Below are 144,179 nucleotides of genomic sequence, written 5' to 3' on the forward strand. Positions count from 1 at the left end.
CTATAAAAAAGTATCTTTTCTTTATTTGGTTCCTTTTATTTCCTTTCCTACATGCTATTCACTACTCCCTCTCTAGGCAGTCATTTCATTCTGTTCAATGTGTTTAGTTTTCATTATATATTTAACTATAAACATGTGATTTTTTTGTTTTAAATGCATGAATTCCAATTGTGATTTCTAATATATGAATTCATTTAGGTAAATAGTGTTTTCATGTGTTCACTAAGCACTGTGTTTTTAAAATCCATCTATATTTGCTATATGAATATCATTTATTATTTCTAACTACTATATAGTATTCCATAATATACACCCAACACATTCTATTATCTGCTCTGCCAGTGATGATTGGTTCAACTCCCACCACCACAAATAATACAGCAATAAACATCCTTGTACATGTCCCCTAATGAATCTGTGTGAGACTTTTCTTGGGATATATGTTGAAGAAATAAATAATTTAGACATAAGGTATGAGAACATAGATTTGAATAAGTGAGCTCATATTGCCCTTCTGAGTGGATACATTAGTTTTATCTCCCACCAGCAATAAATATGGATACCTATACCCCTACAAACTTGTCAATAGTTGGCATTGTTTAGCTTTCTACTTAATGCCTGGAGCATAGGTATAAAATGATAGCTCATCATTCTTTTGATTTGCATTTTCAGCATTACAAATGAATTTGAGCATCTCTTTGCTTGTTAACCTCTTGAGATGCCACTTTGTAAGCTGCCTTTCAAATCTCATGCTCATTTTTTATTGGAGTTTCTGTCAGCTTCTTGTTAATTTGCAAGAATTCCTTTTCTAGTCTAGTTATTAATGCCTTATTACTTGTAGATATTACAAATGATTCCCACCTTTTGTCATCCTGTTACCTATGCATTATCTTAGTCTGTGATGTCCTTCATTGAACAGATATTTAATTCTGATAAAAAATATGATCAGTTTTCTTCTTATGCTTTACAGTTTAAAGGTTATGTTGAACAACTCCTTCCCTGCTCCTAAATCACAAACATATGCTCCTGAATTATCTTCTCTTACTTTATACAATCACTTTTCACATGTAGGTATTTAATTAGGTATACATTGTAAGGTACTCTATATAGAGGGCAAGTTTTCCTAACATCAACAACAATCTATTCTTTCCCATGGATTTGTGCTGCAACATCAAAATATCATTGTGCTAGCAAAAATTAAATGCTAAAGAGGTCGATTTTGGATAAATCATTTTATGATTCGCTTTCTGACACGCTGAGCAAAAAATAATGAAAAGTGAATTTTGTAAAAGGAAAATTTGTATATGGAAATTTGCATAATAATTTGCATAACAATTTAAGACATTCAATACTGGGATAGTAGCCACAAGAAAAGTCACCTTTCTGTCACTGGAAGTGTTTAAGCCGAGGTTGAATGTCCACCTGATGAATCCCATATAATAAGTGTATGGTTGATGACTTGTCCTCAGTTCTTTCATGTGCAATATAAGAGGACCATGCTATCTACTATCTAGGCCCTACATCAGATTAAGTTCAATGATTCTTTAAATCTGTGCCATCTAAATTTCCTTTCAGCTTAAAGAAACTCTGATTTTTTTCAAACATTCAGTCTTCTCTCTTTTACAGAATATTCCTAAAATTGGATCAAATGTCATAGCCCTGGAACTTTACAAAGTAATTATGCATGTATCTTTATTCATAAAAGATCCAGAGAGCCTTGACTGCAGCTCCTTTGTAAATGAGATGAACTGTCCCCAGTATTTTTGCTCACCTTAGAAAACTTCTGGACCAATTTTTCCCAATAAATAATGTATCTCCAGTAAGATTTGCCAAAGGATTGCAGAACTTTCCTTGTAGACATCTAAAGTGAAGTCATGCACACTGATTTATTTGAGGAACAGCTTTGTTTGTTTGTTCATAACTTACCAAGAGCTCATTACTCATATTAAGTGCCCAATAAATATTTCTACATTCTACTACTTTTTAGGGGTTTTAAAACCCCTGATTAAGTGTAAAAATTTGGGGTATGGTGGCAAAGTAAAAGTTCACAAGTCTTAATTTCAAATCTTATCCCTGGGCCAGAAGCAAAGAAAAAAGACATTCTCTTAAAAGTTGACATCACTAGCTGAAAGACCATGCCCAAGTCTTGCCCTAACTGCCTCTCCCAAAATAGTTTCTTAATATGTTACTGAAAAATTAACATCTAAATTAAACCTCGCATTATTTTGTGTCTGCCTAAGACCTTAGTGATATATCTCAAGTTAGAGAGGTGTCCATAGATTTCTAGTCAAATCTAAGCAGGAAATTCTAAAGACAATGAACCTATTACCTATGAATAAGTGCATTTGCACAATAATTGTGTTGAGAAGGTTGCATTATAGCGGTATATTACTCCCTGGCACTATTTGGGCCAAGGTTATTACATTACAGTCAAATGACTAGAATAACAGTAAGATGCTCTTTGATTTTCTAATTATTATTAAAGAATGCCTCCTGAGCCCAGCCTCAGAAGCTTCTCTTTTGAATCATCTGCAACTCACGCTGCTTTGCATGCATTATACATTAAACCCATATGGCCGTTTGATGGAGGGTCTCTAGAGGGAAGTTTCATACTGCTTTTTTCACTGCAGGAGGGAGAAAGGTAGAAAAAACAAGAAAGAGAGGAAAACGCTGGGGCTAGTGAGAAGGAAGAAAGAACACGACTGGGCAAAGATCAGGTTTCAAGCAAAGGTGAGTCCAATTAATAAACACTAAATAGACATGGGAGCCAATTCTAGAAGATATTGTTTACCTTTTTGTTGCTAAACTTGAGGGAGCTCCTGAGTAAGGGTGCTGTTTGTATCTGTCAGTTTTTAGTAAGCACATCTACCCTATCATTTCCTAAGATGAGAAAGAGCGGCAGCTATTTGTCAAAAATGTATGTATACAGTTGAAGTTTGGCTTTAATGGAATCATGTTAAAAATTAATATTTAAAAGGCACCTATGCAATGTGGTACATCCAAAAATATTTCCCCAAGTTTGACAAAATACATGTAATTTTATTGAAAGATAATATATAGAAATTCTCCAATATGCTCAGAATTCCCCCACTTAAAGTCCTCCTTTGAGAACAGATAATAAAGCACTAATTCCTCAGAAATTAGGCACAGAAGTAATTCCTCATCCATTCTCAACAGAGTAATGCACTTGTACTTTAACTTACGCAAATCCTAAAAGTAACACCTATTTATTAGTCATATTCATTCTTATTTCCCTGCTCTAGAACAAGTTCTATTCTTCAGGTTCAGCAGATTATGAATATCACCTAATAATGTCAAATACAATTGAGCACTAATCATGTGTCAGGCATTATGCTAAGTATTAAAAATCCATTATTTTATTTATTTCTCATAACAATCTTATCCAATATATATTCATATTATTGTAATTATTTTCACTTTACAGATGAGAAAACTGAGGCTCAGAAAGATTTTACATTTACATAATGTTCAGCTCTATATGTTATATTTTATAATTTAAATATTAAAGTAGATAAAAGGCAATTTTTTATTTTTGTTCTTGCAATGTATAGATGGATTGATGCACTTTCATCTTTAATTTGATTAGTCATCTTGCCCACAGAAATATATTTAGCCTTCAAACTTACAGGTCATTTTCTCAGTTTTTCTTAGGAGAAAAACAAAATTAAATGACAATGACAACAAAACTATGTGAGATAAAATATTAATGATATTTCAGCCAATGGGCTATTAAATGTCCTCCCACTCACATTTTCATTATCTAAACCTTCCTATAAATGGGGTTACATTTTTTTAATACCAATATTAATTTATTGATTAAATATTTACCATTTAAAATATTTTTTAAAGAATCTGATATAGGTTAGTAGCACAGAGTTGATGGAAGAGAAGCATGCAAATAGCTCTGAACAGATTCTCTGTATTTAGTTTTAAATGAAGCAGGACTCCAAGAAAGCATTACATTTTACCATTCCCATAAAGGTGGTGTTATTTTTTTTCCCTTTACTATTCTGGCATCCTGTCCCTGCCCCTATGTAGTATGGACCCTAAGTGAGCTCCAGATCTTATTTTCTCACCCTTGCTTCCATCAGTAGCAGAAAAGGTCTCTCCCTCATGGCCAGTCTATGACTCAACCCATATGTGGCACATCATCTATCCCTTACTAATCAGAATGAGATATGCATCTGTTTCCCCAAATTATCAAGCATGTGAATTGCTACATGTGAATAATAACTGAAAAGAACCAGTTAAAATACAAAATTACCCATTATGCAAAATCTTGAGCACTTCCCTTTTTGAAATAATACAATCATAAATTGTTCTATTTGTTTTCTTGAGGGCAAATGGTCCTCACGAAATATTTATTCCATTACAATTAAAAAGGAAGTTTTAAATAAATGCCCATCAATATTCCATTGCTCCACTTTAAAAATTAGGAAAATAGGAACTTAAAACTTCCTTTATAAATACAATTGCATGCAATATACCTATTTGATTCTATCTGTGTTTTCCATTGGATTGAGTCAAAACCAAGAAATATTTCATTTATCGTTACAATTTCCCCCTCTGATAAGTGCTTTCCACAAGACCTGATAAATAGAATATTCTCCATAAAATGTATTAAATGATGACTGAATAAACAGATTAGTAAAAGAAAAAAATGCACAAAATAATACAAAGGGGAGTTTTAAAGTTTATGTAGCTCAACAAATGGGAAAATTAATGGCTTTAGGTATAAAAAGAAAATATCCGAAATCTGGTTAGTGGCAGAACCAGAACTGAGTCCCACCTCCACCCACCACGCTTCCCACTATTCCACACTTAAACTCTCAAGTATGTCCACATAACCGTGAGACACAAAAAAGGGATTAGTGACTAGAAATGTATTTGTGTAGACAGAAAGAAACAGACAAATGGGAAAAAACATAGGGAGAAGCACAGAAACACAGTAAAATAGACTCAAAACCACATGGAATACAAAGAATCAAACCCAGAGATAGACTTATGACCCAGTATTCCCACCTATGAAGCTCCGTTGCATTTTCTTAACCTTAAACAGTGTTGTTCACCAGTTGGTACGTCCATCGGTAGGAAGTCAGTTGAATCGTGGTGCAGGTATATAATGAAATACTATATAACTGTTACAGGAAACATATACATATCTGTATATGTGTGTATATATACACAGATATATATATGTATCTATATGTGTATATATACTGTATATATGTATATACTGTATATATACTGAGATAGGCCAAGTTTTTTTAAAAAGTAAACATAAAAACAAAGTGCACAAAAGTAAGAATCGGATACTACTAAGTGGGAAAAAAGAAAGTATAAGATACAGATATTTACATACATGATGCTTGGAGAGACTAGAATATCTCTGAATATGTATACACAAGAATCCAAAATCTGGTTGACTTCAGAGAGGAAACTAAAGGACTAAAGATAAGAAGTGGGCATTTGTTTTGTTGTATGTATTCTCTTTGGCAGTGTTATAATTTCTTTCTAGATACAGATGACTTTTTAAGGGACAAAAATGAAAATAAAGGATTCGTCTGGCTCATAATTTACTATAATACCATTATTGACACTGTTTTTTGAATTTCTCAAGCTTTACCATGATTTTTGAACCAATAGTTATCAACAAGAATTAAAATTAAAATTATAGGCGATTATATTAGAGGTTATAGATGGAAAGAAACTATGCATTCTAGTTCAGAGCACAGTGCTAGACATCAAATAGACAATAAATTACAAAACCTGATGCTAATAATCAGTAAATTACAGAGAAGGATCACATTCTTCCTTCTCCCTTCCAACCAAACCTCTCTCCAAGATCTAGCTATTACTTCTCAGAGATGCCAAGCCAAAAAACCAAAAGCCTTATGACTTATTTTCAGTTGTGAAAATACACTTTTTCACCCTTTGATTAAGCCTCTGATTAGGAAACGTAGTAACACTGTTAAGCATATGGTTTGATATGGGCATTTGAATTAAACCATGAGACCAATTACCCTAAACACTTTTTCTCTAAGATGGCAGGCATAATTCTTGAGAAAATGTATTTCTGACAGGGAGCAACTGGAATAATACAAATTTTATAGGTATGTAGTAGGTGTATATACTTATGGGGTACATGAGATATTTTGATACAGGCACATAATGCATAAAAATCACATCAGAGTAAATGGAGTACCCATCACCTCAAGCATTTATCATTTCTTTGTGTTAAAAACATTCCAATTATACTCATTTAGTAATCTGTAAATAGACAATACGTTTATGTTGACTTAAGTCACCTTGTTGTGTTATCAACTACTAGATTGTATGCATTCTATCTAAATACATTTTTGCACCCATTAACATGCTCCATTACCCCCCACTTCCATTTCCTGCCTCTGGTAATCATTATTCTATTCCCTACTCCCATGAGTTCAATTGTTTTAATTTTTAGCTACCACAAATGAGAAGAATATGCAAAGAAGAAATGCCTGGTTAATTGCACTTAATATGATGTCTTCCAGTTCCATCCATGTTGTTGCCATGACATAATTTTCTTCTTTTTTATAGCCGAATGGTACTGCATTGCGTGTATGTATCACATTTTCTTTATCCGTTTGTCTGTTGATGGACACTTTGGTTGCTTCCAAAGCTTGGCTATTATAAATAGTGCTACAATAAACATAGGAGCATAGATATGTCTTCGATTTATTTATTTTCTTTCTTATGAACATATACCTACCAGTGGGATTGCTGGGTCATATGGTAGTTCTATCTTTAGTTTTTTGAGAAACCTCCATACTCTTTTCCATAGTGGCTGTACTAATTTACATTCCCAACAACTGTGTTCTATGGCTACTTTTTCTCCACATCCTTGCCATCGTTTCTCACTGCCTATCTTTTGGATAAAAACCATTTTAACTGAGGTGAGATGATTTCTCATCATGGTTCTGATTTGCATTTCTCTAATTATCAGTGATGTTGAGCATCTTTTCATATACTATTAGTCATTTGTATATCTTCTTTGAGGAAAATCTATTCAGATCTTTTTCCCATTTTTTGATCTAATTATTTGATTTTTTCCTATAGAGTGGTTTGAGCTCCTTATATATTCTGGTTTTTAATACCTTGTCAGATTGGTAGTTTTCAAATATTTTCTTGGCTATTAGAGTTCTTTTTTGGTTCCATATGAATTTTTAAATAGTTATAATCCCTTTGAATAAACTTCCTACTCCTATCTCTTTCTCTACCTCCTCTTTAAGGCCAATAATTCTTAGATTTATCCTTTTGAGGGTATTTTCTAGGTCTTACAGATGACTTTTTTTTCTTTTGTATCCTCTGACTGTGTATTTTCAAATAATCTGTCTTCAAACTCACTAATTCTTTCTTCTGCTTAATCAATTCTGCTATTAAGATATTTTGATGCATTATTCAGTATGTCAGTTGCATTTTTCTAGAATTTCTGTTTGACTCTTTTCAATTATTAATATTTCAGTCTCTTGTTAAATTTATCTGAGAGAATTCTGACTCATTCTCCACACCACACACCCACTGCTGGTGGACAGGAGAGTGGTAGTGTTGGCAAAACAAGACTGTCTCTCCTACCCAATTCAATGCCTCATTCAATGATGTGAAGTTAAATCCAGGTACTGTGATTACTGCACCTGATATTGATTCTTGTGATGGTGCTTTTCTCTGTGCAGATAGTTGTTGAAATGTGGTGCTCCTTTCAGGCAAACTCTGTAGGCTTCTATTCCACCATTTTGGTCTGCCACCCTCCTCTTGATACTGATTTCCAATTTTATTCCATTGTGGTTAGAGAAGATACTTGATATGATTTTTTTTTAATTTTTAAAGACTTGTTCCTTGGGCTAACATATGGTCTATCCTTAAATATGATCTGTGTGCTAAGTAGGAGAATGTACGTTCTGTAGCCATTGAATGAAATGTTCTGTAAATATTAATATCTATTAGAAACATGTTGTCTATAGTGTAGATTAAGTCCAATTTTTTTTATTTCTTTTCTGTCTGGATGATCTGTCCATTACTGAAAGAAGGCTGTTGAAGTCTCCAGCTATTATTGTAATGAGGTCTTTCTCTCTCTTTAGCTCTAATAATATTTGGTTTATGTATCTAGGTGCTCCAGTGTTGAGTGTGTATATATTTACAATTGTTATACCCTCTTGCTGAAATGACTTATTTATCATATATAATGACCTTCTATGTCTCTTTTTATACTTTGTGTCTTGAAATCTATTTTGTCTGATGAAGTGTAGCTACTCTGCTCTTGTTTTGGTTTGCATTGGCATGGAATATCTTTTTCTATCCCTTTATTTTCAGTCTACATGTGTTTTTGTAGGTGAAGAGCTTCTTGTTTGTAGGCAACAGATCATTGGGTCTTTTTTTAAAATTCATTCAGCTAGTAAGAACTTTCTATTGCCATTTCATTATTTGTTTTCTGATTGTTTTATGGTCTCCTCCTCTCTTTCTTTTTCTTTTTTTTTTGTGAAGAGGAGTTTCTCTGATGGTGTGTTTTAATTTCTTGATTTTCATTTCTGTGTATCAGTTGTATTTTTTTTGTTTTGAAGTTGCCATGAGACTAGCAAATAACATCTTACAGCCCATTATTTTAAACTGATGACAATTTTACTCTAATAGCCAAAACAAACAAACAAGCAAATAGAAAAGTGATAAAAACTTTATACTTTAATTCATCCCCCTTTTTAACTTTTTGTTGTTTCTATCTATATGTTACTATACTGTCTATGTCTTGAAAAGTTGTTGTAGTTATTATTTTTCATAGGTTCATATTGTAGTCTTTTAACTCAAGATATGAGTAGTTTACACACCACAATTACAGTGTTATACTATTCTATGTTTTGCTGTGTGCTTACCATTAGCAATGAGTTTTATACCTTTCAGATGACTTCTTATTGCTTATTAATGTCCTGTTCTTTCAGATTGAAGAATTCCCTTTAGTGTTTCTTATAGGAAAGTTCTGGTATTGATGTAATCCCTCACCTTTCATTTATCGGGAGAAATATTTATGTATTTTTCATGTTTGAAGTATAGTTTCACTGGATATACTATTCTAGGATAAAAGGTTTCTTTTTTTTTCTTTCAGCACTTTAAATATTTCATGCCACTCTCTCCTGGTCTGTTAGGTTTCTACTCAGAAGTCTGCTGTCAGATGTATTGGAGGTCCTTTGTATCTTATTTGTTTCTTCTCTCTTGCTGCTTTTAGAATTCTTTCTTTATCCTTGAACTTTGGGAGTTTGATTATTAAAAGTGTTAATGTAGTTTTATTTAGATTAAATCTACTTGGTGTTCTATAAGCTTCTTGTGGTTGAATATTGATATCTTTTCGTGGGTTTTGAAAGTTCTCTGTTATTGCTTTGAATGAATTTTCTACTCCCATCTCTTTCTCTACCTTCTTGTTAAGGCCAATAACTCTTAAATTTGCCCTTTTGGACCTATTTTTTAGATCTTGTAGGCATGCTTCATTGTTTTTTAATCTTTTATACAATCTCTGATTGTATGTTTTCAAATAACCTGTCTTCATACTCACTAATACTTTCTTCTACTCAATCAATTCTGCTGTTGAGAGAGTCTGACACATTCCTCACTATGCTAATTGAACATTTCAGCTGCAGAATTGCTGCTTGAATTTTTAAAAATAATTTTAATTTATTTGTTAAATGTATTTTATAGGATTCAGAATTTCTGTGTTACCTTAAATTTTGTTCAGCTTCCTCAATGCAGCTATTTTGAATACTTTGTCTGGAAGATCACATACCTCTGTCACTCTGGGATTGGTCTCTGATGCCTTATTTAGTTTGGTGAGATCATGATTTCCTGGATGGCCTTGACACTTTGGGATGCTCATCGATGTCTAGGCATTGAAGAGTGAGGTGTTTGTTGTATTCTGAGCTTATTTTGTACCCATTCTTCTTAGGAAAGCTTTCCAATTACTCAAAGGGAATTGAGTGCTGTGATCTAAGTCTTTGGTCATTGCAGCCATATCTGCATTAGAGGCCTTCCCAAACCCAGTAATGCTGTGACTCTTGCATACTCATAGAGATACCCCTTGGTTGTCTTGGGTAAGATCTGACAGAATTACCTGGATTACCAGGCAGAGACTCTTGTTTTCTTCCCTTACTTTACCCCAAACCAACGGAGTTTCTGTCTCTCTGAGCTGAGCTGCCTGGAGTTGAGGGAGGGGTGAGAGAAGCACCCCTGTGGCACCACCACTGGGACTATGCTAGGTCAGACAGAAGTCAGCACAGTACTGGGTCTCACCGAAGGCCTGCAGTGACTATTGTCTGTCTTCCACTGATGTTTATTTAAAGCCCAAGGGCTCTTTAGTCTGCAGGTGGTGAATCAAGCCTGGCTGTGTCTTTCCCTTTAGGGTAGAGAGTTCCCTTCCAGCTCAGTGTGTGTCTAGAAATGGTGTGCAGGAGCTGTGACCTGGAGGTGAGAATGTTAGGAATCTACTTAGTACTTTATTTTACTGTGACTGAGCTGGTACTCAGGTTGTTAGACGAAGTTCTTTTTTTTTCCCTCTCTTTTCCTCAAGCAGGAGTCTCTCCTCACGGCCACCACTGCCCATGTGGTAAGTACTGACTGGCTACCACTGATGTTCTTTTCAATGCTCAAGGGCTCTTTAGTCTGCATGTGGTGAATTTTGCCAGGCTTGGGTCTCTTCTTTCAGGCAAGTGGGTTCCCTTCTGCCCCAGGATGGGTCTAGAAACGCTGTCCAGGAAGTAAGGTCTGGAACTGGGGATTTTAGAAATTTCCTTGGTGTTTTATTTTACTGTAGATGAGCTGCTACAAGCTGCAAGAAAAAAAACCTTTTTACTCTTCCTTCTTCTTTCACGAAGCAGAAGGAGTGTCTCTGTGGCCACTACAGCTGGGAATCCACTGTCACACCGGAAGGCAGCACAGTACAGGGTCTCACCCAAGTAAGCGCCCATGGCACTGCTTCTTGGATACTGCTGATGTTTATTCAAGGCCCAATGGCTCCTTAATAAGCAGGTGATGAATCTTGAGGGAACTGGCTCCTCCTGTCCAAGGCAGCAGTTCCCTTCTGGCCCACAGTGTGTCTAGAAATGTCATGTAGGAGCTAAGGCCTGGAATGGGGGCTTCAGGACCCTGCTTGGTGCCCTATTCCACAGTGGCTGAGCTGGTAGCCAAGTTGCAAGACAAAGTCTTCTTTGCTGTCCCTTCTCCTCTCCTTAAGCAGGGGGAAAGAGTCTTTCCAGGAACTGCGAGCTGTGCCGCCTGGGGTTGGGGGAGGGGTTAAGCAAGCACTCTGTTGGCCACTCTAGCTGTGTCTCACTAGGTCATGTGTACCCCAAGTACACTGTCTCTGAGCCCAGAAGAGCACCAGGACTTGCAGTCCTTGTGGCGTAAACTGCCTTTCAAGTTTACTTAGGATTCTTGATCACTTGGATCACTTAGGATTCTAGCCCATGGTAGTGAGGCTGGCTGGAACTCAGTTCCCAAGCACTGGAATGGGTGATTTCCCTCTGCCTAGAGCTGGTCTAAATCCTCCCTCCATGGGCACCAGCTGTGTTCTGCCCTGTATTGCTTTCTGCTGTAACAGGTGGTACTGAGTTCCAATGCAAAGCCCACAATCACTGCACTTCCCCTCTGTCAAGCACACAGATTCTCTCTCGGTGTTATACTGTGCAGCTGGGAGATGGAGGAGGGATAGTTCAGGAGATTCAAGACTGTCTTTCCTACCCTCTTTAGTGTCTCTTTCCTTAATGTGATGTTAAAACCAAGTACTGTGATAACTCACATGCTTTTTGGTTCTTATAAAGGTGCTTTATGAGACAGGGCCTTGCTTTTTCACCAAGGCTGGAGTGTAGTGTCACAATCTCAGCTCACTATAACCCCTGCCTCTGGGCTCAAGTGATTCTCCCACTTCAACATTCCAAGTAGCGGGGACTACGGGCATGCACCCCTATGCCTGGATGAATTTTTATTATTTGTAGAGATGGGCTTTTGCCATGTTGTTGCCCAGGCTGGTCTCAAACTCCTGGGCTCAAGCTATCCACCTGCCTTGGCCTCCCAAAGTGCCAGGATTACAGGTGGGAGCCACCACACATGGCATAAAGGTCCTTTATTTTGTGGATAGTTCCATCTGGTGTTCCTGCAAGGGGTGGGAGATGATCACTGGAGGATTCTATTTGGCCCTCTTGCTTCACCTCCAAATCTCCTAGCACAAATATTTATAGCCATTCACTTGAATCATTGAAGTTAACATATTTTTAAATTATTTTCCCATTTTTTCTTTCTCACCCCAGATTGCCTTTCTAAAACACGAATCTAATCATGTTCCTCTCTTCCTGATAAACAGCCATCAATGATTCATATATATGTCTACAAGAAGTCTGTGTTCATAAACCACTTGGCATTCCTCAGCCTCAGTATGTTAACTGTGTAATAAATACATATTTTCAAAAAACATCTTCTGCTTGTTTCTGTGACAAATTAGCTTACTGTTGATATACTGAATCAAGAACAGTTTATTTATAAGCTTCTTTTTATCTATTATTGAGCATTTAGGAAAAATCAAAACCTGAACTGAGAAAAATCTTTTTAAGTGCTTGGCTGCCTCAGAAATGAGGACAGTATGAACAATTTGCAATAGAAATGGGAGGAGCCTATGTGAAGATATAGATTTCTAACATGTCATATGTGATTAGAAAATGTGGCCTGGTAGCATCATTAATCAAAGCTAAACATTTACCTAACAGAACCCAGCAGCCCCAAATTCTAGCCATTTCCTCACTGGTTTCCTATAAAAACACACCAGTGTGAATTTGATTAACACCTATCCCTAATCTGTCTGTTCAGCCCTACCACCTGTTTTACAAATTATTATCAATCAGGGATTGGGACTGGTTTGTCTTCAGGAAAGGCAGAACCAAAAAGAGGAGTTTTCTGGTCTAATTACTTGTTTTTTAAACAGGCACACCCACACATTTTGCCTACAAATTGTGATGCTTTGATATGCAGTAAAATTATTTTCACTCTGAAGTAATTTTAGATTGAGCCATTTATCACAGAACATCAAGGGTTGTCTTAAAAAGATAAAATGAATTGTGCCTCAATTGCCTAGTTAATTTCCTAAAAATGAAGGTTCCTTGTTTGTATTTAGCATGAGGATTACTCATGCAAACACTTAGTCTTCCTCACTGGGTGATTCTAAGCCCCTTAAGGTTAGGATTCCTGCCACACTAAAGACACACACACACACACTCACACACACACACCATCTAGCCCAATGTCATGGACTTAGTAAATACTCAGAATATCTGAGAAATTAGTAAGTCAAGTTCCCTATCTTGTCTTTTTCTTTAGCATGTGCTAGATATTGTATACAATTCCAATGCCCGGTTAATTTTATCTTTCTGGTAATAACTTGTTAGATTTGTGGAATTATAGAGTCCACAGGAAGCTTCAAGGTTTATTGGATGCACCTCTTTATTTCACAGATGAGAACATTGAGGTTATATGGAATTAATAAGAGAGTTGTCTAAAGTCATGCAACTAGGGAGTAGCAAATCTGGAACTAGTCTCATTCCTGAGTTCCAGTGATCTCTTCTCTGAATCACACGGAACTGTCTCCTATCCGAGCAATCTAATTGGAGGTTAAAATGCAACCCTATGAACCATGCTATATATCTGTTTATTTCCTAGGATACATCCTTTTTGCCTTTAAATGGAAAATATGAATATTTATCCAAGACATACATGGAACAATCTGAATATCCCCAAAGAATGTCATTCATTAAAAAACACCAACAACTTTTGGCATTATCACAATAAATGATGGAGAGAGAGAAAGTCCTTGGAATTTTTCTTAAGTTGATCAGTGCAATGATTTCTTAGCCAAATTTACTATCTTACACATAATTTGCATTAAATACAAAGACAGGAGTAAATAAAAAATAATACATTGGCTTCATCTAGTCTTTCTGATACCTTGACAGAGAATTAACTTTGCCAGACTCTATGTGGAACAGAGATAAAGAAACCGGTTTTCATTTTCAAAGAGGTAACGTGAGATTTGATTGTTCATACTCTGTGAAGCACATAGGGACATTCATCACAGCCCACTAAAGAAAGAGCGATTTTTGCATTGCCGCACCTTGAATGCATAATAGCAACTGAACATTAAACATTTCAGTGTTTAAGTAACTGATAAGCTCCTCCTACTCCCCAAAGTGTTTAACTGAGAAGATAGAAAAACAAAACATGTTTTCAACTATGGTTATAATGATTATAAAAATCAAAGACAAGCCTCCAGAGCCCCTTAAGCTGGTTATCACAGACAAAGCAGACAGTCCTCTGATGAGCTATGATGTGATCTTTGTGTGGCTAAGCTTTAAGAGGAATGATGGAGTTCACAAGCTGGAAAAGTTTGCTGTGAAATTCCTCAACTTAGGGAGAGAGGAATGTCAACAGGAACAATGATGTCTCTAGGAAAACCAAGGAAATAATTTTCACTCCCAGATACGTTTCTTCTTTTGGAAATCCCAACAAACATGAAGAGGGAGTTTCTTGTGGAATTCGGAAGAGGTGGTGATAGCAACAAGCAGGTACAACTAATGCACTGTAGGTGTTAAAAATCTACCATGCCCTACTTATGTATTGATTTGAAATCAATATAATTGATTTAGTCAGCTCTCTAACCCAGTGAATTCAAGGCAATCAAAATAGCAAATGCAGATAGCTACACAAATGTGATCATTCTTATTTAAATAAGCTACACTGGAAAATAAAAATAGCAGCAACTATAAAAATGAAAATAACGATAGCTAATATTTGCTGAGACTCTGTCTCAGTTGCTCCCTCTGGATTATATGTTGCATTTAATCCTTACAATACCCCCTCTGAGATATATATTATCTGTCAAAACTCATGCTACTACCTTTTTCTGTTTGCATAAGCATTCTAAAGCACTCTATTGGTAATCTTTTCCAAGGCATTAAGCATATTCTGCCTTGATTTCTGAGTTATGTGCTTGCTTATCTCTTTTTCCTGATTATAAACACCTTGAGAGCAGGAAGCATAACAGCAAAATAACAGTGCTTGCTATTTAAGTGAGAATCAACAAATATTTACTGGATTGAACTGAATTAATTTGCATTGAAATGTAGATTGCAAATGTGCAGGAAAAATCCAAGTTACATGGGAGTTAATTAGCAAGTCACTGCTCAAACTCCAGGTGTTTATATCAATTACTAGAACATGGATGTGGTTTTAAATTTAAGCCAATTTGCTCTTTCTACATTTCTATTCTACCATAATTTGAAAGTTTGTCAATATCATCAACTATTGCTATCCTGTTAAAGGATAGGATGACTAGAAATCTGAGACTATCAGGGTATGAAATGAGGAGAAGACCCCAAAGCATATAATTCCATGTAGCCAGATATTGCTATGCAAGATTATTGATGCAGTAATTAATGCAAATATCGCAGGTCATGGGAAAAATTTATTATACTGAATTCATTAAAATGTTACTCTAACAAGCATTTTTGATGTTCTCTTTCTTATTTTTACTTTCATTTTGTAGGTATTGTCCTGGATCATAGTTTTTAATGACTTTGTGTCATAAAATATAGTTTGCTTTGGACTGCATTGAAAAGGTGGATAACTAATTTGTTGGCAGAGAAACATACATAAGGAATAAACGTAACTTACTCAGGAACTTAACTGAAGCATACTGCTGTGCAATGCTAAATATGCTGTACCCACAAGTCATTCTAGTCATTTTCTGTCACATACTGCAACAATATTCTGAAAAGATATTTACTATTACTTTTTTCTTATATAGTTTTAGATAAAGAGACCTGGATAGGAAGTGTTGATATTGTTATCCTAAGGTCAATAATTATATCTTTTTGGAGCTAATGTTGGAATTATGAACTTTTATTTTGTACATAACTACAGGTCATAGAACAATTTACAGGAGTGTGAAACTTCTTGTAGCTACTTATATAATCTGTTTCCATTTTCTATTACCAACTATTTCTAATTTGGGAGAAAAATTATTCAGAAAATTACTACTTAACTGGAAAATCTTTTTTTTGTTTGTTTTGGTTTTTTTCTGGCAGAGCTACCTGAGGTTTTATTTTGGACAAAAAAATAAAGCAACTAAATTGTTTTGCAGCTGGAGAAATGGGCAAGGGGGGTCCCCAGGCAGTAAACTCCCTGGCAGGTGAGCTGAGGACTAGGGCTGAGCCTCAGGTGGGTCCCCCGTTGCCTGTGCTACTCTGCACAACGGCCTCCCTCCCGGGCTCTGGGGCAGCCGCAGGAGGAGTAGGCTGGGAGGGGCTTCCGCACCTATCACTTGGGCAGGACGTCAGGACATCAGGACCTCAGAGGACTCAGACACCAGCTTCCCATCGCGGGTCTCAATCTTCTTCACAACCACGCCCCTCGTGGAGCCTGTGCGGCTGAAGGAGCTGGAGCCCGCGCCAGAGCAAAAGCTGGAGCCCAGGCGGTAGCTGCGGCTGGGAGTTGTGAGGCCCCCATAGGCTGAGCTGAGCCCACTTGCATTGCCGCTGGTGGTCTTCCTATGGATGAATACTCATGTTCTGCATCCCAGACTCCAGCCAGGTCTCCTCGCCCTCCAGCAGCTTCCTATAGGTGGCAATCTCAATGTCCAGGGCCAGCTTGACGTTCATCAGCTCCTGGTACTCACGCAGCTGCCGCGCTATGTCCTGCTTGACCCGCTGCAGGGCAGCCTCCAGCTCGGACAGCTTGCGGTTGGCATCCTTAACGGACAGCTCCCCACTCTGCTCGGCATCTGTGATGGTGGCCTCCAGGGAAACTTCTGGCCTTTGAGGCCCTCAATCTCAGCCTGGAGCCAGCTGATGTTCCGGTTCATCTCAGAGATCCGAGTCTTTCTGCGCTGCAGGTCACCCCCATGCTTCCCAGACAGCGTCTGCAGCTACTCATACTTGATCTGGTACATGCTGTCAGCCTCAGCCTGGCTGCGGTTGGCCATCTCCTCCTACTGCGCCTTTACCTCAGCGATGATGCTGTCCATGTCCAGGGAGTGGCTGTTGTCCCTGGACAGCACCACAGGAGTGTCCAAGATCTGGGACTGCAGCTCCTGGATCTCCTCTTCATATAGCTGCCTAAGGAAGTTGATCTGGTCAGTCAGCCCTTCCACACGAGACTCCAGCTCTACCTTGTTCATGTAAGCTTCATCCACATCCTTCTTGATGAGGACAAATTCATTCTCCGTCTCTGTACGCTTATTGATCTCATCCTCGTACTTGTTCTTGAAGTCCTCCACCAGCCCCTGCATGTTGCCAAGCTCCGCTTCCAGCTTCAGCTTCTCCTGGCCCAGAGTCTCCAACTGCCTCCTAAGGTTGTTGATGTAGCTCTCGAACATGTTGTCCATGTTGTTCTGAGCCATCTTCTGCCGCTGCAGGAGGCTCCACTTGGTCTCCAGCATCTTGTTCTGCTGCTCCAGGAATCGTAACTTGTCTATGAAGGAGGCAAACTTGTTGTTGAGGGTCTTGATCTGCTCCTTCTCCTGGGTGCGCACGGCCTGGATGTTGGGGTCCACCTCCAGGTTAAGGGGACTCAGCAGGCTTTGGTTGAACGTGATGGCGGTGATGCCTCCCATGCCGCTGGCCCCACCATAGCCTCCACCCAGACCACCCAGGAAGCTGCTGCTGCTGCCCACTCAGGAGAAGCTCAAGGAGCTGATGTGGGCACTGGGCCCACTTGTGTAGGAACAGCTGCTGAAGTCCTGGGGGCCAGAGGTGGACACCTTGTAGGACTTCTGGGTCACCCTGATGGACAAGGTGGAAGCAGGAGTGGAGGCAGGCGGGTGGGCTAAACCAGACGGAGATCCCAGAAAGAGCAGAGAAGCTGCTTCTTGGTGGAAAATCGTTTTATACTTTAGGATTTGTATTCCAAAGTATCAATAGTTTTCAAAAATGTTAACTATGACCCATGATAACAGGTAATATTACAGCGTGGCCCACACAAAAACAAACATGTATAAAACATGAATCAAAAGCTTTATTACATAGTACCTATCCTTGCCGTGCTCCACTAATTTTGACATTTTCTGTTAAATACTATTTTATTTCATTTTAAAAATGCTTATAACACTAAATTAATTTCACAACCATTAATAATCACAGCCTTCAAATTTTTTTAAATGTCATGAACATTAGAACGATTATATAAATTAGAAGTGAGCTTTCTTAAATATATCCTTTTCTCCAGAAATTCCTTACAGATTTCCAAAAACTGCCACTTAGCACCTCAGCTAAATGATTAGATTTGTGGTTATAGACATGAATACTTTGCCTGTGAAGGTGATGTAAGTACTTCATCTTTTGGGTGTGTGGTATGTTAGTTTTCATTCAGAGCTGTAGACCCAGACAACTGTTAGGTATGGGCACAAATATTGATATTTTTTCCTCCACAGAGATGAGAGTTCTTGAGAAAAACAGTGAAGTGCAAGATAGAAATAAAAAGGAAGACTATGAGATGCAGCTGAATAAAGATAAAAGTAATAATTAATCTCTCCTTTCCTAGTTCCAGCAAATGGGATTATCTGGCCAGGTCAGTACCTATCTTGACAGAGAAAAGTGAAATTCTTTCTCAGACACCTGCTTGCGGTTTCAAAGTAGAAATTAACAAACAACAAAATCACTGAACAAAACTATAAAGGAGAAATACTTTTATGCATTTTCTTAAAATTTTTATCTATAAATTCAGAGGATAATAAATTATTTAAACTATTTAAATTAATAATTGCCCCCATGTTGCTGACATTGTGTAAAGAAAGATTAATTGTAATATTTGTTGAATTAAATTTATTAATAATATCTGTCCAACTTACTAAAAAATAACATTTTTTAATGAATAAATAAAAATCTTCTAAGTCAAAGATTTACAAGAAATGTTTAATATTACTTGGTCTTCTAAAGTAAGGTTATATTTGAAAATATGTAAAGTCCAGTTTCTCTAATGTATTTGTTTTTTAGTTCATTCATATTTACCATCTGCAATTATTAAATTATTCAAACAATTTATTCATTCCAATGTCTTCTTGCTTCTATTTCATTCAATTCCTAATCACCAGATGAGACAGTATTCTGGAAAACCAATATTTATTTCATTATTCTTCTACCTCATATATCCAGTGCCTTCTAGTTTATATCCAAGGCCCTAAAATTAGAAATAAAGGTTTCCCTAACCTGGATCTCGCCAATCTATCTCACCTAATTCCTTGCTTCACTGTATGTTCAATACTGTGGACAAATGGAAGCCAATGATAATCCCGAAAGACACACCCACGAACACCATAAATCCAAATGTTGAACTCACAAAAGATCAAAATCCTGACACCATAACTCTGCAAAAAGTAATTTTAAAAATATTTAAAAGATATTTACATTTTTAAAAGGAGATTTATTTGAGAAACATACAAAAACACAGCAGAACACCTCATAAGCCACTTTACCCAATAACAGGCAATAATAACACAAATTTCAAGTATGAATATTCAGGTATACTGATAGTCACACTGATATAACAGTTATGAGCAGATGAACTATATTCATAAAAAATAGGTCAAAAGCGAAATGTATGAATACCTATCACTGTGGTTGGTAATAGTGTGTTTTAGGACTGCTGTCCTAAATACTGTGAGGGATGAACTAAGTCTTTTGACATGATTGATCGAAAACTGGAATGGGTCACCACTGTACCAATCACCCAAAGAGCCAAGATCTCAAAAAATTTTATCTTTCACAAACGCAGATGTACAAAAATTGTCTTCATTTAATGAGGAAATTCCAGTATTTTTACATACGTGCTCCAATGCTTACACTCGAAGTCAATGTTGTGATAATGCACTTTCATGGAATCATATTTACAAAAAATGCATAAAACAAATTAGACATTTCTAGAAGTCCCTACATGATTTATACTTCCAGTATTGGAAATGATGCAAAGATAAAATACATATCACAGAGAATTGAAAAAGAAAAAAAATGCTGAGAATGTAAAATACTGGGAAAAAAACTGAAAAAAAGAAAAAACCAGATCTACAATGAACTCAAACAAATTTACAAGAAAAAAACAAACAACCCCATCAAAGAGTGGGCGAAGGACATGAACAGACACTTCTCAAAAGAAGACATTTATGCAGCCAAAAAACACATGAAAAAATGCTCACCATCACTGGCCATCAGAGAAATGCAAATCAAAACCACAATGAGATACCATCTCACACCAGTTAGAATGGCAATCATTAAAAAGTCAGGAAACAACAGGTGCTGGAGAGGATGTGGAGAAACAGGAACACTTTTACACTGTTGGTGGGACTGTAAACTAGTTCAACCATTGTGGAAGTCAGTGTGGCGATTCCTCAGGGATCTAGAACTAGAAATACCATTTGACCCAGCCATCCCATTACTGGGTATATACCCAAAGGACTATAAATCATGCTGCTATAAAGACACATGCACACGTATGTTTATTGTGGCATTATTCACAATAGCAAAGACTTGGAACCAACCCAAATGTCCAACAATGATAGACTGGATTAAGAAAATGTGGCACATATACACCATGGAATACTATGCAGCCATAAAAAATGATGAGTTCATGTCCTTTGTAGGGACATGGATGAAATTGGAAATCATCATTCTCAGTAAACTATCGCAAGAACAAAAAACCAAACACCGCATATTCTCACTCATAGGTGGGAATTGAACAATGAGAACACATGGACACAGGAAGGGGAACATCACGCTCTGGGGACTGTTGTGGGGTGGGGAGAGGGGGGAGGGATAGCATTGGGAGATATACCTAATGCTAGATGACGAGTTAGTGGGTGCAGCACACCAGCATGGCACATGTATACGTATGTAACTAACCTGCACAATGTGCACATGTACCCTAAAACTTAAAGTATAATAATAAAAAAATAAATAAATTTTAAAAAAAGAATCAAAGTAAAAAAAAAATCAAAAAAAAAAAAAAAGAAAGAAAGAAAAAACCTCCAGAAAACTAAAAAGAAAATTTAGCATTTGAAAAATGTGTATTACAAGGATAGATTATGGGCAATTGCACTGAGACAGTTCATAAGAGCTGGCTGATTTTCACAACATTAACAATATTTTGAACCCTAGCATCACAATGAGCAGCTGATTTGTTTTCTTTCAGGACATGGCTTTTCTCAGACAAAATGTTCACCTTCACTTCCTGCATGGTGCTGGCTCTTTTTGAAATGCTTCTATGATTTGATATACACAGACATGAAGATTTTCTATTACATTTTCCCATCTTCTGTGCCATGCTTCTGTGTTGTTTTGCATACACAGAAATCTATTCCACATGCACTTATATAAGACCACAAATTTGGCAGAAACAATACTGGTGATCAAACAGCAACACCATTGCTTAAGTGTCTTTTTATCCTACCATTCATATAATTATTTATGCATCAGTCAGCAACCTCACCAGCTTCTTCAGGCAGCTTCAATTCATTAGAAGCTCCTGGAATATCATCAGCTGAAGGAAATGCCAACGCAGGCAATGACGCATTTTTAAACTGAAGTTCTCATTGTTGCTGTAACATGTGGCCAATCCTCTCATCTGAATTTTCTGCCAAATGCATTGGCTGAATGGAAAAAAAACAAACTTTATTGGTAACACCTTGAAATTCACTTTTAAAGCCTTGATTGCACCTAGTTCTAAATCTGTCATTATAGTTTGGGGATTCAAGTGAAATTCATTTTCTTCTGCAAAAAGACAGTAACAAGGTAATTGTTCCGCCTAACAATGCAACTGTCCTGTGATTGTGATTTTCAGGATTTTTGATGTTAGCAATTTTAGACTTTAGGAATATTGATCTTTTGGAAATTTGATCTCTTGGGATCTTATGGCACTCAGAATTGTGTCTTTCAGGATTATGACCCAAACCTGAACAAATCTGTCCCTTTGAATATAGATGTATCTGTGTTTCTGCCTTAAGCAATATTCATCCCTCTTTCAAGAAAGTCTTCTCATTGTTTCAGCACCCAGCCAAATCCCACCCTTTACTTAAGGAGCAATTCAAGTCTTACCCAAACTCTCCTCAGGTCTTTCTATCCTGTGAGTAAAAATGGGGTTCATATTTTTGCATAGCGTATTATTCTATAACTTAGTGACTTTTAAAAAAAACTATTAATCACACTTATTAGTATTTCTCTTTGTTTCTTGTATTAGGAATTTGGAAGAGGGTTGTCTGAGCAGTTCTGGCTCAATATCTCATGAGGCTGCAGTCAGATATGGGTCATGACACAGTCATCTGAAGACTTGACTATGTGTGAAAGATATGCTTACTCACATGGATGGCAAGTGTGGCTTTTGGTGGGAGGTCTCAGTTACCCTCCCTGTGGACCTTTCCATACGGCTGCTTGGTTTTCCTTAAGACATGAAGTTTAGTTTCTCCCACAATAAAAAAAAAACCAGGTGGAAGCTGCAATGCCTTTTATGTCCTAACCTCAGATATCATACACCATCGCTTCCACAGTATTCTACTGGTCACATGGGTCAGCACTAATTAATGTATATGGGCTCTACCCAAGGACGTGAATATCAGAAGCCAAGGACTGCTGGGAGGCCTTTGGGAGGCCAGATACCACAGTTTTAATTGTAATAAATGGACTCTTTAGGGCCTGCTTCTACCCACTATTTGAAATACCTGGAGTCCCTCAAAGTTTCCCTTTATTATTTCTAAAAGTATCTCATATGGATTGAAGCACAGAGTTCTCTCAGATACTACGCAATCACTGCCATTTTTTTCTCTCTTTTGGCTTCAGGCTTATAAAATCCCATGAAGGCCCCTTTCTTCAATATCTGGCACAAATCCTGATCATTGTGACTGAATACGCACTATGCACATGCCCCACTGGGCCAAATCCTCTCTGTTGTGCCAAATATGATGTGGTGCCCAAAGCTGTGAACCTTGGGTGGCCTCCCGTATGCTTGATGCCATCAGGTGGCAGGCACTCTCTGTTGTCTGTTCTCTGCACATGTAGGGGAGAATGAATCCCAGGGAGTCAGCCCACATGGCACAGTACATTATATTGTTATGGAGCTCCCAGTGATTTCAGACCTTTTGATAAAAGAGCCCTTTCATGTGTTACCTCAGTTTTCCTAGCACTTGACCTAAGTCGTTTCAGGCTGAAGGATGAGCTGAGTGATAGGCATTATTCTTTATTAAAAACAGCTCTTCACTTCCAGTATCTATCATGTTATTGGGCATAGCTATGTGCAAAATTTCTTTCTCCCTTGTAATAGTTATTTCCCAAGAGGTTTGCTTTCTCATAAAAATCTGTCTCTACGTGTCCTAAAGTGCATTCAGTTTAGGTTCAACTGGGACTCCAACTACACTCCTCCTGCTAATATCCTTAAAAGGTCTCTAGTCCCAGAAATGGAAAATCTTTTTTATTGGGATAAACAGAAACTTTTCCTAGGCTTGACTCTGAGGGATGCTGTTACCTACACAATAAATAGCCAAGAGCCACCTGTGTAATGACTTTCCAGAAGCTCTAATGACAGAAGTAGTGTAATCAACGTTGATTTAACAACTCTTGTGAAAAGTTAATTTAGAATAGCTTTATCCTTTCCCTCACAGTATCACTTAAGGAGGCAAAGAGACTAGTGATATAGTTCATAGGTTTTGAAGAAAAACAGGCTGAAATTAAAAGCCCAGTTTGTCCACATAGCAGCAAAATACACTTGGTAAGTTACTAAGTCTAATTTTCCTCATCTGATATCATATGGTTATCATAAGAATTACCTAAGACTGTTCAAGTCTGTGTTTAAAACTAAATGATAGGAACATTCACTATTATCATTATCATCCTAATAATTACTGACACTATCCCATAACAAGGCTTCTCTACATTCTGTAAAACTCCCTTTTGTAGCTTAGGGGCTAATAGCGGACTAAGGTCCAGCCTGTAGCTGATTTTCCAGGCCATACCATCAACAGTACCCTCTTTGTCCCCAGAGTCAAATTTTAATTTTGGATCTTCAGGGCACAAGCAAGAGGGAGATTGAATCTCAACTTACCTCCAGTCTTTATTATGGGAACTGGAATAGACAAAACTCTATTGTTAATATCAAATTTGAAATCAATTTGAAGCAATTTGAAAGGCAAGATCATGGAGTTTCTGACTACATTCCCTGCTCTGCACTTCCTTCTTGGTGGTTGTCTTCCTCCCCCTGCCTTTCCTCAGAATTCATCAATCAAAATCTCCCTGGAACTAGGCTTCTCAAAGTACAGTCCCTACAGTACTTGTCACTTCAAGAAGGAAAGCATAATAGTTGAAATTATGATTCCCAGGCCCCACCTCTCTTTCTCTCTCTCTCTCTCTCTATATATATATACACACACACATAAAACACACGTGTGTGTGTATATATAACACGCACATAAATATATATATTTTATATATATATATTATATATATATATAAAATGTGTGTGTGTGTGTGTGTGTGTGTGTGTGTGTGTTTTCTTTCTCAACACACTTCTAAGGTGACTGATGTGCAGGGAGCTTGGATCCAAACTTTGAGTGGCACCACCCTACTGCACAAAAAGTTTGGGAGCTATGGAATCAAACCATCATTAATTAAACCTCATGTTTAAAAGACCAGAAAAGCTAGGCTTGACATGGCTTATCAAGTAAAACTGGACTTTTAAATTACTAAAATTTTGCTTTTGCTGTGGTCGTGTGCCACAAGAAAAAATGGTATTAATGAAACAGTAATGAAATGGTCGGTTGTTCCAACTCACAGTTCTATATGTTTATTACACACAATATTACGGAAGAACTTAATGATCGGCCACTAGTTTGGGTCACCTCAAAGATACTTCTAGGATAGTGCCTTGAAATGCTGGATAACTTGGTAGCTGTTCCAATGATTAGTGCTTCCCCATCTTGGGTTTTGCCCATCTTTTTTGCTATAAATGACTTTGTATTTCTCCTCCTCTATCAATTTGTATTAAGTATGGGAATCATACTTTCTTTCCTATTATCCTAGCCACCATTAAAATATTTTACTATAGCAACCATTTGCTTAGAGTGAACCTCATCTCACCTACTATTTCTATTACTGTCAATAAAAAAGCTTTTTTACAACAATTACAAGCACAAATGTCCTACAGTCTGATATACCTTTAAAAATGGAATCCATATGGTCGTGGGGCTTTTTCCTTGGTTTAAAACACCTATGTACCCATCACCAAGCATTCCCCCACAACTGTAAGACATTCTTTGCCTTGATAGAGCAGATGTTATTCCCTATGGATCCTGTAGGCTTCAATCAACACACTTTTCTCTCTATTTTCCATCCCTACCTCTTTTTACATAATGCCTTGGTGGAAAGTTCCAGCTAGGGTCAAAACGTTCTTTGCCTAATGCTGGCAGGGACCCTCTGGTCTCCAGGGAAGACCATCACTTTTCCCTTGGAAACTAAACAGTCTTTTCTACTAGCGGCAACAATATTTCTAACCCAGTTTTCTATTGCTATGCACAGGCTTGGGGATATATAAATAATCTCTGGCAGTACACATTTTCTCTATGCTCATGCTATTATCTGTTTAATACAAGGCAGTTAGTTCTAATCTTTGGGTAGCAATTAGTCCATGCTATAAATAGATGCCATACTAGAATTACTAATTACCCAGAGAAACCCAAGGAATATAATTTCTGTTTCACAGAGCACACCAGCCAGAGGATTAAGAAAAATCATAATGGCAGTATATTATTTCTCTAATTTGGCTCTGTTTCATGACTGTGGAATTTGCAGGCTTCCTTTTCCTTGGTGCCCATACACAGAAACTTCTGAGCTCTCACATTGCCTCTGCCAGTCCCTCCTTCCCTACTTTGGCTCTGACACACTGTGGTGGCCCAGATGGCTTCTGTCTGTGAAACCCCTTCCAGGCCCCTCTCCGTAGGCAGGGAAGGTAGTGCCATTTCACACTTATGCCCTCTGCAGTCCAAGGTACTCCAAGGGAAGCCCCTCTTCCTCATGATAAAGTTACACCCTGGGAGCACAAAGCACAGCTGCTTTGTGGTCAGTATATCATCTCCTAGAAATTTTGGCATACTTGTCTTTTCTAGAAAACTTTATTTCATTTTTCCCAAAGCAGCTTTCTCCACATTCCTGTTTGTCCAGGCCAAGCAGTCCATTTAAGTAAAGCATCAAGCTGTGTTCACTCTTTTCTAACACTAGGACTTGACCAATGTAACAAATCATTTTAGGAAGAGTTTATTCCCAGGATGCTTTTAACTGCCCCATGCAAATGTATTCTCAGCATGTCCACTTTGTCAGTGTCATAGGAATACACAGGTCCAACTTTTAGGGTGAACAGAGTTTTGCCTTATGCTCAGCTCTCCCCTTCCTCTACCTCTGCCTTTGCAGAGTAGTCAAAATCCAACATTTGGTTGAAGGTACAGTCTTGAGTAAGTTACTAATTTTTTTATGAGACTTTAAGATGCTCAAGGCTTGTGTATTAGTTATCTATTGCTGCCTCACAAATTACCTCAAAATGTCATGACTGCAAACAACAAGCATTTGTTATCTCACAGGCTCTGTGAGTCAGGCACCTGTGAGCAGCTTAGCTAGCTGGGTCTGTCTCAGAGCCTCTCATGAGGCTGCAATCAAGGTGTTGGCCAGGGATGCAGTTATCTCCAAAGTCAATTCAGAGACTTTTTAAAAAAACATTTACAGTGTTATGCCAAATTAGATATTGATTACATATATCATAAAATTAATAAATTAAGCAAATTTTTCTACTTCATAATTCATGTCAAATTTAATAGTCTCGTCACTGATTCTTTGTACTGAGAAAGGGTATTTTCATTTTCCCCCTCATTCTGAAGACTAACAAAGGACATTCTGTAATCTTCGTTTCTTTGGTACCAAGAAGCTCTTATTTATTCCTTATATTTCTCAGCAGCTTTAATTTGGATAAATGTTTTCAGGATTTTTTTTTTTTCAAATTGCTTCCAACCTCACGCTCAGGTCATTGCTGACTCTAGACTGAAAACACCAGATTCTCCTCAAATGAGTCTCCCCATAACAGTTGCTCACAACATGGTAACTGGCTTCCCTCAGAGTAAGGGCTCAAAAAAACAGAGGCAGATAGAGAAAGAGAGAGAGACAGATACAGACAGATGGAGAGAGAGAGAGAGACAGAAACAGAGAGACACACAGAGAGAAAGAAAGAGAAGGAAGGAGATGCTCAGAATTCTTATGCCTGGTTACATGGATTTTGTGTATGTGAATTTTTCCGTTGTAATTTGACAATATTTCAGGATAGAGTCATTTTATAGTGCTTATTAGGAAATTCTAATGAGTATTGGGCTCAAGGAGAACTCTTTAGAAATGGCATGTGACAACTATGTGAATATTAATTCATTGAATTCATTGCCATTACACTGAACACAAAATAATAAATATATCCAAAGTAATTGTCTGTTTAAAATCACATTTGCAAAACAGCCTGTGGTTAAACTGCTTGTTAACTTGGCAGTGGCAAAATAGGACAATTTTATACTGAAGTGGTTGTTATAAAAGGTCTCTGCCAGAACTAAGGACTTTCCTGGAAATGATTTGTAAAAGGCTTTGCATAAAGACATACTGCAAATAAGGCCACCAACTTCATATTTCTACACTCATTCTTTATTGTTGTAAGCTGAATAATACCCACACCTCCCCAACCCCAGAGATGTCACAGTGTAATCCTTGGGATCTGTGGCCTTATATGGAACAACTACAATGAATAGGTGGCCTTACGTGGTAAAAGAGGCTGTAGACATGATCAAATTAAGGGTCTTCAGATGGGGAAATTATTCTGGATTATCTGAATAGGCCCAGTGTAATCACGAGGGTCTTTATAAGAGAGAGAGGTGTGGCCAGGCGCGGTGGCTTATGCCTGTAATTCCAGCACTTTGGGAGGCCAAGTCGGGCAGATCATGAGATCAGGAGTTCGAGACCAGCCTGACCAACATGATGAAACCCCATCTGTACTAAAGATACAAAAATTAGCTGGGCATGGTGGCATGCACCTGTAATCCCAGCTACTTGGGAGGCTGAGGCAGGAGAATAACTTGAACCCGGGAGGTGGAGGTTGCAGTGAGCTGAGATCGTGCCACTGCACTCCAGCCTGGGCGACAGAGTAAGACTCCATCTCAAAAAAAAAAAAAAAAAAAAAAAAAACAAGAAGAGAGAGAGAGGTGTCTCGGACTGAGAAAGATGACCAGGTGGTGACACAAGCAGAGGGACAGAGAGAAAGAGATTTGGAGATGATTTACTGCTGACTTTGAAGATGGAGGAAAGGAGCCACAGCCAGGAAATGCTATGGCCTCCAGAAGCTAGAGAAGGCAAGCAGATGGATTCTCCCCTAGAGTCTCTAGAAGGAACCAGCCTTGCTGACACCCTGACTTTAGTCCAATGGGACTGATTTTGAACTTCTGGCCTCCAAAATGGTAAGAGACTAAATTCATGTTGTTTTAAGCCCCCAGGTAATTTGTAGTAACTCATTACAGCAGTAATAGGAAACTAATACAGTTATAAAAGAAATAGTGATGAGTCTGTCAGCATTTTTAGAAGTATTCCATGATCGGTTAAATGTCTTGAAGCTTTTTTACCAAACAAGTAGCCAACCCAGTTCTCCAAATACAGAGAGAGGCATCATTTCCACATGATGAAAGAGATAGACTAAGAGGACGTCCCTCCCCAAGAAGACCTCCCCCTCTTCCAGGTGGAGCCGGGGCTGGGAGCAGAGCCTGAGCATCAGCTGGGATACAGATCCTCTACCAAGGGACACAGAAGGGGAGAAACCCTGGCAGCAACTGTTCCCTGGGATCCCCAGTGGGCAGAGCCCAGGGACTGCAAGCATTATCATCTCCATAGCAACCCATGGATTTTTTTTTTTGGAATATTATACGGTGGCTCTATTCCTGCAGAAAATTGGGATTATTCACCCATTTCTACAAAGAGGTATAAATTAAGAAATATGAAACATATCCATGTCTCCCATGGCCCAAGTTATGCACTCCAATCCTTCCCTGAACTTTTCATTACATGCTGAATTGACCATGTAATGAAATTTCAAACAAGGTTCTTAGAGCTCATGTTAGAGAGAGTTACTTGTAAGACAAAAGTACTTATTTTACAAAATATATATACCTCTCCCACAAATATTCCATATAATTTCAGAATCAAAACTAATTAATGAGACAAAGCTTTAACATATTTCTAGCCACTGTGGCTTTGTTTTATTTAGAAGACATTTTACTATAGCATTTACAGAACCACTTGTGCATGGGAGATGAATAGTTGGCAGACCTCCTTCTTACAGAAAAAGAAGTCTTCAAGGGGACTTTGTAAAAATCTCAGAAATGAAAGTGTATGATAGCGCATTGGGGGAATGCCACTAACTGCTGGGGAGTGATGCTGGTAGGCAGAGGGCATTTTCAGCTCATAATTGGGTTTCAATGGTGTGGCTTGGGAGGCTTAACTGAGGAAAAGTCTCAGGGATCAATAGGCAAAAAAAAAAAGTCTAAACGCTAAAAGTAGTGATGTGTACACTGCCTCCAGCTGCCTACCCCTTCTTCTAGCTGACCCCAGAGAGAGGCTCACTGGCAGGGAGGGCTGCTGTGCCTATGCTGTGGCAGGGCAGGAACTCCAAGTGAACACTCCCAGCATGAACACTACTATGTAAACTAAAAAAGATTTCTGTAATTTAATGCTAACAAGAATCTGGCAGAACCTTGTCCTAAATCCCATGACACTCTATTCCTTAGTCTTCAAGGGTAAGGAGAAGCCCCTGGTGAATCCACAACCTCCCATGATCAACCATATTAAGCTCAAGTCTCTGCCAACAGCACCTACCTACAGAAGGACCTGTCTCTATATAAGTGCCCTCATGAGGCTGGACTCAGGGGGCCATAATGCCTGTCCACCAAGAGTTTTCCACATTTTCCCTGGTCCTCAATGTCTCCATACTGGACATCCATGATATCATCCTCACCTGAAGGATCCACAAGCTAAACTTCTTTGAGCATTGCTGTCAACACTGCCTGCAACTCTGGAGGAATGCCATCCCCAGTTCTTCTCTTCTTTGACCAGCCCACTGCAGGGCAGATGCGCTGCCTCCCAGAGGGTATGTTCACATACTCCCCCTGCATCTGGAGAGTAATCACATGATAGACCTAATAGTGATACAGACTTTTTTGGGTTTTTTGGGGTTTTTTTTTTTTTTTTGACCAGATTCAAGGACCTCTGAAGACACATAGCTGTACCCTCTGCAGACACAACTGGAAAGGGGTCTCAGGCCCTCTGTCACTTCAGCTCTTCAAAACCTAGAGAGCTTCATCTATGCAAAATAGCCACAGACCAGTGAGATAACCAAGGGAGAGTCCCCATGTTCCCCATGAGTCCCAGCACCTGAGCCTACTGAGCCCGGGGATACATAAAACACCTATATTGAATAAAACAGTTCAGAATTGCAAAACCATCAAAATAAAGAAGACACTCTTACGGATTTTTCCCACATAGTCTGAGTAGATTTTCATATACTTTTCATGCAACCTCTAGGTAACTTTAATTGAATGAAATACTATCTTACCTCCTGGTCCATGGCCACATCTAAAACTTAAATGACATTTTAACAGAGTGGATTGATTTCACCTCCCTCAAATCTCTCGTTCAGTCCACTCACTCACTCAAGCTGTACTGAGACATGTATACTCAGGACCATGAAAATCGAATTGCTGCCTTGCAGTATTAGTGTAGAGATTTACATGCTTGTGGACAAGTTACTAACAGTTCTGAATGCTAAAAACACCAAACAATCAAGGATGTCCAGTGGTTCTTGGATTTGCATTAAGTGACCATCTTAAGTGCTCAATTTATCATGTAGCTCACAGGTTCTTCTGAAAGGGAAGAGATTTATTATATATTTACTCAAAGGCAAAATATTTGAGTAATTGGAAACCCTGTCTGCCTCACCCTGATTTTATTCTACTCTGATCCAATCCAGGACACACAAGATGAAACTGTTTGCCCCAACATCAGAGTGGAGGCCATCCTATCTCCTCATTGGTGGAGGTAAACATTGGGCCTGCATCTTCAAGATATTGGCCTCAGACCTGGACAAATGCCTTATGAGAAAGAAAGAGTTTCTGGTCATTAGAGCTGCGTTGAGACATGAAAGTCAGATGGTCTTTCATGGTGGCACAATCTTATCACTGCAGCCTTGAGTACTGAGGCAAGGGCAGACACACTGAGTCCCCTGCTGGGTAAGATGGGAATAATTTTTAAATACTTCTACTCTCAAATTATTTATGGGTCAGAATGCATAAACCATCATGGAAAAGCAAAGTTTCACAAGAGACAAAACAGAGTGGAAGAGGTTGTCCTACAGTCCCCATTTTCTCAATATAATATCCATGGAATATTGTGGCTGCTTGCCATCCTGGCCAAGGACAGAGGTGAAAGCACAAGGGCTAATAAAACTTCTTGCTGTCACTGGTTGTTCCCAGGTGGTATGGTTTAGCTGTGTCCCCACCCAAATCTCATCTTGAATTGTAGCTCCCATGATTCCAACATGTTGTGGGAGGGACTTGATGGGAGGTAATTGAATCATGGGGTGGGGGTCTTTCCCATGCTGTTCCTGTGATAGTGAATAAGTCTCATGGGATCTAATGGTTTTATAAAGGGGAGTTTCCCTGCACAAGCTCTCTCTTGCCTGCTGCCATGTAAGACACATGCCTTTCACCTTCCACCATGACTGTGAGACCTCCCCAGTCATGTGGAACTGTAGTCCATTAAACCTCTTTTTTTTTCTTTATAAATTACCCAGTCTCAGGTATGTGTTTATTAGCAGCGTGAGAACAGACTAATACAACAGGATTTGTGCAGAGGATTTGCCTCTCCTCCATGACTTGCTGCCATCTGGGTGGTGGTTGGCCATTCACCAACATGCTGCCCCTTATCCCACACCTTGCCTCCTTCTGATCTAGCCACCACTACACTGTTCACCAAGGAAGTCTCCTTCTTCTGTGTGCCATCCAGACACCTGGGCTATTGCTATGACTCCCAGTTTAAAAACTACTATAAAGAGCATTGTTTGAATTATTTAGCTTTTGTATTCTTCTGGTCTGCTAATGTTTAGATACAAATCTACAGCCAGATGCAGAAAGTTAACCCAAACACATGGCAGAAAGAGCATCCACTCAAACTAACCCCATGGTCAGAAAAAAAAAGTAAACTATGTGGCTAGAAAAGCAATTATTGCAGGACTGGCTACATCATTTATGGGTCCAGTGTAAACTAACAATGCGGGGGCCCTGGTTCAAAAACTATAAGAATGTCAAGGTGGTGACAGCAGAGCATTAAACCGAACATGGGGTCCTTCTAAGCACAGGGCCCTGTGCAACTACACAGGCTGCACACACAGGAAGCAGCCCTGATTATGCGAAATCATTTCCCACTTCCCAAATTAGGAGTTTTCACCAAGAATCCACCAGAACATGAGAGGCCTTTCTTCTCAAAAATCCACAAGAAGCCTTGGCACACTCCAACTGGAGAAGAGAGCCTATACATAATGGAACCAGCGTCTGTTATTCTGCTGAGCCTGACCCAATGTGGCTACACCTAGGCTGTTATATTTTTTAAAAGATCCTGATCTGGGAGGAAGTTCTAGACACCTCCCTTCTATTCTCACCTTGCTTGTGCTTGTTCTAGTCTTTGTAGTTTCCGCCTTCCTGGCTCCATAACTCAGCTTTGATATCTGATTCTGGTGCCTCAAGCTTGGTAATCATCCAGATGACCCCTTCTGACTTCTCAGACTCTAGTTTCAGCTCTGGCTGGTTTCAGCTTTCCTGGCTCCTGAGGTTTTGATATCCCACATCTCACATGAGACACCCTCTCTTTCTGTTTCCTCCCTAGTTCATTGTAATCTCACAGACCAGACTAGCCTTCTTTCCCCTATTACACAGGGAAGGCAAAAACTATAATCAGAAGGTGGCATATGCAACCATGACCTAGTAGTTACTTTCTTTAAAAATAGTCACTTAAAAACCTTTACATGAATCAGGGAGTACATTGGTATTCCCTGAGCTCTCTTCTCCTTTCTATGGCCTTTTCCCTAAGTGTCACATACTTTCTATAAATTAATGACCCACATCTCTGACTTCATCCCAAATTTCAAACCCCTACATGAGTTCTTAATGACTATTTTTAAAGAAAGTAACTATTAGGTCATGGTTACATATGCTACCTTCTGATTGTAGTTTCTTTCTTTACTTGCCTGTTAACCTCCTTCTTGAAATGCTGTCTTTTAACTTTACCATCGTACTTTCCTCTTCTTCCTCATACCCCGTTGAAGCGCCTTCTCTTTTTTCTTTTCTAACTAGTCTTCCTCCTTCTACTTTGCTTCCTCCATCTCTAGTACCACAACTACCATGTTCTTACTTTACTTTGCTGTAAATGTTGACATGGCACAACGTCCATTCCTGAGCTCTCTTCTCTTTTGTATTACCTTTTCCCTAAGTGTCACCACATACTTTCTACAAATTAATGACCTCCATCTCTGGTTTCATCTCATATTTCAGGCTCGCATATTTTACTGCTTTTCTGTATTCATGTATTTTGCTTATCAAACTGGCACATATTGAGGTACTCCCTGATTCTAAAAAGACTGTTATTCCCTCAGTCTTTCCCATCTTGGTAAGAGTAAACGTCAAATGTATTAAGCTAAAAACCAAGCAGGCATCAGTTATTCTGCTGTCTTCTTCACTCATTTATTCCTATTAGTAAGGGCTACTGTAGAGTACTACTGAATATGTCTTCTGTCAATAGCTTCTCTCCAAAGCCTCTGCTATCTCCCTTATCTGAACCATTATAAAAGAATAAACCTTATTCTTATAAGGTTATCAACTCCGAGGAGTCGAAGTTCTCCTGGCTTTAAGTCTGCTGTTGGAATCATATAAGAATAGAAGCCTAAATCTTCAGAGTCTGTATGTTTATAGCTTCAATATCATTGGTGGCCAATTGCTTTGATGGTAAGAGAAGTGTTGTTAACCTCGTCTCTTATGTACAGAATACGTAGGGATGGGAGGGCAATTAAAATTAAGATAATGGTGGGTAAAATAGTTCACACAGTCTCAATTTCTTGGGCATGTATGGTGCTAATATGAGTTAATTTTGTTCTGAGTATTAGGGAAATAGTGTATAGGACTAGGGAACTAATTAGGAAAATAATTATAAGAGCGTGATCATGGAAAGTGAGTAGTTCTTCTATAATAGGGGATGTAGCATCTTGAAGGCCTAATTGAACTGGATGAGCCATTAAGACATATAGGGATTAACCTATAAATTAACTTTGACAAAGTTATGTAACAATCTTACTAATATCTTATCAAGAGAGTCATAGAGGTTATGGGATTGGCTTGAAACCAGCTTCTGGGGGTTCGAGTCCTTCCTTTCTCATTTAGGTTTTCACATAGGCTGGCTCTTCGAATGTATGGTAAAGTGGTGGACAGCCATAAAGCCACTCTAAATTAGTAGATGGTTATTCAATTGTCAGTACTTTTCGTTTTGAAGCAAAGCCTTCTCAGATCATAAAGATTATTAGCATAACTGCTGTTAGTGAGATAAATGGGCCTATGGATGAGATAATATTTCACGTGGTGTATGCATCGGGATAATCAGAGTAACATCAAGGCATACTGGATAGGCAGAGGAAGTGCTGCAAAAAAAAGGTTAAATTAACACTGACGAATATAATGGTGAAGTGGATTTTCGCGTAGGTCTGATTAAGTGTATAATCTGAAAATAGGGGGAAGCAGTGGACACAGCCTCCTATAATGGCGCATACCACTCCTACTGATAGAACATAGTGGAAATGGGCTACAACATAGTATATGTCGTGTAAGACAATATCTAGTGATGAATTAGCTAATACGATGCCGCTTAAACCTCCTACTGTGAAAGGAAAATGAATCCTAGGGCTCAGAATATTGCGGAAGATCATTTGATGCTACCGCCGTGCAGGGTAGCTAATCAGCTAAAGACCTTGACGCCAGTAGGGATAGCAACAATTATGGTGCAGAGGTGAAGTGTGCTTGTGTGTCTACGTCTATTCCTACTGTAAATATATGGTGAGCCTATACGATAAATCCTAAGAAGCCAATTGATATCATGGCTCATATTAAGCCCATGTATCCAAATTGTTCCTTTTTTCCAGAATAATATGTTACAATGTGGGAGATGATTATCCTGGAGCCTGGTAGGATAAGTACATAGACTTCAGGGTGACCAAAAAATCAGAATAAATGTTGGTACAAAATAGGGTCACCCTCTCCAGCAGGGTCAAAAAAAGTAGTGTTGAGGTTACTGTCAGTTAGTAGTGTAGTAATAGTGTAGAAATGCCGGCGGCTAGGACTGGGAGGGAAAGGAGTAGAAGGACTACCGTAATGAGGATTGATCAAACGAAAAGGGGTGTTTGATACTGGGATATAGCTGGGGGTTTTATGTTAATAATTGTCGTAATAAAGTTAATGGCCCTTAAAATAGAAGAGACACCTGCCAAGTGGAGCGAGATGATGATCAGGTCCACAGAGGCTCCTGCATGTGATGGGTTTCCTGCTAAAGAGGGATAAACTGTCCAGCGGGTTCCAGCACCAGCTTCTACTATTGAAGACGCAAGTAGGAGTAGAAAAGATGGGGAGAGAAGTCAGAAGCTCATATTATTTATCCGGGGGAATGCCATATCGGGTGCACCAATTATCAGAGGGACTAGCCAGTTGCCAAAACCCTCAATTATGATTGGTATCACCATAAAGATTATAACGAATGAGTGGACAGTAACAATAACATTATAGATCTGATCATCTCCTAGCAGAGTTCCTGGTTGGCCTAGTTCTGCTCGGATTAGAAGGCTTATAGCAGTGCCAACTATCCCCATCCATGCGCCGAATAGCAGGTATGGTGTTCCGATATCTTTGTGGTTAGTTGAAAACAATAAACGATTGATGAAGATAGGTGGTGGTGGGGGGGGGGGTTATCATATAAAAGAATAAGGTTTATAGGTTTAGAAAGAATAGGCTTATAAACCTATTCTTTATAAACCTATTCTTTATTATAAAGAATCACTTGAATGATATCACTTGAATTATAGCACAAGTGGTATCACTTGATTTCTGTGTAAAATAATTCTTAAAATGTCCAGGCATGACCCTTTCTCCAGTGTGAAGGCACTCAAGTGATCATGGGCCCTTTTGAAGTTGAACTGGGAGAGTCAAAAATAGGTTTATAAACCTATTCTTATAAAAAAAGTAAATCAATTCTTTCCAGAATTACAGCAATAGCCTTCTAAATGGTCTCCCATCTTAAGTTTTTCCACTAAATCCACTCTTCAAATAGGACCAGAGTTATCTATTTAAAAAACATAAATCAGAAAATGTAATTTCTCACTTAGAACTCTCCAGTGTCTTCTCATTGAATTTAAAATAAAATTCAAATGCTTTACAATTCTCACACTTTCCTCTCCCACTTCAAGTCCTACCACTCTCTCTTTAAGTCAATTTGTTTGACAACACTGCACTTCACTCTTTTCTCAATCACACCACAGAGACTTTGAATTTGCTTTGTCCCATTATTGGAATATTTTTCCCAGATCTTCACATAGTTGAAACCTTCTCAATTATTACTGAACGTGGAGAAGTATTTGTGGCAATGCTATCAAATGTGGCCTGTCCTACCATCTGATTTCTCTATCTCATCCCCCCACCACTGCCGCCTTTTATTTGCTATTGTTTTTTCTTGCTTATTTGCGTGTACATTTTTTGCTTTCTCTATTTCTTTTTCTTTTTTCCATTCTTTCTCTTTTCCTTCTTTTTATGTGCACTTATTTATTGTTTGTTTGTTTATCAAGGCAGAAATCTTTCTTTGATTGTCTGTTTTGTCCACCAATGTGTCCCTAGAATAGTTGGCACACAGTATGTATTCAATATATACCTGCTGAATAAATAAGTTCAAAAAGTTAGGAAGGATACTGTGATTCAACAATATGTGGGACAACAGATCACAACCCATAGGCCAAATGTGGCCACCACATGTTTTGGTAGTTAAAATTTCATTGGAATACAACTATGTGTATTTGTTTAGAAATTGTTTATAGTGCCTTTTGAACTATGACAGCAGAGCTGTGTAGGTGCAAATAAGACCATATAGCTCACAAAGCTGAAAGGTTTACTATCTGGCCTTTTAAAGGAAAAGTTTTCTAACCTCTGCAATAACACATACCAGGCCAAGTTAACATTCAATTTAAAAGAAACACAAATATCGTCAGGAACTGTTTCTGAAAAGGTATATAATTTTCTGTTGCAGATGACTTTGCCCTGAATCTTACAGGACTTGTCTCCCTTCCTCTGGAGTTCATGTATCTTACCAAGGTCTCCAGGGCGGGCACTAACCATTCCTGCTTATCTAGTGCAGTCTGCATGATGTCATCAATATAATGGATCTATGTGACATTCTGTGAGATGTCAGAGAATCCATATCTCTTTGGAATATATTGTGTCAGAGAGGACAAGCATTGACATAACTCTGGAGCAAATCTATAAGTGAATATTGGTGTTCATTCTATACAAACTTGAACTTTTTCTAATCCTTCTTTCTAGTTGAAATAAAAAGGAAGGCATTCCCCAAGTCAATGGCTGAATTCCATATACTTAAGTACTTATTAATCTGTTCTAGCAATAATACCACAGTCAGCATGGAAGCTGTAAATGGAATGTGATTTTATTAAGTTTGTGACAGTCTACAACAAGATGAACAAAGTAAGTCACCAATTTGACTATCAGGCCCCTACATAAAATGGATTAATGCTGGAAAATTAAATGGCGACATAATAAGGACCACCATCCCTTTAACTTTTAGATCTGTAACTGAAGCACTAATCCCAACCATTTCCTGCAAGGTGTTATAGTATTTTTCAATTGAATATCTTGGTCAGGGGGCTGTGAAGAGCATTTTCAGAGTTTTCCACTTGGCACTGGTATTCACTGTGATAACTCTTACTTCACAGGTCAAAGACTCAGATGGATGTTATCCAACTGCCAAGAATATCATTTCCTATTATACACTCAAAGACCAGGGAAATAATAATTAGGTGCTTCTACCCAGGAACCCAATAGCTTAACTTTTAGCCAGGACTCCATTTATTACTTAGCCCTTGTACTCCCTACTCTCTCAGGGAACAATAATGAGCTTTGAGTCCCGTAGTATGAATATCAACTTGAATTCTCTGTAAAATCATTCTAAAATGTCCAGGCGTGACCCTTTCTCCAGTGTGAAAGCACTCAAGTGATCATGGGCTCTTTTGAGGTTGAACTGGGAGTCATTGCAGTACATACTGGCAGCTCTTTCCTCTAGAAAATCTGGCTACTTCTTCTGTCAGTATTTGCTGTATTTGAAAATTAGCTCAGATCTGGAAACTGAGCAAGGAATTATGATTGCTCATTGAAGTGACTCCCTGCAGCCTCCTGCTCTTCCATTCTTACCATGTTCTGGTTCTAGATATTAAGCAACACCTTTGTTGGCTGCCCATCTATTTTTCCTCTGTAGCCATCCTCTATTAACTAGCTCCCTGAATCTTGACTGCCCCTCTGAACTTTCTGATTGTTATAGTTATTGTAACCTCCTGGTTTCTGATTTTAAATGGTACCCCCTGGTGTTTATTATTTTGGTGCCTCATCATCCACATGGTTATTAAAGAGCCCAGGTCTGTGGGCCCCTCACCTGCTATCAGCCCTAACCTAAAGAGAAGATACACTCCTGAATTTCTCAGTGATGCTAAAGACCCTCTCACCAGAACATTCCTCATGGCCTTAGTGATAGAAGATAATCATCTGGTGGGCCTTCTGGCCTTGCACAATATATCCATTCCAGTATGTCCACATGCCTGAAACATTTTATTCTATTTCTACAACATAGCAAGGAAATTAACGAATTTCTACTTTACTCAGCATGGCCCTTTGATTTTCCATACATTGAGTGGCCACCTCAGCAGTAAGGTTTCCTCATTCCCTTCAGTCCTTGCAAGGTACTAAATCACATCTCCTGAGAAAGTACCACCAAGTAAATGAACTTTCAAATATCCTGCCTTATATTCTGCTCCCCTTGATCAAAAAAACCTCTAATCTAATCTAAAATTATCTTTGACCATGCAGAGAGGAAAGGCCATGTGAGGACACAGCAAAAAAGTGGTTGATCATCTGCAGGCCAAGAAGAGAGCTCTCATCAGACAACAATTCCACTGGCACCCTGATCTTGAACTTCCAGTCATTAGAATTTGAGAAATAAATTTCTGTTGTTTAAGTCATGCAGCCTGTGGCATTCTATTATGACAGACTTGGTTGACTAATACATGACTCCAGGCTGGTCTTTCTACAGAAGAGGAGGGGATTTTTATAAGCTACCAAAGTATTTAACTGTTAATCACCCTCAGTGTCAATACAAGTAGTAGTAACTAGGCAACTCCACAGTCCTTAAAAAGGAGTTGTTCTCCACATATCTCACAAATGCCTGAAACACTGCACCAGCAAAATCATTTCTCTATACCAGGACATTTTCCCAGGGCCCTTCAGGAATTAGGCCATTATTTTGGGATGGGGATTATCCATGCTGCACATTCCCCTTAAAACAAGCTCATCTTTGTTAGTCAGGTAGAGAGTGACTCATTCTCAAAACTCATCTTATTTTCTAAATAAATCAATCCTAGCTCCATTTCTGTCAGTTCAGGTCCTCCAGTAAGGAAAAATCAAAATACAATTAGACAGTCAAGAGATTTATTGCGGTGGCTCTGTGAAAGATAAAAGTGGGAGTAAGAGTGACAAGAAGAGCCTTTAAACCACCCTATAGGTCTGACACTTGTGAAAGAAGAGAGGGAAGAAAAAATGAGTTAGAAGCAATCTCTGAAAACTGCAGTTCCAAGAACATCTTGGCCAGGCCAGGTCAATGGTGGACTTTAAGAACCAGTTGCTCTTGGAGAAATCTCACTTTGAGCATTAATGGTCTGGTTCTTGCATTCCCACTAAGCTCAATCATTGACTTACATCAGCTTGAGGTATTGACTCAAATGTGTAACAGCTGGGGCTATAAATCAACTATGGTCCCCTCAGCAGGTCCTCTTGACGGAGATTTGAATGGCCTACTTCCACGGCCAACATAGTGTGAGCATTAATACTCTGACTTAATTAAAGAGTGAAACTCAAATGCTGCTATTTTCTTACTAAACCCCTTTCTTTTTCTGCCTCTCCTGAGCACTATATTCCCGCCCCCCCCCCCAATCCTTGAAGGTGGTGGGGCCATATGACTCCACTTTGGTTGATGGAATAGGTGCCATTTCAATCCCTAGTCCCTTAAATCTCCCACAAGCTATCCTCCACTCTCTTTCCACTTCTGAGGCAAGCATGCAGGTCATGTGTTGAACAGGCACCAAAAGATGAAGGGAGAGGATGAGCTTCCGCATCACTATTTTGAAGAGATATGCCAGACTGCCATGGACTATGTGATGTGAGCAAGCAACAAATCTTCACTGAAATAAGATCGATATTTAAGAGCTGTTTATTTCAATAATTAGCCGGCTTTTTTTTAATGTTCTAGGAGATAGCCTACTATTTTGATAGAAACATTGCTAAATAGGCAATTTTTTAAATTGTCTTTTGGTTACTTAGCTAGAGCCATCATGTTCAATGTGTGTTGAGAGGCTTGAATGAAAAGAAGATGGAACATAGAAACTAACAGTTATTTATTCTTATCATTATTATCTGTCCTATCTTTTATAGTGATATTCTGTAAAACACAGCCAACTCTACTAAATAATCAAATAAAGTTCTTAATAACCAACGTAATATATACTTTTTAATCTCTTAGACAAATTCTTTGAGATCAACTTGCAAAAATATGACTCACTGGTATTCTTTAAAAATGAGAATGACCACAATGTCTAACATCTAAGTCATTCTTGTTCAGATCATGCCTGAACAAAATTAGCATTTTAAAGCACTTTTCATGTTTTCTCCAAATGATGTATTAATGAAATAAGCCTTTACCTTGTATTTCCACAATAACTTGTGAAAATTGTGTGTAATGTTGCAGGACTGTGTGAACAGTTATAGAAAATCTTTTTAAACTCAGTGAAATAGATACAATCAACTTTATCTCCAAGCTTTTAATATGCAATGGTTGAATCATTTTTACATGATTTGTTAATCTGAGAAGTAAGTGCCAAATCACAAGTGAAATGATTTGTAATCATCTAAAATCTATTATACTTCACCTACCCAAGAAACTAGAATCTTAATACTTTGCAAGTTGCCAGGATGGCCTGTGTTCAACATATCATAAAAGTACAAAAGTTATTATTTCATTTCATGTTTTAAAAATCCATGGTCTGTCTCGCCTATCACCTTAAAGGCACAAATGTCTGCTAATTGTAGTAATTTTTCAGTGCTTCTACTTTTAGCAATTTCCTCTAATAATTACACCTAGATTGACTAACCAATTACTTTGCTTTATGATTTCTTCATTTTGTCCTGGAACTAATCCCCCATAGATACTGAGGAACTACTCTACACAAATCTTCACTGCTGCTTTATTTGTAATAATACCAAACTGGAAATAAATACACTTCAATGGGTGAATGGATAAACAAATTGTGGTACATTCATATAATAGACTACTACTCAGCAATAAAAGGAGCAAAGTTTTGATAGATACAATAACTTGGATTGATCTTAATGAGATTATGCTGAGTAAAAAAAAAGCCTATCCCAAATGATTACATACTTTATGATTCTATTTATATAGCTCTCTTGATATGACAAAACTATGGAAGTAGACAAGAGATTAGTGGCCACCAAGGATTAGTGGCCACCAAGGAGAATAGAGTGTAAGTATAAAAGCTAACACAAGGGAGTTTTTGAGGTTGATGAAACCATTCTGTGTCTTGATTGTGGTGGTAGTTACACAAATCTACAAATGTGATAAAATTTTATAATATGCCAAAAATAGCTCCAGTAAAAACTCCTGAAATCCAAATTAAGGTATGTAGTTAATAGTATTAAACCATTGTCAATTTTCTGTATTAGATTATTCTTTTAAAGTTATTAAGATGTTATCATTGGGTAAAGCTGGAAGACTAGAATGAAGGAACTCTCTATATCATTTTTGAAACTTCCATGTGAGTCTAAATTATTTCAAGATAAAAAGTTTAAGAAAAAAATACTAATCTCCAGGACTACTCCCAGAGATTCTAATTCAGCAGGTCTAAAGTGGAGCACGGAGATCTCCCCAAGTGGTTCTCATGAGCAGTCATATTTGAAATCCCCCCATATAATGTACAATGTCCTTAAGAGCATCACTTGGCAGTGAAGATGACAGCAGGTTCTACACAACAATTTTCTACAATGCCTCTTATTGCAAGCTGAAGGAATCATGAAAAAGCACAAGATAACAAATCTATGAGGGCCCAAAACAGCATCCAAGGGGGTTCTGGAACTAATACCCCACAGATACTGTACACAGATGTTCACTGCTGCTTTATCTGTAATAACCCCAAATTGGAAATAACACTGCATCCCAGTAGCATGGCTTGATTCCCAGTTAGCTTCTAAACTAAGACTAGATGACTTCAAATATTTCAAGCAGCACTCCATAAGCATCAGTTCTTACCCCTAAATGTTTCACATTGCCAATTAGGGGCAGATGAATACAATCTGATATTATGCCAAGTTGGAAGTAATGGTGACATCCTTTTAAGAATATTACAGAAGATTTCTATTTGAAGAGTAGACCTCCCACCTTCAAATGGAGGTAGGCTAAAGGAAAACCTGAGAAAAGGGTCAAGATTTTACTAGAAAAGCTGCATAGAATTTAAAAAGTAATTGAGCCCTAAGGCATTATCTTTTAATTAAAGTCCAAAATGTGATTTATCTTAATGAATATCACTTGCATTCAGTGAATAAGGTCTACAATGTGGTAAGGAGCTCAACACTTCTGTATTGCTTGCATAACATCAACTTCTATCATATGATAATTCTATTATCATGAAGAAAATGACTATGTCAAAATATTATCTCTCAATTGTTTTAAGTATTACCATTAATATAAAAATTAGATGGGTAATATTGGTAATAAACACTTGAAACTTTATGTAAGCATATACATTATAAGAAGAAAATTATTCATTTAATAGATACATGTTTTAGTATCTCTACTATATGGAAGTTATTATACTAGATACTGACATTGAAACATATAATATATTGTTTCTTTCCTCAAGAAGCCAGTGTCTATTGGAGTAAATAACTCAACAATTACTATATAGTCCATTGATTATAGTATGGGTGTCTCTTAATCTGAACTCTTGAAAGCTGAGTAGAATTTAGCTAGATGAAGAAAAGGTACATGTGCATTGCAGGGAGAGGAAACAGTTTGAATGCATGGAAGAATACAATTCAATGACGTATTCAAGTAGCAGTGACTATATCCGAAATCAATAAACAATGAGGCATTTGAGTATAGGTTTGTGGGTGGCAGAATAACTACCTGAAAGCAGGTCACGGTGGGTGTGTGGGTGTCTCCAGCACAACACTGGCATGCAAGGCCATCCCGAAAGTATTCAAGCATTTTGGAAACAGCACTCATACAGTAGTGTTGACAATGGACTGGAATATGATTAAACTGAAGGCAAAGAGAAAAATAAAATTATCGAACCAATAAAATGGGGTGCAGAATTATTCCATATGATGATTTTCATTATCATTATAACTTATACTGGTCTTTGCACATTGGAAAGCCACTTCTTTGTTAAAGCAGTGAAATTAATTAGCAAAAATCCCAAAAGTCAGTTGGGTCACACCTGTAGTCAAACCATCTGTATACAATAATTTTAAGGAAATTTTTAAAAAATACATGTGTAGTGAAGTCTCTGTTAAAAGAAAAACAAGTGTCCTTTGGGTTGAAAATACCATCTGGATCATTTCAAACTTACCAGGTACAAAACATAGCACTGAGAAGCCTGAGGTCTGAAATATATAAACAAAAAAATCTTAAAAGAGATCTTAAATCTTTAAAACATTCCCTCCAGAAAGCAGGTTGGCATTTTTCACACTGCACCTGGATTTTCTTACATTAAAATGTCATGTTACTTCCTAGAAGGGATATTGTGAAGATTAACACAATCACGTTTTAAAGCTCTTTGAGTTTGTCAGAGTGAAGTTCTGTAAGTACAAGGTACAACATTCACTGTTCACTGCACAGTTATTTGAATCCTAGTTATGTAGGATATCAGAGTGAAGCAGATAAACTTCCTTTTACCCACATGAAGTAGAAAAATGAAATTCAGTAGAGAATTAGAATTGGTAATGTTTGAATTACTATGCAAAATTGAGGCATTCTTGTTACTTCTAGGTGTCTTAACAGACCCTTCGTAATATGGAAAAAGATTTATACCCAAGTCAAGTAATAAAGGAATTTACTCATTGATTTTTAAGGTTGGGGGAGTGAAAGAACTTTCTTGCAAGTTAAAAAAAAAAGTGTAGATTAAAATTTTTTTTTAAATATTGGAAAATCAAATTTACTTATTTTAATCAATTTTAGTCAGTCAACAATACACATTCAATAGTCCTTGATGCTAGGCATTCCAAAAACTTATTAAAAGCAGTAAACTCAACAAAAAAATAATCTGAGTCTTTTTTTATCTTTTAAAATACTTAATTTTATAGAGATAAATAGCTACATACACAAACAATGGAAATATTATCTGGCATTTACTAATAATATAGTCCATGAGATCGGTGCCAAACACTGTTAAAGGTGAAGATCTGCTTTTTTTCCCCTTTCATTCACTCACTTAAACAACTTTTATTGATTACCTCATGCAAATGAAAATAGGGTCATATGGCTTGCATTGTAATTCATTTGTTCATTCAAACATTTATTGAGACCCAGACACTAGGGCAAATATGAAATATAGTAAGCTCAATTTTATGTCTTAAGATTATTTTCCTATAGTGGTGGAATCAGATATGTAAATATATCATAAGGTCATATTTTAAGGTGGAATAGTAACTACAACGTATAAATAATACAATGAAGCTTAAGTACTTAGGAGTTCTCAAGCCTAGCTGCATTTTAAGATCACCAAAAGCATTTTCCTTTAAATAAAATGCAAAGGCCTCATCCATCCCGCCTCAATTCTGATTTAATTGGACTACAATGGAAAACTAGGATGTTGTGTTTTTGTTTTTGTTTTTTTCTCAAAACTTTCATTGAGTGTAATATGCGCCCAGGGTGGAAGCTTCCCCACTTCCACGCTAAATGGTTTGCTTAAAAAACTAATGAAGAGAGAGTTTAAAAATTGTATTGAAATTGAGGACACTCTTGAGAAAATCTGTAGGTGAAAAGTGAGATCACTTAAGACACCTATCACTAAAATTGAATCCAATATGGTACATGTATTCTAACAATTCAGAAAAATATAGCAGAGCTTTAAATAAAATCCACTAAACCCAGGAACCCAAACCTAGGACTAAGTATACTATGCAAATATTTATCCTTGGGCCCTCAATCTCCAAATTCTTCCAATTACCCAATTAAATTCAAACTAGTCAAAACCTCTAAGGCAGGTCGTGCCATGTTTTATATTTGGAATAAATGAGTGATGATGTAAAGATGTTACATTCAAGAAGCCTGCATTTCAAAACAAAACTGAAATTCCAGGCATCAACAAGAACAGTGAAGAATCTCATAGGATGATCAGATCTTCCTAGCCACTGAAATGTCAGAAGGCAGTAGTCTACACTGGCAGGGTATTCCATCAGGAATTACAGTTCCGGAATTTGGGGTTCTTGCTCAGTTTTCCTTGGTAATAAAAAATAAATGAAATTTAAAAACCCAAGACTGTCTTCATTTAAGAGTTTTCCAAGAAGTTCAACTTCCAGGTGTTTCTGAGCACAAGATTTACCATGTCACACAACTACGATGAGAGTACAAATCAGACAAAAGGTGATCCTTTATTGAGCGAGGCAAAGGGAGGCTTAATAGAAATAAAAACTAAGGACCAAAAAGCAGTATATTGAAATTTTCAACCATAAAGTATCCAAAAAAGTACAAAGTTTATAGTCTTTTAAAAATATTTTTCCTGTAACATCACACCTCTATGTAATGTTTTAAAGCATGCCTAGCAAGTTGGATTCAACACAATTAGAGAAAAAGAACCATATAAATGAGTAGGTAAGTTTGTGCATAAGGGGATTTAGAACATAGCCACACATTCTCTCCACTTCACCACTCTTCTGGGGGCTTAATGTCTTACACTTAAAAACAGGGTTCTGTTTTTGTTTCTCTGATTGATATATGTAAATACACCTTTGAAATATATCAATAAGTTATAGACCTAGAATTGTTATCAAATACTCATAATAGAATTTTTCAAATCTAAATCGTCTATGTACCTATAGGCTATTGACATGGTGTTTTCTTGATGTTTGAATTGTTAGAAGACAACACAGAATTATATAAACATGTATAGATAAAATTTATGGTGACTTTTCTATAGCTAACAGAAATGAGTGGTCAAAAGCAACCTTTTAACTATTAGCATTATTCATAGAGGAAATAAAGACACTTTTTTATTTCTTTGGGTTTTCTAAAATAGCAAGCTGGATGACTGAATAAGTAAGCTTCTTGTTGAGTATTGGCTCCCATGAGGTATTTGCTTTTCATTACTGATCTATTCCTATAAATCTTTCTCCGTTTTTTTTTCCATCACTCATACAACCCATACTTACTACTAAGACAAGATCACTACCAAAAGAGATATTGGGAGGCTGGGAGTCCATTTCCCAAGCAGTTATGATCACAGAAATCTCCACGTTAACTCACATCCCCTGCATAAGGAATTCTACTAGATTAGTAGTCCCCACCCTTTTTAGCACCAGGGACTGGTTTTGTGGAAGACAATTTTTCCATGGTTTGGGGGGAGTGCAGAGGGATGGTTTCGGGATGGATTCAAGCACATTACATTTATTGTGCACTTTATTTCTACTATTATTACATTGTAATATATAATTAAATAATTATGCAAATAATGTAGAATCAGTGGGAGCCCTGAGCTTGTTTTTCTGCAACTAGACAGTTCCTTCTGGGGGTGATGGAAGACAGTGACAGATCATCAGGCATTAGATTCTCATAAGGAGTGTGCAACCTAGATGCTGCACATGTACATTTCACAACAGGATTCATGCTACTATGAAAGTCTAATGCTGCCACTGATCTGACAGGAGGCCAAGCTCAGGCAGTAATGCGAGTGATGGGAAGCCGCTTTAAATACAGATGAAGCTTTGCTTGCTCACCTGACCCTCCCCCCATGCTGTGCAGCCCAGTTCCTAACAGGCCACGGACTGATACTGGTCCATGGCCTGGGGGTTGAGACCCCTGTACTAGATGAACTGAGACATTGTTTATCATTTTTAGCAAAAGTGTTAATTCCTTGAAATACTCAGAATAACAGTAATGAGTAAGACACAGAGCAATCGGAAATGCAGAGGCTCTTTTTTGTTAGGCTACATGTAAGCTATAGACAACATCTGACTGCTGAAAAAAAAAAAGACAATCTTTTCCCCGGATATGGCAAGGACACTCAGCCTCACTTTAGTCTTTTTAAAGTTCACCCTATACAAAGACAGAGATTACCATCAGTGGTGGTGTCTTCTGAAACAAAGGGCAGAAATTGATATTTCTCTTAGTGGGAGGTAATGTCAATATAGTAACCCAACCCCTTCTGAAGATGGCAAAAATGTTTTTTCAAGCTGCTACTAAAATCTATTTTGCCTAATTTTCACAAATAAAGAACATGATGGTTTTGTTTCCCTGACAATACTCTTTTTTTTTTTTATTTATTTTTTTTATTTTTTTATTTTTTTTATTTTTTATTATACTTTAAGTTTTAGGGTACATGTGCACATTGTGCAGGTTAGTTACATATGTATACATGTGCCATGCTGGTGCACTGCACCCACTAACTCGTCATCTAGCATTAGGTATATCTCCCAATGCTATCCCTCCCCCCTCCCCCCTCCCCACCACAGTCCCCAGAGTATGATATTCCCCTTCCTGTGTCCATGTGATCTCATTGTTCAATTCCCACCTATGAGTGAGAATATGCGGTGTTTGGTTTTTTGTTCTTGCGATAGTTTACTGAGAATGATGGTTTCCAATTTCATCCATGTCCCTACAAAGGATATGAACTCATCATTTTTTATGGCTGCATAGTATTCCATGGTGTATATGTGCCACATTTTCTTAATCCAGTCTATCATTGTTGGACATTTGGGTTGGTTCCAAGTCTTTGCTATTGTGAATAATGCCGCAATAAACATACGTGTGCATGTGTCTTTATAGCAGCATGATTTATAGTCTTGAATGTAACTGGCCTTCATGCTTTGTCCTCTGGTCTGTGTCCAAGCAACAGTCCAACACCTTAAATTAATCTTTGCATCCAATGAGAAGTTCCAAGGAAGCCCAGACAGATGTTCCTGTGATTATCACTGTCATAAATTCTATTAAAGATTATACAGATAAGAAAAGCCATGACTTCTTAGAAGTTTTGGGTTTTCTGTGGCTTTAGTAATAGAAAATGTCTAATTCTTTACGAAATAACAGATACAAGATATTTTATATATACAGGGTTTTTTAAAGATTTTTTTTAATATTGGTCAAGAATATTGCCTTGGATAAATACATAGAATATGTATGTAGAAGTATGAGAAATGGACTAGAAACCAAGCGCATTAACCTCATGATAGATGTTGTCTCTGGGAAGAGAGTATAAATAATAGAATGATGAAACGTGGTTATGGAGACTTTGGCTAAATCTGTAATGTTTGTCTCTTTAAAAAACGATAAGGCAAATATGACTAAGTGGTAAGTTTTAAATATTATGCATTATTATGGGTGTCTTTATGTTGTTATTTAACGTTTTCTGCATTTGAAGATCTCCAAAATATAAGAAAACAAGACTATTAGCTAATCACATGCCCATTGTGCTTTCTCTTCTGAAGAAAATGATTGCAATTAGAACACCCTTCCTTGTTGTCCAATTAGTAGCTTGCATCAAAGAAATCTTCATTGGGCATTAATCAATTCAAAATCGTGATTTTAATGGTACTAGTCACCCTGCTTTTAAAAACACATTAATATTCAAATTCATGTGTAAGTGCCCCATATAGCTGATTAACTGGAAGTAAGAAAAGCCTTAATATATGCAGAACACCATTCACGTGCTCTAAAAGGCAAATGAAGGCGCTCGGATATATTATGAGTTGTAAGTGTCGTCTTTTATGAAAATGAAGAAAAATTCCCTCAAGAAGAACCCAGATATTTGGCCGTTTTGACATTTTACAAGGTATAGAGCAAAGCACTCAACCAGGCAAGCATCGGTAAGAAATAAAAATGAGTGCATTCACTTACAATAATAAATTCAAAATAACACTTATATTATGTACCTGCATCACATATAGCAACTGTGTAAGTATGTAGTTCTTTGAGTACTGTTTATAAGAACTTTCAAAAAAAGATCCCAAAATTATTGATGACTGTTTACTTTTGGCCCATGAATCATTTCCTGAATATATTTTACAATTGTGATTCAGCTCAGTTTTTAATTAATTTTTTGTTTCTTTTTTAACAAAATCACTGTTTCTCTTTTCAGATTATCCACAGGTTTGGCCTATCTCCTGAGGTAACACCAGGCACATCTGTTGATCTCCCCAAACACCAAGACAGCAACAATAATGGACTTACAAAATAAAAGCTAGAGAGAGAGTCTTTTCAAAACACAACGGGAAAAGTAACTCAAAATGAGATAACCAGCAGATGCTCCAGAATATGGAAGTCATCTGTAAGCGTTTAGTGGAATGGAGAATGCTGAAACAGTTCTCCATTTGCCAGATGCCTGAAATAGAGACAGATGAGCTATTCCTCTGAACTTCAACAACAGCACCAGCTGAAAAAGCAGACCCTTTCTGCCAAGGGTCACTTGTTGGAGCTGTTGACTGTAAATCAGAGTTCTCCTTTTGGACTTACGGTACCCAGAAAATGCAACCAAAATGTTCACATGTGCACCTTACCTTGGGCACAAAGACCATCATCCTTAGTTGCTGAAGGTCTGTGGGGGTGGGCACAAATTGTTTAGATGTTTTGAACAAAGGTACCTTTTTATAAAAACCACATGTTGTACACAGCATTTCTTACCTTTCCCATGAGCAACAAAGGCTCCCAAATAAAATAACCCACATTTCAACTTCATTGGTAAATAGTGGTAAGATATTTAGGTCTGAAAATCTTTATGAAAAGGCCTTTTATGTCTTTTTTTCCTTGCTAAAATAATTGCTGCTATATTACAGTGTCTTCTAACCTGCATTAGTGGGAAAAAAATGCCTTTGTGTGAAATGAACTATCTGGAATCCTTTTTCTCATATTGTTTAGATCAGGAGTCTGTTTTTTTGCACTCTCTCCCAGGGTGTCTGAAACATTTAAAAATAACAGTGGGTAGTCAGAACTGCTCATGCTGGCAGTGGGTGCCTTATGGTTTGCCATCACATAAATGTCAACTTTGCTTTCTTTTATAGAGCTAAGCAGAGATAAATCTCAGTAGCAAAGAAAGACGTCTTTAGATTTTGTAGTTTCCTTCATTTCTGTGTGTGGCCTACCAATCAGCCCAGAGCATCTCTGCACCTCTTCATCCTGTTTAACTCTAGCACCCATTTGTTTCAACTTTTCCAAATCTGCCAGGAGGCTGAGAGGAATCTTTAGTGTGGTTAGAATATAGTGGGGTATAGTGGGATATAGACCAATGGGTCTCACAGTGCAGTCCAAGACCAGCAGCAGCAGCAGCATCGCCTGGGAACTTGTTAGAAACACAGATTCTTTAGACCTCGCCTTCCGAATCAGATACTATAAGATTGAGATTTATTAATCTGGTTTGATAAGCTTTTCAGACCATTCAGACCCACACTAAAGTTTGGGAAACTCTGGTCTTGACCACGATGCCAAAATTTCCCGTAGGAACTCCGTAAATGTCACTCTTAGATTTCTCCACCTGGTGTTTCCCAATTGTGAAAGCCCAAATATTTTAGATGCCCATTTAGTATCTATACTACAGTGACCCCAAGATACAAAAAGGACACCATCTAAATTAAACCTGGTGTCAGCTTTCGGAATGTGTAGTGGTGAATTAATTTGCATTAAGAATTTGTCTTGGATCAGCAAAACAGTTTGGCTAAGCCACAGCCCCAGTGCCTTCTAAAAATCACACTCCTTTGATTTCCTACCAACAAAAGAGAGATTTAAGAGCCTTACAGAAAACAACACTGCCACCTGTGCATAAGACAAGCACTTGGGTTGGTTGATGAATGGATTACACCTATCAGTGCAGGTGTCCTTATTCGTGGATGAAAACAACTGATTAATTCTCTCTCTTAATTAGCTTTGAATGCACTACTGCACTGTACTCACTGAGTGAGGCTCTGCTGAACATTTTAGGTTACATTCCAAAAGTAGGAACTGTGGAAATATGAAATTGAGGAAATACAAAGTGTTTTATGACATTTAATGTAAAAGCTGATGACATTAAAAACATAAAGAAAATATCAGCCAGGTGCAGGGCATGTGCCTGTAATCCCAACACTTTGAGAGGCCAAGGCAGGGGGATAGCTTGGGCCCAGGAGTTTGAGACCAGCCTAGGCAACATAGGGAGACCTTGTCTCTACAAAACATTAAAAAAAGTTAGCCGAGCGTGGTGGTGTACATATGCTGTCCCAGCTTCTTGGGAGGCTGAGGCAGGAGGATCACTTGACCCCAGGAGCTTGAGTGAGCCTTAATTGAGCCACTGCATGTCAGTCTGGGTGACAGAGGAAGACCCTGTCTCTGATAAGAAAGGAAGAAAGGAAGGAAGGAAGGAAGAAAGAGACAGAGAGAGAGAAGGAAGGAAGGAAGGAAGGAAGGAGGGAGGGAAGGAAGGAGAGAGAAATATCAACAGACATTTTTTAAATTGATGAAGTTGTTTACGAATCACCTGTGAAAAAAATATCTTGAACTTAGGTTAAGAAAATACATGACTCTATCTACTTTTTAATTGTCCTTTCCAAAGGTATTCTTGTGAAGAGCCTTTGAGAAAATTTCCTCAATATCACTTACATGTAATCTTCATCAGGACCTCTCCACACCCCCAATTAGAAATTGCATGCTTTTCTCTTTTCCACCACCTAGCTTGAAGTCCAAGAAAGGGCCTTCCCTCTCCTCATTTGTTAAGTCTGTTAACCCAGGTTGGAGAAAGCTTGCTTTACAGGGGAGAGGCCAGAGGACATGCCTGGAGCTAAGAAGTGCTCAATTGTCAAATAAACCAGGAGTTTGTTTGCTTGATGTGGAGAAATAGGAACACTTTTACACTGTTGGTGGGACTGTAAACTAGTTCAACCATTGTGGAAGACAGTGTGGCGATTCCTCGGGGATCTAGAACTGGAAATACCATTTGACCCAGCCATCCCATTACTGGGTATATACCCAAAGGACTATAAATCATGCTGCTATAAAGACACATGCACACGTATGTTTATTGCGGCATTATTCACAATAGCAAATACTTGGAACCAACCCAAATGTCCAACAATGATCGACTGGATTAAGCAAATGTGGCACATATACACCATGGAATACTATGCAGCCATAAAAAATGATGAGTTCATGTCCTTTGTAGGGACATGGATGAAATTGGAAATCATCATTCTCAGTAAACTATTGCAAGAACAAAAAACCAAACACCGCATATTCTCACTCATAGGTGGGAATTGAACAATGAGATCACATGGACACAGGAAGGGGAATATCACACTCTGGGGACTGTTGTGGGGTGGGGGGAGGGGGGAGGGATAGCATTAGGAGATATACCTAATGCTAGATGACGAGTTAGTGGGTGCAGCACACCAGCATGGCACATGTATACATATGTAACTAACCTGCACAATGTGCACATGTACCCTAAAACTTAAAAGTATAATAAAAAATAATAATAAAATAAAATAAAATGGGAACAAGATAATCCTTTCTTCAAGACTTCACCCATGAAGTATTGTGGGAAATGCATTTTAAAATCAAAATGTCATTTTTCTACCATTTTTGGTTTTTTTTTTTAAGGGTTAAGAAGACCAAATTCATTGGTTTTGACTGGGTTGCTGAATTCTGGGGTTGGCAGTCCAAAAATGAGTTCAGCTAGTCTCACGGCTAAGTGCCACATGATAGAGCTGTCTCCTCCAGGACCTAGTGGAACGTGAGGTCCGCAAGCACCCAGAAGCTTTTTTAGCAGGAGCCAGCCAAGCAAACAAAAGAATTTCCAGCTTTCCACAACGATTGGATTATAATATTTACTGTACCAACACTGAAAATATGTTCTTAATGATTAAGCATATACTTTAATGCCTACTGTGTGCAGATATCCTGAGTGCTATGAAAAAGTATGGAAAAGATAAAAAACAAAAGACAAAAAAACAAGCTCATCCCAGGAATAATCTGCAACTCACCTGAGAAGAGCAAACCTATACTAATGAAATGGCACAAGGGTGCTACGAAGGAGTCCCACCTTAAATCAGGGTGTTAACCTCCATTACTTTGCACTGAAGCTCCTCTCTCCAAACTCAATGCTCTGAAAGTGCAAAAAAGGCAATCATGTTAAGTATGCTGCTGAGAATCTGCTATCTGTAGGTCTGGGAGACATTAATAAAACATGGACAAATGTATCAGGCATTAAAAAACTAGAGACAACGTCATTTAAATTATTTTTGACAAAATATTCGTGTTATACTCTCAGCTCAGAAATGCAGGCTTTGTTGCAAACATAGGGGCATTTCATCCAGTGATTTATCTCAATAGTTATAGCAGGAGGAAGAATTCACCAAGAGCAATCCATACTCTTCTCTCCTACTTTAGAGGTAAATCAGGTATTCAGATAAATTCTGCCTCTAAATAAAAAGTGAAGGAATTTAGCTTTCTAGTTCTGTGGCTGTTTAAGATGCTATCTTTTCACGTCTTTAAATAAAAAATTTAGAGTATTTTCATGTACATGTAATGTAAACACATGCACACACACACACACACACATACTCACATACAGTATTTGGTTGCATTTTAGCAACTAACATTCCTTTTGTGAAATAAATGGTCCTCAGTGTGACATTACATCCTCTAACAATACACTATGGCATTTCTAGAGCATAACATTATGTTCTGAACTTAGAGCTATGTGAACAAATTCACACCCAAAGCAAACCCAGCAAAGTGCCTGGCTTGCTTCCAGTTTCACTTTCCATGTTGTTTTGCAGAAATGAAGAGCAATTTTGTGGTTGAAAATGAAAATGTCTTTTCCCAACTGTGATCGACCCTTTGACCTGGCAGAAAATGGCTTGAAGCCTGTGCCTTTCAGGCCCTGGAGGCTTCTACCGTAAAACAATTTCTGCTCAAGAAGACAGTTTCTGGAAGTTTTAAAGCATCTCAAAGTGCTGGTCTACACTTACCTACCTGCTTGGTCTTGCCCTACTTTCCTGTATATGTAACTCTTGCTAGAGTACAGTAAGTTCTCTTTTTTCCCAAAGTCTCCCAAAAGGGAAATGTATTATTAGAAGATGAGATGTAGGAGCATATTTAAGAGTTAAGCTAAATCGGATCTTTAAGTTAAAGTGCCTACAGGGCCAAATACAGTACAAAGTGTGCCCCATACAGTATGAAATGAAGGGAGTCAAACTTAAGAGCAGGAGTTCTGATTGGTGTCAAACTTGTTCATTTGGTCCTATTACATATTTTTTTTTGACACAAAATAGAGTGTTCTGTAGGAAAAAGCTATTCTTGGATTGAAGTAAAATTATTCAGTTTTACAAATTATACACTTGACAAATTTTTTATGAGGGATTTATGGAGCAAAATGGTGGTGATGTAAAACAATGGAACTAAACTTTGAAGAATTGTGTACCCAACAGTTTTAGGTTGGTATCATATAAGCAACCACATACAGAGAAAAATAAACAATAGGTAAAATTTACTAGATGATTTTTTTTCTTTTAACTTGTGGAAATGGAGAAACAAATGGGTTAAGAGTTCTATGAAAAGTGTTTATATTAGTAAGTGAAAATTATTTCATCTCAGGTGTTATGAAAAAAATCAACATCATTTCAGTTTTAGCACTTATATATGGAATTAAATATATATTTTAAATTGAATTCTGTTTGACAGAATTGAAATTTGAAATCTTCTAAAAACTTTAAAATTTAAAATTACTCAAAATGAGATGCTATATTTTAAAGACTCAATAAAATCAACTACTTTGCAAAACAAAAGTTCAATGTATTTATTTTCCAAAATTTTAAGAGAACAATACTAACCAATGTCTCTCTCATCTTCTCCCTTTTTTAAAATTTCTCTCTCCACTTGTTCACCCCCTCTTAGTGCTTAAATGTTTTTCTATAAGCAGAAGAGAGTGAGTTTTCATTTCTATTTTCATATCCCTCTTTGGTATCCTCAATTATCTTAAGGAATCTCTCAAAAATTTCAGAGCAAAGACAATTTATACTATCTCCCCACTTTCTAACATACATTATTATCATTCAGTGCCATTAGAAATGAAGAGATAAATGGTAGTATTAGAAACCCAAACAAATTATACATTCTTTATGTGCTCCTCCTTTGAAAAAAAAAGTGTAACTCAATGAAACAAATTAAGGAATTAAGTTTAAGCTATTTCAAAATGTGCTGAACATTACAATTGAGTCTATTGTCTTTTTGAGAGAAGAAAGAACTCACCTGGACCTTTTGACTCTCACTTTTATTACCATATGCACCATTTCTGGGTAATACATGCAATGTACAGAACTTGGAAAACCCTTACCCTGTAGAACAAAGCAAATGCTTAAAGGGAAATAATGACTATGAATTTTCTTCCTTTTCATATTATGGAAAGCCCAGCCATAATAGGTCCCATTGCAGTAAGACTAACCACAAGCATAATATGGAAAGAAAATTTATGTCAATCATCTTTATCCTTGTTTTTCCTAAAATATCAGAAAAACCTAGAAATCTGAAGCTGGAAGGGATCCTAAAGATCATCTAATTGAAATGCATTCTTTAAAAAATTATGGGAATAAGGTCTGTACGAATTACCTGACATTGAAGATCACACAGCTAAGCTATGAGAAATAGAAATCTCCTAGCTTCCTAACTGTTTGATGTTGCAGGGGCAGTATAGGATTCTTGCCAGCATATAGCTAAAGGCACAGTCTAGTTGCACCATGTCAATGGGAAGCTGGTGCTTTCAGATATTGCAAATCTCCTTCATGACTATCCCAACTTTCTCCAACTGAAGAAATTGCAAAGAAGAAGGAACAAAAATCTATTTCTGTGGTTAACATTTTTACTAATTCAAACACGGTTTTCTCCTCTAGCTTAAAAATCATATGTAAAATTTTTTTTACCTATTTGTTGTTGATTTTAAAATAATGGTAGATACCACTTTGCTTCTCACACTATTGAAACTTCATACACAAGCCTTCAAGCAAGCCCAGTGCTAAATTACCAATGGCTAGATATGTTGGTCCATAAAGCCAAACAGCTGCAGAGTAGGATATTTGGTGGACTAAACCTAAAGAAGGGAGCATTCTTCATTTCTTTCAGCTATGCAACACTAATGAGAATGTTCACCCTAAAATTAAAGAGTAATATAATAACAATGTGTACCTACAATGTGGTCAATTTCTATGTTGAGCAGAAGATGCAGAGATGAGTAAGAGACAGACTCTCAACTCAGAGTTTACAGTTGAGCAGGTAAGATACAATAGTACGCACACAACTGATTACAATTCAAAATAACTCAGTACCATAAAAGTTGTACAAAACTCTAAAGGGACTCAAAGAATATAGCTTTCTAGAAAATATGAAAAACATCCTGTAATAAGTGAATTTGAGGTGAAACTTGTAGACTTCCATAGGCCTGGAATAGCAGGAAAAACAAAAATTGTTTAGGGCTGAGGTGGGTTGGAAGCCACCTCAGACCTCTCACCTGTTCTTTCTCATTTCCCTACCTCTGTGTCTGTGCATGAGTTTATTCTTCTGAAATACCTACCCCCATCTCTTTGCCCCCACATCTCCTTCATTGCTTGTTTGTGGAACAGATAAATATGAGCTGGACAGCTCCAGACATGCAAATAACTACTTGCAAAAAATTGAACACGTTTCTGCTTTTAGTGGACTTCACCAATGGAGCCTGACAAAGTGCCACACACATAATAGTTGATCAATATTCATTCATTCAATAAATACTTATTGAGCACTTACTAAACGTGAGGCACTGTGTTAGCAGGTTGAGGATATAAATAAGCTTAATGTAATCTTTACTTCTATGGAGTTTACAGAAATTTAAATAAGCAGTTGCAGCAATGTGATGAGCCTTATGATGGTAGAAGCACAAGATGCTGTGGTAGTGCAAGGCAAAGACACCTGCCCAGGTTAGGAGGGTCAAGGAAGCATCTCAAGAAAAACAAGTTAATTCTTCAACAATGGTTATAAGTTAGCAGGTGCCATTGTACAATGGAAACATGAAACTGCTGCCACACTGGGAAGCCTGTGGCCTTATAGGAAGGCACGTCTGAAGGCAGCAATAACTGGGAGCAGCCAGCAAAATGACTGTTGCCAAACATTTCCAAGTGAAAAGCTAACCATTTCAGGCAAATTATGAGGCCGCTGACCAAAGGTCAAAAGGAGGGGAAAGGGAGCTGAGGCTTTCCTAGAGTCAGTGAAAGGTAGGACTGCCATTGAGGTTAACAGCAAGGAATGTATCAGATAAAGGGAATGGAGCCTAAGATAAAGGATGGGGTATTGCAGCCTTTTGAAGCTTCCGTATCAATAATTACGACTGGAGGTCAATCCGTCAGAAGTTCAAACAGCTAAAGCTTCAAATGAAGAGGATTTGTTCTCATGCAAATGTCTCTTAAAATGCAAACTAAGGAGAAAAAAGGTAAGAGAATGTGGCATGAAAGACAGGAGAGTGTCTTATTCAACAGCAATTTCTTTAAATTAAAAAAACAACGTGCAAATGGATGGGAAAAACATCTCTTTACAAAAGCAAGTGGCTAAGTATGTTCCATGTAGATGGCATTCTGCTACAACTCTCTAAATTCCATCTTTTGAAACATTACTCTAAATTCTTTCTTTTAAAACATTGATTTGCCAAATAGAATAAGCCTTAAGAACATTTCACTCTATAATTTCAACAGAGCAGGCATTTGGGGTCCACCAATGCAAAAGAAATATTCTTTAAATAACAGATTGACTGTGCTGTGACCACACTGGATGAGGTCTCCTGCTTAGGGGTTTTGACAAAAAAGAGTAGATTTAAAGATAGTGTACTTGCCTCCAAAAGCGGTGCTGCAAGACTGAATATTACTTCATTGTGGGCTGTAGGAAATGTGTTTTGCCTGCTCTGTTTAATTCTGGGGTTAAAAGCAGTAGTCAAATCATGACAGCAAGGAGATTTCTGCTCTATTACAGCTCACTTATTTCCCTCCAAATATTAAACAATGCCAAAAAACTTTTAGTTATTTGGGATAGGATCCATTTTCATTTTACTCTTGTCCTTTTTTGGTTGTGAGATGACAGTTTAATATTCCAGGCTCCAAAGCAGAGTTTCGCAAATGGATTTTTTAAAAAAATAAAGTTCAATGCTCTAGGGAAGAAAAAAGGTGTGCAATTAATTTTCCATAAGAAATCGTATAACTGGTATTATACAAAGATGACTGACTATGTTTATCATCTATTTATCTCATACAATTCTTTGAATTTTCTAGGATAACATAGCATATTCATAATTTTACTAACGTTGATTCATCCTTGGTTTTATTATATAAAAATTGACTCTTATTTTGTTCTACTTGAGGTTTTTTCAGTTGGTGTTTTATCATCTGGATTCAGTGTAGGATAATATAGGGATTACAAACACAAATTTGAGAATTAAATTCAAATTTGAATCTTCACTGAACTCTACCCTTAGAAATGGTGAAGGTGCTAAATTTTATAAGTATAATGCACCTCAATTTTAGTAAAAAAAAAAACTAAGAAGAAAATAAATAAATAAAGCAAATTAATACTCAAAAATATAGTTTGAGTCTCACTCATGACTCACAAATTGTGTCACCTTAGGAATGTTATTTAACCTCTCTTAGCATTAGTCATCTTTAAAAATGATAACATTAATAATTCCAAATTCCCTGTGCTGTTCACAGGATTAAATAACATAAACCATATGAAGGAGCTGATACATAATAAGCTTTCAGTAAATTAAAATTTTGTAAAATTTCAGTAAATTAAAATTGTCGTTAAATGAATGGACTGTTCTGAAGATTTGAAAAGCCTTCCTTGGCCAGGGTCACCATTTTGTTCACACAGAATACAATATTTTTCTAGGTATTTCTGTATTTTATTAATTCATTTTAAAAAAAATGCCACTCCAAATATGTAGGTAACATCAGAGCTAGCTCAAAAAAATTAAATAAAGCCATTTGCTCAAATGAGTATTCCTAACCTGATTAAGAGCTAAACGTTGACAACAAAGACAATCTCAGAAACTCCTTCACCACAAGAGAAATCAAACACAGAAAGACTCATGTGCCCGGTTGCCTTGTTTACTACCAAACATAGTAGGAAAAATAGTCTGTTTTTTTCCAAGGCTTTCTTTTAAATCCAAGTTTAAAAAATGAATATAACTGAGAAAAAGTGCAGTTCTGAAAATGCCAGGTGCTGTGAAGAAATGTTACCAAGATAATGAGAGGATAAGAGGTTGACAATATTTGATATCATAATTGTCAGGCCTCTGAGCCCAAGCTAAGCCATCATATCCCCTGTGACCTGCACATATACATCCAGACGGCCTGAAGCAACTGAAGAACCACAGAAGAAGTGAAAATTGGCAGTTCCTGTCCTAACTGATGACATTCCACCATTGTGATTTGTTCCTGCCCCACCCTAACTGATCAACCTCGTGACATTCCTTCTTCTGGACAATGAATCTCAGGAGCTCCCCCACCAAGCACCTTGTGACCCCTGCCCCTGCCTGCAAAAGAACAACCTCCTTTAACTGTAATTTTCCACTACCTACCCAAATCCTATAAAACTACCCCACCCCATCTCCCTTTGCTGACTCTCTTTTCGGACTCAGTCTGCCTGTACCCAGGTGATTAAAAAGCTTTATTGCTCACACAAAGCCTGTTTGGTGGTCTCTTCACATGGAGGCGCATGACAATTGGTGCCAAAGACCTGGGACAGGGGACTCCTTTTGGGAGACCGTTCCCCTGTCCTCACCCTCACTCAACGAGGAGATCCACCTATGACCCTGGGTCCTCAGACCAGCCCAAGGAACATCTCACCAATTTCACATCAGGTAAGCGATTTCTTCACTCTCTTCTCCAGCCTCTCTCGCTACCCTTCAATCTCCCTGTCCTTCCAATTCAGTTCTTTTTCCTCTCTAGTAGAGACAAAGGAGACACATTTTATCCGTGGACCCAAAACTCTGGTGCCGGTCACAGACTCGAGAAGACAGTCTTCCCTTGGTGTCTGATCGTCGCAGGGATGCCTGCCCTGATCATTCACCCACCATTCATCCACTGGTGTCTGATCACCACAGGGACGCCTGCCTTGGTCATTCACCCACATTCCCTTGGTGGCAAGTCAATTGTGGGGATGCCTGCTTTGGCTGCTCAGCACCCCCTTCTCCATGTCTCTACCTTTCTCTTTAAACTTACCTCCTTCACTATGTGCAATCTTCCACACTCCATTCCCCCTTCTTCTCCCTTAGCTTGTGTTCTCAAGAACTTAAAACCTCTTCAACTCACATCTGACCTAAACCCTAAACAACTTATTTTCTTCTGCAATGCTGCTTGGCCCCAATACAAACTTGACCATGGTTCTAAATGACCAGAAAATGGCGCTTTTGATTTCTCCATCTTACAAGACCTGGATGATTTTTGTTGAAAAATGGGCAAATGGTCTGAGGTGCCTGACGTCCAGGCATTCTTTTACACATAGGTCCCTCCCTAGTCTCTGCTCCCAATGCAACTTGTCCCAAATCTTTCTTCTTTCTCTCCTGGCTGTTCCTTCAGTCTCCACCCCAAGCTCTGAGTCCTTTGAATCCTCCTTTTCTATGGACACATCTGACTTCTCCCCTCCTCCCCAGGCTGCTCCTCACCAGGCCGAGCCAGGTCCCAATTCTTCCTCAGCCTCTGCTCCCCCACCCTATAACCCTTCTATTACCTCCCCTCACACCTGGTATGGCTTACAGTTTTGTTCCATGATTAGCTCTCCCTCACCTGCCCAACAATTTCCTCTTAGAGAGGTGGCTGGAGCTGAAGGCATATTCAAGGTTAACGCTCCTTTTTCTTTTTTTCTTTCTTTTTTTTTTTTTTTTTTTGAGACGGAGTCTCGCTCTGTCACCCAGGCTGGAGTGCAGTGGCGCAATCTCGGCTCACTGCAAGCTCCGCCTCCCAGGTTCACGCCATTCTCCTGCCTCAGCCTCCCAAGTAGCTGGGACTACAGGCGCCTGCCACCACGCCTGGCTAATTTTTTTTTTTTCTATTTTTAGTAGAGGCAGGGTTCACCATGTTATCCAGGATGGTCTCGATCTCCTGACCTTGTAATCTGCCTACCTTGGCCTCCCAAAGTGCTAGGATTACAGGCATGAGCCACCACGCCTGGCCAATGCTCCTTTTTCTTTATCCAACCTCTCCCAGATCAGTTAGTGTTTAGGCTCTTTTTCATCAAATATAAAAACCCAGCCCAGTTCATGGCCCGTTTGGCAAAAACCCTTAGATGCTTTACCGCCCTAGACCCAGAGGGGCCAGAAAGCCGTCTTATTCTCAATATGCATTTTATTACCCAATCCGCTCCTGACATTAGAAAAAGCTCCAAAAATTAGATTCCGGCCCTCAAACCCCACAACAGGACTTAATTAACCTTGCCTTCAAGGTGTACAATAATAGAGAAGAGGCAGCCAAGCAGCAACATATTTCTGAGTTGCAATTACTTGCCTCTACTGTAAGAGAAACCCCAACCACATCTCCAGCACACAAGAACTTCAAAATGCCTAAACTGCAGCAGCCAGGCATTCCTCTAGGACCTCCTCCCCCAGGTACTTGCCTCAAGTGCCAGAAATCTGGCCCTGGGCCAAGGAATGCCTGCAGCCCAGAATTCCTCCTAAGCCGAGTTCCATCTGTGCAGGACCCCACTGGAAATCGAACTGTCCAACTCACCCAGCAGCCACTCTCAGAGCCCCCAGAACTCTGGCCTGAGGCTCTCTGACTAACTCCTTCCCAGACCTTCTCGGCTTAGCGGCTGAAGATTGACACTGCCCAATCCCCTTGGAAGCCTCCTGGACCATCACAGATGCTTTGGGTAACTCTTACAGTGGAGGCTAAGTCCATCCCCTTCTTAATCAATACAGAGGCTACCCACTCCACATTACCTTCTTTTCAAGGGCCTGTTTCCCTTGCCTCCATAACTGTTGTGGGTATTGATGGCCAGGCTTCTAAACCTCTTAAAACTCCCCAACTCTGGTGCCAACTTGGACAACATTCTTTTATGCACTCCTTTTTAGTTATCCCCACCTGCCCAGCTCCCTTATTTGGTTGAGACATTTTAACTAAATTATCTGCTTTGCTGACTATTTCTGGGCTATAGCCACAACTCATCGCCACCATTTCCCCCAGTTCAAAGCCTCCTTCGCACCTTCCTCTTGTATCTCCCAACTTTAACCCACAAGTATGGGACACCTCTCCTCCCTCCCTGGTGACCGATCACACACTCATTACTATACCATTAAAACCTAATCACCCTTACCCCGCTCAATGCTAATACCCCATCCCACAGCACACTTTAAAAGGGTTAAAGCCTGTTATCACCTGCCTGTTACAACATGGCCTTTTAAAGCCTACAAACTCTCCTTAGAAGTCTCCTATCCTACCTGTCCAAAAACCTGACAAGTCTTACAGGTTGGTCCAGGATCTTCGCCTTATCAACCAAATTGTCCTGCCTATCCACCCCGTGGTGCCAAACCCATATACTCTCCTATCTTCAATACCTCCCTCCACAACCCATTATTCTGTTCTGGATCTCAAAGATGTTTTCTTTGCTATTCCTTTACACCCTTCATTCCCACCTCTCTTTGCTTTCACTTGGACTGATCCTGACACCCATTAGTCTCAGCAACTTACCTGGGCTGTACTGCCACAAGGCTTCACAGACAGCCCCCATTACTTCAGTCAAGCCCTTTCTCATGATTTACTTCCTTTTTGTCCATCTGCTTCTCACCTTAATATTTTAATGACCTTCCATCTTACAGCCCCTCCTACAAATCGTCCCAACAGGACACCCTCCTGCTCCTCCAACATCTATTCTCAAAAGGATATCACATATCCCCCTCCAAAGCCCAAATTTCTTCCTCATCCATTACCTATCTCAGCATAATTCTTCATAAAAACACACGTGCTCTCCCTGCTGATCGTGTCCAGCTAATCTCCCAAACCCCAACCCCTTCTACAAAGCAACAACTCCTTCCCTTCCTAGGCATGGTTAGGTACTTTTGCCTTTGAAAACTTGGTTTTGCCATCCTGACTAAACCATTATATAAACTCACAAAAGGAAACCTAGCTGACCCCATAGATCCTAGATCCTTTCCCCACTCCTCTTTCCGTTCCTTAAAAACAGCCCTAGAAGCTGCTCCCACACTAGCTCCCTCTAACTCATCCCAACTCTTTTCATTACACACAGCCAAAGTGCAGGGCTGTGCAGTTGGAATTTTTACACAAGAGTCAGGACTGCGCCCTCTCCAAACAACCTGACTTTACTGTTTTAGGCTGGCCCTCATATCTGTGTGCAGCGGCTGCTGCCACTTTAATACATTTAAAGGCCCTCAAAATCACAAGCTATGCTCCACTTACTCTCTACAGTACTCATAACTTTCAAAATCTATTTTCCTCCTCATACTTGATGCATATACTTTCTGCCCCCTGGCTCCTTCAACTGTACTCACTATTTGTTAAATCTCCCACAATTACCATTGTTCCTGGCCCAGACTTCAATCCGGCCTCTCATCTTATTCCTGATACTACATCTAAACCCCATGACTCTATCGCTCTAATCCACATGGCATTCTCCCCATTTCCCCATACTTCCCTCTTTCCTGTTCCCCACCCAGACCACACTTGGTTTATTGATGGTGATTCTTCCAGGCCCAATCGCCAATCACCGGCAAAGGCAGTCTATGTTATAGTGTCTTCCACATCTATCATTGAGGCTACCGCTCTGCCCCTCTACAATACCTCTCAGCAAGCCGAACTCATTGCCTTAACTCAAGCCCTCATTCCTGCAAAAGGACTGTGTGTCAATATTTATACCAATTCCAAGTATGCCTTCCACATCCTTCACCACCATATTGTTATATGGGCTGAAAGAGGTTTCCCCATTACACAAGAATCCTCCATCATTAATGCCTCCTTAATAAAAACTCTACTTAAAGCTTCTCTACTTCCAAGGAAGCTGGGGTCATTCACTGCAAGGGCAATCAAAAGGCATCAGATTCCATTGCTCAGGGCAATGCTTATGCTGATAAGATAGCTAAAGAAGCAGCTAGCGTTCTAACTTCTGTCCCTCATGGCCAGTTTTTCTCCTTCTCATCGGTCACTCCCACCCACTATCCCACTGAAACTTCCACCTATCAATCTCTTCCCACACAAGGCAAATGGTTCTTGGACCAAGAAAAATTCCTCCTTCCAGCCTCACAGACTCATTCCATTCTATCGTCCTTTTGTAACCTCTTCCATACGGGTTACAAGCTGCTAGTCTGCTTCTTAGAACCTCTCATTTCCTTTAAGACATTTGCCCCTTGTTCTTCAGACTCTCCTCCCAGCCCCCCTTCTTGTTACTTATACCCAACTCCATGAATAGCAATGAAAGGTTGCTTGTAGACACTATGTGCTTTCTTGTACACCATAAAAATCAAACCTCCCTCTCTACCCAGTTGCCCCATCAATCCCCATTACAACCTCTAATGGCTGCTGCCTTCACTATATCCCTAAGAGTCTCAGTGCAAGACACCTCTTTTGGTGCTCCCTCTCATCTTTTCACTTTACATTTCCAGTTTTGCCTTACAAAGGTCTCTTCTTCCTCTGTGGCTCCTCCACCTACATGTGTCTACCTATTAATTGGACAGGCACATGTACACTAGTTTTCCTTACCCCCAAAAATCAATTTGCAAATAGGACCAAACAGCTTCCTGTTCCCCTCATGACACCAACACTTCACCACTATTTTGTTTTATTTTTCTCATTAATATAAGAAGGCAGGAATAGGCCTTAATTTACTCACTGCTGAAAAAGGAGGACTCTGTATATTTTTAAATGAAGAGTGTTGTTTTTACCTAAATCAATCTGGCCTGGTATATGGCAACATAAAAAACTCAAAGACAGAGCCCCAAAACTCGCCAACCAGGCAAATAATTATGCTGGACCTCCCTGGGCACTTTCTAATTGGATGTCCTGGCTCCTCCCAATTCTTAGTCCCCTAATACCTGTTTTTCTCCTTTTCTTATTTGGACCTCGTGTCTTCCGATTAGTTTCTCAATTCATACAAAACCGCATCCAGGCCATCACCAATCATTCTATATGACAAATGCTCCTTCTAACAACTCCACAATATCACCCCTTACCCCAAAATCTTTCTTCAATTTAATCTCTCCCACCCTAAGTTCCCATGCTGCCCCTAATCCCGCTCGAAGCAGCCCTGAGAAACATCGCCCATTATCTCTCCATACGACCCTCAAAAATTTTCGCCACCCCAACACTTCACTACTATTTTGTTTTGTTTTTCTTATTAATATAAAAAGACAGGGGCTGGGCACGGTGGCTTGTGCCTATAATCCCAGCACTATGGGAGGCCGGCAGGTGAATCACAAGGTCAGGAGAACGTGACCATCCTGGCTAACACAGTGAAACCCTGTTGCTACTAAAAATACAAAAAACTAGCCAGACATGGTGGTGGGCAACTGTAGTCCCAGCTACTCAGGAAGCTGAGGCAGGAGAATGGCATGAACCTGGGAGATGGAGCTTGCAGGGAGCTCAGATCACACCACTGCACTCCAGCCTGAGCAACAGAGCAAAACTCTGTCTCAAAAAAAAAAAAAAAAAAAAAAAAGACAGGAATGTCAGGCCTCTGAGCTGAAGCTAAGCCATCATATTCCCTGTGACCTGCACATATACATCCAGATGGCCTGAAGCAACCAAAGAACCACAAAAGAAGTGAAAATAGCCAGTTCCTGCCTTAACTGATGACATTCCACCACTATGATTTGTTCCTACCCCACCTTAAATGATCAATTAACCTTGTGACATTCCTTCTCCTGGACAATGAATCTCAGGAGCTCCCCCACCAAGCACCTTGTGACCCCCACCCCTGCCCCCAAGATAACAACCCCCTTTAACTATAATTTTCCACTACCTAACCAAATCCTATAAAACTGCCCCACCCCTATCTCCCTTTGCTGACTCCTTTTTCAGACTCAGTCTGCCTGCACCCAGGTGATTAAAAAGATTTATTGTTCACACAAAGCCTGTTTGGTGGTCTCTTCACATGGACACACATGACAATAGTGAGTTTGAGCTAATATATTTATAAAGATGTATCATACGTAAGTGTGAAAAGTACTGTATTAGTCCATTTTCACACTGCTGATAAAGACATAAGCAGTTTACATAAGAAAGAGGTTTAATGGACTTACAGTTCCACCTGGCTGGGGAGGCCTCACAATCATGGCAGAAGGTGAAAGGCATGTCTCACATGGTGGTAGACAAGAGAAAGAGAGCTTGTTCAGGGAAACTCCCCTTTCCAAACCATCAGATCTTCTGAGACTTATTCTCTATCACAAAAACAGTACGGGAAAGGCCTGCCTCCATGATTCAATTACACTCTACTGGGTCCCTCCCACAACACATGAGAATTCAAGATGAGATTTTGGTTGGGACACAGGCAAACCATATCATTTCACCCTGTCCCCTCCCAAATCTCATGTACTCATATTTCAAAATCAATCATGCCTTCCCAATAGTCCACCAAAGCCTTAACTCATTTTAGCATTAACTCAAAAGTCCACAGTCCAATGTCTCATCTGAGACAAGGCAAGTCCCTTCTGCCTATGAGCCTATAAAATCAAAAGCAAGTTAGTTACTTCCTAGATACAATGGGTTTATAGGCATTGGGTAAATACAGCCATTCCAGATGGGAGAATTTGGCCAAAATAAAAGGACTACAGGCCCCATCCAAGTCTGAAATCCAGCAGGGCAGTCAAATCTTAAAGCTCCAAAATGATGTCCTTTGTCTCACATGAAGGTCATATTGATGCAAGAGGTGGGTTCCCATGGTCTTGGGCAGCTCCAACCCTGTGGCTTTGCAGGGTGCAGCCACCCTCTTGGCTGCTTTCACAGGCTGGTGTTGAGTGTCTGTGGCTTTTCCAGGTGCACGGTGCAAGCTGTCAGCGGATCTTCCATTCTGGGGTCTGGAGGACGGTGGTCCACTTTTCACAGCTCCACTAGGTGGTGCTCCAGTAGGGACTCTGTGTGGGGGCTTGAATCCCACATTTCCCTTCCCCACTGCCCCAGCAGAGGTTTGCCATAAGGGCCCCGCCACTGCAGCAAACTTCTACCTGGACACCCAGGCATTTCTATACATCCTCTGAAATCTAGGTGGAGGTTCCCAAACCTCATCTCTTGACTTCTGTGCACTTGCAGGCTGAATACCACATGTAAGCTGCCAAGGTGAAGGGCTTGCACCCTCTGAAACCACAGCCTGAGCTGTACCTTCGCCCCTTTTAGACATGGCTAGAGTGGATGGGACACAGAGGACCAAGTCCCTAGACTGCACACAACACAGTTACTCTGGGCCCAACCCATGAAGACATTTTTCCTTCTAGGCCTCAGGGCCTGTGATGGGAGGGGCTGCCATGAAGAACTCTGACATGCCCAGGAGACATTTTCCCTATTGTCTTGGGGATTAACATTTGGCTTCTAGTTACTTATGCAAATTTCCACAGCAAGCTTGAATTTCTCCTCAGAAAATGGGATTTTTTTTTTCTATCAGATTGTCCAGTTGCAAATTTTCCAACCTTTTATGTTCTGCTTCCCCTATAAAATTGAATGCCTTTAACAGCACCCAAATCACCCCTTGAATGCTTTGCTGCTTAGAAATTTCCTCCACCAGATACCCTAAATCATCTCTCTCAAGTTTAAAAATCCACAAATCTCTAGGGCAGGGGGCAAAATGCTCCCAGTCTTTTTGCTAAAACATAACCACAGTCACCTTTGCTCCAATTCTCAACAAGTTCTTCATCTCCATATGAGACCACCTCAGCCTGGACCTTATTGTTCATATCACTACCAGCATTTCTGTCAAAGCCATTCAACAAGTCTCTGGGAAGTTGCAAACTTTCCCAAATTTTCCTGCCTTTTTCTGAGCCCCCCAAATTGTTCCAACCTCTGCTTGTTACCCAGTTCCAAAGTTGTTTCCACATTTTTGGGTATCTTTTCAGCAATGCCCCACTCTACTGGTACCAATTTACTGTATTAGTCCATTTTCATGCTGCTGATAAAGGCATACCTGGGACTGGGCAATTTACAAAAGAAAGAGGTTTAATGGACTTACAGTTCCATGTGGCTAGGGAGGGCTCTCAATTATGGCCTAAGGTGAAAGGCACATCTCACATGGTGGCAAACAAAAGGAAGAGAGCTTGTGCAGGGAAACATCCCTTTTTAAAGCCATCAAATCTCATGAGACTTATTCACTATCACAAAAACAGCACAGAAAAGACCTGCCCCCATGATTCGATTACCTCCCACTGCGTCCCCCCCATAACATGTGGGAATTCAAGATGAGATTTGGGTGAGGACACAGCCAAACCATATCAAATACTGAGGGTTCCAAAGGAGCTCAGAGCAAGAGAAAGAGTTGGGAATTATCTGATGCAAGTTGAGGTATGAAGAGTGTTGAGATTATATCAAGAAGGAGTATACAAGAGAAAAAAAGTTGACTGTCACAAATTGAGTTCCCAAGGAAGCAGGCTCTAAAATGAAGATTAGTGAGCATGATGATGACTATGGAATATGCTTGGGATCAACAGATTGGGCAAAGGGAGAAGTCAAGGTGAAATGCAGTCTCAATGGAAGCTTCAGCTAGCCCTACAGGATGTTCTACAGACAGTATGACCCTTTAGAGCTGTCTCAAATTGAAGTAGAGTCTGGGCTCTGTACCAATCAGCCATGGGAAGCAGCTGCCTTGGAAAGAAAGCATTCTCTTTGGATAGGTGACTCTTTCTCTCTCATCTGAGGTAACTCCTGAGATGTGATGACAGTTGAGAGTTTTCTTCTGGCAGTACACCCAGCAGCAGGGGTATTAATTACTTCTTTCCTGTGCTCTTAGTGGTACACCACACATCCACTAGGATGAGTAAGCACAAAATATTGCAGGAAAACTATATTGAAGGATCTGAATAGGGAAGAATGAAACAGAGCAAAAGTTTCTGAAGATGTAGGAGGAATACTGAGATACAGGTGCACTTTGGAAACCAAGATTCAAGAAGGAAGAGAAATATAACAGAGGCAAAATTTGTAGAAAGTTTAAGATTAAAGAACAAGAAGAGGACATTGGGTTTAACAAAAATAAGTAATGCTTTTTAATGCTACCATGTAATAGGGGAGAAAGTAGGGGGAAAGTGGGAACCATGTTTAGCCACTAAAGATAGATGAAAGTAGAGAAATAAAGATGGAACACCAATATGCTGAGTAAAAGATAATAGGCATAATATATTCTATTCTTTCTATGAAAAAATTCACCTGCCATTAAAAATCTCCTACACTGATCTGGTTTTGTCAAACATAAGAAGTACAAATGCCAAAACCCAGAAAAAAAGATTAATCAAACTGGTTTGGCACATATATGCTCATTTCATAAAAGAAAGCCTATCCAATGGAAAAAGTCATCTTTATTCATGTAAATTTTCAGTATTGGTCCCCTTAAAACATTTCAAATTACGTTTTATTCAAGATGTTCAAGAAATGTCTCTCTAGATATACACTTAAGAGTCCTAAAATTCTCCAAGCAACTTAAGGGTACTGAATCCGATAAACTCCAAGCTATTTTCCAGATTAAGTCTTGCATAGTGTGAGTACCTTTGCCTGGTTGAAAGCTCGGTTCTATGGTATTGCATAAATAAGTACCCTTATGTAAAATTGCATATTACTTGACAGATCTATGACAGCGTATTGCTGCAAAGAGCTGAAATGTCTTCAAGAAAAATAAAAGACATAAACTTTTATTGACCAATTATTATGCTCTAGATATTTTTTCAGATGTAAACAATATGCCATTTGTCTTCACTCCAAATCTGTGAACCTGTCTTATAAATAACCTTTCTGTGTTTCAGTTTTCCAAATAACTTGCCCAATATTATACAATCTATAAGGAATGGAACTAGGATTCATCAAATGACTAAATGATTTACTGACTCTTTCATTAATTTAACTTATAAGAAATATAGCAAGGATTCATTAAATGATTGAATGATTGATTTTTTCATTAATTCAACATATATTATCAAATATCTGCTTTTTGCATTATTGAAACTCAAATCTGCTTGGTTACAAAGCCCATATTTTTAAATTTTTATTTATATGAAAATTTTATTTTTATGCATTATCATATTATAAAAACAAAACTCAAATCACTCAAGAAGACTTTCTGAGATAGTAATTCAAGTTGTACCTGAGTGGAATGACCGAAGTGGATACCACTGCTCCTCAGGGGGCAATTGTTCCATAGTATGCACATTAGTAGACACCAAGAACAGTGCCTACAACTGGTGAATAAAATATATTGCTTTTCAAATAATTTATGTATTATAAAATAGCAACTCTTTATTGAACATCATGGATAGCTTTTTCCTCTTTTTTAAATCCAGTTTTTCCATCTAAAAATCAGAAAATAAATGGTTGAATCATGGCATGTTTCAAAAAAATAAACAACTAAAGACAAAACAGAGATATTTCTCTCATTTTCCTATATATTGGCTATAGAACTTATGTGAACAGGAAAAAAAGTATTTTATGCTAAATGTCTACATTTCGTTCTTGTTTAAACTACTGGAGAATTTATGTAAGGTCAGTGGTTTCAAATTAAATCTTCTTTTACATTTACATGCTGAGTAACTGAGGTGACTTCTTATTTTAACGTCTATGTAGTAAAACTATAACTATCTATATAATTATGTTTTTTTTTTTTTTTTTCTGAGACAGAGTCTCGCTCTGTCACCTAGGCTGGAGTGCAATGACGCGATCTTGGCTCACCGCCTCCCACGTTCAAGCAATTCTCCTGCCTCAGCCTCTCAAGTAGCTGGGATTACAGGTGACTGCCACCACGGTTGGCTAATTTTTTAAATTTTCAGTAGAGATGGGGTTTCACCATGTTGGCCAGGCTGGTTTCGAACTCCTGACCTCAAGTGATCCACCCACCTTGGCCTCCCAAAGTGCTAGGATTACAAGCATGAGCCACCATGCCCAGCCTATATAATTATGCTTTTTGAGACATATAATTCTTAAGTAAATCTGAAGAATGAATTGCCGAAGGGAAATATGCTGTTTTCAAAACAGTATTTTAATATCAGTTGTTGCAGGCAGAAATGAGTTAGCAAAGTCTATACTTAATGAGCTTTAAGCAGGAAATTTTATCTCATTAAACTTGTCTGGGTATTTCTATAGGGGAAAAACATTTATAAGTTAATAAAATATCTATTTTTGGACGATATTTGTTATATTATACTGTCATTTGCCAATGGCCTTTTCAGTTGCACCTGAACACATAGAGGTTAATTCCAATAATTTAAAATATTCTTATATAAAAATGAATGTGTACTTCTGCATAAAACTGAATTCTTGCGTGCCTGTAATCCCAGCTACTCAAGAGGCTGAGGTAGGAGAATCGCTTGAACCCAGGAGGCAGAGGTTGCAGTGAACCGAGATCGCGCCACTGCACTCCAGCCTGAGTGACAGAGTAAGACTCCATCCCCCTGACGGGAAAAAAAAAATTCTTACAGACATTTATATGCATGTTCTTTTGGATACTATGTAAGAACTGACTAATGTCAATCAGTGATTTAACAAATTAATAGCTTGTGCTTATGTTATCACTCTATCTTCTGATTATCTGTTTCCTTTACAAATGCCTTTTTTAAAAGCAGCCATTAAAAATATTTTAGTGCTTCCTAAAGGCAAAACAGGAGTAATTAAGGCAGATATAGATTAAAGGTTAAACTTACAGACTAACAGGTGTAATTATGATCAATAAATAACTCAACATTTTTCCCCAGGGAATGAGACACATTTGCAGAAATTGAGGATAGGATGTTCTTGAATCTGCCCAATTTGATACAAGACTACCTGTCACCAGTACTTTCCCTGGGAGACTTAGCTGATCTGACTGGTAAACCTGGTCTCCTTTCATTTTTCCATGTGCATCCTTCTCAAACCCTCTACTCATTGAAAACTGACAAGTAGAGGAGAAGCATTATGCAGCTAACAATTTAAAAATGGTTTCACTCTCCTAGTAGAAATATCTGCAAATAAAATCCATTGAATAAACAAACTTTATTTTTTTAATTTAGCAACTTTAATAAATATGTAAATATTTTGCAAGGTATAGAAAATAAAACATATATTATTTCCTAGGTATAGAAAGTAAAGTGAAGTTGGTCTAAACAAGATAAAATCATTGGCACAAATAGTTTCACTAGATGAGCTTCTCACTGTTTCTTACAGATCTCTAAAGACAAGTTTTCAAAATTTACTGGCTCATTTGAAGAAATTGGAGAAAACTTTTTTGCCTGAGTGTACATATCTGTATATCTATATATATTTATTATGGCTCATCTCCAGCCTACAAGTGTATGTCTGCATTATAATTCTGAGAAATAGTCAAATGGTTCTAACGAGAAAGCTAAGGCATTGATGGTGAGACTGTTAAAATTGTGGGCCAAAAAAAAGCTAAAATATATTTAATTTTATATCGTTGTTTCAATATTTTTAAGAAAAGCTTCTAAGGTTTTTTTTAAACTTTAAAATTTTTAACAGTTCAAAACACTACACTTTCAAAGATGGAAGAAATCCTTAAAATTGCCTAGTTTCTTTCTTTCTGAAATTATGCATATGGACATTCTCTGGGCTCTGTGGAAGGCTCCCAGGACAAAAGAAAGAATGATAAAGAAGGAAAGGAGGGAAAAGATTCAGGCTTGCCTCTCTGACCTTAAGATAAAGATAGGCTGTTAGGATGGGGCAAGATGGCAGAATAGGACTCTGGCAATCATCTCCCCACAGAAAGATCAATTTTAAAACTACTCACACACAAAAATACCTCTACAAGGAATAAGAAAACCAGGTAAGACATCACAGTACCTAGTTCTAGCACAACGATTTTTAAAAGATGCATTAAACAGGGTAAGAAGGTTAGTTTTATATAACCCACATCACCCTTTCACAACCCCAGGGAGCACAGCATGATGAAAGATACTATCAACATGGGGAAAAGAGAGAGAAGTGAGCATAGGACTTTGCCTTGACTCCAACACTGAACCTGTTACAGTAAAACTCAGCACCATGCAGACCTCCAGAGCTCCATATTCTGGGCTGGTACCCAGGACTAAGCCTCTAGACTTGCTCTGGCATCAGTGGGACAACATAGCTCCAGGCTTCAGGCTTGTGTGGTGGACTTCATCTATGCTTTGTACCAACACTATGCTGACTTCAGTGGCCCTGGGCTTCAGGCAGCCTTGAATGGCAAGTAGCCCTCTGTGGTCCTGAGCTTCTGTCATGCCCCAGCTCCACGCCCACCTGCATCTGCCCAAAGCTTCTGGCCTGCCCCAGTGTTGCACCTGTCATAGTAACAATAAGTACCTTAAAGTATTTAAGGTAAGAGTATAGACAAAGTCAAATTCAAAATCCATTAATACTTTAACGGTGATGTATAAAACACGGATATCTTTATTATGAAGGCTAAGAAACTAAACTATCAAAAAATAACTGCCATAATGTGTTGAGGAATATCCACTATAAAACAATGTAATATCAAAAACTCAAAATTTAGGGGAAGGAATGGAGTAAACATATGAAAATTTTTTGTGTGTGACCAAAGTTATTAGCTTAAAGTAACCTGTCATAACTATTAGATGTTTTTTGCAAGCCACTTGGTAACCATGAAGCAACAACCTATAATAGATACACAAAAAGTAAAAGGCAAAGAATAAAAACATATCACAAGGGAAAAATCACTTAGGAAGACAGCAAGAGAGGAAGAAAGGAACAAAGGAAATTAACAAAATGGCAACAGCAAATTCTTATCTATTAACGGGTACCTGGGATGTGATTGGATCAAATTCTTCCATCAAAATACATAGATAACAGTGGCTGAATTGGCCAAAAAACAAGACACGACTACATGCTGCCTACAAAATACTAAGTTTATCTGTAAGGACACACACAGACTGAAAATGATGATATGGAAAATGATATTTCACATAAATGAAAACCAAAAGAGAACAGGAGGTGCTATACTTAGATAACATAACCTTTAAGTCAAACACTATAAAAAGAGACAATGAACAGCAATGTTCAGCAATGAACAGGTCATCCAGATAGAAAATCAATAAGGAAACATCAGATATAAGCTACACTCTAAATCAAATAGGCTTAACAGACATACAGAACATTCCATGCAACAGCTACAGAATGTGCATTCTTCCCAACTGCACATGGAACATTCTTTAGGATACAATATATGTTAGGACATAAAACAAGTCTTAACAATTGAAGAAGATAAAAATTATATCAAGTATCTTTTCTTACTGCAATGGTATAAAACTAGAAATCAGTAACAGAAGAAACTTCAGAAAATTCACAAATACATGGAAATTAAACATGTTCATTTAATGGAAATTGGACAACATGCTTCATTGACAACCAATGGGTCAATTAAAAAATTTAAAAAAAATTTAAAAATTTTCTTGAGATTAATAAAAATGGAAATACAACATACCAAAACCTATGGGATGCAGCAAAAGCAATCTAAGGGAGATGATTACAGCAATAAATGCCTACATCACAAAAAGAAGAAAGATCTCAAATAAAAATCTTAATGTTGTATCTCAAAAAACTAGAAAAACAAGAACAAATTAAGTCCAAAGATCACAGCAGAAATAAATGGAGACTAGAAAAAAATCTAGAAAAGATCGATGAAACTAGGAGTTGTTTTCTGAAAAGATAAACAACAATAAACGCGTAGCTAGATTAAGAACAAAGAGGCTCAAATGAATAAAATCAGAAATGAAAAAAGAGACATTACATCTGATACAATAACAAGTAAAAGAATCACAAGAGACTACTATAAACAATTACATGACAATAAATTGAATAACCTAGAAGAAATTGATAAAATTCTTGGTGCATACATCTATCAAGACTGCATTATGAAGAAATAGGAAATTTTAATAGAATATTAAGGATATTGAATTAGTATTAAAGTCTCTCACCAAAGAAAAGCCAAGGACCTAACGGCTTCACTGTTGAATCCTTCAAACATTTGAAGTACTAATACCAATTCTTCTCTGATTATTCCGAAAAAAAAAATGGAAGCAGGGGAATACTTTCAAATTATACTATGAGGCCAGTATTACCATGATATCAAAGCCAGACAAAGGCACTACCAAAGAAGAACTAGAGGCCAATAATATTGATGAACATGATACAAAAATCCTCAAATAAACACCAGAAAACTAAATTCAACAGCACATTAAAAAGATCACTCATCATGATCAAGTGGCATTCATCCCAGGGGTACAGGTATGTTTCAAAATATATAGAGCAATAAATGTGCTACATCAAATTAGTAGAATGAAGGACAATAATCATCCACAGATACAGAAAAATCATTTGAAAAAGTCAACACCCTTCCATGAGAAAACTCTCAACAAATTTTGTATAGAAGAAATGTTCCTCAATACAATAAAGGTCATATATTCTAAACCCATAACTAACATCATATTCATCAGGGAAAAGTTGAAAGTTTTTTCTCTAAGATCTAGAACAAGACAAGGATGCCCCCTCTCATCACTTCTATTCAATATAGTACTGGCAGTACCTAGCCAGAGAAATTAGGCAAGAGAAAGAAATAAATGGCATCAAAATTGGAAAGGAAGTATTAATAAAATTGTCCTGGGCCGGGCACGGTGGCTCATGCCTGTAATCCCAGCACTTTGGGAAGCCGAGGTGGGTGGATCACCTGAGGTCAGGAGTTCGAGACCAGCCTGGCCAGCATGGTGAAACCCCGTCTTTTCTAAAATGCAAAAAATTAGCTGGGTGTGTTGGTGGGCACCTGTAGTCCCAGCTACTTGGGAGGCTGAGGCAAGAGAATAGCTTAAAACAGGGAGCCAGAGGTTGCAGTGAGCCGAGATTGCGCCATTGCACTCCAGCCTGGGTGACAGAGTAAGACTTCATCTCAAAAATAAATAAATTAATTAAATAAAAAATAAAATAATAAAATAAAATTGTCCCTGTTTACATATAATAGGATTTTAGATATAGAAAATTCTAAAGATGCCATCAAAAAACTGTTATTTTTTGTGTTTTCACATTAACAATAGCTACAAAAGAACAAAAATAAATAAATTTAACCAAAGAGGTGAAAGACCTGTACCCTGAAAACTATAAAATTTTGATTAAAGAAATTGAAGAAGACAAAAGCAGATGGGAAGACAGCTGTATTTATGGATTGGAAGAATTAATATTGTTAAAGTGTTCATACTGCCCAAAGTGATCTATTGATTCAGTGCATTACCTCTCAAAATACTGATGACGTTCTTCACAGAAATAGATAAAACAGTCCTGAAGTTTGTATAGACCACAAAAGACTCCAAATAGCCAAAGCAATCTTGAGCAAAAAGAACAAGCTAGTGGCATTACACTATCTGACTTTAAAACATGCTACACAGCTATGGTAACCAAAACCACATGGTACAGGTATAAAAACAGACACGTAGACCAATTGAATAGGATAGAGAGCCCAGAAATAAATCCATGCATATAAAGCAAACTGATTTTCAGAAAAAGGCATCAAGTACACACAATGGGGAAAGGACAGTCTCTTCAATAAATGGTGTAGGGAAACAATTTCCACAGGCAGAGGAATGAAACTAGACTCTTCTTTCTCACCACATATAAGAAATAACTCAAAAATTGATTAAAGACTTAAACGTAAGACCTAAAACTATGAAACTACTGGAAGAAAACTTAGGAAAAGAGCTCCATGGTACTAGTCTAGGCAAGCGTTTTTTGAATAAAATTTCAAACTCATGGGTAACAAAAACAAATATAGATAAATGAGATTACATCAAACTAAAAGCTTCTGCACAGCAAAAGAAACAATCAACAGAGTGAAGAGACAACCTACAGAATGAAATAAAATATTTGCAAACTATTTATCTTATAAGAGGATAATATCCAAAACATGTAAGAACTGAAGTAACTCAACAGTAAGAAACAAATAACACAATTGAAAAATGGGCAAAATATTCATTTCTCAAAAGAAGACATACAAGAATATTAGGTATGCAGACCAACAGTATATTAAAAAATACTCAATATCACTAATCATCAAGGAAATGCAAATTAAAATCACCAAATATCACCTCATACCTGTTAGAATGGTTATTATCAAAATGGCAAAAGATAATGAATGTTAGTAAGAATGTGGAGAAAAGGGAACCCTTGTATACGGTTGTTGGGAATGAAAATCAGTACAGCCATTATGAAATACAATATGGAAGTTCCTCAAAAAACTAAAAATAGAACTATCATATGATCCACCAATCCCATTACTGGATATATAGCTACAGAAAATGAAATCAGTATGTTGAAGAAATAGCTGCATCCCACCTTGATTGTAGCATTATTCACAACAGCCACGATATGGAATCAACTTAAGTGTCCATCAATGTATGAATGAAGAAAATACAGTATATACACACAATGGAATACTATCCAGTCATAAAAAAGAAGAAAATCCTGTCATTTACAACAAGCAAACATGACTAAATATATCCATAATAGGAGGCAGTGAATAAGACAATCAATGCAAGGGGAAAAAATGCTAAATCCTATAATAAAACCCCGAAATAAAAAAGATTCAAAATTACATATCAAAAAAGCATATTATATACGCTTTTATCCAACTTATAACAACCCAGAATGACCAACTTCAAGACATATTTTTAAATTTTTTTGAGATTAAAAAAAGGCAAGCTCTTCTGGACAAGAGACTTAGAAGGAAAGAAAATTGGGTCATCACTGAATTTTTCTACAGCAACACTATGGCAGAAGTAAATGGATTAATACATTTAAGATAATCAAGAGTAAAAACATAGGTCAAAGATTTCATACCTAGCAAAGGGACTTTCAAGAATAAAGAGCATTCCTGCCGGTCTAGTGGTTAGGAAACAAAGGAAGAAAAGGCAAATTTGCAAGTTATCAACATTCAAGAACTCTAGAAATATTGTTCCCATGAGGCCTTCTTGAGAAACCTACCAGAGAGCAAACTTCACAAAACCAAAATGACTAGAGAAACATTGACATAAAACTAGTGGTGAACACTAATACATAATTACTTGTAAAATTAATACTAAAAGAGAGCTAAAAATGAGAGATTATAATATTTAATATTATATGTAGATACAGGACAACGTAAGACAATTTTTTAAAAAAACAGATGAGAGTAGGGAGAGCAAATTAAAAAATTGTTTTTTCTAAATAATATTGGTGGTAATAGAATTGCTATCCTAAGACAATTATGCAGGTGATGTAGGATAAAGGAAATGAGAAATTTTCAGAAATTCTAATTATATTATCCCCTGTGTCCTTGGGAACTGAGTTTCTTAGTGTGAAAGAGAAGAGATACAGATGTAATATAAAACAAATTAAGTAAAACCTTTGTACTCCAAAATTTGTATAGGAAGTACCAGTGTGAGTTTATGAGGTATTTTATTTTTAATATGAACTTATTAAATATAAAATATGCATATATGTGTGTGTGTATTTTTATATATATACACATGTGCGCACACACACATGCATACAGATTGCATTCGCTCTGTCCACTGAAAAAGATCAGCTCTGAAAACCTTAACTCTGTCCATCGAAAAGATCTAGAAATGATGACCAACAGAACTGCAATGAGCAAACCAAATATTATATTCCCACCAAAGAAAAAATAGATTATCATTGTGTGGTCTTTCTTGCTAAAACTATCAAACCTAAGGTAGGTTTTGGATAAAGATGACGAGTTTGACTTCAACATGCTGTGTTACACAAACGGAACAGCATAGGAATTGAAAATATGATGCTGAAGGTTTTGGAAAATGAAAATAAACATTCAAGTGTTATTCAATTTGTTAAGAAAAATAGCAGAGGTCTAACTATTAGAAATCAAGAATCAAAGCACGGATAAATAATAAATATCCATCACAACATTTAGAGAAGTGAGAGATGTTTAGAAGAGGTAATAAAATAATGGGAGTCATATAAGGAGAAAGTTTAGAGAAGCAACTTCTTGAAGTATTAGTTTTCAGCCAAAGACTTAAGTGTACAAGATAGTCATCAGTTCCCTGGCCTTTTCATAGTGTAGTTGCAATAATAATTGCATCATAAAATTGCAAAACACACACAAAAAAGCTGGAAACTTCATTTGCACTTCAAATTTAAATCACACAGCAAAAATAAAATCTTTGCTACTGTACATTGCGCAGTTATTAACATCTTCATTTTCTAAAGGAGAAGACTGACACACAGAGATATCAAAAGACTATGGAAATCTTAGTTAATTGATGGAAGAAGAAAATGAAGCCAGTTTGCTGCTGTTTCATTATCAGTATCAGGGTCTACTTTGGGGGGATCCTGTCTCTATTCTTGAACATTTTAACTAGAATATTGAAAGACTGTCTTATGTGTGTCATTTATCACTATGTATTTATCAATATTCACCTAAGAAGAAATTGCAAATTTATAGCTTGATTCTGTATCTTGGAAAACATCAAGGCCCTATCATAGCAAGATGGACAACAGAGGGTGCCCTTCACTTTGAGCATAAGATGCATTGACTAATCATTTCCTGAATCATTACTAAGTGATGCTTCATACAATTCTTGGCAACCGAGTCTTTTAAACTGCAACAGATGTGAAGTGGTGAGTAATATACTTCCGTATTTTTCTCCCTAAATGCAGTTGAAATTCAAATAATCATAGTCAAAGTGAAGGCAAACTCACGATACTTAATTAAATTTCTATGCCAACGGAAAGCCTTATATAATACCTGGAGATGTTAACAAAGAAAGCTTTGCAAAATGAAATCAGAAGCTACTTGGTGTTAACTGATTTCCAACTCAAAAGAGAGGGGACAAGTAGTAGGAAAACTTTCATGCTGATAGTAACAACGGACTTCCAGGAAAATGTCGTTAGTAACAAACAGTGCCTTTGCTAATTGCTTTTTAGATTTTTCCACTGAGTAGAGTTACATATTCCCCATACAACTTATTAGGAAAACATTTACTTAAACCCTCCTTGACTTTTCACTGAAACAACAGTAAAGGGCATCACCTTCTAGTACTTGAGTTGAACAAAATGCTTTCAGCAAAGTCATTCTGTATTTGCAGTAAACTAATTTCTCACAAAGAATCAAAGTTCCATATAGGGAAAAAGTAACAATTTTCACCACAATTTGTAAGAGATGCTTTCACAAGAAAAATGAAGCATAGAATCCACAGGTTTCAAATGAAAAACTTGTCTGAAAATAAGGTGAAGGGCTGGCAAACTTCCTGGTTTCCCCAAGAGTTTCAGGCTGAGAAGCCCATTGCAGCACATGTACATCTCTCCTAATCCTTTTAACCCCAACCCCACTCACTTACATGCAAAGCATTGGAATCCTTAAAAATCGCTAGAACTGATGACTAAGACTTGATGTTGTTCTAGGAGCTTCTTCAGAACTCCTGGTAACATTTTTCCTGTCTGGATGTGCAAACTTTATATTACTAACTATACCAAATGAAAACCATCCCCCTCCGATCCTTTTGCTTTACATTCAAAGTAAAAGAATGAATTTCTATTTTATTAATTTCAGGTTCCTTCAGATATGTAATTTAATATGCCAGTGATATAAATAATTCTCCAGAAAACAAAGCGCAGATTCTCAGGTTTTCCAAGGATAGGATTTTCTCACTGTATCCCCCAGGCTGGAGTGCAGTGGTGCAATCTCGGCTCACTGCAACCTCTGCCTCCCAGGTTCAAGCGATTCTCCTGCCTCAGCCTCCTGAGTAGCTGGGATTACAGGTGCCTGCCACCATGTCCGGCTAATTTTTGTGTTTTTAGTAGAGACAGGGCTTCACCATATTGGCCAAGCTGGTCTCAAACTCCTGACTTCAGGTGATCTGCCAGCCTCGGCCTCCCAAATTGCTGGGATTAGAGGCATGAGCCACTGTGCCCAGCCAGGGTTTTCTTTTTAATATCAAAAGCTTTGCAGACCCTGCTGGTGGTAATGGTTGTATTTTTATTATAAGGTGATTAAGAAATTCTAATGATGACAAGAAGTTACTAAGTATGCAGTATCATTTTGTAATGATTTATATTTTATCTACAATATCAACATCTACATATACTTGAAAAAATAACATGTTTACTCCATAATAATGAGATTTATACCCATAGGAATTTGTAAATATTATCAAATAAATAACTCTCTACCCATTGCTTTTCCTTTTCCCTCTTGAGAGCACCATTACTGTTTTCCAGAGGGCTCATTTTTGTCTTAAGATCCTTCACATGTATCCATAAAAATTAAGAATAAATGTATAAAATAAAAATTCTTCATGTGTTCAAAGAGGATTCAATCCACACCCGAGTATTATGGTAAGAAGCAGTGCTGTTTTCTCACTCAGCTGGCTCCACTACGTCTCCTACAGACCTAGGCTGAGGTGAAGCAGCTGGCGCTTTATGGCTCCTCAATGTGCTACCTCTCTTACCTTCTCAATTTCAACTAATGATATGCATCTTTCCTTTACCTGTCTAAGCTAGGCACCTTGGCGAGGTCTCTTGACCCATTTAATCCAACACAAGTTGTGCCTGCTACTACTGTTCCCTTTGAGCTCTTCACATTTTCACACCTGGATAATGCTAGAGTCATTGGTCATACTGCTGCCTGAGTTGTTTTTCCTAGGCACAGACTGCAGGCTATCACAGAGCCCAACTCTTACCTCACATGAGGCCTTCCCTTCTACCTTTTCCTTCTTACTTCCCACTTGAAGTCTTAACCACCTTTTGAACACTGAAGACTCAGCGAAAATGTAACTTCCACTGTCAGTTACCTCGGTTTCTCTAAAAGTGTTTTATCTTATTGAATTTACAGTTAATGCCACCTAAACAAATGATTTCAAAATAATCTAACATCTCCTATCATAGTTTGCAAGCAACACAGGGCAGGGACTACATCATCATTACTGTGGTCTATTCAATACATGTCTATTCGTGGCTGTCGCACACATCTCTATCAAAAGCTTCTAACAGCTCTCCCAGATTGTACAAACTCAAGTTCAAGAGCTAGGTTTATCAGAACCCAAGTGGCCCCTAATCTCTCTCTTTATTCACATCTTTCTACCATTAGCTTCACATCTGTCTACCACTTTACTAGTAATTATCAGATATTTCAGCTACATGGCCTCATTTTCTGTCTTTCAAATGTTTTTTTTTTTTTACTTTCACATAATGCTGTGTTTATTCACTTAATACATTTTCCCCTGATAACCCTTTCTGGTCACTCTTCAAGTCCATCTACTAATCTTTCTAACTGTTGAAGTCTTCCTCATCTTTTATACATAATTAAAATGTTAGCACTTCTGAGGAAACATCTACATTTTATCATTGAGAATTAATGTCCTTTTTTTTTCTTGTGTCTCAGAGTGCTTCACATATGCTTCATTCATATCAGAAAACACAGTAGAGTCTATGCCTTCCTGTGGCAACAACTAAAGCCTAAAATTTCAACAATTTAACCTAACAAAGCTTATTTCTTGCTTATAGAAAATTCAGATAGGTCTGGCATCTTCCCAGGGCTGTTCTCTATGAAATGACTTCATTGGTCCACCAGGCTGCTTCCAAATTATGTCTCTGCTATGGAAACATGAGGCTTCCTTAATCACCTCAGGAGGACAGAAGAAACTGAAGACTCTGCGGGGGCTTTTAATGACTCAGCTCAAAAGTGACGTGCTGAGAATCTACAGGCAAAATCAGTCACATTGCCTAGCTTAATGCAAGTGTGCCTTCAAAAAAGAGGATGACTGGGTATTGGTGAGCACTCATATTAAGTATCAGAGAAACTTACTGCATTAAATATATTTATGTATTCACTTGTATCTTTTTGCTAAACTGTGAGGTCAAGAGAAAAGTGGTAATTTCATTTCCATACCCCAGAACTTCAGCCAGTATCATGCACTGAGTAAGACATCAATAAGTTATTGTTAGACTAAATTGAATTAAATTACAGGTGAAATAAAGTTGTGCTTAGCTTTGAGGAGAAGAAACAAATTCTATTTCGTCACCTTCCTTAGCATGCTATATTCACATAGTCATAAAAAGGAATCTGTAAGCTTAATGGAGTAAGCAAGAATTATGAAACTAGACTTCCCAATTTCAAATTCTGGCTCTCTCACATTTAGCTGTATAGGTTTGGGAAAATTACTCAATATAGCTTTACCTCAGTTTCCTCAAAAGTTTGTTATAAATATTAAATGAGTAATTCATGTAAAATACTCAAACAGTATCAATGTTAAGTACTCAACACATTACATATGATTATTCATTTACTGCATGAATAAGATACCAAAGCTTTCTAATTGCTCTTAGAGAAAACTTCAAAGTTCTTTCCGCACTCTGCATGACTTGGCCCTCATCCACTGCACCAACTTCAATGAAAACTATTTCCCTCTTTCTTAGTGATGCTTCAGGCATTTGAATCTTTTTTCTGATTTTTGTTGGTTGGTTGGTCAGTTGGTTGGTTGGATTATGCCAGATTAGCTCCTACCTTCAGACTTTTCAACAGTTTCCCCAAATTATTACTGTTCCACCCCACCACCACCAGAAAACCACTGGTATGGTCTTTCCCATCATTTAGGTTTCAGACGACATTTGATCACCTCATCTAAAGTTGCCAACTACATTGACCAGTCATCCTCTAACATATCTCCTTGTATTATTATCTTCATACCATGACTTGTACCTATTAAGTTGTGAGATGAAAACTTTTTCTTGGCTGGGTGTGGTGCCTCACACCTGTAATCCCAGCACTTTGGGAGGCCAAGGCAGGCAGATCACCTGAGGTCGGGAGTTCGAGACCAGCCTGACCAACATGGAGAAACCCCCTCTCTACTAAAAATGCAAAAAATTAGCTGGGCGTGGTGGCGCATGCCTGTAATCCCAGCTACTCGGGAGGCTGAGGCAGGAGAATCACTTGAACCTGGGAGGCGGAGGTTGCAGAGAGCCAAGATCACACCATTGCACTCCAGCCTGGGCAACAAGAGTGAAACTCTGTCTCAAAACAAAACAAACAAACAAAAAAACAACTTTTTCTGTCCTCCTAATATATGGCATTGCAGAGTTTAAGTCGTTTGTGCAATGTTACATTGCTAGCACCAGATTAAAACTCAGTCTGGCCCCAATGCCTCTACTCTTGATCACTATGCTCCACTTCCTTGTTAAGCACTTCACCTATTTTCTCATTTAACACAAAATATTGTGGTGGTTTTAAGTGCAAGTGCTAGAATAGCTAATTCAAACTGACTTAAATGACAAGCATCTGTACCATATTACATAAAGAAAGTCTTCCAGGTGGTGATGTAATCAAGGATGCAGACTGTCCATCTTTCTGCTCTGCTATACGCTGTAGGTCAGTGATGCCTCCCCTCAGGGTCAGAGGACTAAAGCAATTTCAGACTACACACTTGAGAAGAACATAGTAAGGAAAGATGGCCTTTTTGTCCATGAATATATTTTATTGGAGAAAGAACCTTTCCCAAGAGGAGTTCAGTGGTATCTCCCTGGATCCAAGTGACCAGGCCTGGGTCATATGACCCTGATCTGACTGAAGAGAGGTTGAGAAAGGAACTGATATGTGGAGGAACTGCCTCTAGAATTAGAGGCAGACTTTGACAGAACGTGGGTGTATATGTGTGTAAAAGCAAGACCAAGCATATGCAGTGTGCAGAGGGAAGTAAGCCGAGAGAGTGCTAGGATGGCAGTGGGTAAGCAATTAGCAGTGCCTCCCAGAAGCAAACATTCTATCCTTATATCACAGATGTGAAAACAGACTCCAAGAAGTTAAAAACTTGCAGAAAGTCACCTAACTGGTAAGAGGCAAAATTGGATTCAAATCTAGAGTATGGTAATAAAATGAGAACTGTAACAACCATACTATACTGACTCCACATTAACCCCTAATCTATGCCATAATGTTTGCCTTAATCCATATAATTCATTGGTGACTTATGCTTTGGTTTGTAACTTGGTATCTTCACGTTATATTCAACTTCCTTTTCTTACAAAAGCCATCTTACCCTTGACTGTTGCACACAACTTAGGTTAAATGTGTCAAAATACTATTCAATGTCAAGGTTCTCAATATTTTTGAGTTCCTAAAATTGTATCCTGTGGTGACTTAGGGAGGAACAGATACAAGAATAGCTATTTATTGAAGGCTCAACTAAGCATTGCCTGCGTAATCATGACTGACTCATCCTTGTAATTTTAAAGACAGCTACATAATATAAAACAGCATAGATGCTTAAAAGAACTTTTTATTTTTGTTTAACATGTAACCACATTATAAAGTCGTATCATGCATTTCTCAACTTAGAATTTAAGTGCATTTCCTTTCAGTCTTTTTCTTTAAATGTTATAATTAGAATTAACACTTATATTAACATTTGGTACCCTTATTTTTTACTTAGCTTTGAAACAAAATATAATTTTATGTTTACCATATAAGCTTTAAAATCATCATTTAAATATGCAATATTTCAGCATTTAGGTGCATCTTAATCATTGCCTAATGTTGAGCATTCAGTGTTTCCAATTGTTCTGCTATTATAAGCAATGTGTGACACGCGTCTCTGTGCATATTCTGAATTATTTTCTTAGACCATATTCCCAGAAGTGGAATGATTAAGTCCAAGAAGATGAAAGATTTTTTTTATCAAGGAGTTTGCCAAATTGCTTTCTGAAAGTATGGGGTCAATTTACAGTGTGATCAGTAATATATGGGAGCAGTAATTTCTGTGCTCTCACACTCGGTGAGAAATACATTTCTAAATCGATAACTTAAAGTGAGCCTTCATTTGGTAATATGAGAAAAACAAAAGAGAGAAGTTGAGGGAAAAGAGTCATAGAATCTATGCACTCTGTTAGGGCTCACAGTTTAGAAGGGACAAAATAAATACAAATACATGTCAGTAAAACACTATTGCGGATAGAGAATGGACAGAGAAACTATGTAGTGAGAGAAATGTGTCCTGGCTATTGTGGAAGCTTGGAAAGTAGAACAGCACTTGAGATACCTCATTAAAGGGCAAGGAGGGGAAAGGTGGGTAGAGAGGGCACACAAATTATAGGCATAAGCAAGAGCAAAGACGTGTGTAATCAATGAGGGACATGTTGCAATTTGCAGTCTGAGGTCATAAGAGAGTCAAATGGGAGTCAAAGAATGAAAGAGAATTCTGGTAGGAGAGACAGAGTAAGATCTCGGAGGGTATTATGTGATGTAATAGCTTATATGTAATCCTGTAGATTATGGAAGAATCACTGCACAGTCTTAAGAAAAAAGTGGGCAAGTCAAACTTCTTTTTAAATCACTGTATTTCATCATGCAGCCTATAAAAGCAACATCAGCATCACCCAGGAGCAAAGAAATGCAAATCCTCAGTCCCACATGAGATGTACTAAGTCCAAACTCCAGGAGAGCCCAGCAATTTGTATTTTAACAGCCCTCCAAGTGGATCTGATGTGCAGAAAAGTTTGGGAACCGCTAACTTAAATTAACATTCTGGTTGCTTTGATGGGGTAAGGCTAAATGTAAGAGGACCAGTCAGGAGGCTGCTGCGAAGATCAAATGGAGACATGATGGGTCCTAAACTTGAGTAGGGGGATTGAAACCATTCAGGTGGACTGAGTTTACATAGGAGAAGTATGTAGATTGGGAACTTTTGGCTTAGGACAGAACCCTGGGGTTATATACAAATTCTTAAGAAGAGGCGAGGCTAGGCACAGTGGCTCACACCTGTAATCCCAGCATTTTGGGAGGCCAAGGTGGATGAATGGCTTGAGCTCAGGAGTTCAAGACCAGCCTGGGCAACAGGGTAAAGCCGTCTCTACAAAAAATACAAAAATTAGCCAAGCATGGTGGCATGTACCTGTAGTCCCAATTATTCAGAAGGCTGAGGTGAGATCACTTAAGCCCGGGAGGCGGAGGCTGCAGTGAGCCATGTTTGTGCCACTGTACTCCAGCCTGGGTTAAAAATAATAATAGTAATAAATAAGATGCCAAAGAAGAAATTCTCTTTAAGAAAAGAAAAGATATAGTTAAGGAAGTATGAGAAGGGAAAACGGTGAATATCAGGAAAGCCAAAGAGAGAGAATTTTAAGAGGATTTGAGAATCCCAAGTCAGATGAGGAATAGTACTTCAAAAACAGGAAGACAAAAGAGCATATTATATTTTGTAATCAGGGCATCATTTTTAACTTTAGAGAAAGCAGTTATAGTGTAGCATTGAAGATGGAATCCAATTAAAGGAAGATAAAGAAGAGATGCCATTTGAAAGAATGCAAGAAACTGCATAGATCCAGAGGTCAACAAATATTTTCAGAAAAGGCCAAATAGTAAATATTTTAGGATGATGGGCCTATGGTCTCTGTGGCAATTACACAACTGTGACATTGTAGAGCAAAGAGTGGCCATAGACAATATATAAATGAATGTTCATGGGTCTTCCCATGACTTTACTTATAAGAACAGGTGGCCTGCTGGTAAGTCATAAAGTGCCAACCTCTGGATTAGATAATTGCAATAGGATTAAGGAAAGGTTTTTTTCCTTTTGTTTACTTTTGCTGTTTTTAAAATGGGAAAGTAATGTTCATATTTATAAGCTAGAAAAAAGAGTCAGTAAAAATTAACTGTCAGTAAAATTAAAGAATGCACCTAGTTTTATTTAACAATATTTACTGTACTTATACTATGTTCCAAGCATTATTCTAGGCATTGAGACTTTGGGAATAAACAAGATAGACAAGGTCCCAAGGACATCAAAAAAGACAGAATCAACAGATAACGCAAAAGATATACTAGATGATGATACGTGCCATAAAAAAAAAAGACCAATAAAATAGGGTGATGTAAAGCGAGTGCCAGCTGGGCTACTCTAGCTTTACAAACAGGAAAGACTTTTCTGAGGAAGTTGTATTTAAGCCTTGCTATGGTCTGAATGTTTGCGTTTCCTCAAAATTCCTATGTTGAGACTTAATCCCCAATATGGTAGTATTAAGAGGTAAAGTCTTGGGGAGGTCACAAGAGCTCTGCAACTGCCCTCATGAACAGGATTAGTGCCGTTATAAAGGAGGCTGAAGGGAGATTCTTTGCCCTTTCCACCATGTGAGGATGGAGAGAAAGCACTACCTATGAGGAATGGGCCTTCACTGGACACCAAATCTGCTGGTACCTTGATCTTGGACCTCCCAGCCTCCAGAACGGTGAACAATAAATTTCTATTGTTTGTAAATTACACAGTTTAAGGTGTTTTGTAATAAGAGCCTGAACAGACTGAGACATGTCTTGACCTGAATGCCTAGAAAGTGCAGTAGAGAGAGGTAGTGACTGGAAGAACAAGTCTCTAGGACGAAGGAGTGTAGGGACCAAAGGGATGAATTCGACTTGGATGAAGGAAAACTGCTCATCTTATCAGGCAAAGAAATAGGTGGAAAGGTTGGCCATATGTTTCCTTAAGTTCATAGATGGAAAGAGCAAAAGGTTCAGAATGACTACATTTAGATTTCATGATAAGATTACCCAACTAGAATGGTTAGAATGGAAGTTAAATTGAGAATGTAGGTAGAGTTGTGAATAATTGGTGGGGGTGGGGAAACTGGTGGGGAAAGGACAAGAAAACTCACCAGAGTCAGTTGGAATTAAAAGGTAGCAGTGAAAATACATCCATACTGGGCATAGCCATGAGAAATGTCTGCCTACTTGAATACTGCCAACGTCATCAGGAAGAGAGACTTGCAGCATGTTCTGCAGGGAATAAAATGTACTTCAAACACATGTGTCTCTGACCAAACCACTACATTCATGTTGTATTTGAAGATTAAATGATCTATAGTACAGATTCACAGAGATAAGCTCACTCAAGAGAGTATGTTTCACAAACTTATAGGCAAAGAATAGAAACTATGGAAACCATTTGTATCACCTAACATGTCCTATCACAATGACTTATAAGACAGTGAAATTGAAGCCTTATATATGTTTTCAAAAATACACTGGAAGCTGCTGTGGGACACTGCAGTATGTGCCACAGGGTAGAAAGAGGTACCATCTGTCAGGGAAAAGGGTTATTTTGGAAAACCCACAAAATGTAAGAAAGGAGAGAATCAGAACAGATCCAAAGTATGGCAAATTAGATAAAGTGGGAAAACAGGCCTTAGCCAGCTGGATGGAGTGTAGGATTTTATACTCCTAACAGTTACTAGGGACTGTAAGGGTAGAAATAAGACAAAGAAATCCTAAAACTTGGTACTCAATTCCTCAGCTAAGTGGACTTCGGAAGTTGAGCATGAGATGGTTTGTAGCATCTTAGAATTTTCAGCTCCGAGAAACTCAGAGATGAGGTTTCACTTCCCCAAGTGCTATTAAATAGCTTGCAAGAAGTTGAAAAGAAAACCCCTAGGGACGAATTCTAAGGAAATGTTGAAACAATGTTTCAATGTTGGGCATACCATAAAAATAAACCAAAAATCTGATGAATTAAAATAGAGAAGGAGAATCCAAAAACTAAGTGAAAGAGAAAGTAGATATGAATTAAAAGATTTTGAGTAGAAGACAGTACAATATAGAACAGTTACTATCTGTGCCAGTGAAAGTAGAGCAACTGTGACTTTTTCTAGAAGCCTGAAGTCTTAATGTAATCCGGAACATGGCCCTAAGAGTACATATCTAGATCTAGGAAACATATCAGCCTCTGGCATGGCAGATTGATAGACAAGCCAGAATCACTGAACAAGACTTGATATTTTTACTCCTAGGGATAAGTAGGCCAAAGTTTATTTTCAAACTCAGGCAGGGCATTGGACAAGGGTTGTCTCTAGACTATTTTCAAAGTTCCTCCATGTTCCTAGCATGAGATTGGTCATCCTGCTACAAAGAGTGGGAATAGGGCTGGGATAAGGTAGTGCATTACAGTCAACCACCATTATTACATATTAAGACAGAATTCCTGATTTTAGGTAAGAATTTATATTTCTCCTATAATTTTCTACTGTTCCATGGATATTTCCTGCCTATTCTAGGACACAGGTGATACAGCAAATTTCAATGATGTATCAAAAAGACACAACACAAAAACAGATACAGTGTTGATGCAATATATCAGTGCATGTCAAAATATGTTCAATGGAATATTAGTGAATGTGATGAACAAAAAGGATTTTATTATTAAAAAACATGAGAAACACCCAGTTCAATAAAGTAAATATATTCTATATTACAGTACTTCTCAGAGGTATTGATATCATAAATTGATTGTAGCTTTCCAAAGGAAGTATATAGAATAGAGTACCTATCAATGTTATCTGACCATGGAACACATTTTGAAAGTACATTTAGTGAGACTTGTTTTCTATAGCACGCTTTATAAAATCTTTTACAGTTAAGAAAAAAAATGATGCGAGAAGGATAGTACAATTTCACCTTCTACTGTACAGCACCAATGTATTGCCCATTCAACATAAAAAAAAAAAATCCTGGAGAGAATCTACAAGTGAAAACACAGAGATATATACAAGATGTCCAGAAGAGCCTTGTTTATAACAGCCCTATCTAAAAGTCCACCAACAGGAAAATAGACAAATAAGTTTTTATATATTTATGCCAAGAAAACTAATACAACTACAAAAATAAAAAACATTTCATACAGCAACACAGGTGATAAAATTATTTTTAAAGAGGAAAGTATTATGGTTATATTTGTCTCCTCCAAAATTCATGAATATTTGTCCCCTCAAAAACTCATAATTAAACTTAATTCCCAAAGTGGCAGAAGTGAGAGATGGGGCCTTAAAGAGGTAATTGTGGCCAGGCGGTGGCTCAGGCCTGCAATCCTAGCATTTTGGGAGGCGGAGGCTTGCAGATTGCCTGAGCTCAGGATTTCAAGACCAGCCAGGACAACATGGGGAAACTCCACCTCTACTAAAACTACAAAAAATTAGCGGGCTGTGGTGGTGGGTGCCTGTAGTCCCAGTTACTTGGGAGGCTGATGCATGAGAATCCCTTGAACATGGGAGGTGGAGGTTGCAGTGAGCCAAAATCACTCCACTGCCCTCCAGCCTGAGTGACAGAGTGAGACTCTGTATCCAAAAAAAAAAGAGGTAATTGTGTCACGAGGACTCTGCTTTCATGAATGAACTAATCCGTTTGTGGATTAATGAGTAATCAGAGAAGTGGGACTGGTGGCTTTTTAAGAAAAAGAAGAGACCAAAGTTACCATGCTCAGACCCCTTGCCATGAGATGCCCTGCACTACCTCAGGACTTTGCAGGGTCCCCACCAGCAAGATGACCTTCACTAAATGCAGTCCCTCAATTCGACTTCTCAGCCACCATAACATTAAGAAAAATAGTTTTTTCAAAGATAAAGAGGGCATTATACAATGATAAAGAGTTCAACACAACAAGACTTAACCATCCTAGATATATATGCACCCAACATCACAGCATTTAGATTTATAAGACAAATACTACTAGACCTATAAAAAGAGATAGGCAGCCATACAATAATAGTTGAGGACTTCAACATCAACACTTCACTGACAGCACTAGACAGATGATTGAGGCAGAAAACTAACAAACAAACTCTAGATTTAAGTTGGACTCTTGACCTAAGTTGGACTCTTGGCCAAATGGACCTAGTAGACATCTATAGAACACTCCACCCAACAACTGCAAAATACACATTCTTCTCATCTGCACATGGAACATTCTCTAAAATTGGCCAACTCCTTGGTTGTAAAGAAAATCTGAATAAATTCAAAGAAATCAAAACTACATCAAACATCTTCTCAGACCACAGTGGAATAAAATTAGAAATCGACACCAAGAAGAACTCCAAAAATCACACAAGTACATAGAAACTAAACAATTTGCCCCTGGCTGACTTTTGGGTAAACAAAAAACTAAGACGGAAATTAAAAAAATACAATTGAAACAAATGAAAATAGAGACACAACATACATACCAAAACCTCTGGGATACAGTAAATGCAGTGTTAAGAGGAAAGTTTATAGCACTAAATGCCTACATAAAAAAAATCTCAAATTAAGAACCTAATATCACACCTAAAGGAACTAGAAAAACAAGTACAAATGAAACCCCAAGCTACCAACAAAAAAGAAATAACAAAGATCAGAACAGAACTAAATGAAATTGAGACCAAAAGAAATCATACAAAGGATTAATGAAATGAAAGTTGGTTCTTTCTTTGAAAGGATAAATAAAATTGACAGACCATTAACTATAATAACCAACAAAAAAGAGAGAATATTCAAACACAATCAGAAATGACAAAGGTGACATTATAACTTATACCACAGAAATACGAAAGATCCTCAGAGACAACTGTGAACATCTCTATGTACACAAACCAAAAAACCTAGAGAAAATGGATAAATTCTCAGAAATGTACAACCTCCGAAGATTGGACCAGGAAGAAGTTGAGAACCTGACTAGCCCAAGAGCAAATTATAAAATTGAATAAGTAATGAAAAATCTACCAAACAAAAAAGCCCTAGACCAGATGGATTTACAGCCAAATCTTCCCAGACATACAAAGAGTTGGTATTGATTTAATGGAAACTATTCCCAAAAAATCAAGGAGGGATTCCTCCCTAACTCATTCTACAAAACAGGTATCAACAAAATCTGGTAATGATACAACAAAGAAAGAAAACTACAGCCCAATATCCCTGATGAACATAGACACAAACATCTTCAACAAATACCATCAAAGTGAATCCAACAGCATATCAAAAATAGAATGCATCATGACCAAGTGAGCTTTATTCCTGGAATGCATGGATGATTCAGCAGACACGAATCAATAAGTATGATTCACCACATAAACAGAATTAAAAACAAAAACCGTATGATCATCTCAACGTACACAGAAAAAGCCTTCAATAAAATCCACATCTTTTCATGATAAAAACCTTCAACAAACTAGGCATCAAAGGAACATACCCCAAAATAATAATTATTATTTTGACAAACTCACAGTGAGCATCATATTGAACAGGCTAAAGTTGAAAGCATTTCTCCTAAAAACTGGAGTGAGATAAGGATATCCACTTTCACCACTCTAATTCAATACAGTACTGGAAGCCCTAGCCAGGGCAATCAGGCAAGACAAAAATAAATAAATAAAAGGCATCCTAATGAGAAATGAAGGAGTCAAATTATATGCCACATGGTCCCATACCTAGAGAACCCTAAAGATCCTCTAAAACACTCCTAGACCTGATAAACAACATCAGTAAAATTTCAGAATACAAAATTAATACTGAAAGACCAGTTGCTTTTCTATACACCAACAATGCTCAAGCTGAAAACCAAATCAAGAATTCAATCCAATTTACAAATACTGCGTCCAGAATTGGTTCCTTCTGGTGGGTTCTTGATCTCGCTGAATTCAAGAATGAAGCCGCAGACCCTCGCGGTGAGTGTTACAGTTCTTAAAGATGGTGTGTCCGGAGTTTGTTCCTTCAGATGTTCAGATGTGTCCAGAGTTTCTTCCTTCCAGTGGGCTCGTGGTCTCACTTGACTTCAGCAGTGAAGCCACAGACCTTCGCAGTGAGTGTTACAGCTCTTAAAGGTGGCACCTCTGGAGTTGTTTGTTCCTCCTGGTGGGTTTGTTGCCTCGCTGGCTTCAGAAGTGAAGCTGCACACCTTTGTGGTTAGTGTTACAGCTCATAAAGGTAGTGCGGACACAAAGACTGAGTAGCAACAAGATTTATTGCAAAAAGCAAAACAACAAAGCTTCCACAACGTGGAAGCAGACCCAGGCGAGTGGCCACTGCCTGCTTTTATTCCCTTATTTGGCCCCACCCACATCCTGCTGATTGGTCCATTTTACAGAGAGCTGATTGGTCCATTTTGACAGAGTGCTGACTGGTGCATTTACAAACCTTTAGCTAGACACAGAGCACTGATTGGTGCATTTACAATCCTTTAGCTAGACAGAAAAGTTCTCCAAGTCCCCACACGGCCCAGAAGCCCAGCCGGCTTCAGCTCTCAGTACCACACACATAAAAGAAATAGTTACAAATACATTTAATCGAAGAGGTGAAAGGCCTCTGAAAGAGAACTATAAAACATTGATGAAAGAAACTGTAGATGACACAAACAAATGGGAAAAGGTCCCATGCTCGTGGACAGGAATATTCTTAATATTCTCTCTTTTTTTTTTCTTGAGATGGAGTCTCGCTCTGTCACCCAGGCTGGAGTGCAGTGGTGTGATCTCAGCTCACTGCAACCTCCGCCTCCCAGGTTCAAGCAATTCTCCTGCCTCTGCCTCCCAAGTAGCTGGGACTACAGGAATGCGCCACCAAGCCAGGCTAATTTTTTTGTATTTTTAGTAGAGACGGGGTTTCACCATGTTGGTCAGGCTCGTCTTGAACTCCTGACCTCAAATGATCTGCCGGCTTCAGCTCCGCAAAGTGCTGGGATTACAAGCGTGAGCCACCGTGCCCAGTCTCAATATTCTTAAAATGACTATATGGCCCAAAGCAATCTACAGATTCAACACAATACCTGTCAGATTACCAACACTGTTTATCATAGCATTAGAATAAAAATATCTAAAATTTATCCAAACCAAAAAGAGCATGAATAGTCAAAGCAATCCTAAGCAAAAAGAAGAAAGCCAGAGGCAACATATCACCCAACTTCAAACTATAGTAACCAAAACAGCATGGTACTGGTACAAAAATAGACATATAGATCAATGAAACAGAATAGAGAACACAGAAATAAAGCCACATACCTACCATCAACTGATTTTCAGCAAAGTTGACAAAAATTGACAATGCGGAAAGGATTAAATAAATGGTGTTGGGAAAACTAGATAGCAATATCCAGAAGAAAGGATTCCTCTTGAGGAATCTCAAATCAATCCGAGTTAATTTTTGGATATAGAGGGAGGTATGGGACCATATACAAAAAAAATGAACTCGAGATAGATTAAAGATTTAAATGTAAGACCTGAAACTGTAAAAATCCTACAAGAAAACCTGGAAATGATTCTTCTGAACATTGTCCTTGAATTTATGACTAAAACCTCAAAAGCAAATGCAATGAAAACAAAAATAGATAAATGGAACTTAATTAAGGAGCTTAGTAAACAATCAACAGAGTAAACAGACAACCTACAGAGTGGAAGAAAATATTTTCAAATTATGCATCTAACAAAGGACTAATATTCAGAATCTACAAGGAATTTAACAAATTAACAAGAATAAAACAGCCCCGTTGAAAAGCAGGCAAATGACATGAACAGACACCTCTCCAAAGAAGACAGACAAGTAGCCAAAAAAATATTTAAAAATGCTCAACATCATTCATCATCAGAGAAATGCAAGTTAAAACCACAATGAGATACCATCTCACACCAGCCAGAATGGCTATTAACAAAAAGTCCAAAAGTGACAGATGTTGGCAAGTATGCAGAGTAAATGGAACACTTATATACTGTTGGTGGAAATGCATATTAGTTCAATCCCTATGGAAAACAGTATGGAGATTTCTCAAAGAACTAAAAATAGAACTACCATTCAACCCAGCAGTCCCACTACTGGGTATCTACCCAAAGGAAAGGAAATCATTTTATCAAAAAGACACCTGCACTTGTATGTTTATTGCAGCACTATTCACAATAGCAAAGTCATGGAATTGATCTAAGTGTCTATCAACAATGGACTGGATAAAGAAAATGTGATATATATATACACCATGAAATATTACACAGCCATAAAAAAGAATAAAATCTTGTCCTTCACACCAACATGGATGTAGCAAGAGGCCAGTATCCTACATGAAATAACTCAGAAACAGAAAATCAAACACCACATGTATTCACTTATAAGTAGGAGCTAGTCAATGGGTATATATGGACATAAAGATGGAAATGATAGACACTTTCAACTTAAATGTAGGAAGGGTGGGAGAGGGAGAAAGGGTTGAAAAACTACCTATTGGCTATTATGTTCACATATTTGGGTGATGGGTTCACTGCAAGCCCAAACTCCAGTATTACACAATATATCAAAATATATTGATATATGATATCGATATATGATATATCAATATATCGATACATCAAATATATGTATCGATATATCAATATATCAAATATATTATGTAATAAACCTTCAATGTACCCCTAAATCTATAATTTTTTAACAGAAGAGTTTTAGTTGCTCTAAATATATACCAAAATGCTTTGAGAGTCTAAACTCTTCAAGTTGTAAAATTTAAATATATTCAGTTATTGTGTTTTCATTATACCTTAATAAAAGCTACCAAAATCATAACTGAAAAAATTTTTTCTTTATAAATTACTGTTTCAGGTATTCTGTTATAAGCAACAGAAAGCAAACTATAACACAAGGGAATGGCAAACACAAAATTTAGGGTGAGTGGGGGAGGCAAGTGGATTGAATAGGGAGGAAACACACAGATAGAGCCAACAGTGTGGATAAGTTCTAACTCTTAACTTGGGAATTCTCTAGGGGTGTTCATTTGATTATGTTTCATAGTACACATATTTGCTGTGGTTTTCTTTAATGTCTATCAAATATCATGTAATGAAATGTAATCTCCAAAAACTAATTGTTGCCTGGTGCATAATAGGCACTCAATAAATATTTGTTTAATCACCAAAATTATTAAGCCCAGTAGGGTACCAAGGCAATAGAGCTCCCTCATTGACATTAAGGTGGTTAATGTTGACCAATGTCCAGAGAGATATTAAGAACATAGACACCTGTGCCCAAGCCTGGAGGGTGGAAGCACCTACAAATTATTGAGAATGAAAGTTGTGCCACTGACCAGAAACAGAGGACTCAGAGATGGACCTACGATTATTTACATGAAATAAGAAAAGTAGTATTTCACACATACCTGTATTCATAGGCCAATAATCATATTTAGTACATGTTTTTCAAAATAGTCCACTACTATAGAGCAATCCAATACCCAGTGATGTAAGGTATTGAATTTGACAATCAATCCCAATATTTGTGTACTTTCTGGAATGTCAGCTTGGGCATCATGATGTTACATAATATAAATTATTGTTTGAATCACTGAACCTCTTCTGCTTTTTGTAAGATGAAGGTGAGTTCCACTGCAAATTGCTGTATGAGACTGAGACTCCGGCTCTTCACTGAAAAAATAGAAACCACAACAGAACCAAATCACAAAGTATAAAAGTTTTTGTTGCTATTGCAAGCATCAACACCTCCAAAAATATCTTTACTATTTATTAAGTGGTGACCCTCAGTATCAGCGTTCCCAAAAGCAATGGTTCTCAACATGTGGCTCCCTAGTCCAATAGTGTCAGTGTCACCTGGGAAATTGTCAGAAATGCAAATTTCTAGGCTTAATCCCAGACCTACTGAATCTGAAAACCTGGTATTGTAGCCTAAGAATCTGAGTTTTATCAAGCTCTCTAGATCTCAGACATTCATAAAGTTTCAGTACTGCTGCTTAGAATAATAGAGAAATCCTCACCAAAAAAGTAATCCTTTGCTGATGAAAAGATTATTTTAGCCAAGGCGTCTCTGTGGTTCATATATGTTTTTATCTTTCTTAAGTTTCTTAACTTAATTAAAAAAGAGTAGTTCAGAAGGGCTTTTCCTCCAATGATGATCCTTAAAGTCTTAACTATCCTTACCTGTTTTATTAACCAAACACAAAGTGCCAGACACATAAGCTTCTCAGGAACCACTGAGAAGTATTGTTCAGATCAGGGTAAGATAGAATTTTGAAACTTGAATTTAACAGTAAATCAAGTGCTTGCACAATTTTCCCAGAGTCTCAGAGCTCTTTTGCATGCAGGGGAAAAGAGCTTGTTGTATTTCCTGCAGGAGGCTGGTATGAGTGTCAATTTTTTTTAATTGTTAATGTTCAGGGTGAGCAATCTGTGAGAGCCCTCGGGTGCTTTGGGAATGAAGATGAGATACAACACAACATGGTGCAGCTTCTTCTAAAAAATATTAAAGATTATTTATCCTAAGCAAATATGGGCTCTTGGGTTTTTTCCATGTGCAGAAGAAATCATTCTCTCAGGAGCCTGGCTTTGCAGAATAATTTATATAGAAAATCATGAATCCCCTGGGGAAAGCATACAAATCATCTACAATAGAGGGAGAATATGGATAAAAATTCTTGCCAAGAAAGATGGTTTCCAGGGATCTACAAACAAGGACTCTTAGAATATCTAAAAAACTAGCTTCAGTTTTAAAATATCTCAGAAGTTCTAAAACAAAGATATTAGAAAGAAACATGGGATTTGCAAATATTTTTGAAGTAGCAAGAATAGTCAGAATGATGAACAGAATCTAAACAAGTGATTCAACAGTTAATTATGTATTACTTTAAGACATCTCCAAAGCCTTAAAAAGCTTATTGTTCCTGAATGTATTATTCAGTGTTAATATGCGCTTGTGCTGCTTTGTTTTCCCACCAAACTGATAAGCAAATACAACAGTGTCTTATAGAAATGGTCTTTACTTTCCCTCATGAGACATTCATAAAAAGGCTATAATCCAGTGGATCTTTGCAAATCAAGTTATATGATTATATACCTAAAATGCTATAACTGAGGGATAAGTTCCCATAACATCTCAACATCCAATGTATCACAGGCTAGAGTTGAAGAATAGATTCTACAACTTGCTTCCAAAGAGACATATATCCTCTGTCTCTCTCCTCCACGACAGCTTTAAAAACTGTCCACCTTTCTCACTATATTCCACATTGTAGTGGCTGAATTTCAAGAGCAAGTATCCCTAGAGAACCAGCAGAAGCTGTATCAGTCTTTATGGCCTAACCTCAGAAGTTATAAAACACCACTTCCGCCACAGTCAAAAGCCCATCAGGATTCAAAAGAAGGGAAAATAGGACCCACCTCTTGATGGGAGAAGTGTCAAAGTCTCACCAAAAGAACATAAGGGGTAAGTGATATTGTCATGACTATGTTTGGAAAATATAATCTGCCACAGATTGAACACACATCTAATCTTGGTCCCTCCTGAAATTTCACTAAGACAATATTAAATTGATTTCTTTCCCAAAGCGTAAACCCCCAAACACAGGGAGAAGGAAAGAAGAAGCAACAATGAAAGTTTAGAAGCTGGAAAGCAGATGTTCAACTGGCAAAGGACTTAACAGACCCCAGAAAACTGAATCTCATACTAACAACAAGGAAAGCTGAAAACTCGTTGGATTTATAATACAGAATCCTCCAAAGACTAAGCATATGGTAGCATTAGATATCATTATAAGTGTGAGAAGGAAAGAGCTAAAACAATGAGGATTTTTAAAAGCAATCGAATCCATCAGAGGCCTCCTCAGATTTAGGCAGCCAAACGACTGCACGTCTCCCATGATTGCACTATACTGGAGGCATGTTCTCTTTAAGCAATAAAACAGGGAGGGCTTTGAACTACAGAGTCAAGGGCAGAGGTAACATGGTGAAAAGAGGGGGATTAAGTATGTCCACTGCTGACTAAGACCTCCAGCTGTCCTTCCTTAGTTGGCTTCCAAAAAAGTAGCAGCTAGGCCTTCACTGTCCAGGCAGAGGACTGGAAACATCATCTCTGAGAAAACTTAGCACTTCAAGATAATGTATTTAAAGGTCACAAGATTAAAAGGCTCCACTGCATCATCCTAATGTGATGTTCTGAGATGATAAGACCCACTCATGCCTCAGAGTTTCCAATCAACTTTCTTGGCCCTCCAGAATTACAAGATATCTGAGGAAAGCCTGAAACATGAAAGGTAAGAAAAATTGGAAAAGCAACGTGAAGAAAATAGACCATGCAAAGAAGAGAGAAGTTTTCTAATGTGTATATTATTAATACTCATTGAAACAAAAGAAAAGATACAACTGTGAGGAGAAAAACAGGATGTTATGCTAAAAGGAACATTCGGAGAACCAAAAGAGCTCCCAGGTAGCAAAAATATGATAAAAAAATAACACTAAAATCTCCTCCTCCTCCCCAACCTCCCCACACACACACAAAAAAAACCCTGATAGTACAAAGTGTTAAAAAGATGGCATGACTTCCAGGTCACTTGACTCCGAAGGACATAATGTACATGAGCTGGTAAACTGACAAATACAGATTTAATGAAATTGTTTCAAATTATAAACATAACAACTAGTAGAAATAAAAACCTTCCTAGAAATCATCCTCAGAGGCAAGAATACAAAGAAAACATTGATTTCATGTAACAGCAAACAAGAAGAGTAGCAAAAATAATTTTAAATTTTTTAAAAATGAAAGTAACAAGAAAAATGAAAAGATCAATCCAGAAGGTCCAGTTTTAAATAGTATTCCATAAATGGAAAACTGAAAAAGAGGGGAAGAAAATTATAAATAAAATAGTTCAAAAACAATTTTCAAAATTGAAGGACCTTAAGATTCCAAGATGAAAGAAACATTAAATGTCTGATGTAATGGAGACAAATAGACCTGTATCTGAGCAAATCATTTCGATACTTCAGAATACTGAGGACTAAGAGAAGATTCAACAAGCTTTCAGAAAGAAAAAGAAATAGTTCTCCTAAAAAGGAACAGGAATCAAAATGGCTTCAGACTCTTCTCAGCAGCAACTTCAGAAACTGGGAGCATCAAAAGCTAAGAAAGAAATGCCTTCAAATTTCTGATGGAAAATGAATTCTATACCAAGGCAAATTCTCAATAAGGTCGAAAAAAGTTAAAGACGTTTTCACATGAGGCAGCCTCCAAAGTTTTACCCCCATCCATCCTTTCTCAAGGAGTGCCTAGAGGCTCTGCTTCACCAAAACACATTTTAAAATGCACAGGAAATAGGGAAGAACACAAGAAAGAAAGGATGAGTCCCCAGGATGATGGGGACAGAAGATCCCAGAATGACAGCTGAGTCACCAGACATAGAGGGTGACCAGGCCAGAACGGAGCAGGTCAGAGGGTTCAGGAAAATACTTCTTCTGGAATACTAAATTAATAGAATATTTCATGCACAGGAGTTTGTGGTTGAAAAGGTAATATGTTCGTAAAAACTAAGCAAAACCAGACAGCTTTTCACTTTGTAGAAAACTTAAACATTGTACCAGAGAAGAAAAGTGATGGAGTTCACTAAATAAGTCAGCTGTGAGAAGTGTTTACATAGTCATAACAATAATGTAAACAGTCAGTATTTATCTAATCAAAATTACCACATAACTTTAGTGGGAAGGTGGAGAGATGGGATGGCTGAGCCTATTTGTCAGAGGTGCAGGGAACAATGAGGTGAGCAAAAACCACCTTTTCAATAGTGGGAAGGTGGAGAAATGGGATGGCTGAGCCTATTTGTCAGAGGTGCAGGGAACAATGAGGTGAGCAAAAACCACCTTTTCAATAGTGGGAAGTCAACAGATTATACCTGACCCTGAAAACTCAGAGATAATACTACAACTATAACACTCAGCAACAGAGAGACAAGTAACAAAATAATTAGCCGGAAGTGGTTTCCTCTAGGGAGAGTAGTAAAGAGGTGTCTTTCATAAGAACCTTTGTAAAAGTTTTGACTTTTTAGTCAAATAAAGAAATACACGGGGGAAATAAACCTTTGTAAAAGTTTTGACTTTTTAGTCAAATAAAGAAAAATACGGGGGAAAATGAAAGAGCATCATTCAAACAGGAATATCTACATCAGCTTATTGGGAAATATAAGAATTAAGGCACATTTTTGAGGTGGTTTAACCATGCCAGTGATAAATTACAAACATCGGAATTTTGCTTCCCAATTTCTCTGCTATCAGGACCTAATAGAAATCAAAGGCACTATTTAAATTTTCAACTGTTTTCAAGTCAGTTTCACTATTGTAACTTACTAATTCTCATAGCATTCTGAATAGATAAAACATTCATTGGCAAGCTCTTGAGACTGAAAATGTGCATTTGAGGCAACCATGTCCTTAAAAGCAGCCACTTACAATGGATTAGAAGAGTGCATGTCTTATGATTTTTATTATCTAATTGTAAAGTTATTTATAAGTTCTAAACCATCCTTTGAGAATAATGATAATACACTTGAAAATAACACTTCTGGATCATTTCTTTGAGGCTTTATGTATTTCCTTAACTCTTAAAAGGTTTTTGCTCACTTCTTTGCTTCCTGCACCTGACAAATAGGCTCAGCCTTTCCATCACATTTTTCCCATTTCATTTTTCCCCATGTTTCACTTTAAGACTAATTGTAGACACACTTTGCTGAAAAACCATAAAATTCTGCTTCAACATACTTAGAGTTAACTAGTTTTTAGCATGCTAAGTCATGCATAATATTTAATGACCATCAAATTTTAGAAATAATTTTTCCAGATAATAATCAGCTAAATGTTGGATTATATTTGAATATGAAGGTTTGAGGCTTGACTCTTTTCATTTTGATCAATGATTAAGGGTTTAAAGCAAATTTTCTTGATCTTCTTAGTATTATCCTTATGATTCTGTCTTATAAAAAAAAGCTCCTCGAATATTGCTTTTAGATTTTTCTTAACATAGTAAATTTTTTACACCAAGTGTTTTTATTTTCCTCACCAGAGGACACACAAAAAATCTGTTCATCATACAGTGAAGAAATATTTAAACATTAATAAACATTATGTATGCTTTTTGCAGATCAAATGCTTCCAAAATAAATTCCATTGTAATGAAAATCCACATTAAAAATAAGAAAATTTCTAAGCTACTAGTTGAAATTAATTTTTGTTAGTATTTGACATAAAATTAAAATCCAAATTAAGAAATTGGTCAAACTCCTACAGTCCATAATAATATGATTTGGCCATAAAAGTAGAACATCAGAATTTGCTTACATTTCCCTTTAAATTAATAATGGACACAAAACCCATATACACTCAAGATACCCAAAGTAATGAATGTTGTAAAGGAAAAGAGTATAACATAAACTGTCATTCATCACAGCTTCAAACAAACAAAAAGTCACCTTTTATGGAGTTACTTGGCACACATTTATATTTCACACTAAATAAAATTCCTCTTACTAAATTATCTTGATACCCTATTTCTATATATAATGGCATTCTGGTTGGGTTCAGTTCAGTATACCTCATTTCTCCTGTAAACTGTTCATTTCATGCCTATGGGCATAGCCTCCTTGCTTGCAGCCCACTTGATCCATTCATTTTGATTATCTTACCAAAGGTACAGAAACAATAAAAATTAAAAAAAATTATTATTAAGTGCAAAATAGGCTGGGCACACTGGCTCACGCCTGTAATCCCAGCACTTTGGGAGGCCCAGGTGGTTGGATCGCGAGGTCAGGAGTTCAAGACCAGCCTGGTCAAGATGATGAAACCCTATCCCTACTGAAAATACAAAAAAAAATTGCCGGGCCTGGTGGCAGGTGCCTGTAATCCCAGATACTTGGGAGGCTGAGGCAGAGAATTGCTTGAACCTGGGAGGCGGAGGTTGCAGTGAGCCGAGATCATACCACTGCACTTCAGCCTGGGTGACAGAGGGAGACTCTGTCTCAAAAAAAAAAAAAAAAAGAAAAAATAATAATACTAATAATAAATGAAAAATATAAATGATCCAAATGAATGAATAAAAACCTGTTTTTTCCAAATCTGGTTTACCTAACAGAGATTAAGCACCTCTTATGTCAAATAAATGTCATCCTCATTTTCCAAAAGCAACTTTAATGTGCCTACCATCCTGGATTACGCATTTCTAAACAACACAGAATCTGGAAACCTGCTTTAGGTAGAAACATCATAAAAATGAATATCAATTCATTCCCTGCTAAATCTAATCTGCCCATTGTTGCTGAGATCCTTAACTTTTCTTGCTTTTTTCATGACAGATTTAGGTGAAAGATAATGCAAAGCCACATAAAATATTTCACCACATTAAACTTAACTCCCTAAGCATACCAGGAACTCTTGCATTTCCTAGAACTAAAAACCATTACCTTACACTTTGTGTGATTTATTTTGAGATTATATTTTGTGCACTGCTCAAAGAAAGCATTCAGCTGCTTCTGAAGGCCAATTGGGGTTTGAGAGATTAATGAATACTGAATCTTTAGTCTTGAAAAAGGAACAGTCATGCAGATGTTAAAAACATTTTGGGCATGAAAACTATGCCAAAAGTCTCAGTGATATCACATAAATGGATGCTAAATAATGAAAGGCCATCATCCCATCATCTTCTCTTCTGAAGGATTTGATCATAATCCAGCATGTATCCTTCAACCTGTAAATTATTAATTATAGCTAAAAGGAGATTTGGGAAATTTCATAGTGACTCATAGTCACTACTGATATTTGATATTTGCATAAATAAACCCCTGGATGTTTAAATGTCATTTTGTCCTTATAAAGCAGCAGATGGAATTTTTTATCCAAATCACCCTATTCCAGGACACCAGGCAAAGGCTGAATTGTGCCGAAATCTGGTTAATGTAAGGGAAGTGAGAGAAAAGCAGTAACTGCATGAGCAAACATACATAGAAAGAGACTTTGACAAGTTAGATCTAAAAATGGATAGGGAAAAATATAGGGATGGGAAATGGGAGCAAAATAGAAAAAAAACACTGCAAATTATGGTATAATTCATTAGAAGGTCTAGACATACTCATTACTTATTTCTATCCATTTCTTTTTCAGAGGCATGTCTCTGTTTAAAGATAGCTGATGTGCTGGCAATAGTATGCAGATTACACATTAAGTAAAAAAAAAAGAAAGAAACAATTTCAAAATCATTTAGTTGATCATGTAAATCATTGTGTGTGTGTGTGTGTGTGTGCACACGCACATCAATGCACTTGTGTATATACATGTATGCACAGGTATACAGATTCACCATCCAGAAGAAAATGTGAGGTGTCTCCTGTACTACACATATATACAAATAACTAGCCCCATGGTGAGATAACGTAACCATGGACAGATGCTTGGATGTATTAGTCCATTTTCACACTGTTGATAAAGACATACCTGAGACTGGGCAATTTACAAAAGAAAGAGCTTTAAAGGACTAACAGTTCCACATGGCTGGGGCGGCCTCACAATCATGGTGGAAGGCAAGGAGGAGCAAGTCATGTCTTACATGTATGGCAGCAGGCAAAGAGACAGAATTTGTGCAGGGGAACCCTTCTTTTAAAAAATGATCAAATCTCATGAGACTTATTCACTATTGCAAGAACAACATAAGAAAGACCCACCTCCATGATTCAATACCTCCCACTGGGTCCCTCCCAAGACACGTGGGAATTGTGGGAGTTATAATTCAAGATGAGATTTGGGTGAGGACACAGCCAAACCATATCATAGGGAGAATTAACCATGCCCAGAAGATTTGAATATCTACATTTACAAGCTGCCTATCTTATGTCCAAAAACTGAAAGAAGAAAATATATTTAGAAATAGTTTATCCATGTGAATTAGTTATCCAGCTTCATATTGCAGACATGCAGAAGTACTTAAACTATGTTTTATTTTTTATTTTCTTTCTCATTATCCATTGAAGCTGTTTTCAATTTCTAGCAAGATCTAAATTAGGCTTATTTTAACTGTGAAATATCTAGTAGTTACAGTGTAAAGCTTTCACTGTATATTGAAGCCTAAGCATTTAATATGTCATCATTCCTAGTTATTTAATCAGAAATCAATTGTAGTCTATATTTCAGAATAAAATTTACATTTGAAAGGTCTATAACTTCTCAGATTTCTGAAACTTTCCCCAAGTGGAATTTTGTAAAAAGACTTCTCCTTCTCACTAATTTTATTCAATTTTTGAATCAGAAATGTTCTTAATATTATAAATATTTTTGAAAGTGTTTTGACTGATTTGTGTTAAGATTTAGAGATGGAATATTACATTTAAAAATATGGAGCTCAGTATTACATATGTCCATACAAATATGAGTTTAATATTTGAGTTTATTTATCATAGCATTACAGCCTTTACCCTTAAAGTTCAACTCTTTCAATGAAATAACCTCCAATTCACTAAAAAACTCAATTGTCCAGAACATTCTACTCTCTTGCCCTGTTAGTCCTTCACTCATTTAAATAATAACAATAATAATGGTGAACAACTGGTGGTAGGCAGAATTTTGGTTCCCATAGCCTTTGCCCCCAACCCCCATGTTATGCCTGTGAATGTCACATTACATGGCAAAAGAGACTTTGCAGATGTAATTAAGGTTACTAATGAGCTCCTTACTAATTAAGATAGAGAGTTTATAACTGGTTTATCCAAGTAGGTGCGCTGTAATCACATAAGCCTGAGCCCTTAAAAGCAGAGGAAGGGCTGGGCGCGGTGGCTCACGCCTGTATTCCCAGCACTTTGGGAGGCCAAGGCGGGCAGATCACGAGGTCAGGAGATCGAGACCATCCTGGCTAACATGGTGAAACCCCATCTCTACTAAAAATACAAAAAATTAGCCGGGAGTGGTGGCGGGCGCCTGTAGTCCCAGCTACTCAGGAGGCTGAGGCAGGAGAATGGCGTGAACCCCGGAGGCGGAGCTTGCAGTAAGCGGAGATCGCGCCACTGCACTCCAGCCTGGGCGACAGAGTGGGACTCCGTCTCAAAAACAACAACAACAACAACAACAACACATAGGAGGAGGGCAAAATAGAGAGACCAGAGAGATGAGGCAGAAGTCTGAGGGATTCAAAGCACAAGATGGATTCACCATGACATTGATGGCTTAAAAGTGGAGGGACCCACATGTCAGGGAAACAGCGACCTCAGTCCTAAAACGACAAGAACTGAATTTTGCCCAATCACCTGAATAAGCCTGTAAGCAAGATGCTTCCTTAGAGGCTCCAGATAAGGAGCCCAGGCTGGCCAACACCTTTTTTTCTGCTTTGTAAGACCCTAAGCAGAGAACCTGGCAGAAGGCTCGGATCTAGAGAACTGTGAGATAATAAGTGGGTGTTTGAAGTCACTAAGAATGTGGTAATTTGTTACAGCTGCAACAGGGAACTAATAACAACAGAGCACTTGCATGGGTCAGGCTCTAACTGCTACATGTTTATAAACTCATTAAATCTTCACAACAGCCTAACAAGGTGAAAAACATTTTCTAGGCAAGAAGATTAAGACACGGATTATAGGTAGACTGTGACACAAGTAGTAAGTAACAGAGCCCAGATTTGAATCCAAGCAGCCTTACTCCAAAGACTGTGATATTCAAACTATCATTACACTGTAGGGGAGTGAGATTAGGCTTACGAGTAGAAGGAGAGAGAGTGAGAGAGAGGACAACATGATGAGAAGAGAGGAGAGAATATAACTGGAAAAACAGATGACTATTAGAAAACTGGAGAAGAATTCAGAATTCCAACTGCTTCTGTCTAACATCCTGTCATCAAAACTAAATGTTTCAGTAATGATGTCATTATAAAATTGTGATTGACTCTCTATGAATTTTTAATATTTTTACTATTGTCTTTAGGTCAACCCATGTATTTCCCTGCAATAAAATGTGTCAGGACACTTGATTACATGCAAATGTCACATCCATTAACTTGTCTGGACCTTCTAGTGGACTTTCAGTCAGCTCCCTGTGGGTAGAGACTCACTTATTCATATTCTTAACACCCGCCCAGGGGTCAAAACAGGCAGAGAGTTTTGCAGAATAAATAGGGGGAAAATGTAGTATAAATGTTTTGAAAGCTGCGAAGCATTATTTTAAAAATAGGAAAGCTTATTATAGTATCTCTTCAAATGACATTATTCCAAATATATTTTAATTCATAAAGCTGAAAAGCCAGTTACCAAATACATTTTCTTCAAAGACTTCTGACACATGCAGCCCATCTGACTAGAAAGAGTTCTCAACACTTCTCTTTGGTGCTTGCATAGAACTTTCTTCACAGCTCATGCTAATTTAGTTCTGAGTTTCATAAGCATACAAAAATTTAGTCCATAAATAGCCCAGCATCCTCAAGGCAGTGGGTAGGAGTTCCCTGAATCATTCCATGAGATTTCTCAGGAGAGTCTTCATGTTCGGATTAGACCCATATGTCCATAATGCCTTTATTACAAAAGTGTGGGGTGGGGAAAAGTATTTAAGAGTCACTAGCCTTGGATTCAAATACCATCCTTGCTACTGTCCGTAGAAAGCCCTGGTGTAGAGAATTGTTTATATTTTCTGAGCCTCAATTCTTTATCTTTATCACTTTGATAATAATATCCAACATTTCTAATTCTCAGAGACATCATAAGAAACATATGACATAATGTATGTAAAAGTGTTTTATAACTTTTAAAGAGCTAAGAGAATAACATTGTTTAACCTCTCCCAGGGCTTTCTAGATCTTTACTTTTAGCTGGATTTTACTAGTTTATAGATGAGAAAAATGAACACATCTGTGGTGCTTACTTTCCACATTTCAGATGCTGGTTTAATAGTTTATGATTGCCATTTCTTACTGGTTCACCCACTGGCCCTTTCTAGATTTGTTCTTGCTAAACCATGAATTCCTAAACATCCTCTTTTGGCCCAATTTTTCATCTTATCCAAAATCTTTCCCTTATCTTCAGGCTGATAAAACATCCCACAAGCCTGTTTCCTGTTAAATGAAGCTTTTGGATTTATACCTTGACCTGTATTTGCAGCTCACCCAAACCTTTTGTCTGTTTGTTTGAACCTCAGTCACACTTATCTTGGTCTAGTGGTTTATAATATATTCTTATCATTTTCATTATAAAATATGATGTTTCTACCCAAAAGCATTTCAATCTTATTTCATTTTTTATAAAAAGTTACACTTTTTTGTTTTACCTCTCCTACAGAACATTATAAATTCTTCTGCCTATTCATGCCCAGAGATAGTCCAAAGCTCAAGGTAAATGCAGTGATATTTTCTAAAACTATGCTCAAGGTCTTTCTTTGCCTGAAAAGACTTGCGTTAGTTAGGGTAATGTCAGTAACTACGGTAAATAAACCCTAGAATTCCAGTGGTCTATGGAATAGAAGTTCATTTCTCCCTCAGTGCAACATAGTTATTTCAGATGAGTAGGGAGATTTTCTTTGCATATAATTCAGAGACCTGTGTTTCATTGTATTGGGAATGTGCCATCCCTGAGGGCTTTATCATTTTGTGCATCCTTCCAGCAGAAAGGAGGGTAACACACATCATTTCTGCTCCAGTCCATTAGCAAGAACTAGTCACAAGGCCACATCTAGGCACTGACATAGCTGGGAAATATAGTCTCCTGCTAAGCAGCTGCTTCCAGTAATAACTCTACCATGGAAGGAACACAAGGATCTGTGGGTATCTGAATGGTTGCATGAATTAAAAAACCAGAAACTAATGCAGCCTAAGAATCAAAAAGTAGTTACCAGAGCAAGTTTTCTGCATAAACTCTTTCCTACCCAAGTGGCAGATGAGGGAATAGAGTACTTTTCAAAAATATATGCATATAGTCCAGAGACAGATCAGGGAAGTCATAAATTTTAGCTTAGATATAAATAGAAATTATACAGCCAAATAAAACTAATCAAGCTGGTCAAATTCCTTACCATTAAAGAAAGGGACTTGCACAGATTTCCTCTGGATATTGACTGCATTGCTAGCAACCTGGAGTAGGTTGAAAATGAGCATGGGTGCATTGCCTCATGCTGCAGAGAGTTATGGTACATGTAAAAGATTACATAGAAAGGGAACAGCTGTCTTACTTAGCTTGTAATAACATCTTGGACTTAAGTGATCAACCTTCTCCATGATCATCTAGAATATCAAGCATAGCCTCTTCAAATGTACCTCATGCATAATCAGGCATTGTTGCCTTTTCACTTACCACAGATGCAGTAAGTCTGAGGTAGCAAGACAGTTTCATTAAAAAGAAAAAATTACTTCTTAAGAAATGACTCTGTATGTAAGAAATTCCAAGAGCTGGCATGTACCTTTCAGGCTTTTCAGCTTATAGATTGCCATTTAGTCTCTCCAGTACAGAGATGCAAGGGCTGACACAGACAGCAAATCTCCTGCTGCTGTGTAAAGGGACATCCTCAGAAGTTTCTTCTCAAACATCTCAAAATGGCCTAAAACATATCCATAAATAAATCCTTAGAGAAATTTGGATTCAAATTAGAGAAATATTTATCAAAACTTGCAAATATTCATTATAAAAGAAAAACTATAAATATGCTCCCCGTTATACAAATTATAGTGGTAGGGATACCCTATGAAAAGGTCATTTAATTCATAATAGCATGTAGAAAACTGGTTAGATAAATTTTAATATGGGAAAGCAAGGTAATGCATTTAGCAATAAATAATTTAAACTATAAGTATAAAACAAAGAGTTCTGAGCTAATAGTTATGGTGAAGAATAAAGGACCTATGACGAGAGGAAATTGCTCACATTAGGCATCCATGGCTTTAAAAGCCATCCGAATATTGTGGGTAATTGGACAATTTATTATGTGAGGGGAAAATGAGTAATTATTATTTTTCTCTTCTGTAAAATTATGGTGCCTCCACACATGAAACACAACTGTGCAGCCTTTGGAGCGTGCTCCTCAGATGCCCCTTGAAGGGAAAATCTACTTCAAGGAGCATATTCAGCAGACAGTCTCTGGTGCTATACCATGAAGCCACCTCAGCATTCATGTGGAGGCCACACTATACCCAGACTGCTCACAGCCAATGACAGAGTACATCGGTGGTTCTAAAGCTGCCACATCCCCTGCCCAAAAGGGGACTTCTGTAACAGGCGATCTTTTCTCTGGGGCTACCCATCAACCTGCCAGAGGCCTTCTCAGAGCTGCACTGCAGTCTGAGGCTCTGCCCACCCCATCCTCCTTTCTTATCTCCTTTTACAGGTGTCAGACATCACACTCATATTCTCTTTCTCTCCTGTATTCTCTATGGACATTTCTCCCAGTAAATCTCTTGCACATCTAATTCCATATTTGTATTTCCTTCCCAGAGGATGTAAGCTGACACTTGGTACCAGAAGTGATCTGATATAGCAGATACCTTGCTGCCCAACTAGGAGGAGGCACAGATAGTCTCTGCACAAGGAGAGAGGCCAACTGCTAAAAATTTTAGTAGAGTTGAGCTGGAAAAAAATGACTCAATGGAAGGAACACTGTGACTGGTATTCAGTCATTTGAAATCTATGGTGAAAAAATGCATGAAGGGACAGAAGAATTAGCTAATTATTACTAAGTTGCCCTGACACTCTACAGAAGGATAATGACAAACTTGAGTCACTTAATGAAGAATTAATGTTGAGTTTAAGAGCCAGAGGACCTTTTTAGTAGCTTCTGAATATTTCTTATTTTGTGCTATGCAAAAGTAGACACAGAGAAGGAGCAAGTACAGGACCTAAGAATGAGGTTCATGGAGCTCCAGAATCATTTAAGTGACCAGCCAAGACATTTCTGGTATGCTAAGGTCAAGGTTCAGGTTGAGAAGGTATGGGGCAGTGAGGATAAACTAGGTAGATGCCCCTAAGGATTGGGGCTCTGAAGACTACCCTGAAACCATGTAGTTTGCAGAGGTGACCCAGCCCCATTAACAGACGGCACTCCTCTCATGCAGGAGACACTGCAGAGGCCTCTCTCCGCTGCAGGAGACCAGGGCCCCCCTGCTGCCCTCACTGCTCTTTCAGCTGCAATTCTGATCCTGAGGGTCAATCCCAGCATAATCCAGCCAGGGACACATGGGACCAAATAAGGCAGGAAAGACTTTACACACCAAAGGAACAGCAAGCAAGAAGTAGAAATCATGAACCAACAGGAGAAGTGAGAGAATCTTGGGACTAGATTTTGAGGGTGCTTGGTCAAGAGAACCTGAAAATAATACTGAATGAACAATAATTCATTCATTTGGAGACATTTTCTTGTGACGTGAGTTTAATGTCCTGGCAAGAGCCCTGGGAAATAAGGCAAAATTCACTGTTAGGGGGACTTTTAGAAGCTTAGAGAAAGCAGTGGCTCATGCTGAGCAAAGTTGAAATGCCAGAGTTGATATGGCAGACAGTAGCAGATGGAATGAAAAAGCTCTAAAAGGTAGACATGCTGGAATGAACATCCAACTGAGGATAATGCTCCGTGGGAGGTCCCAGAGGATGCAGAATTCCCCTAGGCTACCAGGAATGCACTGGTGAGAGGGGCACCAACCTCACTAAGAAGTGCAGCAGGGGCTCCTCTGCAAGCCAGGGCTACATCAGGGGAGGTGGTCGCCAAGCCTGGGCCATGAATAGCCAAGGGGGCAACAGAGGCTGGGAGGTAGCATTTCACTGTCAGAAGCCAAAGACCACAATTATCATAATGACTGGCAACCCACAGGGACTTGTGAAGATGGCTAATAAGCTGTCATATCCTAGTGAATAAACAGACTGACAACAATAAGAGTGCTGCTTAATATCTAGCAACAGTGAAAGAGCAGAGAGCTTAGAGTGGTCACTCCACTGAAAAGGCATAATTCCTTTCTCATTTCCTGAGAAAGCCTATATGGTAGGGGGAAAAAAGCACTTAGTTCTTCCACAGGGGAGCCTGCAGCCATTTACTCAGATAATGGCTGGAGAAAGGGTATTATCCAACATTTTGAGGACTATTGGACATAACAGTCTGAGTTGACATTGATACCCAGAGACACAAACAATTATCATAACAACATCATCATTAGAGTGGGCCCAGGTAATAAAGGGAATCACTGATAAAATCCAACATACAGTGGGGTCACTGGGTACACAGATAAATCAAGCAGTCATTTCCATGGGTGTATAGTCAAGATTCAAAATTAGAGTTCATGGCCAGGTGGGGTAAGCACTATCATAGTGGCAAAGGCTGAGTAAAAGCCTCTAGAACTATCCCTACCCTTCATGCAAGACAGTAAATCAAAAACAATATTATATCATGAAAAGATGGTAGGGATTATTGCTACTTGCATGATTAAATCTCAGTGTTTTAGGAGTGTAGCCTCTATCATACCTTTGTGTAATTCATCAGTTTAACCCCTGCAGAAACTGGATAAATTAGAGAGAATGGCTGTAGACCAGTGGTCACCAACCTTTTTGGCATCAGGGACCAGTTTCATCGCAGGCAATTTTTATACAGATGGGGGTGGGGTGGAGGAGTGGTTTTGTGATGAAACTCACCTCAGATCATCAGGCATTAGATTCTCATGTGTAGTGCACAATCGAGATCTCTCGCATGTGCAGTTGACAATAGGGTTTGCACTCCTATGAGACTCTAATGCTGCCACAGATCTGACAGGAGGTGGAGCTCAGGCAGTAATGCTGCTCACTCACTGACTCACCACTCACCTCCTGCTGTGCAGCCTGGTTCCTACCAGGCCTCAGACCAGTACCTGTCTATGGCCCAGGGGTTGAGAACCCCTGCTGTAGACTACCAGAAGCCCAACCACATAGTAGCCTGATCATATCCACCAGACCAAACACAATTTTATTGCTAAAGCTGAAGAATAAGGCCTTCTGTAGTCATGAAAAGGGATCAGACTCCGTTGTATTTACCTGAAATGGACAATGATGTTCATATACAGGTTTACCCTCAGGCTATAAAAACCGTCCTGTCTTCTGTCATAGATAGTATCATCCAATCACATATGGACTGTCACAACATGCCACAGAAAACCACACTGATCCATTACATCAATGACTTCATAGCTAGCAGGCAGGATGAACATGAGATGTCTAGAGCCCTGGAAACCTTGGTAAGACATCTGGACTCAAGATGATGGAAAATTGATTCTTTGAATATTCAGGGACCTACCACGTAGTAAAGTTTTCAGGGGTGCACTTGTTGCAGAAACATCCCCTCTAAAGTAAAACGCAAATTGCTGCATTTGGCATCCTCAACTACAAATAAGGAAGCACAAAGTCCAACAGGCTTCTTTTGGCTCTGGAGGCAACATGTTCCACACCTAGGGATACTTTTCTGGCTGATACAATGCATAACATGGAAAATTACTAGATTCGAATGGAGCTCAAATCAGGAAGGGGCTGTGAAGCAGGTCCAGACTGCAATGCAAGCAGTCTTGTTGCTTGGACCATGTGGCCCAGCAGCCATTATGATATAAGAAGTGTTACTAGAAAAAGATGCAATGTCAAAATTATGGTAAACCCTAATAGGAGAATTGTAGACCTTTCAGGAAATAGCTTCTGACATGTTGCTAGGCCCAGGTGCAGATGGAATGCTTGACTTGGGACATTAAGTGACCATGCATTCAGCAGTGCCCATGGTTATATCAGCACATTTTATCAGACCTTTCAAGTAATAAAGTTGAACAAGCTCAGCAGCAGTCATTCATAAGAAAGAAATGTTGCACCAGGATGAAAAGCACACTGGAGCAGAAAGGAAGAGTAAGCTGCAGGAGCAGGTAGCCCAGCCCCTGGTGTCAGATACCACGGTTACAACAGTGTCCCTCCTGTACCTTGCTCATATGGCTATATGCAGGTCCTGTATAACCAGCTGAAGAAGGAGAAAAACGTCCAAATTTGTTTGTGGATGGGTCAGCTCAGCATGGGAGCATAAATTCTAAAATGATGGCTACTGTACTACAACTACATTCAGGGGTGGTCTTGAAAAATAGTGGAGAGAAAAAAAATGTTTCTAACTGGTGGAGCTATGAGTGGTTCAGATATACTTTGTATGGAAGGAAAAGTGACCTGAAGGAAGGAGATATATGTGGATGTGTGGTGATATGGGAGTGCTGGGAAGGGAAGTGCTGGGTAGAGAAACACGGGTCCCTGGCGAGGGCTCCATCACCATGGACATAGGTGAGAACAGGCACTCCTACTTTCCCACCCAAATGTTGCATTTTCCAAGACCACCTTGGCCTGCCATGCCCCCATCCTAGGCCTATAAAAACCCCAGACCCTAGCAGGCAAACACACAGGTGGCCAGATGTAGAGAGGAGCACATCGGCAGAAGAAGATGCAAGCAGCTGGTCATTGAGAGAATGTTGAGAGGAGCACATGGGCAGAAGCGCACACCAACAGGCACTGGCACGCTGGCAGGCCATCGACCGGTGGGATGAGGCGGGGTTTGACTGGGGAAGTCGGAGTACAGCCAGGACTACAGAGGGGCCCAACTCCAGGGGAAAACCATCTCCTTTCTGGCTCCTGCATCAGCTGACAGCTACTTCCACTCAATAAAACTTTATACTCATTCTCCAAGCCCACAAGTGATCCAGTTCTTCCAGTACACCAAGGCAAGAATCCGGGATACAGTAAGCCTTCTGTCCTTGCGACAAGGTAGAGGGTCTAATTGATATGGTTAACACAAGTCACCTACAGATAGCAAAATAAGAGAGCACCCTGTAACACGTGCCCACTAGGGCTTCAGGAGTTGTAAACATTCACCCCTAGACACTGCTGTGGGGCTGCAGCCCCACAGCCTGTTCGTCTGTATGTTCCCCTAGAGGCTTGAGTAGCAGGGCACTGAAGAAGCAAGCCACATCTCCATTGTATGTCATGTGAAGGGGACAAGGGAACCTTTCCCGTTTCAATATGGCCATATGAGGTCCTGTATAACCAGCTGAAGAAGAAGGAAAACATCCAAATTTGGTTGTTGGATGGGTCAGCTCAGCATGTGAGTGTAAAATCAAAAATGATGGCTACTGTACTATAACTGCATTCAGGGGTGGTCTTGAAAAATAGCGGAGAGAAAAAAAAATGTTTCTAATTGGTGAAGCTACAAGTGGTTCAGATATACTTTGTATGGAAGGAGAAGTGACCTGAAAGAAAGAGATATATGTGGGTGTGTGGTGGGTGTACATGTGTGTGCATGTGTATTTCTGGGTAGTAGTCAATGGCCTGGTCAGCTGATCAACAATAGCCTAGAAATAAAAGGACTGAAAGATCAGAGATGAGGAGATCTCTAGTAAGTAAGGCATGTGCATAAACATATGCGAGTGGGCTCAAATTATGAAACTTTTTGTATAACATGTTAACATCTACTAGAAAGCATCCATCATGGGAAAAGCACTGAAGAATCAAGTACACAAAATGACTTAGCCAGTTGACTTTAGCCAGTCGACTTTAGCCAGTCTTACTTATCAGCCGCTAAGAAATGGCATGATGGGCATATGAACAAAGGCACTGAGGTGGCAGTATTGGAGTCTGCACAGGGATCTAACATGGACTCTCACCTGTCCAGGCCTATTTACCTACTGTCATGCTGAATGTCCAGCCTGCCATGAGTGCTGAGTCCCCATATAGCACTATTTCTGCAGGAGATTAGCCAGTTACTTGGTGGCAACTTGACTAAACTGGATCTCTTTCATCTTGGAAAAATTGACAGTTTGTCCTTACAGAGAAAATGTAAGATGCTCAACATCACTAATTATTAGAGAAAGGCAAATCAAAACCACAATGAGATGCCATCCCACACCAGTCCGAATGACTATTACTAAAAAGTCAAAAATTAACAGATGGTGTCAAAGTTGCAGAAAAAAAGGGAATGCTTATACATTTCATGTGGGAATGTAAATTAGTTTAGCTATTGTGGAAAGCACTTTGGCAATTTCTCAAAGAACTTAAAACAGAATTACCATTTGACCCAGCAATCCCATTACTGGTTGTATAACCCAAAGAATTCTAATTATTCTACCATAAGGATACATGCACATGAATGTTCATCGCGGCATGATTCACAATAGCAAAGACATGGAATCAACCTAAATGCCCATCAATGACAGACTGGATAAAGAAATTGTGGTACAGGAGAGGACCCACAGACACTCTGAAGGAAGCCAACTGCTCCTGCAGGACCTGGGAGACCCCCCAAAAAACTGCACAAGTATCCATGGCTGAGAGGCCCATAGACGGTTCACATTACAGGACTCTGTGCAGACAACCCCCAGTACCAGCCCAGAACTGAGTAGAATCACCATGTGGCTAGACCCAGAAGAGAGACAACAGTCACTGCAGTTTGACTCACAGGAAGCCACACCCATAGGAAAAGGTGCAGAGTACTACATTAAGGAAACACCACATGGGACAAAAGAATCTGAACAACAGCCTTCAGCCCTAGACCTTCCCTCTGACAGCCTACCCAAATGAGAAAGAACCAGAAAACCAACCCTGGTAGTATGGCAAAATGAGGCTCTTCAACACCCCAAAAAAATTACACTAGTTCACCAGCAATGGATCCAAACCAAGAAGTCCCTGACTTTTCTGAAAAAGAATTCAGGTTAGTTATTAAGGGAATCAGGGAGGAACCAAAGAAAGGCAAAGCCCAATGCAAAGAAATCCAAAAAATGATACAAGAAGTGAAGGGAAAAATATTTAATGAAAGAGGTAGCTCAAGGACAAAAAACCAACAGGTGGGAATTGAACAATGAGAGCACATGGACACAGGAAGGGGAACATCACACACCGAGGACTGTTGTGGGGTGGGGGGAGGGGGGAGGGATAGCATTAGGAGATATACCTAATGCTAAATGACAAGTTAATGGGTGCCGCACACCAACATGGCACATGTATACATATGTAACAAACCTGCACATTGTGCACATGTACCCTAAAACTTAAAGTATAATAATAATACAATTTTTAAAAAATTAAAAATTCAGGAAACTTTAGACACATTTTTACTTTAGACACACTTTTAGAAATGTGAAATGCTCTGGAAAGTCTCAGCAATAGAATTGAACAAGTAGAAGAAAGAAATTCAGACCAGAAAGACAAGGTCTTTGAATTAACCCAATCCAACAAAGACAAAGAAAAAAGAATAAGAAAATATGAACAAAGATTCCAAGAAGTCTAGGATTATATTAAATGACCAAACCTAAGAATAATTGGTGTTCCTGAGGAGGGAGAGAATTCTAAAAGCTTGGAAAATATATTTGGGGGAATAATCGAGGAAAACTTCCCCAGCCTTGCTAGAGACCTAGACATCCAAATACAAGAAGCACAAAGAATACCTGGGAAATTAATTGCAAAAAGATCTTCACCTAGGCACATTGTCATCAGGTTATCCAAAATTAAGACAAAGGAAAGAATCTTAAGAGCTGTGAGACAGAAGCACCAGGTAACCTATAAAGAAAAACCTATCAGATTAACAGCAGATTTCTCAGCTGAAATCCTACAAGCTAGAAGGGATTGGGGCCCTATCTTTAGCCTCCTCAAACAAAACTATTTTCAGCCAAGAATTTTGTATCCAGCAAAACTAAGCATCATATATGAAGGAAACATACAGTCCTTTTCGAACAAATGCTGAGAGAATTCACCATTACCAAGCCACCACTACAGGAACTACTAAAATGAGCTCTAAATCTTGAAACAAATCCTGGAAACACATAGAAACGGAACCTCTTTAAAGCATGAATCACACAGGACCTACAAAACAAAAATACAAGTTAAAAAGCAAAAACAAAAAACCAAATTACACCAGCAACAAAAAGCATGATGAATGCAGCAGTACCTCACATTTCAATACTAACATGGGAATGTAAATGGCCTAAATGCTCCATTTAAAAGATACAGAACCACAGAATAGGTAAGAACTCACCTACCATCTGCTGTCTTTAGGAGACTCACCTAACACATAAGGACTCACATAAACTTAAAGTAAAGGGGTGGAAAAAGACATTTTATGCAAATGGACACCAAAAGCAAGCAAGGGTAGCTATTCTTATATCAGACAAAACAAACTTTAAAGCAATAGCAGTTGAAAGAGACAAAGAGGGACATTATATAGTGGTAAAAGGCCTTGTCCAACAGGAATATATCACAATCCTAAACATATATGCCTCTAACACTGGAGCTCCCAAATTTATAAATAATTACTAACAGACCTAAGAAACGAGATAGCAACACAATATTAGTTGGGGACTTCAGTACTCCACTGACAGCACTAGACAGGTCATCAAGACAGCAAGTCAACAAAGAAACAATGGATTTAAACTATACCTTAGAACAAATGGACTTAACAGATATATATAGAACATTTCATCCAACAGCCACAGGATACACATTCTATTCAACAGTGCATGGAACTTTCTACAACAGAGACCATATGATAGGCCCTAAAATGAGCCTCAATGAATTTAAGAAAATTGAAACTATATCAAGCACTCTCTTAGACCACAGTGGAAGAAAACTGGAAATCTACTCCAAAAGGAACCTTCAAAATTATTCAAATACATGGAAATTAAATAACATGCTCCTGAATGAGCAGTGAGTAAAAAATGAAATCAAGATGGAAATTAAAAAATTCTTTGAACTGAAAGACAATAATGACACAATCTATCAAAACCTCTGGGATACAGCAGAGGCAGTGCTAAGAGGAAAGTTCATAGCCCTTAATGCCTACATCAAAAAGACTGAAAGAGCACAAACTGACACGTGAACATCACACCTCAAGGAACTAGAGAAACAAGAACAAACCAAACCCAAACCCAGCAGAAGAAAGGAAATAACCAAGATCAGAGCAGCACTAAATGAAATTGAAACAAAAAACATACAAAAGATAAGTGAAAAAAAATCTGGTTCTTTGAAAAGATAAATAAAACTGATAGACCATTAGCAAGATTAAGCAAGAAAAGAAGAGAGAAAATCCAAATAAACTGACTAAGAAACAAAATAGGAGATATTACAACTGACACCACTGAAATACAAAAGATCATTTAAGTTTACTATGAACACGTTTACACACATAAACTAGAAAACCTAGAAGAGATAGATAAATTCCTAAAAAAAAAACAACCCTCCTAACTTAAATCAGGAAGAATTAGATAACCTGAACAGACCAAAAACAAGCAGGGAGATTGAGATGGCAATTTAAAAATTAACAACAACAAAAAAATCCAGGACCAGACAGATTCACAGCAGAATTCTGCCAGACATTCAAAGAAGAATTGGTACCAATCCTTTTGTACTCTTCCACAAGATAAAAAAGGAACTCTCCCTAATTCATTCTATGAAGTCAGCATCACCCTAATACCAAAACCAGGAAAGGACATAACCAAAAAAGAAAACTACAGACAGATATTTTTGATAAACATAAATGCTAAAATCCTTAATAAAATACTAGCTAACTGAATCCAACAACGTATCAAAAAGATAACCCAACATGATCAAGAGGGTTTCATATCAGGGATGCACAGATGGTTTAACATACACAAGTCAGTAAACGTGATACACCACATAAACAGAATTAAAAATCACATTATCATCTGTGTTAGTTTGCTGAGAATGATGGCTTCCAGCTTCATCCATGTCCCTGTGAAGGACATGATATCATTCTTTTTTATGGCTGCATAGTATTCCATGGTGTATATGTGCCACATTTTCTTTATCCAGTCTATCATTGATGGGCATTTGGGTTGCTTCCAAGACACTTGCACACACATGTTTATAGCAGCATTAATTCACAATTGAAAAATCATGGAACCAATACAAATGCCCATCAATCAACAAGTGGATAAAGAAACTGTGGTGTATATATATATTATATATACATAATATATATATATGAATACTACACAGTCATAAAAAGTAATTAACAGAGAATAAAAAGAATTAACAGTCATAAAAAGAATTAACAGCATTTGCAATGACCTGGATGAGATTGGAGACTATTACTCTAAGTGAAGTAACTCAGGAATGGAAAATCAAACATCATATATTCTCACTGATATGTGGGAGCTAAGCTATGAGGACGCAAAGGCATAAGAATGATACAATGGACTTTGGGGACTTGGGGGGAAGAGTGGGAGGGGGATGAGGGATAAAAGACTACAAATATGGTGCAGTGTATACTGCTTGGGTTATGAATGCACCAAAATTACCACTAAAGAACTTACTTATGTAACCAAATACCACCTGTACCCTGATAACTTATGGAAAAAAAATTTTTTAATGTGGTACATATACACCATGGAATACTATGCAGCAGAAAAAAGTGAGGTCATGTCCTTTGCAACAACACAGTTGGAGCTAGCAGCCATTACCTTAAGTGAACTAACACAGGAACAGAAAATCAAATACCACATTTCCTCACTTATGAGTAAGAGCTAAACATTGAGTATAAATGGACACAGAAAAGAGAACAACAGACACCAGGGCCTACTTGAGGGTAGAGGCGGGAGGAGGGAAAGGATCAAAAACTACCTATTGGATACTACACTTATTACCTGGGTGCACCAAACCCCTGTGACATTCAATTTACCTATATAACAAACCTGCACATGTACCCCTGAACCTAAAATAAACGTTAAAAAAAAAGAAAAGAAAATCCCTCTATGGACATATGAATTTGTTTTTTCTGCCCACAGATCCTCGCTATCCAGGCCTCGCTGACACAATGCCTTATCCACAAACATTGAATGCCCACAACATAGCAAGGGTAACTGAACCTGATCAGTAGGAGGAAGTAGTGCCGCTTTAACATAATGGGAGAAGAGGAGATTCTGCATGGAACCCAGATGGCCCATTTGTGAATTTCTTGATTCTCACTTGCCCCACTGTGTGTGAGCACACACAGCAACCCTGCCACTAAATGCTGGTGACATATTTGCATTGGAAATGAACTTAAATAGTGAGTTGGTTTTACAAAGGCCACAAAAGAGACTTAGGTAATGACTATTGTTTGTTCTTAGCCTAAGTTTGAATCCATAATTCAAGTTGACATTTTGGAATATCTTGTAATGTCTTTGAAGAATATCAAACCTAACCAAGGGCTCCATGTATTTTGTTTTTTCCTTTTGCACAAGATAAACTTAATTTTGTAGTAGTTTTAGGTATTTGGGAATCATAAATCATTTACTTAAATCAGTTTCAATTTCATTACTTTTCCATAATCTGAATACATAATTGTTCCAGTTTATTTTTAATTTACAAGGAAACTCACAAGGACAAGTTTGGCACTTCTTCACTTGTTCTGAGTTGTTTATGTGGTTGGATTCAGTTATTAAGGCTTAGATCCAGTTTGTACTCACAGCTCTGGCCTGGGGCCTTCTTCTGTGTCTCTGCCTACTTCTGTGGAGGCATGAAGAGAGGCATTATGTCCATGTGATATGATGCAAAACCACTGAACTCATTTGAGGTGTCAAACTTAGAGGCTGATCCTTACTTTTTCCTTCCCAATGTGTAAAAATAAACATCCCAATCTCCGGCTTCCCTGATTGCATTAGTCACAAGTTGTCACATGATTCCTTTGTTCTTAAAACATTTTTAATGACTGAAAATAACAGTTTTCATCTCATCTTCAAAAGGCTATTTCTAACAATCCCAAATCTGAAGATATGGTTTTAAGTTTCTGAGTGGCAGGAAGTAAACTAAACTTTTTTTAAATGAAAGATATCAAAAGAAATAGTTAAGTCTTTGTCAGACTCTAGCCTTGTGGAAAAATTCTAGATGAAAATTCTGGGATAAATTTTGCAATTCTAACATTACTTTATTCTTTTTTGATCCATTAACTAGGAAGTTTTCCTTAATCATCTCTACTTTGCTAGACATAATGGAATAACACAAAATAAATAGGGCTTAATTTCTATTCAGGACTGTAAGATCTAATGGTACAGATAAAATTAATACACATGAACTCATACAGAACAATCGAGAGTGAGCAATGTGGTGCTGACTTTAAGTATAACAGGTGTTTGGGACAAAGTAGAGATTAGTGAAGATCAACGTAATAAAAGAAAGCTTTATGGAGGAAGTAGTGTTTGAACTGAGGCTTGAAGAATGTACAAAAGGTGGTTAGGAGCAATGGTTCTATAATGAAGCAGACATCAGCAGCTGTGTGGCTGGGGAGCTATGGAGCTCACAGAAGTAAGATAGCTTATCTTTCTAAGCCTTATTCATTTGTAAATGGTGTTAATTATAGTACCTACCTGATTGTTTTATTTTTTGTTTTGTTTTAGAAAATGGGATAACAAATGCAAAGGACTTAGTCATAAAAGTTAGCTTTTAATATTAGGCAGAGAGATGAAACATATTGAGGAAGGAAAGCAAGTAACTCAAAGAACAAAGATGGTTGATGCTTATATGCAGGCCAGAGTGTAGGGTGGTATGTGGTAGGGTCTAATGGAAATAAGAATAGACGGATGAAGTAGCACTGTGCCAAAGAGGAGTTTAGAAGCTTAATGTACATATTTATCAACTCATTCAAAAGATATTTAACATCTACTGTGTACAAGTCATTGTGGTAATAATGAGAATTCCATGTTGACGACTAGTATCATTTCTACCCTCATGAAGCATCGCTCTTGCAGGGAATAGAAGCATTAAAAAATTATAAGTGGAAAAGGAGAAATACAAAAGTTTATATTATTATGAATTCCATAAATGTTTATGATGTTGAAAAAGAAAGATTTTCTTACCATAAAAATCACTACTAACCTATGTGAGATAAGACATATGATTAGATATGACACACAACTCTCTAAGAAAATAAAAACAAAATCACTCTGTCTATATAACACAATCAATTTGACAAAAAGTCCATCAGGGCTGTGAAACCAATATGAAACTTGATCAAACTTTTGATATCTGGAGACACAGCCTAAGTTCTAAAACTCCTTTGAAAACTGCACAACCAGCTTTATCTTTCCTCAATCTTTGGGTTCACTCCATCAATGTGTTCCCATTTTTCTGGCCTGAACCTACCCACGTTCTGGCTATGTAAAAACCCTGCAGCTTACTTTGCTTTCTTTATCTCATCATGATTTTGTTTTCTCTCCTGCATTTCTTTCTCTAATGTGGTTTGTGGCCAAAAGGCTCTTTCTTGCACACTTGCTTTCTTATAAGACCTAACTCAGTTCAAGAAATGTTTTCTGTGTGTCTACTATGTTTCCATCACTGATACAGCCACTGATTTGGGTTTTATTCTTTCCTGGGATGTTATCTTGCCATAAATATGGATGTTGCACACAAGATAGGCTTAATAAAGGTAGAGTTACAGTAGGTTAAATATTACACAAATATATTCTATGTATAAGAGCTATTTCTAGTCACAAGGAGTTGATTCACATAAATAGTGCCTTTTAAAATATTTGGGTTGGTGTGAAAGTAATTGTGGTTTCTGCCATCACTTTCAATGTGTAATAAATAATAAATAAACACATTAATTAATCCTATGTGTAAGTCTCTATGTGCTAGTTTATATGCATTAATGAAAAACATCAACTTTTTCATGATATAACACAGCAAAAGTTGATTTCTCATGTACACAACCCATGTAAGACAACAGAGAAGCTAGGTTTATGGCAGTCACTCAGAGGCCCAAGTGGACAAAGCCTCTATCTTCCTATGCAGCTGCAATCTCACAAGAGCCTCCAGGTTTTAGCAGGGTGACAAAGGGAATAAAGGAAATTATGCACATGATCTTCTGTGCTTTAGCTCAGAGGTGCCACCAGTCACTTTGCTCTCACTTTGTTGGTCAGGGCATATGACATGTTTGTCTAACTTTAATGGGACAAAGACATGCAACCCTCCTATTCTCCCAGAAGGATTAGAGGACCAGGAATATTAGTGAACAATGTCAATCATAATTTATAAGACAAATCAACCTATCCATTTAAGAGACATGCTATATACACACTGCCATTTGTATGCAGCAGAGACATCTGAATTGAACAGAAGTGCAACACTTAACAATTCTCAGATCATTTGTCACACAGTAATTTCCTGTCAACTTCACTACCTTAAACATCCCCATTTCATAAACAACACTCAGACAAATTCTCAAATAGCTACCAAATATGGAGAATGAACATAGTTCTCCAGCAACTTCTAACAGCAATGACAGCTTCATAACACTAACCAGATTTTCCAATAACATTCAGGGAAGAACTTCTCTTCTGCTAATTTACTTCAAGGAACTTCAATGACTTTTGGCCAAATCCAGTTTCTGATTCTATTCTGGTAGAAATTTCATGACAACAAATTATCTAGGGTCTCTTTAATTTTGCTCTGATAGTGTTCCCTTAAACCTGCAAAATCAAAAGGACTGACTGCCATTTATAAGAGTTGGCATGGGGATTACTTAGAGTCACAGATAATCTAAAATGCAGTATACATTCATAACTGACATATATTTACACCTGAAAGAAAGAAAACTAGCAAATGAATCTAAAGTGAAAACTTTTAGCTAACCAATGTTAACTTAGAACTCAAGTATAATCATGTTCATTAAGAACTTCACATTTAAAGATGCAAAAGTATATAGACTATTTTTCAGAAATGATCCTGGCATTCTACTGTTCTCTTAATTCTGAGAAGGTGTATTTGCCATACATATAACGCCTGCTTTTTGCAACAGTTTGGGTTATATACTTGTCAGTTTCATATACAACAGTGTAAATACCTTTGCTAGCGATAATCATTGTGATTTTTTAATAATGATTATAAAGTGATAAGAATGATACTTTGCACTGTGTACTTTCCTTTGAATCAGCTCAAAGCTTATGTCACAATCAATATGATAGCGTTTATATTGCTGTCGCAGGCTTTCATTGACATTCTAACACAAGCAGCTGTCATAAACCAGCCAAAGAAGAATGAGGCTATTATGTTGGTCTTATTGATTTAAACTAAGTGAAAGTGGTCCATATGTCTTTAAGTTCTTTCAGCACAGCTTCAGTTATGACTTAAAATTGTTTATTGAGAAGAAAAATACGAGTTTCAATTTTCTCCTCATGTATTTAAGACAAAGTATCTCTGCTCTTCTTATGGAAATATGTAGTAACTGAACACGTCTTAGAAAGGTGAGTTCCCTTAAAAGGCTTTTCCTAGAAGTTGTAATGCTCTGTACTAGTCTTCTTATGTAAGAGGTTTGCTAGCATACACATCTCTATGATGATAATTGGCCTAAATGGAGATTCCATTGATGATCCCAATTTTGTAGTCTCTATAACTGAGTCAAACGCACAGATTTTCTAATTTGCCCATTTCTCTTTACTTGGTTTATTTAACTAACTTGAGATTATAAATTCACTTAGCTGTTAAATTTTTATGTCTTACCATGGGTTCTCTCAATGGAGACACTGAGACTAAATGCAGACTAACTACTTAGAGGTGACCCCCAAAACAGGAATAATGGAACAAGCAGATTACAACAGGGAAGGGGGCAAAAATCAATATAAAAATATGTTACCCAGCACTTTGGGAGGCTGAGGCAGGTGGATCATGAGGTCAGGAGATCGAGATCATCCCAGCCAACATGGTGAAACCCCATCTCCACTAAAATATGAAAAAAAAAAAAATTAGCCTGGCATGGTGGCACGCCTGTAGTCCCAGCAACTCGGGAGGCTGAGGCAGGGGAATTGCTTGAACCTGGGAGGCGGAGGTTGCAGTGAGCCAAGATTGTGCCACTGCACTCCAGCCTGGCGACAGAGCAATACTCCATCTGAAAAAAAAAAAAAAAAAAAAAAACCTGTTAGTACGATGGAAACTTAATTCAGCCAGACTTTGAAGAAGCATGGAGAATGTGTCCCATAATTGTTCGTCAGAAGGATGGACACACACCAGCCCCACTGGTGCATTAACGGCCAGTATATTCCTGGCCTGGGCATGTCCATGGGCTGAGCAGGAGCTATGGCTGTGGAAAGGATCTCCAGTAGAAAATGGGAAGACTCATCAAGAAGTTTAGTACAGGATGCTGTCAGCTGAGGCTAAGAGTGCAGAAAACTGTGCCCTGCAGCTGTGGCTAAAATCAGAGGTTGGCCAAAGGATGGGACAGGAGGCAACAGAAGTGTATGCTACCCTACAAATTTGGTATTAATATTAAATATTTAAAATTCATTTGTCATATTTTCTTTTGAAGCATTATAACAGATTGGCAGGTACAAACTAAAGCTTTTTTTTAAAAAAGTACAATTCAAAGAAGCTTTATGACATACTACTTCAGGAATTATTATTTCATCCTCAGAAACCTTCAACACCATCCTGTTACTATAATTAAGGAAACTGTGTAAAACCTTTCTTTCCATCATGCCTCTCCTTTATATTGGATGTTTGATATCCTTTGGGCAAAATCAAGAAGACCCTTGCAGGTCTCTTGGACAAACTTCTCCTGTGCCTGGCCTGCAAGGTATCCAGTGCACTGAATGTGGGTGCAGAATCCTCTGCCTAACAAGACCCACCAAGCTGCCAGGCATGTCACAGAGACATACAGGGCAGACAACAGTGAATGTATCTCTTTTTTTTCCCAGCTTTATCCTGGTATAACAGACAAATAAAAATTATATATGTTTAGGGTATGCAACATGATTTTGTGATATATGTATATTTTGTGAAATGATTACCATGATCAAGCTAATTAACACATCCATTACTTCACATAGTTACCTTTGTGTGTGGGGGGCAGGGTGAGCATACTTAAGATCTACTTTCTTAGCAAATTTCAAGTATATAATACTTTATTATTAATCATAGTCATCATGCTGTACATTAGGACTCCAGAAATTATTTATCTCATAACTGAAAGTTTGTACACTTTGGCCAACATCTCCCCATTAATTAATGCATCATATTAATTGATGTGTAATTAAATGTATAAATATGCATACTTAGTGCATCTTATTATGTTATATATCTGTAAAAACTATGTTTTTTGCTCTGGGAAATTGATTACAAATTGTTGCAATACTTGTGGTTCACTTACTGATCTGTAAAAATATATACAATGCATATCTTATCACAAAGTATTTGCATTTATGGGTTATTGTGTCTGGCTCATGCTTATCTTTTAGGCTCCCCAGAGCAGAGACTATATTTTGTATATCCCAGCATCCAGGCAGTGGAAACTGAATAAATAATTGTAGCAGACAAAATTGTGATCCATCATATGTCATGGGAGAGAAAAAAGGACAAAAAAAATTACTGAACATTGACTGTACTGGAGTACTTCATGTAGATTATCTTACGTAATTCTCATAATAACCCTGAGGTAGATACTATTACTAGCACTGTCCCACCAATGGGCAAACCGTGATTAAAAGAAATTTAATAACTGGACCAAAGCTGCGAAGTCAGTTAGTTGCGGAATCAGTATTTAAATCGAGGCATCCAAAGAGCTGGCTTCTGTAGAATATCCTTAGGATATTTTCCTACTCAGAGAAGGTTAGAGAAGCACAGTGGCATTTTGGGAAACCATTTCCTGTTGTAACACAAGGGCCCTTAGTGCTCTCTCTTCTGTTTGTTTTACCTTTACATTTTTTTTATTAAACTGCACCTCAAAACTCACTGTACACCGTTCTCTGAGCCATCAGCTGCTCACTCAGTAGATCAATGCAGGCCCAGGGCCAGAACACTTTGAAGGTTTTGCTCTAACTTTACAGTCAATTCAGACCCCTGGTGTTCTTTTGCCGCATTTTTGGATTGATTCCTTTCCTCCTGTGCCAGGTTAGCACCATTATCTCTTCTCTTAAACAACAAAAGCAAAATGCTGAAACTGCAGTGAGAACATGCTCTGATTGCTATTGTGATTGCTGTGTCTTTAATTCTGAAGCAGCATAACTTAGAGGATATAAGCCTGACCTCCAGAATCAGAAAGTGTGACTTCAATTCCTGACCTGTTCTGTGGCCTTGAGCAAGGTATTTAATCTTTCTGGGCCTCAATTACTTCATGCATAAAATGGGGATAATAATAGCATCTATTTCATAGGGTTGTTGTGAGGATTAAATTAGTAATTACATGTAAAACTTAGAGCACATTGCCTAGAACATAATAAGCTCTACATGAGGTATGATAAAGAAATACAGTTTCTTCCAGGAATACAAATGCTTGATCTTCCATTGATTTGAAAGTAATACCAGCCATAAATTCTATGAACAAACATAGTTTGGAAAGCCAGAAACAGGTGAAAATGTAAAAACTGAAAATACGTAATAAATTCCCAAGTGCCGTTCTCAATATGTGACTCTTAGACGATAAACTATCTTCAGCGTTGCCCTGAAGAGTCTTTCATAATTCTAGTATTCTGTCTCTCTCTCTCATTTTCAGTAGCTGTAAACTGTTACTTCAAACCTTCACTATTATACTTCATTTGCATAAATATCTCCAGAGTTAATTCCTTGACAAAGTTTCCTGGGAAATGGCTGAAGACAAGACCATGTTTACAACCAGGAGGCAAGTACCAAGCAGTCCAATCTGTGGAGTGTTTTATTCCCTTGCAAACACACCGCCTTGGTCAGCCAGAACTTGTCCTCTGTTCTTATCTGTTTTCCCTTAACACTGACCGCCCTCACCAACTGAAAAAAGAACACCTTGAAAAGATTAATTATTAATTTCAAAAAAGTCACTTCAAACACTTCAAAAGTCAACATAGAAGGGGGAAAACCCCTAATAACTGATTGTACAGTCACACAACATTAGTGACTTCATTTTATTTATTCTTTTCTTCAGTCTTGGAAACCAAAATGTCAATTCAATTTTACGACATCAGAGACATAAATGGATATGAGTTTAAGATGTGCTGGTGTTCAAATATTTATTGCTTAAATCTGACAGTCATATTTATAGTCTTATCTCCAAAGACCTGTGAAGTGTATATTATTAAATGGAATCTATATAGAGATATTTTGTTCCCAGAAAATATAATTCACCTATTGAGTTTCTTTGCACATACCTGTTTTAAGCTAAAGAATTTCAATGGCTTCTGGATATTCAACTATTTTTTTAATTCCTGTGGAAATCAGGACACAATAAATCACTACAATTGACGGTTTGGGCATTTCACAGAGGTGAATCTCTAGCACTACCTATGGAACTGAAGATTTTCAACACAAGATACCAAACCTGTTAGAAATTATGTTTTCCATTTTTTCAAACAAAATTTCAGGTCACTTTGGTCCACATGCTCCTTCAAGTAGCTGTAAAAATGATTTAAAGATTATAAGCTATCAAATATGTATAGTTTGGGCATTTGGAATCTTTCCAAGTGCCAAAGAATTTTGTGTTTAACAAATATTTTAAGTCCTTAAAATATACAAGATATTACCCTAGCCTCTGTTAAAGCAAGCTAATAAAAATAGCTAACATTTAGAAGGTGCTCATTTTGTGCAGGGCACTGTTCTAAGTACATTCCATGGAATAACTCATTTAATTTGCCCCGTAACTCTATGAACAACATGATATTAATTCCCCATTTAAAATATAAGAAAGCAAAACCCAGAGACAAGAATAATTCACATATCTTGTAAAGATAAAATCAGGACACAAAAACAGAATGTGACTCTAAAACAGCCTTCTCCAAAGGAAATAGCCTTGGATTTGGCCCTTGAGGAGCTTTCAGTAGAGTGGAAGAAAGGAAGGGGGAAGAATAAAATAGATAAGTCATCACACAGTAAGCATAAAATGTAGAAGGAAGAGTTTTAAGGAGTTGAAATAAAGGAGGAAGTACCCCCATTTTCATCAAAACTGAAAAGTTTGATTAAGGAAAGTGGCATATTAATTGGCACATTAGAGATGGTTTATATTTAAGGAGTTGGAGCTGGTTCAAGGCATTCTCAGTAGACGGAAAAGTAAAAGAAGAGGCACAGAGACAGGGTACTGTGAGGCACGTTGCAGGGAAGAGCAAGTAGTTCATTTTAGTAAAGCATGGGATACAGAAAGAGCAGCAGTGGTCTAGATAAATCTGAAAAATAAAATGAGCTTTAAAATTTTTCAAAAATATTAAATGCTACATCAAAGAGTTTTGGAACTTAGCAATAGGGAAGTTGAAAGAATTTTTGAATGAGTAAAACGATTGAAGCATCGTTGGGAAAATATTTATCTAGCGTTGGCATTTCATTAAATTTATCATCTATTCGACTCCTATTTCCAAACATTTAAGATTAAATGTCTATATTAAAACAGAAAATAAAAATGAGAAAAATGGAGGTGAGATGTACTTTTAGTAAGACTGTAGTAAGACCAAGGAAGAGCCAGTTATTATAATGGCTATCAAGTTAAAACTAAGTGAGTGGTTTGCAGGATGGACTGGGCAGAGAAGAGCTCATGGTCATTGGTTCCATTCCTTAGCCACACGTTAGAATCACCAGGGACTCTTTCAATATCTCAACACTCAGGACCCATCCCAGACCAATTACATCAGAATCTCTGAGATTCCAACTCAGATGTCAATATTTTTTAAAGCTCCCAGAGAGATTTTATTGTGCTGCCAAGATTGAGAACTATTTTTCTAGCAAGTTAAGTGATGAAGATTTGGCCTTCAGGGCTGACAGTAAGAATGGAAAAGAGGGAAGAAATCTGAAAAATAATATGAAGGAAAAAATCAATATCTCTTCTTGAAAGTGCTGAGAGAATTGTTCCCACAGCTCAACTTATTTTAAAAACATCCTTTTTCACATGAGATTAGACAAGTTTGGAAATTTGGCATTCTTAATCAGAGCACAGGTCTCCATTGATACCAAGGGAAAATAATTGCATGGGATGGGGGAAGATGTCACTTATGTGGCAGGCCTCACTCTCCTCATTTTACTTTACAATTATGAACACCTTTCCTATCTTCTTAATGAGACATTTTAAGAACATCAATGCAACAAAACATAGCAAAGAACTCACTAAATGAAAAGGCAGTACTATATTCACGTTAGCTATTACTTTAAACAGAATCATACTTAGTAGGTTCACATTAAACTTATTGCTACTTCCTTGAGATGATAAACTAACATTATGATTTCATGGTATAATCTTTTGTGGAGAAAAAGGAATGCTTCTACACTGTTGGCAGGAGCGTAAATTAGTTCAACCATTGTGGAAGACAGTGTGGTGATTCCTCAAAGATCTAGAGGCAGAAATACCATTTGACCCAGCAATCCCATTGCTGGGTATATACACAAAGGAATATAAAACCTTCTATTATAAAGATACATGCATGTGTATGTTAATTGCTGCACTATTCACAATAGCAAAGACATAGAATTAACCTAAATGCCCATCAATATAGACTGTATAAAGAAAATGTGATCTATATACACCACGGAATACTATGCAGCCATAAAAAGGAATGAGATCATGTCTTTCACAAGGACATGGATGGAGCTGGAAGCCATTATCCTCAGCAAACTAACACAGGAACAGAAAACCAAACACCACATTTCTCACTTATAAGTGGGAGCTGGACAATGAGAATACATGGACACATGGAGGGGAATAACATACACTGGGGCCTATTGGTGGTGTTGGGGGAGGGGGAGCATCAGGAAGAATGGTTAGTGGACGCTGGACTTAATACCTAAGTGATGGGATGATATGTGCAGCAAACCACCATGACGCACATTTACCTCTGTAACAAACCTGTGCATTCTGCACATGTACCCTGGAACTTAAAATAAAAGTTACCCAAAAAAGTATAAATAAAGAAATAAAATAAATAAAAACCCCTTTTGAAGTTGTTTCTGGCATTTCAACAGGTTGAACATCAAATTCTAGATCCATTGGTTGTGCTCATTTCTCTGATCGCAGAATTAATTATTTTGATACCTTTCTTTAAATAACAGCATCATCAAAAGCTGCATATTTTGGCAATCACTTATAGATTCAATTATTGGTTACCTTTGATTGAACGAGTAACCAGAATGACAACAGCCAAGGTTGTTTTGTTCCTATTGCCTTTGTGAGCCTTTCCTGGGTTTTACATGGTGACATTCAAACTGGCCGTAACAAGGCAAGTACAGTTACTGTACCCATTGACCATGGACTACTCTTACTTAGAAGCTGTTTTTGAGTAAATTCCAATGTGCTACCAAGCTTTAATTAATCAATTTCCTGTTATATTTTTGCCAGCTATACAAACAAGGGATTAGAAATGCAAGTTTGAGCCACCTCCCTTAAAAATGCAATACAATTGCAACTTGCCACACAACATTACCCTATGAAATCCTCTCTGGTCTCAAAATTATGAATATTAATTGTTTCATCCAGTACCTTATGTTCCTAAAATATTTTACAATCATGTTTAGTTAATCCTCATAAAATCCCATTTAGGCGTGCCAGCATTTATAGTCTCATTTCATAAATCGAGGTTCAGAAAAGGTAAATAATGGTATAAGTGGTTGAGCAAGCCAGTTGAAAAGTGAGATTGAAAGTCTGTGTAGCCATTCTCCTTTCAGCAGCTCACTGTCCTCCCTACAACATTTCCATGTTAAAGTGCTCCAGTGGACAAATTTTCTTTCCTGTATCTCCAGGGCCTTATTGGGCCCCAAAACCTTTATATTTGCTTGGTAATAGGTCTACTAAGTAATAAAATCTTAACTTTGAAATGTTACTTAAGTTCTCTGTAATTCAAGTATCTTTGTTTTTTTTGTTGTTGTTGTTTGTTTGTTTTTTCTTAAAGTACTAGTCCCCAAAACTGAGAAGCTGCATCTAAGATAATTCTTGAATCAAACACTACTTTGCACTGTTGAAGTGGTAAGGGGCAGGAAGCCAAATAACAGGTCCGGGCCAAGGAAAAATTTATAGATGTGAGTGAAGTCAGTTTTCCCTATTCTGCTCTTTTTTTTTCTTTTTCTTCCCTCCCAACTATATCAATGTTTAACCAACAAAATTTATTTATTCAACATACTGTTACTGGGAGCCTATTACGGGTCAGGCACTTCATGAAATACTGGAAATTCACAAGAATGAATAATAAATACACAACTCCTACATGGCGGTTCACAGCTTGGTAGGGGAGATAGATACATAAACAAGTAGCTCAGACTACAACGTGCTACAAAATGGCACTGAGTTAAGGGCAAACTGGGGTGGGAACACAAAGGAAGCAACAATTAACTCTGCCTGTGGGAAGCAGAGAATGGCTGCATTAGAATGTCCCTCTAAGCTAAGTCTCTAGTGTGCAAGAGTTTGCCAAGGAGAGGAAACAGCACTTTTAAGTGACATTCTTTGGAAGGAAGCTTACATTCTAACAGGATTCTAAATCGTAACTTGAAATATTTAGTATTTTTTCTGAGTGAGGGCCTTCTCTGCCACTTTCCCCAAATCACCATCTATGACTCGGCTGCAAATTATACATTTTTCTATTCTGCACCCTTAGTCTAAATACTAAGGGACCACGGAAACATCTGGTGGTGAAAAGATAGATGAATTTGAAGTTGAGAGCCCCAAATTTAAGATCATTAACTGGGGAGAAGGAAGGGCGAGGAGAGAGACAGAGAGACAAAGAAATGGAAAGAAGATACAAAAGGAAGAGACAAGAAATAAGCAGCAATTGGCATTAGTGTTCACAAAATAATTGTCTTGAGTGTGATCACCTTGGGGCCTTATGAAGTTATTGTATCAAAGGGATTAATGATTTCAAGAATGCTTTGTAAAATGAAGAAGCTACACAAGTAGATGCATGATTATGAAGAGTAAGCTTCAGCCTGTAATGGAGATGGGTTGCATTCTCCCAGGTCCAAATGCAGCTGTGTTCTTGGAGCTGCCCTGTCTGAAGAGGAGACAGAGATGAGAGGAGGCCTGGGAAGATCTGAAAGAGCATATGTGTGCACGGGGTGTGACCTCCTTCAGCTCTGTTGCATTACAGAGAGCATTTCCTGTGCCAGCTCAGCCATAGCCTGCCTTTTCTACAGGATATCAAGCTCCAAGTTTACCGTTCCTATCAGGGAGTCTCTTTGTTTGAACAAAGGCTCATTTGTTAGGAAGTGTCACAGATCAGCGTGTATCAGATGCAAGATTGAATGTCCCTCAAGCACAAAGACATGCAAAGCTATGCCAGGATACCAGCAATGGGGCTTTTCACCATGAGAAAACAGATGGTCAGAGTGAAAAAGGCCAGTCTTTATGGAAAAGAAATTCTTCCAACCAACCCCCACCCCTATGCGCCACTCCCTCTCTCCCCACTCCCTCTTTCACCCGTTGCACTGACAGGGAAACATTCGATATGCTGCAACATCATCTGATGTTTGCATCCTTTTAATTAAACCAAGAGATCTGGAATAGGGATGCCCTTGTCTGTGCAGAGAAATGATTTCAAAAAGAAGATAATAGAACCTCTTTTTCTTCAGGCTTGCAAGAGGCTTGTGTGTAATTTGTCCTTTGCAAGAGCAATCAAAGATAACCGGTGCACAATTGATTACGGGCTTTGTGTCTTTTTAATTACTTGTTTCTACACACTGGTTTAGTTACATGCTGAAAGCAGATCCGTCTGAGTTCCCTCTAAGCTGTAGTGCTTTCTTTTGCTTACATGGTTTAATAATAAAGCTATTAGTAAGCCACCACCACATAGAACAATACTATCAAACTGGGTAGATCTTGAATCTTGCCTTTCTTTATTCTTCCAATAGACGATTAGATGTTTTCATGGAAAACAAGGTTAAAGAATACTACATCATTGCTTAGCTATAGAGAATTATTCTACAATTTCAGGAAGGTAAAGTCTGACATTCCGAAAGCAGAGTTCACAGGACAGAAAAGTTAGAATTAACACAGCAGGTTTTTAGTTTGTTTTTTTTATTTTAATTAACAAATATAAGAATAAATTCACTCTCTCTTTTTAATGAACTCTAATCTATGGACTTATAAACTGAATTCCTTTGAAAACCCATAGAAAAAGATGAAAAGCTAGCATAGTGCATAGATCAAATTTATTATTGTTTGTATTCGATGCACTAAAAATGCTGTCAAAGCAGTAAATGCCAGATGAAAATATAGAAACAATTTTATTATTAAGTTTTCAACCTAAAAGGTGAGACAGTAAAAAAGGAGTTTCATAATGATAGCCTGACTAACTAAACCTCTATGCTACCATTAACCTACTACTAATAGTAATGCTACTATTAGTGCCCTAGAGAGAAAGAAAAGCTAAAGATTGTAACCACACAAAAGAAACACAGATAATTTCAGTATTTAGACTCTGTTACTATAGCTGCTGAAGTGGGAAATAAATGAAAAGCCTAACAAAATGTGTGATTCCTCACTAAGGATACTATATACAGAGACCCAGCCTTCTGCTTTATCACCTCCGTAGACATGAGCTCCCTGAAAATGGGGAAACTACCCCAAACTCTGAAAAAATCTCTGAGTCTAGATCCCTACCCACTTGTCATGCTCTCAGACCCTTTATGGATTACTTGGGCCATGGCAATAGATTCCTCCTCATTTCTAGCCATGCTCCCTATTTTACAAGCACGTATCTGCCTATCAAGTGTTCAGTATGTGCTTGGCTGCCTGGAGAATGCAGAAAGGTGGCTCACGTCTGTAATCTCAGCACTTTAGGAGGCCGAGGCGGGAGGATCACTTGAGGTCAAGAGTTTGAGACTACCCTGGCCAACATGGTGAAACCCCATCTCTACTAAAAAATACCAAAATTAGCCAGGTGTGGGGGCAGGTGCCTGCAGTCCCAGCTACTTGGGAGGCTGAGGCAGGAGAATTGCTTGAACCCAAGAGGCGGAGGTTGCAGTGAGCCGAGATCACACCACTGCACTCCAGCCTGGGTGACAGAGCAAGACTTGGTCTCAACTTAAAAAAAAAAAAAAAATTACCTCTTTGAGGCATGGTTCCTCCTGGCAAAGAGCTGGTAGTCCAGGCAGGAAAATGAACAAATGAAATGGTGAAAAATTAACATTATGAGCTCTAACTTACACAGAGGAGAAGGAAATCCAGACACAAAGGGCAGAGAGATGAGACCTCACAGAGTATGTGGGACTTAAGCTGCACTGAAATATAATGGGTATTGAACAGATTTGGGAAGGCAAAGAGCAGAGAGCATTGCAACATGGATTCATGAGGCAGTCATGGGTAGGGCAGGATGTAGACATGGAGAGAATGGAAAATGAAGAACTGTGGATAGGATCAGGCTGATTACAAAAAATTTTAATGCCAGACATTTTTTAAACAAATATTTATCTGGTATCTTCTGTATGATAACTGTTGACCTAACCACTGGAGATTATAAAAGGAAGAAGACATAGTCTCTACCTCCATGAAACTTATCATCAGATAGAAAAGAGAAACTGGTCATATCAAGCACCCAAAGTTATTATGTATCTGTATGCCATTCTAGCAGAACTTTATACTTACATTAATGCAATAGTATTATTTATTTATATGTTTATCTTATACCCAATATAATGTATTATCTTGCTGATTGTTGCAACACATGTTCCTGTGTTACGCTCCTCCATGTTGATAATTAGTAGTATTTGTTAAATTCTAACATGGTTCTTTCTTCCCCTTTCCAACTGCTTCTTTCCACTTGCTATTTTAATCCTGCAGCATTTTCTGTCTCTGTTACCACAGAATTTCATTTGGCTTATACTGAATCTCTCCTCTGGTCTTGCGCATTTGTGATCAGAGTTCTTCCACAGGGTTCACCCATTTGTACAGTTGTTAAAACATTTAAAGATTTGATTATGTGTTTATATAGGATTCTTAGGATGCTGGAGTGTTGTGGAAACCACAGTGGAAACCACCTGATCTTTGGGAAAACATACCTAAGCACTATAAATACATGACTTAATGAAATATATGCATAAGCACTGCATTTGTATAGCTCTATAATGGAGTTATGAGCAAGGCACTATGGGAGGACAGAAGGAGGGGCAACGAGCAAGCACACAAAGGTGAATTTGATATAGATCTATTGAAAGTTAAATGTAAATTTTCCTTGGGTGCATTATGAGTATTCCAGGTAGCATAACCTAAAAGCAGTAAGTCCCCCATCCTATCTGCTCCCCTTCCTTCGGCAAATTCTCTTCTAAATTATTTAGAAATGATGTATTTATTGTTTCCTTCCCCTACAAATGCCTGCCTTACAGAATGTGCATTGTTGGTGGGCTCTGATGCAAATCGCTTCGCAGCAGAAGCCACTCTGCCATTATACTCTAATTTGCAGCCAAGCTGGCTTTCAGCTGGTGCCTTGTCCTTGGGCTGTCGTTCACTGTCAGGGCCTCTCCAGGGTGTGCCAACTGTTTGCTTAACAACAGAGAAGGAGGGAAGCAGTCATAAGTCAACGATTTCCAAGAAAAGCCTGCCTTGGCTGCCATTGTTCCAGAACCTAAAATCATGTAGCCATGATTAGAGCTGCCCCTGGGCAAACCTATGAAGTACAAAATATTTTTCTTAGTTAATATCCATTTTCTCTTTGCTGCTACTCTTTCCCAGTCCACAGACTGGACCCAGCAATTCCAGAACATATTTAGTCTACCTTCTCTGGATAAGAATTTAATCAGCGATTCTCAATTGAAAGGCTAGTACTCAACCCCTAAATATCCCTCACATGTTCACACACACACACACATACACACACACACACACACACACACAATTTTGCATATAATTTCAAGTAACTTAACAAAATTTTCCCTGAAGTCAGCCTAGATTAAGAACTCATTTCAACCTCTTTGTCTCTTCTTTCTCTTTCTTTTTAAACCCTACCTTTTTTCCCATATCTCACATCCCACTTTTTGGTAAGTAAAAGCTTTCCAATCGAATTCATAAGAAAGTGTTTTAAAAGTGATTTTAATATATTATTTAATTTTTTATTTACTTCTTTAGGAAAGAATCAATAAAATAACTGATTATTGTACCAGTGAAAGTCAAACTCCAGCTAAAAGGAGACATGGGTTTACTGCACCCTCTGCTCACAGAGCTACTGTTGAGACAACTGCAATAAATTTGTTTTATGAAAACTTGGGCATGACTCATAAGGAATTCTGAAGAGAAATTTCATATTTTTCTTCTTTTTCAGGGTAATTAAATATCAAGTTGGAGAGACTAATGGTTAAAATTTCCTTCTCTTTGGACACTGAGCAACGGCTGTCCAATTTTAACAGCTGCCGACTGCCTCCCAATGACGATATTTTCAAGAAACACCATTTGTTTTTTTAGCACAGCCTCAGATGGTGCTTGTTCATCTACAGGCATGACTCTAGAACAGTTTACTTGGTGTCCTCTCTCCTCCTGGTGGCTTTCAAAATTGTTCTGGCCTTCTCAAGAAACGGGGAAAAAATTTATTAGTTAGAAAAGTTAGTGAGAGTATAGCACAGGTAAATACACAGTATATGCAAAATCATTGAGAACTGAAGGAAGACTTTAAAAAATATATAGTGTAGTACAGTGCCAGCCATTTCATATTCCAAAAATTAATAAGTACAGTATGTCATTTAAGTCTTTCATAACATGAATTAGCTCTGAAATCCCAATTCATTCCACCTGATAGAATTTTTATGTGATCTTCTTACTTCTGCACTAAACTTAAAAAAAAAAAAATTAGAGGCCCGGCACAGTGGCTCATGCCTGTAATCCCAACACTTTGGGAGACCAAGGCAGGTGGAACATGTAAGCTCAGGAGTTTAAGACCAGCCTGGCTAACATGGGAAAACCCTGTCTCCACTACAAATATAAAAATTAGCCGGGCATGGTGGCGTGTGCCTGTAGTCCCAGCTACTTGGGAGGCTGAGGCATGAGAATCGCTTGAACTCAGGAGGCAGAGGTTGTAGTGAGCCGAAATTGTGCCACTGCACTTCAGCCTAGGCAACAGAGCAACACCCTGTCTCAATTAAAAAGAAAAAAAATTAGAAAAATGAGTAATTGCAGTGGGTCACACCTTAGCCATTGTTGGATTGTCATTAGGCTCTTGAGAAGAATCAAGTTAGAAAAATCTTTTGAGGCCCTAGAGTGGGAAAATCTGTATGTGAAGGAAGATAAATCCATGTAAGTCCCACATTCTAAAGCAGAAATGGCAAAACCAAGATGTATGTACTACTACATCCCCTTCTATGTCTACTTTAAACATTATTAATTGATAATGACATATTTCTCTGTTTAGCCTAACACAGTCTCAGAATCCTCTGAACACAGATATACAGGCATTTCTCTACTAATTGTTTGGAGGGACAGATGAAACAAAGCTCATTTGCTATGTCTGTGCTAGATTATAATAGAATCACCTGGCTATTGCAAATGCAGTAAAACTACCTGAATTTTATATGAGATAGAGAGATAAAGGTCCAGTGAAATGAACCCCCATGCCATGTGACTGGAGCAGGGGTCATGAACCATGGCCTGTGGGACAAATCTGACCTGCCAAATGCTTTTATAAATAGAAGTTTATTGGAACAACGCCACAACCATTTGCTAAAGTATTGTTCATGACCACTTTCCCTGCTTTGGATTATATTAGCCAATAACTCAACAAGCTAGCTTGAGTTGGATTTTTTATTTTCACTCAAGAATGACACATATTCCAGAACTTTGGATTCTGGTTTGGCCTCCAAAAGCTACAGAACTTTCCATAATATAACAAAGAACAAAATAAGAGCCTATGATCAGCTTATAAGTCTCAGTGGCATTTGTGTTTTTGAGAAGCATGGAAGCATGCTTCCTCCTCTGAAAACAGACATGAAATGCAACACAAAGCCAAGAGTTCTTTTCCCTCCTGTTTCCTTCCCTTCTCATTTGTCTCCCCTCCCATCAGCTTTTCCTCTGGCATAGAGATCCAGGCATGGCTTTTTTCCCCCTTTTATTTTGAGTTGTCACATAATAATTGTACATATGTATGTGGTACCGAGTGATATTTTGATACATGTACGCAATGTGTAATGATCAAATCAGGAAATTAGCATATACATCACCTCACACAAGTATCATTTCTTTGTGTTGGGAATATGCAAAATCCTCTCCTTTAGATTTGAACATATATAATAAATTATTGTTAACTACAGTCACCCTACAGGGTTAGCTTGCGTTGGAAAAATCCAACGCAAGCTAACCCTGTAGGGTGACTATGGTTAATAATTTAAAAACACTAGAACTTATTCCTCCTATCCAGCTGTAATTTTGTATCTGTTAATGAAACTCTCCCCATTCTCCCCTTCCCTTTACCCTTCCCAGCCTCTAATAACCACAATTCTACTTGCTACTTTTATAAGCTACCTCTATAAGTTTATTTTTTAGCTTCCACATATGAGTGAGAACATACAGTACTTTTATTCTCGTCCTGATTTATTTCACTAAACAGAATATCCTCTAGGTTCATACATGTTGCCACAAATGACAGAATTTCATTCTTTTTATGGCTGAGTAGTACTCCGTTGTGCATATTTTCCTTATCCATTCATCTATTAATGAACATTTAGGTTGATTCCATATCTTGACCAGAATGAATAGCTCCGGGTATGGCTTTTATATATCCTGCAAGGCTTTTTCTAAGACAGAGAAAACTACTCTCAGGTGAGTTATGTGGTCAGACACCATGCTAAGCCTGTTTGCCATTCCTGCAAATGACCTGCCCGCAATGTTCACTACTGCTCTGATAAGAAGGTACGTCAGTTAACACAGCACCACACTGTCATTCATCTATAGTGCAAGCTGCTACATATGTTCATGTTTAAGGCCACTCTGATTAACTCCACATAATTTGTTCAAAAGCATTCTGGTCTCAACATATTGTTTGCTATCTTTATAAAAGACTAAATCAAAATAATTCCTTCAGGAGTTTTAAGGACACACACACACACACACAAAAAAAAAACAGAAAATGGGGGTAGAGAATTAATAGTTTTATGCTTTCTCATGCACAACTTTATTTATTCCTGATAACATTCTGTGACATAGAAGTTATCCTATTTATTTTATTGAGAGTTTCCTGACACAGATGGACCCAACAGACAATTAATTGGTCACAACCCTGATAACTAAACTGACTAGTAAAACCTCATTCTCATCCTTAAGGATTGCTTTTACAGAGAATAAGTCCTATATTGTTGTGCTATCCACAGGTTTTCTGGTTTTTTTATTATTTCAAAATTCTAATATCAGAAGAGAAAGAAGTAGGCGGCAGAGAAAAGAAGAAAAGACTTAAAGAGAAAGTTGGGAAAGGGAGCAACAAATGAAGATCTGGGAAAGGGAAACAGGGTGTTATTTTCATCCTACAAATTACTGTTAAAGCATATTCCCAAAAAATATTCCCACTCCTTTATAAGGAACCAGATGAAACCATGTGTGTGCCAGGTGTGAACAGATGTATATTCCACAGTCCCTTCCATGGCTATATTGAGTGGATAATAAAACCCTTTGATGAGAACTTCAATGAACACAGCGGCAGCCTGGCATTACTTAATCACACTGTACCTGGCACACACAGGACAGAGTCTCAGAGGTTTTGCTGTGGCAGAAATAAAAGGATTTCAAATAGGAAATTCCTGTTGGGGCTCTATAGCTGGGTCTGCTGTGAAGACTGCAAAGTCAGCTTAGGCAACACAGCATTGTAGAGTGACTAACTGCTCACTTTGCATGTCCCACAGTTCCAAATCCACAGTTCAACTTGCCTTAAAGGACAATATTGCTGGGAAGCAAAAAAATAGCAGAAACAAACAATAATGAAGACTTTGACAACAGTCTACTGGAGAGGACAGGAGGTCAATGACGGTCTCTGCCTCTTTCAGGGCATTTTCCAAGTGACTGACAAATGCTCAGCATTTTCATCCCTATTTAGCAAGAAGAGAGAGGAACTGCAACCATATTCCACTGAGTTTTAGTGGCAGACAGAGTTGGTGTATATCAATTACGTTTATTCAGCTTTATTCAGCACATTCTTCTGCCAACTGAGCTTTAAAGCAACACAATTGGACAAAACCAGCACAGATTTCACACAAACAAGTTGACTGCTCTTGCTTTTTCCTAATACCACCCTTTCTAGCAAAGGGCAGATTTAACCATATAATGGTAAAATAGGGAGCTTTTCTTTTCTGTTTGCCAATCCAGATTGGTCAATCCATACTAGCGTTAAACTTCCTTCTCATTAGAATATTTCCAGGTCCTCTTTTCTTTAGCAGAATTCACTAATATCTAACAACTAATGCTTCTCTGCACTGCCTTTTCCAGCATTTACAAGGTAGTGGTGAAAAGCAAGAAGTCTGGAGCCAGACTACCTGAGCTCTGACTCTGTGTAACCTTGGGCAAGTTAATTAACCTTTATAAGACTCAGTTTACTCATCTGTAAAATGGGGGAACCCTGCCTTGTAGGGTTTTTATGAAGTTGAAGGAGCTAGTGCAAAGCACTTAGTAGAGAGCCTTGAATGGCATAAGAAAAGCTCCATCTATATATCCCTGACTCTCTCTCTCTCATATATATACATATATATATCTCATATACATATGCTGTTTCAATAATTCATTATTATCGGAATGTTTTGTGATTGTCCTTTTAAAAAATCGTATGGAAATTCTTATTTCCTCCTTCTTTAAAACAGCCAGCAACCTTTCCTTTACAGCTAAACAACATGCACCCAGCTCTCCTCCCTTTAACTCATCTGTGACTTCTGACCCATGATAACGGGCT

General features: G+C 38.0%; 1 pseudogene; it reads right to left on the reverse strand.

Annotated features, from left to right (window-relative positions):
* Positions 1-15,635: 15,635 nt before the first annotated feature.
* LOC100979374 (keratin, type II cytoskeletal 8-like) lies at positions 15,636-61,033 on the reverse strand (annotated as a pseudogene).
* Between the last annotated feature and the right edge of the window lie 83,146 nt (positions 61,034-144,179).

This window comes from Pan paniscus, chromosome 4, assembly GCF_029289425.2.
Source record: "Pan paniscus chromosome 4, NHGRI_mPanPan1-v2.0_pri, whole genome shotgun sequence".
Taxonomy (NCBI): Eukaryota; Metazoa; Chordata; class Mammalia; order Primates; family Hominidae; genus Pan; species Pan paniscus.